Here is a 144,179-nt window from a genome sequence, read left to right as displayed (position 1 = left end):
GTGCTAGAGAATCTTTGTTTGAACGCAAAGGGTATGGCGAGTACCTGCAGTAGTATATTGAATAGTGATAGCACCAATGAAATTGATGATTATCAAAGTGAAGTAATAGAAACTGAAATATTTCAGCTTGACAATGAATGGGAAGATAACTCAAGTCAGGCTTTGGACCTTCCTTGTAAACTCGTACAAACCCCTCCTACAGTCAAAGGCAGGCCACCAAGAATCACAAGATCAATGAGTGGATTGCTTCCTTCACAAGATGAAGAGGTCTGCGGAGTCCACAACAATGATGACAATGACAGTGGTGGCAGCAATGAGTACAAGGTGTGGACAGGCTTGATTAGGAGCAAGAGCTGCTCGGCATCAAATTACAACCATGAAAATGGTGGCATCTCTTTTGAGGAAATAAATGAAGAGGAATGGGAATTGTTCTTGGAGAATTTTGAGAAGCTTTTACCTGGGGTTTTTGAGGGCAGAAAGAGCATGGGTTTGGTGAAGCAGAGGTTAGGAACCTCTTGCCAGTTCTGAAGAACGATTAATTGGAGTTAGAGAACTGCTTGTATTTACTAGTACCACGGAGTTAATTGTATGTACATTAAGGACCAAAACTAATAGAAATGCATGTATAAATATATGTACTTTAGGGCATAAACGGAAAAGTGATTGGCAAAATGCTATCCTTTCCGGCCATCTGACTTTCATCGGTCTTATTTATTGTTTTCCCTTCTTTTTCTAAAATCATTTGTACACTAATGTAAAAAGCTCTGTTTCCTTGCATTAAATGTTAATGTAAGGTTTCCTATTGGATATTCCTAACTGTTAATATTGATGTTATGGTGTTTTACTTATATTTTCTATTTGTGAATAGATGACGTAGTGAAAGAATTTTTTAGGGTTAAACACACTTTCGGTTATCAAAATATTCAGTGTGTTTCAATTTGGTTGTATCAATTTGATCCTTAACTGATCCAATTTACGTTTAAAATACCCCAATGCTGTTTCCATCCAAAGTTTCGTCCAAATTGTCTAAATTTGGACAAAATCCCCCGCTTCTGTTATAAAATTTGGACAAAAATGGTATTTAGCGACAATTTGAACACAAACTGGATAAGTTGGGAACCAAAATTGACACAATTTAAATATTGGAGACTCAAATGACAGAGTGCATACTTTGAGGACTAACAGTGCATTAACCCAAATTTGAAATATCTTATTTAAAGTCCAAAATTATGCTGGTCTTTTGTCTGCCTACCCAGGTGGCAATTGGAAACTCAGACGCACAAATGTTTTTTTTTTTTTTTTTTCCATAATAATCTGCTTAACAAAAATGAGAACTTAACTTTGTAAAACTTTCTGTTAATATTACATTTGTATAGAAACTTTCAGGAGACTAAATGAAAAAATTACATATTTAAAACCTTGGCTTGAGACCACCACAATTTTCATGTCTAATTGTCTATGGTGGTCCAGACAAGCACTTGGCCTCTGTTTTCGAAAACAGAAACAAACAAAAGTTAACAATAAATCAACAGAACCATTAAATCACAATCACCAGAATTAAAGAACACAGTGAACAATAGTAGTTGGATTGCCTGGCCCATCATCAAATTCTCTCTTCTTAGCATCTCCAATCTTTCACCAATTCTTTCATCCAATTCAAATTTGATGAATAAAGAGCTAAAAGTCAGTTCCAATCATTTCATCAAACTTGTATCAAATTAGGGGAGAGGCAAAATTTTCACCAAATCAAGGATTAACCAATTCTTCACTGAATTTTCAACAGTTAAATTTTTACTCAAATTTGATGAATTTTAGAAAGTAAGAATTAGAGATGGTTTTCTTTCATCAAAAATGGTCAAAACAGATTTTTAGCATAAATGTAGGAATTTTCAAAAGGATTTGATGAAACAACAAAGAAAATAAGGATTAGAGTATTTCAAACCTGATCAAGCTTTTTAACAAAACATTTCACTCCAAAAAAAGAAGAAAAAAAAAAAGAGTAAGAATTGAGCAATTACTAATACACCAAACAGATCAAATGTAAAATAAAGGCAGGAAATGAAAACCCAGATTCAAAACACACAAGAAACACCAATGCAAAAGTGATAGAACTTTAAAAAATAGATGAACATTTAAGATCATTTAACCCAGATTCAAAATGCACAAGAAACATCAATGCAAAAGTGGTAGAAGTTGAAAATGAACATTTAAAATAACTGTATCGAAAACATCTGAGCAGGCATTTGATCGAGCACATTGCAAGCATTACAGTAAAAGCTAAGAGTAATCGATACTGAGAATAATATACACACACAGGTACTTAGAATCATAATCACACAACTACTAACCAGGAGTGTTTATTGTTATCATCCTTGTGTATTTGGGTTGAATGGGACCATAGCCATCGGTTGGTTGAAACAACCAAGAGCAACTCCAATGGGATTACCAAAATCCAATGCCAAAGTCAAATTTTGACAATTGAGCCCACCAAAAAAAGAGTAAATTACAATTATATTTGTTTAAAATATAAATTGTCTCTTATAGTTAGAACTGATAAACAAATTGAATGAGCCGAACGGTTAACCATTTAAGTTTAGTTTGAAAATTGTAATGAAAGCTTAGTTTATTAAACTTTTGAGCCGATCTCAAACAAGTTTTTGTCGAGCTGAACTTGAATAGTTTGGTATTTTTTTTATAGATTTAATGAGTTGAATAAGTAATTGATTATTTAAGTTTCATTTGAAAACTTTAACAAGTTCAAAAATGTGTTTAACCTTGTTTACCTAAAGAATTAAGCTTGAACGAGTTTTTAATGAGCCGAACACGAGTCGAACTCAAACTGTTTGGTTTGTTTATCATCTTTACTTGTAATTTTGAAAATTACATCCCATTCAAGAAAAGTTTCTATTTGATAACAAATGACTACTTTTATTAATAAATTATTAAGTCAATTAACAGTTTTTAATAATGTCATAAATATATTTTAATTAACAATTCAATTAATTTTATTGGTGTATAAGAATAGTTAAGATTTTTTTTTTGATTAATTCTGTTAAATAAAAAATTTTAACAAAAAAGTATTTTTAATTTCTATAACCAGATAACGTATTTTAAGTAAATCTCAAAAAAGTGTATTTTTAATTTATTTGAAAAAAAAAAAAGAGAAAAAGGCCACTCCATTGATTTGTCAAAATTTAGTGTTGTGCTATAAAAAGTGCTAGACTCACAACAAAAAAATAAATAAACATATAAATAAAGGGTAAATTACATTGACACTCCTTGAGAACTATGTTTATTACAGTTTTTTTCCTCACCTTTTGGAAATTACATCCCCCTCCTTGAGGTTTAAAGTTTCATTACAGATTACCCCATGAGGTTTAAAATTTCATAACAGCTCCCCTCTCACTGTAATGATCATCATATATAAAATAAAATTAACAGGGGGTCAGTGTAATTTCCCAAATATGAGGGGAGAAACTGTAATAAATATAAACCTCAGGGGGTGTCAATATAATTTACCCATAAATAAATTTATACAATATTCACATGGATATAATTTTTATTTTTCTTGGCTCTATATTCTCTTGTACCATACTTCATGCCATATTTGGCACAAATAGAGATGGAATTAGAAGAAGATTATGGGGGCCATGACTCCTCTGTTTCTGCGAAAAATATTTAGTGTGTTTGGTTTCAATTTTTTGAATTTAATTTTTTGATAATTGAGTTTTTTGTTTTTTTGTATTTTTTTATTTTTAGTGAATATTTTTTAAATTTTAAGCAACTTTTTTTACTTTTTTAGATGTACATTACTTAAATGTATCTAAATAGTAAAATATATGTGAAAAAATATTATAAAAAATTAATAAATACACAAAAATGTGAGAAATATACTGAATTTTTGTATTTTTTTATATTTTTTTGGTATATTTAGTGTATTTTTTTAAAAAAATCACAAATATTATACTTTTTAAGTGTATTTATGTTCGGTGTATCTAAAAATTAAAAAAAAAACTCTTAAAATATTAAAAAAATTCATTGAAAACATTAAAATACGGAAATAAAAAAGTAGAATTTTCTGAAAATTGTTTTCTGAAAACCAGAACCAAACAAAATTTTTTGTAATAGCACTTTAAAAATATATATATATATATATATATATCATTTTATAATATATATATATATCTTATTATTCTTCTATTTTGCCTTCTTTTTCTATTTTGCACCAAAAAAACTTTTTTATCCTATTAGAGATTGCTTCTATGGTGTTTAAATTTTTTTTATTTATTTATGTATATGTAGTTTATATATCATATTGTAGATACATATGTGTATGTGTATATGATGATTTATTTTTTGACCCCTCCGATAATGAAATCATAATTCCATCCATGCACAAGTGTAGTATAATGCAAAATTTTGACAACTTTGACCAATTGACTTGTTGCTTCAAATTTATAACGGTAAATTACGCTATTTTATTTATTTTTTTTGAGATTTGAAAAATATACAATAATTTCATAATTTTAATATATCTACACTAATATCCCTTTTAGTAAAGTAGAAGAGATTAAAACTAATGGAGATAGTATAAAGACACAAAGACAAGGTAAAATGTGCATTTCAATTTAAAAGAAATAATATCATTTTTTTCATTTATATGACTATCTAATTTCTGATGAAAAGGGAGTCAAGGTGTTATATGAATTAAAACCTTAAGAGAGTAGTGTAATTATACCAAATTTGTGAAGTTTACTTTATTTTTTTCAATCCTCAAGGGAGATCAATGATTGGAGTGAAGTCGTAGCAAGGTAGCCGTACTAGAAGGTGCGGTTGGATCACCTCCTTATATTTTGGTTTGGCACTGCTTCACACCTAAAAAGAAGGGAGTTAGGTCTGAGTTAAACTTTGAGATGAAAGTCTTCTTGTATTTCTCAACGGTGACGTATGACCAAGCTCATGAGCTTATTATCATAGGTCAGAACAAGTTGACAACATCCCTTTTTACATCCTTTTAAAGTTCTTAATTTTAAAATTTAAAATTATATATATAAGATCTAATATCCTACGATGAACATGGAATCATATGGTGATTGTGTCAAAATATGGATAGGATATTGGAGTAATATTGATAAATTTTGATATTTTGCTACTATAATATTACCAAAAAATGATTTTGGCTATCCATTTTAACAATATGGCGTTGGAAATGCTCTAAGTTATGCTTTAGGAAGAATCTCACTAACAATTATTCATGTTACTAGAGCAAGTTCGTGTGATGCACTGAACTGTTGGCCATTCTCGGAGTATTTGTAATATTATCGTATTGGTAAATTTTATAGTAGGACTTGGTGACTTATACTATAAAGTTGCATAAACAATCTCACATAACACTTCGAAACTACCTAATAATTTTTCCTAAATTAAATAGTTGTTCAACACTTCTATATTGGAGTTTAAGAAACAATGTGCAAGTGTCAATTAGTCCATGTAATTCTCTAAATTAATAGTTATTGGTATAAATTAATAGAAAATGTTTTAGGGTAAAAATCAACTAGTAATGATAGATATTCTTAAAGTAGTATTCCTAAATGTATTTATACTGATATGATAGGAGTTGAGTCTTGGTTGATTTGTAAACCAAACAACAATTCACATGCAACATTCTACTATGTTATTAGAGGTAAATTTAGATTATGTTTGAATGAAGGTAATCTTGAAGTATAATGGAAATGTGATTCCGAGTCTCATGATTCCTCTGTTATCAGAATCTTACGATTCGCGATTCGATTCGCGATTCGATACACAATTTTTGCAAAATCGATACGAATCTATGAGTGAATCTATTTTGGAAGTGAATCTCTAGTGAATCGCATGATTCACAATCGATTCACGATTCGATTCACTTTTTACGATTCATGCAATTTTTGAAATTATTATGTTCGACATATTTTCGACTCATTTTTTCCATCCTTTTAGTGAAAATAACATAATACACCTTCTAATAGCATTTAATAACAAAATAACCAACATATATATATGATTTGTTGTTATTTTAGTGATCATGGAGTTTTTTATAGAATCCAATCAGATTCAGTCAGACCTAACATATTTTTAACATTTCTTCTCATTTTTTTCCCTTCAAAAAATTGTAATATATCTTCTAAAGATATTTAAGATTAAAGTTACACTATGAATTATCTATTACTATTTTATTAAATTGAATATTACATATGTGAGGTCAGTTATACCTTTTAAAATGTTTTAGGCTTTAAAATAAAATATCCTAAATAATTCTTTCTTATTATTTGCTTACTCTTACTTAGAAAAGTATATGTGCTTATTGTCCAAATATCAATATCATCGTTAACTATTGTTACTTTAGAAATTAATAGTTTGTCTATTTGGTTGTTATCTTTATTAAGAATGGTTGATAAAAAATATCTATAAAAAAAAAAAGAAAAAGGTAAGATGGTGATTTTACATAGGAATCTTTGTTAACTTCTTACCGATTAAATTACGTGATTATCATTCAAAAGAACATTTTTGTTGATTTAAGTCTAAATATTTTATATTCATAAGATATATTTAACATTTAAATGTGTAGATATATGTTTTTAAGTAATTTAAAAAAAGTGACCGAATCTTTACGATTCACGATTCGATTCGATTCGCGATTCAGTACGAGGCCATTTCGATTCACGATACGAATCCCGATTTGACAACTATGCATGATTCCAACATTTAGAACATATTAAAATGAGAAAGTGATTCCTTATTATTTATTTCCGCAGAAATCACATTCCCAAACTAAGTAGAAATTTGATTTCCCTACTCTACTAGGGAAATCTTGCACTCCTAGAAAAATGTTAACCATTTAAACGTAAAATAAATAATGGATCTGCAATATTTCTAGTTTTATTATTTTCCCATTGAGGATTCCACACGAAACCAAACACTTGAATATAATTAACAAAAGAATTTTATTACTAGTAATAGCATTCTCATTTTCCCTTAAATTCTTGTCATTCAAACTTAGCTTAGGGATGATGTTTTTGGGCCAAAAGCCTAATTTTGAAACTTTTGGAATAATAGCCCCAGATTCTATTTTTTCGGGACGAAAATGATAGTAACAATTTAAAAGATTTTATTACCCCTACTTATTGTATATTTGCCCACTTGTTCACCTATTTGTCTTTTTTCTTTTTCTTTTTCTTTTTTTAGCGTACCTATTAGTACACATCACCTATCTATTCATTTATATGTTCACATATCATGCCCTATTTGTTTACGTGTCACCTATCTGTCAATATCACCACCAACTTCAACTATTGCCGTAGCCTTCACCTACTAACTTTGACGAATTTTTTGACAAGTTTTTCGGTATTGGTGACTAGCCAACAATGGTCTAATAATAGTAGGTAAATATAGAAAAATAATTCATTCAAAAAATAATTTATCTTTCTCATCAATCAATTTCATTAATTTTGTCTTTATTATCAAAACAAAACAATCCTTAGACTTCCATATGCACAAAAAAATAAATTTTCACCATTTTTGAAGAGAGAGAGGATTATGGGCCAACAGATAGGTTTCCACATGTCAATTTGAACAGATCGTTGTCCTAATGGACACAATATTTTAGCATGTTTTGAATTTATGAAGGTATTTTTGTTGGCCAAACCCCTATTGCAAATCAGTGTTAATTTTTTCTAATCAAATACTATTTATTATTTATAATGACATACAACTTTTGATATTTGGAAAATGACATGTAGCCTTGACATTTTGCAACAATATGCACATGCAGATATATGGGATTTCAAGATGAGACTTTTAACATTTAGAAATTGCATCATTCACATACTAATTGGAGTAAGGGCACGGACATTAATAATTCATTAAAATTACTTTTCTACCCTTTTTCTATGAAAATTTAAGAAAAATAAAACATTCCAAAGCATTGAGATTTTCAATTTTTTTTTTTTAAATTCTTTTTTCACAAACCACTTTACAAATGCACGATTGAAACATAATTTAGAGAGAAGAAACATTATTATTGGTTACACTACCTTTTTTATTTTATTTTTTAAACCAAAAATGAAAACTTAGTTTCAAAATAAATTTTCATTTGCTCCTCTCTCTCCACCACCTTTGGCCACCAGCCGCCACCACTACCAGCCATAAGTCGCTGACCCTCCGATGAGCTATGGCAAGCTTTATGCATCCTTCAACATGTTCTGATGACTATCTGACAATCTCCGATACCTCTTGACTTGATTCTATTCATCCAATGAATGTCACCCTCCATTGCCAACTGTCACCACTAACAACTCACTATTTTTTTATTTTTTTTATGAATTATATTTATTTTCAATTATTTGTGTGCACTTAATTAGGTTGAATTTTTGTTTCTTAAATATATAAAAATAAAATAAAAACTTTTTACATCATGCTATGGTAACAGAGGAAACAACGCATAAAACAAGAAACTGCTTAATCAAGCCTCAACTTATTAAAAAGTAAGATATAGAATTAAAAATTATAAAACAAAAAGCCAATTAAAATTAAGTCAAAACAAAAAAATGCGAAACTAAAAGCATGTTTTTATTTGCTTTTCTTTTTGATAAATCCCCCAATTACATAGAATCAATCCCTTAGTTTCATCGCTATCATCATCATCATCATCATACTATGTACAAAACATCCCCTCTTCTCTTTAGCTCTCAAACCCCATATGCTTTAATAATCACAAATTCTTCAATCAACACTAGTCTCAACCCCATCAATTGAGCTCAATATAGTCCCAATCTCTCCCCTCTCTTCACTCCCCTCTGATTTCTCCTCTTCTTCTACTACTTGTTCTACTTCTTCTTCAGCTTCGGCTTTTCTTTTGCACGTCGCCGGAATCTGACTTCTCCGATCTGATTCCGGCGCCGCCACTGACGAATTGAAGGAGCCAAATTTGGGGGTGAACTCTGGAGTTGCGGCAAAATTGGTGTCGAAAGTGAAGGAAAAGCTGGAATTGGGCGAAGAGTGCTTTATCGATTCGAAATTGGTAAGGGAAGTTGGGCAATTCTTTTTCCTCTTCGGCTGCCGAGTAGTAGTACTGTCGTCGTCGTCGTCGGGGTCGTTGTTGTGAGGCTTTTCTCCGCCGTCTGCGGTGGCGGAAATCAGTGGATATTCGCCGGGAACTGAGCATGAGGTTGCCGGAATTTCTTCTGTGTTGTCTGCCATTTTTAGACCACAAGTGGAGAGCAGTGAATGAAGAGTGTCTGCGTGTGAACAAGACTTGTTTTTTTGTTTTTTTTTCCCTTCACAGGCGGCTATTTTTTTACGGGCAACCGTGCAAAGGGCCCTTTTAATATTCTTTTGCCCCTGAATTTGAAAAGAAATTTAAAAATAAAAAAAGTAAATATACGTGAAATTAGATATATATATATATATATACATATAATTTTTTTATTTGTTTTTAAATTTCTTAAACCGAACACAGTCTAAATAAAATAAAGAAAAGAAAAATAAAATAAAATAAAATAAAATAAAGAAGAGAAAAAGAAAAATAATATATAAATTATTTTGGGTAAAATAAAATAAAATAAAGAAAAGAAAAATGAAATAAAATAAAAATAATATATATATATATATATATAGATGACGGTTTTGGATAATTATATACAAATTAGGGGGGGAATAATAATAATAACAAAAAGGAGATTGATTATTGTGATTATATACAAATTAGTGGAGAATCAAAAAAATTAATAAAGGTGAAAATTTACAAGCAAGTAGAATTTACTATTGTGATTACTAAAACGCCCTTCTTATTTCGTCTTCCATACGCAACTCTCCTTCAACTCTTTCCTAGTATTGCCCTTTCCAACTTTTTTCCATGTCTTTTTGTGCATCCTAAGCCATTCCTCGCTTTAACTCCTTTTATTAGCTATAGTTGCAAAAACAAAAAGAGAGAGGGGAAAAGAGATAAACTAGTTTTGGATTTTCAATCGAAAGAGATTGATTTGTTGCTTAATTTGTTCATGGGGAGGAGATTATTGTGGTGGAGGCACGATGAAGCCATCGCAATGGTTGATGGGCAGGAAAAAGGACTAAGGGTGGATAGAAGGGGTAAAGAGAGAAGATGAGAATAACGTAGCCAGTGCCTAAGGAGTGGTGGTGGCGACAAAAGTGTTGGGATAAGTAAGGGCAATGGGATAGGCGAAGAGACTAGGTGTAGATGACTGAGAGTGGGGTGGCTAAGGTATAAGTGAAATAAGTTTTTTAAACCAGAGCTGCTATTAACACCTACCTTAATTCTTTAGACCCCCCATTTCTTTGAACCCCCATCCTAAATCATAAATTTTAATAAGATTTCTTTAACATCCCATTTAATACCAAATTTACCCTATTTATAATAACATCACACATAAATGCATACCCACTTAATTTTGCACACGCTCCCCTGTTGAAGAGGACGGACGTTCTCGTGTTGAAAAACGACGACGGTGAACAAGGTTATTCATCTTTATCTTTCTCTTTGATTTATTCGAAGCCACTGTCGTGATCGGTGAACACCATTGCATCTCTTCATCAGTGAACAACGATGAATACCATTGCACCTCTCCAGCAGTAAATGACGGTTCTTCGACTTGTTGAAAATCTCTTCTCAGGTAACCTTTGACTTTATCTTATCAACATCATTGCATCTCTTCTTCCCATTACATTTTCTTTTCTTGGTTTATTTTGGGGTAAAACCCTCGATATAAAGGGTTTTAGAGGAAAAAAACACTAAAAAAACCACAACTACGAGAAAAACCCTACAAAATGGAACTGTTCGGCATACCAATGTCAATCGACTACATTACTGGTCGAAACCCACCTTTCGAACTAAATGTTTATGTTCAGCATTGTGTTACCGAACAAAACCTTTACAATCGGTAAACTAGTACTGATCATGCTCAAACAAAACAGCAACAATAAAAAATGACCAAGAATTTGTTGGTAATTTTTTCATAATAATACAAGAAAATATATATATATATATATAATGAATTAAATAGAAATGACAAAACAATTATTATTATTATTTAAAAAATGAAATATACAATAAACTATAGAACTAAAAAAATACAAGAATGAACTAAATTATACCATGGAACATGTTACAAGATGGATTGAAATGGACATATAAAATAATATACGAGAAATTATTTAAATTTAAAACTTTGAAGAATAAAAGATAAAGATGCAAACCAAAGCTTGTGTAATACCACAGTTTCCTTAAAACAGATTCACCGCATCCCGATGGATGCTGAAGGTACGTCAGCGTCTGTCTTCCAAGATACGATGATCGAAACCAGCTAATGCAGAAGCACTTTCTGAATAGTTTCGGCGAACTTGACAATGGATGCACTCTCTTTAACAAGAATATCCAACTTTTTATCTCAAAATACCATCTCTATTTTCCATTAAAAATCTCTCCAAAATTATCCTTTCAAGTTGGAGGGAAAATGCCTCTATTTATACTAGTAGGGAAGAGCCTTAGCTAACATCAATGGGGCCATCAAATGCCATTAATCAAGGCCATCAATTAGGGCTAGAGTTACAAAGGTTGAAAACCTATGGCCACTAATATGGTCATCAACTCTATCATCAAAAGATGAGAGTTACAAAGGTTTAAACCTCCTATGTGTTTAATATATACAAATAAATATGTATATAATGATGTTTGAATAAACCAACTAGATGGGTTACAAAATGGATATTAATGTTAAGTCACAACCTGATCCAAACCCAATTCTCAAACACATGTATGTACAAGCTAAGCCAACATAACATAGCTTAGCTCAAGTTTAAGATTAAGTCTAAGTCTAAGTCCAAGATCAAACCCAACACATGAACAAGCACAAGTACAAGTCTGGGCCCAGTCCAAATTAAAACTAAGTCTAAATCTAAGTCCAATTTTATTGATACCCACTTTATGAGATAATTCTCATTAACAACTCAATGGTTTCGGCTCATTATTTTTATATTGTAATCTTCTCACTTGAGAGAATACAAAACCACTCAGACCCACCTTAATCGGCGGTTGGATCCCACTTCAATTTCGAATTAAAGTTGTCGAAAAACCATTATTTTCTAACAGAATCGTTAATGTAAGATAGATAAATTTACCAATGCAATGCAAACATCATCCGAGTTGTTGTTATCATCCTCTATTACTCTATAAGCATCAATGAATGGTGAAATCTTAAACTGATATGTGGTATGAATAGTGCAACGATTTGAAATGACTTGAATGTTGGACTTCAGTCACTGATTTCTAGTTTAGGGTTTATGGTGGTAATGAAGAGGAATATTGTTTAGGGTATAGGTCGATGTCGATGATAAAGATGGACTTCAGCCACTATCGAATGGTTTGGTGAGGGTGGAAGTGGGTCTACAATATTGTAAAGTGTCATTCTAATTGGGTGTTCAAATCATCTACTTCCTTAAAATGTTCAACCTTTTTTCTATTAGATCTTTTAGTCTTGGAGAGTGAACACTTCGATTAGATGTTAATTGGAGTTCTAGAGGAAAAACGGGAGATCAAAATGAGAGGGGGAAATTAAGGTAGAGTTAAGGGCTAATGCATGAGTTTTTATTTAAATATCCTAATACCAAACAACAAAACACAATTAATTATTTAAAAAATATTTAATAAAACATAAATACAATAACTTGTAGCAAACTACTGCATTTGGATATAACCAAATTAAGTAAATAATACACAAAATTTTGTGTCAGCAAGTGTAATACTTTGTTAAAAATATTAATTCCATTGACAATTGGAAATAAACTTAACTAATGTCATCAATAGTTTAAAGGAATAATTGTTCAAATTATTAGTTGTGAAATTGCGTTGTGATATAAATATAATAGTTAAGTAGATAAAATAAAAATAATTTTTTTTTTTTGAAAATAAAATATATTTGAAGATTTAAAGTAGACCACACTCCCAACAAATTTAGGGAGCTTGGGCCTAAATCTATTTTAAAACTTTCATGGCAATATATTCAATATTTTTCATATTTTATTTTTTTTAAGGCCACAAATATATTTCTATTCCAAAAGACCACTTTACCCTTTCCATTTAAGAATCTCCATATAGATTGAGGTTTTGTGGCGTCGTCCATCACGAATTCCTTTGCCACAACATACAACTTTAGGTAGTATTTGATTCAATATAATAAAGTGGGATAGAATGATCTTTCCATCAAAATATTTATTCCTGTATTTGGTTGACTTGAAAAATGATGAAAAATACATTAATCATCATTTACTATTGTAAGGAATGATCATTCCATAAATGAGCCTAAAAAATGATAATTCTATTCAATTTCATCTCATTTTAGTGAACTAAACACATTATATATATATATATATATACAAAAAAATTTACACAGAATAATGTAGCAGCATGACTGGTCTATCACTTCAAAATAAAGAACTAATCAAGTTGACTATTAATTGCATAAATATCAATGACACATCATTCTAATGATAGATTCTATAAATAATTTTTGTAAGAATATTTTTTTCCCATCTATATTTTTGTGCTACATTTTTTGGAATGTGTTCTTCATAAGCATGCTCTTTCTTCTAGAGAGTCCAAACCTTGTGAATATAAAATTTCACTCTAGTACTACTTGATTAGACCTTCAATTTCACTGTGAAGATTTGTTTATGTATAGGTTTATTCATAGTGGTTACTGAGTAGATAATGTGTAGATATGCATGTTTAATACTTTTTTTTTTTTTTTTTTTTTTTTTTTTTTTTGGGTGTAGTGACACACAATGAAAGAAATCAGGGTATATACTCTTTCAATTCCCATGAGAAAGTATAATTGTTTGAATTTTTAAATTATGTAGAATTATATTAGCAACAGACTTAAAAATAGAATTTGAAAGACAATAAAGGATACCGTTACATTTTACTGTATATGCACATTATAGCCTAATTGTGTTAAATTCTTACATTTTAAATCCGTGAAATTATTGTGTTTTAAATCCATTGCATAATATAATTCTATTGAAAATTAGTCATTTAATTTTTGTTGTAAAATCTAGTTGCGTGAAATTATAAGTTGTGTGTAATTATATTGATCAATGACATTAAAAAGGGTACAGTTTTTTCAGTTCAACAAACAATTAAATCTAACTGTATGTTTAGTTGTCCACTTTAATAAGTACTAAATATATTAAAGTTACTCATTTAATAATCACAATAAAGTTTAGCTATAAATTTGAATTTTTTTAGATCCCTAATCAACAAATTTTACTATTTTAAAGACAACTAAAAAAGATTTGCTAAATTAAGGACATTGAACATTTTCCAGCCATTAGAGGCCATTTTCCAGTAACCTCCACCAATCGTAATTTTTTTCTAACGACTCTGTGGCAAGGTTTCAATCAAATATCCAATGGCTTCTTCAACAAAGTATAATTTTATTTTTTTTTTAAAAAAAACAACAAAAATTGCCCTTTTTAGAACTTTCAGTTGAAATTTTTAGCCATAAATTTGTAATAAGGTACCCATTTTTTTGCATGACTCGATTTTACAATTTTTAGCCTTCAATTAAAATTTCACTATGCATTGTCAGAGTTGTGAAATTTCATCACCCTTACATAACGAAGCATTGTGAAATTTCACACATTATGACTGTAAATTTTCGTCTTGTGATTGCAAAATCACACATTTTTTAACATAAAGATGAAGAAGATATAATAAAAAGAGATAGAGAAAGGAATTTGAAAGAACAAAGAAAGAGAAAGAGAAACACAGATTTAGATCATGGAGATAGATGAATGAACAACAAAGCGGCGTTGGGGGAATGACATATGTGGAATTGGTTTGAGCAGTACAAGAATGACGACATAAGACCATTAGTGTGAATGATCTTGATGGAGATAAGAATGATTGGCGATGGGGAGAGATGGTGGTGGTGGTAGAAGGTTGCAGTAGTGGACGATAGAAATGGTAATGGTAGACAGTCTTCAGTAAGAGATAATAGTCATAATACCTCATGTATAATATAAAATCGATTTATGACTCATTTATATTTCAAATTATTTTCAGACTAAATTTACTCCAAAAATGACAAGTACATCAAAATTGTTAATTTGAATGAAAACACTAAATTGAAATTAAACTTAAAATATAAGGACTAATTATTCAAACTAAAACAACAGGGGCCAAAATGAGATTTAATTCAAAGAGTTTTTTTCTTAGATAGGAAATTCAAAGGGTTATGCTTCTTCAAAATTCAAATATGAATTGGAGAGAACTTGAAAGGCGTATGAGACCTCTTACAGGTGTCGTTTCGATAATTTAAACACTTTATTTTATAGGACCCATTGTATTATAATTCATGAAAAAAATTAGATTGATTAGATGATTATAACCTTTCAAAAATATAATTTGCTTAAAAAAATTTAAAATGTCTCCACTCCTTAATTATGAATTTCATAACACATAATTGTTTAATTGCAAACTTTAGTGTGCATATCTTTCTAACAATTACAAATTTAAAGAAGAAACTAAACTTATGATTGGTTTGGGACTTTTTTAAATTAGTTTTTATTTATTTATTTATTTATTTTATATAAAAGGATGTGTAAAAAAGTAAACAAAATGAGTTAATTTTTTGTAGTGATTTTTTTATTAACACCTTGTTTGGTTTGAGTGATTTAGAGAGAAAAGAAATGAAATGAATAGAAATGGATTTCAATCACTTGTTTCGATTACCAAATATGAGAGAAAATGGAAAGAAATGGAGAAAAATGTATTTCTGTCATAACTCTTATTTTGAATCTCTCTAATTATGGAGAGATTGGAGGATAAAAGAAGCCTCTATGTACACACCACAAATTCTCTTATACCATATCATTTCTTTATTCACACCACAGACAACTTTTATTTTATTTTTTATTTTATTTATTATTATTATTTTTTTGTTTTTATCTTTTTCTCAATTCAAACTACCAAATTCCTCAAATACCCTTATCTTTATCATTTTTTCATTAACCTTAACCCTAATGATGCCACCTTTACCGCTAGCACTGGAACAAGAGCAGTTCTTTCCTTAACCATTACCTCACCCTACCGCCACCCTTTCCCATCTCTTTTCTCTTCCCTTCATTTCTCTGTCATCCACCTCCACTACTAATTTGCCACTGTCGCCGCTATCATTCCCGTCGCTTCTACCGTGTTGTCACCACCTCTACCTTTCTTCGATACCTACCTACCCACTTGTGATCTCTCTCTTACTCTCTTGCTCTCACCCACTTGCGATTTCTTACTCTCTCTCTCTTTATCTCTCAATCGTGATTGCGAGATTGTAATCTACTTTCTTCATCAGGCTGCGGCTGTCACGATCCAAACCCACCTTATAGGTTTAGCATCGTAACTGGCCAGTAATCCTGGGATTATTGAAGGCTTCTGAACAGATTAAGCAAAAGTAAAAGGGCTAGCGGAAGCAAATACAACATACAGTGTCCATAGAGCTGTGCAGACATATATGAGACATAAAATTTAATATTTTATTTACATAACTGTGACATCATCCTTGCGTCAACATTTATACAGATAAACAAAAGATATGTTTAAACTTAACAAAAGAACACACAAAAAGGTCTAAAACACTGTTCATAAAAACTTGATTGCCTCACAAAACGAGAACCTCCTTGGGAGGCACAAGGGTTGGCTGACAGGACAAATCTCTAGGCAATCGTAATTGAGCCTGGTCACGCGCCGAATTACTTACATACATAAATAATACAGTGAGCTGGAGCCCAGCAGAACAATTGACTCATTTATATGGGACGTAGACAATTGACTCATGTTCACAGAGACATTCATAAGGATCCATAACAGTTGACCCATGATCACATGGGACGTACAGTTGACTCATGTTTATATGAGACATTCAGTTGACTCATAATTACATGAGACGTATACAGAGCATATAATAATATCACATGATGCAAAGCATGACACAAATACATTTCAGAAATATGGACAATCATTCATCCATACAGAAAATAGCATTTTGGAAAACAGATCATTTCATATCATCAGAAAATAATTAAAGTCAAACATACCTTTATAGAGTTATTACTCACAGATAGCTCCAGTGGCAGAACAGACAGAGCAGATAGATCAGATGGATTATGACACGTGACCTACACAAACACATAATAGATATATACTAAAACACATGCTCAAAAAATTCTTAACTTATTTCTTTTCTATCTTGGTGTGTTTCTAATCCTTATCCTCATTATTATGTTTTAATTAGGGCTTAGGAATGCCTAAGATGCAATGAGGATGCCAAAATGTAAGTTGAAACACTTAGTCAAATTTACTGAAAACAGGGTCTTCGCTCGAGCCTAACTTTGGTCGCTCGAGCAGTCTGCAAAACTCTGCAAAACTTCTAAGAGCTCTCATTTTATGCTCGAGCGTAACTTCCTACGCTCGAGCGGAGGATAAAAAATAAGAGTGGTAGCTTAAGCGCAGGCTCTGTTGCTCGAGCTAAGACCCATGTTTGCAAAAGTATTAGGAGCTCAAATTTTACGTTCGAGCTAACTTTGAGTCGCTCGACCAATGATGCAGAATTCTGAAATTTCTAGATTGTTGTTCAAGATGCAAAACTCAAGTGTAAAGCTCCAAAACACATCCTTTGGGTGCCAAAACTTAAGAAAACACTTGTAAACTTGTAATACATTATGAATTAAAGATCATTTCACAAAATCAAAGCTCAAAGGTAAGTCAATTGTGCAAAACCAAACTTGAAACTTGAGTTAAAACACATGCAAGAATTGACATGATTTCATTTCTTCCAAAACATGATCAATTGAGATAAATGTCAAGAAATGTGATGAATTCACAAAACAAAGTCAAGATGAACACATGTAAGTGAGAATTCTTTGAGAACAACTTTAAAACTCCACGAAATGCACATGTATGCATGGTTGACTCTTCTTTCCTACCTCCTTAGCTCATTTCATGCATCTCATAGCTTAATTCCCTAGAATTCATGCATTAACCAACTCACTTACAAAGCTAAAGGCTTGAATTCTTATCTTGGATGCTTAATTGTGTTCTAGATGTTCAATTGCTTGAGTTTCCAAGTCTTCAATTCTCTACAATTCTTCTTCCTTTCTCTAGAGCTCAAGCTCTTCCACTCAAACTCTCTCTCCATCACATTTTGCTCTCAAAGAAATGAAGATGAAATATTGTTGAGTCTATTAGCCTTTTACAGGCTTGATTAGTGGGGCTTAATTAATCCTAGCTTAACTTAATCAATTAACATTATTCTATTCTAATTATTTAAATCCGAATCAAATTTCAATTAAATCTACCATAAAATTCTAAACATTCTAATTAACACATAAATGTAGTTAATTTCGCATTCAGTGGATGATAAGGTCTTCAATTCACATACCGAAACAGAAATTCAGGCAGATATTCCTACGTCAGACAGATATAAGCACAAATAACACAATACACATGCAATTAATTCAGGATTTCCCTTTAATTATTTATTAGGCATTCTTAATCATGGTTTAGTGACTAATGACAGTTCGAGGTTGTTACGGCAGTGATATTGGAGAGCGGTGGTGCGATGAAGTTAAGGAGTGGATGTGTAACGTCACACTTTTATTTACCCAGATAACATTCCAAACCATTATTACAAACAATTTCAGAGATAGTAGACATAAATTCCAGTATCTTAATAAAGATAAGTAAACTCATTCATATACAGAGTAAATGCAACATGTAACATGATTATAGTAAATGCCTGCACACTTATGTCATTACATAAAAGAGAAAGGGTTTAACCCTTTTTACAGCAACGACATTCAACCAACAAATAAAAGGCCCTATGGCCAACAGATACTGAAGATCTTCGATCTTGAACCACTTCTTGACATTCACCTGAAAAAGTAGCAACGTGGGATGAATATAAAGTCTAGTAGGGATCCTAATATGATCCTAAACAATAACAACTTACAGATAGCTATGATCATAGATGCTTTAAGCCGTGCCATACATATATATATATATTGAGAGGGTAATTTTTGGGAAAAATTGGGCCGAGCTGCGAGTTGGGCTTTTGAGGCCCAAAAACGCGAAAGGACTAAGTAAAGAGGCCGTAATGGATACTCCGGCCCAGGAGGGCAAGGTTACTCCGGCCTTGGGGAGACAAAGTTATTCCGGCCCAAGGAGGTGAAATTACTTCGGCTCGCAAGTGATAAAGTTGCTGCGGTTAGAGGATTATAATTGTACTTCGGTCTAGGAGCAACTTGAAGTTAGACCGGCCTTGAAGTTATATCGACCTTAGAGGTATACCGGTTTGGGAGTTATACCGGTCGAGAGTCGTTGGTTCGGTCCAAGCACACCATGGGTTGAACAGATGAGAAGCCGATATGAGGAAGAGTAAAGGGAAGGGCTGAACTAAGGATAGTTTGGCCCACTTTACTTCGGTCAAATGTTATTTCGGCCTACTCTGTGGCTCAGCATAGCCACTGTTATTTCGGTCACATAGAAGTTCGGCCGTGGTAAAAACCATCCCACTTGGTTTAAGCAGTGGGGGAGGGTGTAAAAGGATAAGCATTATCCTTTGGAGTATGAATCCTAGGAGGACTCTGCATGGAGAAATACAAGTCCTACTAGGATTGTGCCACGGGAAACTTATAAAAGCTCACAAGCATCACCTTGGAGGAGGTAATTGAAGATAATTCTTTTTGAGAACATAAAACTTTGTCTATTTGTCAAGCTTACTGACTTAGGCATCGGAGAGGTTTCCGGCACACACCCGCCGGCTAGCTCACGTTTGTGTTTTCAGGTAACAAAGCGACGTCGTACGGAGGAGCGTGGACTTGGTCAACAGGATTATACGAGGAGAATTATTTCCTCCCCGTACAATTGGCGCCGTCTGTGGGAAGAACAGACAAGAACAAAAACCTCTTGACTAAGCTTCTCCTTTTCTCATTCAATGGCACACATTGAAGACTTGCCGCAGTCCGCCGTCGACGGGCTAACTCCAGACGGGGGCGCAAGGCGTGAAGGATTACCCTCTGTCCCTCCTATGGCGGACTTGGAGCCCCAAAGACATACCTCCAGGAGGGATGCTAGGGGAAGACGGACTCACAGCCCCCGTCAATCCCATTCTCAGAGTCCTGACAGGCAAAGGAGGAGGATTGATCCTCAAGCCCTGGAAGATCGCGTGAAGGAACAAGATGAACTAATTCGAAAGATGGCGGCGGACATAGAGGCTTTGAAACGCCAGATGAAGACTAAAGATGTGGCGACAGGAGAGGGGCGCAAGCACAAGATGCCCCCTCGCCACTCAGAGAATCGTAGTAGGAATACTACACCCTCCAAAGGAGAGAGCAGAAGCCTCAGGACAGGCGACACTCACTCCTTATCTTCAAGGACTCGTCACTCCAGGTCTGAGAGGACGAGATCCGAAAGATCATACACTGAAGGAAGCACGTATTGGCCTTCACATTCACACCAAACCAGATCCAGACAAACAGAGCTACCCAGGTCATCCGACTTACGAACCGTGCTAGAAGAAAAAGCACGATGCAAGGAGGATGCCAGGGCAAGGGATCCACACCGAGTTTCGGCCTTACAACGGTTGGCTCCTCGGACGCATGGAAGCGTCGAGGTTGGAATGCCAATACCGCGACCGGCCTACGAACCAACGGACAAGGCATTGGCGAGACTACAGACTTCACCGTTTGTCCCAGCAATCGAAAACGCGCCCCTACCATCAGGCTTCCTTCAGCCGAAATTCAATACATATGAAGGGAAGACGGACCCGTATTCACACCTGAGCCACTTTCGCCAAGTCATGGCTGTGTACAGGCGAAACGAGGCTCTAATGTGCATACTCTTCCCGTCAAGTCTGGGCGACCTAGGCTTGACTTGGTTCGAAAAGCTCCCAGAGGGCAGCATAGCCTCCTGGGCCCAATTGGCAGAAGCGTTCGTAACGAGGTTTCGGACAAATACTAAAACACCGGTGGAGATAGACCAGTTACTCTCCATCGACATGGGTGAAAAAGAGACCCTCAGATCCTACAACAGTCGCTACTGGGAGACATTCAACCAGATTGGAGACTGCCCCACCAATCTAGCCATTGCGCAATATAAAAGAGGCCTACCAGTAGGGAACCGACTAAGGGATTCAATTACCATGACGCCACCCCTCACCATGGAGGCCCTGATGGAGAGAGTGCATCAGCACATCAGGGTAGAAGAGGATGGCGCACGTGCAAAAGCAAAAACTAGTGCAACCACGGTACCAGAAAAGAAGGCCTCAGCAAAGGTCAATACAGTAGATAGGCAGAACAAAAACGGGCGTGGCAGACGAGATAACGGAGAAGACCCAGACAAAAGATGGTTGAGAATCCGCACTGCTATAACAACGGTGTTCAAAAAACCAATATATCGGATTCTGAGCGAAATAAAAGACGAGCCATTCGTCAAGTGGCCAGCCAAGCTAGGGGAAGCTCAGAAGAATTACGACGACAGATCTCGGTGCACCTTCCACAAAGAAAAGGGGCACCGAACTGAGAATTGCACGCCACTGAGACAGCACTTGGAAGAATTGGTGGCAGCAGGCCACTTGGACAAATACATTGAAGGAAGAGCGCAACCGGCCCCCCAAGATCATAATGACCATCCCAATAGAATGCCAATCGATGCACCACCTCAAGGCATTATCAATGTAATTCATGGAGTTTTTGAACCTGAGCGCGTATGCGAGCTCAGAGGTTCAATCAAGAAGGCTGAGCACTTTAGGGAAGTATTAAGTGCCCAACCTGCCATCAAGAAGGGGAGGACAGAGGCAACAAACGTCATGTCCTTTTCGGATAAGGACTTGGAACGAATTTACTGTCCCCATAATGATGCCCTAGTTGTCACTCTCCGAGTCAAGGATTTTGACGTCAAGCGGATTCTGATTGACCAGGGTAGTTCATGTGAGATCATGTATTACGACACATTCAAGCAACTAAAGCTGCAAGACAAAGACTTGGCACCTGCAGTTTCTCCCCTGATTGGATTCAACTCCATGCCAGAGTGGCCTGTCGGCAAAATAATCCTTCCAGTCAGAGCAGGAAGTGTAACAAAACAAGTGGAGTTCTGGGTATTAAAGGTCCCCTCCACCTACAACATCATCCTGGGCAGAACATGGCTGCATGCCATGCGTTCGGTAGCGTCATCATACCATCAGGTAATGCAGTTCTCCAATGACGCCGGTATAATTGAAGAAGTCTATGGCGATCAGATCATGTCAAAACAGTACTTCGCCACAGCGAATGGAAGCCGAGCTGCCAAAGGATACGTTCATTCGGTGGAAGAGCCAGAAAGTAATGAACTATTCGCGGACGTCGGCAAAGAGGCTGATCAGAAAGCGGTGGAGGACTTGGTGGAGGTAAAAATAGATGAGAAGAACCCGGATAAGTTCTTCTTGCTTGGCTCATCGTTGTCCAGCGCTGAGAGATTAGAGGTCTTGGAATTCTTGACCTCTAATATCGAAGTGTTTGCCTGGACACCTTACGACATGCCAGGCATTGATCCAAACTTCATTAGTCACCAACTCAATGTCCACCCATCCGCCAGACCAGTCATTCAACGCACACGCAGATCGGCACTCCACCACGCCGAAATAGTGGCAGAAGAGGTAGGCAACCTGCTGGAGGCAGGAGCAATAAGGGAAGTGCACTACCCAAGATGGATCTCCAACACAGTCGTAGTGCCAAAAAAGAATGGTAAATGGCGTGTCTGCGTCGATTACAAAACAGTCAACAAGGCGTGCCCAAAAGATAGCTTTCCTCTACCAAGGATAGATCAACTGGTGGACCTGACGGCAGGGCATAACCGACTTAGCTTTCTGGATGCATACAGAGGCTACCACCAGATCGCCATGCATGAACCAGACCAAGAGGTCACATCCTTCACAACACCAAGGGGGTTATATTGCTACAAGGTCATGCCCTTTGGCCTAAAGAACGCTGGGGCGACATTCCAAAGGATGGTCACCAAGATGTTCGAACCATTGTTAGGCAGAACAATGGAGGCTTACATCGACGACATGGTGGTCAAAAGCAAGGATGAGAATGACCATCTTAAAGACCTAGGCGAGATGTTCCAGATCCTGAAGAAACACAAGCTGCGCCTCAATGCGTCCAAATGCGCATTCGGAGTTGGATCTGGCAAATTCTTGGGCTTCCTGGTGACCAACCGAGGTATAGAAGCCGACCCCTCTCAGATCAAAGCAATCCAGGAGTTGGAGAGACCAAACTCAGTCAAAGAAGTGCAGCATCTCACTGGTATGGCGGCTGCACTCAACCGGTTCATAAGCAGATCGTCGGACAGACTACGACCGTTCTTCCAAGCTTTAAAAGCCAAGTTTGAGTGGGATGAAGAATGCGACCGAGCTCTGGAAAGCTTGAAGGAGTACATGTCTTCCCCACCACTACTTGTTACTCCAGTACCTGGTGAAGAACTCTTTTTGTACCTGGCAGTTTCTCAGCACGCAGTTAGCGCAGTGTTGGTTCGTGTAGAAGGAATACAACACCTGCCCATCTTTTATGTCAGCAAGACATTGTTGGGAGCCGAAACAAGGTACTTGCCCTTGGAGAAACTAGCATTAGCATTAATGATGGCATCCAGAAAATTGGCACACTACTTTCACGCCCACACCATAGTCGTCCTCACAGCCTTTCCACTAAAAGCTCTATTTGAAAGGGCGAACTTTAGTGGGCGAATCTTAAAGTGGGCAGTGGAGTTGGGACAATTCGACATCAAGTTCCAACCCAAGACCGCGATAAAAGCCCAATCTTTGGCAGACTTCGTCGCAGAATTTACTCTTGGAAGTCATCATATCTGCCCAGTCGACCTAACTGACACGACCGAACTAGGGACGGAAGTTGACGCCGGAATAGCGCAACCCCTAGTGGAAGGTAGTCAATCAAACACCAAGGCAGACACGACCGAACTAGGGACGAAAGTTGACGCCGGAATAGCGCAACCCCTAATGGAAGGTAGTCAATCAAGCACCAAGGCAGACCATACTAAGGACAACAAGGAAGAGACAAACAAAGGCTCACCAACAGTTCAAACAGAGGACGAAGGACAGACAGCCAACATGGACCTTGAAGAAAACACCATTCTTGACCTCACGACATCGTCTGATCCTTCCACTTGCTGGAAACTATTCGTTGGAGAGATGTGGAAGCTCTTTGTGGATGGAGCATCCAACCGACATGGTGCAGGGCTTGGCATAGTCCTCATCTCTCCAGACGGCCTGGTTATAGAGCAAGCAATCAACCTTAGCTTCCCAGCATCCAACAATGAAGCGGAGTATGAGGCGCTTCTCGCAGGACTCAAGTCAGCACACTTCATGAAAGCAACCGAAATAATGGTATACAGTGACTCTCTACTGGTGGTAAACCAAATTTCTGGCGAATACGAAGCAAAGGACGACAGAATGGCCAAGTACCAAGAGTTAGTCAGAACGGAGATCAAGAAGTTTGATGTGGTAAGGATAGAACAAATTGGCAGGGAAGAAAACAGCCGAGCGGATGAGCTAGCAGGCCTGGCCTCAATGGCAGATACATCAATCCCTCATCCATTACTCATCGACTTCTTACCAAGACCAAGCATAGAAGACCCCGAAGCAGAAGAAGTATGTTGCGCAGAATTAGGCCCTTCTTGGATGGATCCCATCATCCTATTCCTAAAAGACGGCATCCTACCAGAAGAGAAAAAAGAAGCCAACAGAATAAGGGCAAAGTCGCAGCGATTTTGGCTATCTCCATCTTTGGCATTATACAAGAAGTCATTCTCTGGGCCTTACCTCAAGTGCGTTCATCCCAGCAAAGTAGAAGCATTTCTGTTCGAAATACACGAAGGGGTGTGTGGAAGTCATCAAGGGGGAAGGTCGCTTGCTTACAGGGCTATTTCGCAAGGATATTGGTGGCCATATATGCAAGCAGACTCAGAGAAATATGTGAAGAAGTGTGAAAAATGCCAGAAATTCACACACCAAATACATCAACCAGCAAGAGAACTCCTACCCTTAACTAGCCCATGGCCTTTCGCAATGTGGGGCTTGGACATAGTAGGACCACTTCCAACAGCACCTGGCGGCAGAAAATTCTTTCTCGCAGCAACAGACTACTTCACAAAGTGGGTGGAAGCAGAGGCATTGGCGTCAATCAAAGAAAAAGATGTGAAGAAGTTTGTTTGGCAGAATATTATCACTCGGTTTGGCATACCAAAAGCACTGATCTCAGACAATGGAACTCAGTTCGACGGCAGGATCTTTAGAAGCTTTTGTGAAGAATACAAGATAGAGTTCTACAATTCCACACCGGCATATCCTCAAGCAAATGGGCAGGCTGAAGCATCAAATAAAGTCGTCTTGGATGGACTAAAGAAAAGGCTAGAGAAAGCAAAAGGCAAGTGGGCGGATGAACTTCCTCATGTTTTATGGGCTTACCGCACCACACCTCGGCGATCAACTGAAGAAACACCATTCTCCTTAGCCTATGGAATGGAGGCAGTGATCCCACTAGAAGTTGGCCTCCCCACAATTCGAAGCGAAAATTTTGACCCAGACTTAAATGGAGAAGCCATAGCCCTAGAACTCAACCTTGCGGAAGAAAGAAGAGAAAGAGCGTTAGTCCACATCGCCTCATACCAACGAGAGTTAATCAGAAAATACAGCAAAAAGGTACATCCAAGGCAATTCAAGATTGGGGATTGGGTACTACGCAAAGTAATGGGAAACACCTTGGTCCCAGGAGACGGCAAGTTAGGCCCAAATTGGGAAGGTCCTTATAAGGTGGTTGGGTTAGCAGGCAAAGGGGCATACCACCTAGAAGACAAGGATGGCAAGGCAATCCCTAGGCCATGGAATACGGCCAATCTCAAGTTATTTTACTTTTAGCTTTTCTTTTTCAAACATATGTAATTTTCTCTTCCTTCAATAAAATGAGAAATTCTTTTTAGCACAAATTACTCTTTGTAAAAGTTAGCTTTCAAGACTTAAGTATATTGCAAGCATTCTACTCTAAGTTAGCTGGAAAAACTAACTTAGAGGTTGGCTGGATTAAACCAACACCCGTCCTAAGCCCAGGATAAGGATCCAGGCTACAGGACATTTGGTCGGAATAACCAAATACTATAAGTTAGCTGGAAAAACTAACTTCAATGGTTGGCTGGAATAAACCAACTCTTGTTACTCTTCAGCCGAAGTAAGTGCAAGGCTGAAGAGTGGTTGGCTGGAATAAACCAACTCTTGTTACTCTTCAGCCGAAGTAAGTGCATGGCTGAAGAGTGGTTGGCTGGAATAAACCAACTCTTGTTACTCTTCAGCCGAAGTAAGTGCATGGCTGAAGAGTGGTTGGCTGGAATAAACCAACTCTTGTTACTCTTCAGCCGAAGTAAGTGCATGACTGAAGAGTGGTTGGCTGGAATAAACCAACTCTTGTTACTCTTCAGCCGAGGTAAGTGCAAGGCTGAAGAGAGGTTGGCTGGAATAAACCAACTCTTGTTACTCTTCAGCCGAAGTAAGTGCATGGCTGAAGAGTGGTTGGCTGGAATAAACCAACTCTAGTTACTCTTCAGCCGAAGTAAGAGTGGCTGAAGAGTGGTTGGCTGGAATAAACCAACTCTAGTTACTCTTCAGCCGAAGTAAGAGTGGCTGAAGAGTGGTTGGCTGGAATAAACCAACTCTTGTTACCCTTCAGCCGAAGTAAGTGTATGGCTGAAGAGTGGTTGGCTGGAATAAACCAAACACTTTGTACTCTTCAGCCGAAGTAAGCATGTCGGCTAAGGAGTGGTTGGCTGACAAGCATAGTTTAGAAAGCCAAAACCGAAATAACAGTTGAAATAATAGAAGACATTACAAAGCACTGGTATACATATAACAACCGGAATAAGAGAAGTAAAATTTTCATTCAGAAAAAAGTCATTACAAGGGGGCTTAGTTCGGTTACAAAGAAAACAAAAAGTACAAAGTCAGGAAAAAAGATCTTCGATCTCGGCATCGAAGGCAGCATCGGCATCAACCTGAAGACCGGATTCAGGAGCAAGGACGTTTTCAGCAGGAAGAATGGTTTCGGCCGGAGCCACGGTTTCACTTGGTTGATCATTAGTTGGACCTTCCACCACGGGCTCCGACCGAACTACCTCATCTGCATTCACAACCGAAGTATCCTCAGGGGCAGTGTCTTCATCAGAGTCTTCATCGTCTGAGCCCTCAAGGAACTGCTGTTGCATGGCTTTGGCATATTCCATCAGGGAGTTCGGTATAAAGTAGGCTGGAGGGTCGAAAACCTCGGTCTGAGGATCATGACCGAGCTTCTCAACGGCCCCCCTCCAGCCGCACTTAAAGAAGAAGTCCTTGGCAGCATTGCATTGTTGGGCATAAGCATCCTCTGCCCTCTTGAAGCCTTGTTTGTCAGCTTCCTTTACCTTCTCCTTTATTTCGGCATCCTTCTTTCTTTCGAGCTTCACCAGCTCGCGCAAGTATTTGTCCTTAAGAGCTATGGCAGTCTTCTGCCTTTCTGCCTCAGCCGAACTAACCAGTCCGGTCAGCCTGCTGTTCTCAGCTCGAAGCTCGGCCATTTGCTTCTTGATTTCTTCTACTTCGGCCGACTTCATCTCGGTTTCTGCAACAGCATCCCTTGCAGTTTGTCTGAGTTCCAGCACCTTCTTGTGAGTATTGTAGTTCTTTTGAATTGCCTGGCAAAAAACGAGGACTTCCCATAAGCCGAGACAAAAGTTCACAAAATTGGACAGAAAAATGGACAGAGCGGCATACCAGGATCATGGACTTCGTTGCAGACCGAATGGACTTTAATTCGGTGTTTAGCTGCTTTCGGTGGTGCTCCATATCCTTGGGGAGGCACACTCCCTTGGCCAGATTAAATGCCAACTCATGATCTTTTTCGGCGACAACCGAATCAGCATCCTCGACAGCTCGGTTTTTAAAAGTCAATTTTGGTACCCAACGGGTGGTAGTTCGGTTGGTAGGTTCCAGTTGGGGGCTCGGTGGCAAGATTGGTGGAGCAATGGTCTCATCTTCATCAACCAAACTTGGTTCGGACTCGCTGGTTCGGGCGCGCTTAGTTCGGCGCGATGAAGACGGTTGTTGAGAGGGGAGGGCCACAACGGCAGGCTGCGACTGGCTTGGTGACGTTACTTCGGGCCTAGTTGTTTCGGTGAGAAGTGCCCTAACTCTGCTCCTCTTCGTCATCTCCTCTTCAGCGGTTAGTGGGACAAGTCTTATTTCGGGCAAACTTGGGTTCGGCTCTGGGGCTTCTTCAAGGAGAAAGTCAGTTACCCTTGCTTTTCGGCGACCGCTGTACTGGTAGGTCGGCTCAAAGTTCAGAAGCTTTGCCCAACTTCTTTCTTTAATCCGTAGTGCGGCTCGCAAAATTGCAAGGTTTGGATAACTATATAAGGAATGAAGATGGGCGAAATCTGCACAAAAGAGAAGTGTTAGTTCGGCTATTAACTAACAAAAACCGAAATAAAATACAAATAAGAAGACCGAAGTCAGATTACCAGGCTCTCCCTTCTTCCAGTTTATAGGTCGGCCAGGAATTTGGGCTTGAAAATCCTCAAAATTCCCAGAGACCCAGAAGAAGTCATCATCATTAAGGTCTTTGTCCGGTGTGTGCTTAACAATCTTCTCTCGGCGACGGCGGATCCTAAGGTAGTAAACCCACCCAGCATCTTTCGAGCCGATGGAATATTGATGGAATATTTCGGCTAGGCCGAGGTTTAAACCGGTTTGGTGGTTTAGTGCGGCTATTCCCATAATAATACGGTATGTATTGGTGGACAGTTGGGTGGGGCATAACCTAGTTTGCCTAAGGAACTCACAGATCAACGGTTGTACGGGAAACCGTAGTCCGGTTTCTACTATGGATTGAAGAGTAAAGGGAACGAAGCCTTCGTTATCCCAGGGTGTGATGTCTTTTTCGGCCAAAGTCAAATGGACGTCATCCGGTATGTTATAGTCCTTCCTGAATTCGGCCATCCCGCCAGGGGTCTCAACTAAATACCTATACTTACCCATTTGTTGTATAATTTACGGATAAGTTATTTCGGTGCAAAAATTGTGCTCAGTAGCTCGGTTGAGCGCACGCAGGAGTGCTTGGGTAACCTAAGTCTGCAAAGTAAAAAGCAGAGGGGGTTAAAGCACTGATCAATGGACCGTGCTACAATTTAAAAGCAAGGTATAAAAGCCCTACTTCGGCCTCAAAAAGCTGGTTCTATCTCGGTTCATCAAAAGGGTTGGTAGTTCGGTTTGAGCAGTTTGCTCGGTAGACCGGTTTAACGTCTAGGGGCAGCTTTCTGAGTTCGGTCTAAGAAACTAAGAAAGCTGGTTTAGCCCCAAGGCCTAAATCGGTTGCAGTGTGAATAAGAGTTACTTCGGTTAAGCCTCTAAGGGCGGCTTTCCGAGTTCAGTTTAAGAACTAAGAAAACCGGCTTGGCCCCGAAAGCTTAGCTCGGTTATAGACCGAAGTACCTAGTTCGGTATGTGCAAGCTTGTTCGGTGATCTTATCTTGGCTAGAGTGGTTCAGAAGAAACTACTGATATTCCTACAAGTTCTAGTTCGGTTATTTTCTGAATCTATCTACATACATAACACAAACAGTATCCTAGTTCGGTTGCTAGGTGATTTTGGATCTAAGACTATTTTCCTACAAAATAGTTCATACACACATGAGTTCTACTGGTTTTTTCGTAAAAGTACATAAGCATAGCAAAAATGGTAGAAATGTTTCGCAAAAGCATAGAAAGCAACATAAGCAAAAGCAGAGGAAGAAAATGGATTTACTTACCAGATTGAAGAAGGAACTACAGATGGAACGGTCACAGCAAACGAAGAAACACGAGCTTGATAATAGTTAAGAAAGCAAAGACACAGAGAGAGAAGATGAACAGCAATAGAGTGAGTAAGTCGAAAAATGAAAGGGACTGTTCTGGGTAAAGGCAGAAAGGGCGGGACTGTTCAAAAATTTCGTACTACGAGGGCGGCGTGACAGCTGCTCCTAGCCAATCAGAGCCCGCCACGTGTCACTGGAAAGGGAAGCGTTACAGTCGTGATTGAAGAGACGTTTTTTAACCGGACGAAACAGAGCCCGGAGTGAAAGTAGCTCGGCCGAAAGGTTTGACAAAGTTTCTAGCTCGGCTGGATAGGCTAGACTGTTCTTTTTAGCTCGGCTGGAAGGGCTTGAGAAACTCCAGCTCGGTCGATAGACTGGTAATCCCAATCATGTTGTACAGATGGAATTAAGGGGCAATTGAGAGGGTAATTTTTGGGAAAAATTGAGCCGAGCTGCGAGTTGGGCTTTTGAGGCCCAAAAACGCGAAAGGACTAAGTAAAGAGGCCGTAATGGATACTCCGGCCCAGGAGGGCAAGGTTACTCCGGCCTTGGGGAGACAAAGTTATTCCGGCCCAAGGAGGTGAAATTACTTCGGCTCGCAAGTGATAAAGTTGCTGCGGTTAGAGGATTATAATTGTACTTCGGTCTAGGAGCAACTTGAAGTTAGACCGGCCTTGAAGTTATATCGACCTTAGAGGTATACCAGTTTGGGAGTTATACCGGTCGAGAGTCGTTGGTTCGGTCCAAGAACACCATGGGTTGAACAGATGAGAAGCCGATATGAGGAAGAGTAAAGGGAAGGGCTGAACTAAGGATAGTTTGGCCCACTTTACTTCGGTCAAATGTTATTTCGGCCTACTCTGTGGCTCAGCATAGCCACTGTTATTTCGGTCACATAGAAGTTCGGCCGTGGTAAAAACCATCCCACTTGGTTTAAGCAGTGGGGGAGGGTGTAAAAGGATAAGCATTATCCTTTGGAGTATGAATCCTAGGAGGACTCTGCATGGAGAAATACAAGTCCTACTAGGATTGTGCCACGGGAAACTTATAAAAGCTCACAAGCATCACCTTGGAGGAGGTAATTGAAGATAATTCTTTTTGAGAACATAAAACTTTGTCTATTTGTCAAGCTTACTGACTTAGGCATCGGAGAGGTTTCCGGCACACACCCGCCGGCTAGCTCACGTTTGTGTTTTCAGGTAACAAAGCGACGTCGTACGGAGGAGCGTGGACTTGGTCAACAGGATTATACGAGGAGAATTATTTCCTCCCCGTACATATATATATATATATATATATACGTGCTGGTTTATACTTGAAGATATATAAGTATTTTTCTCAAAATCATTTGATTTGTCCAACAACACTAAACCGTTCGCTTTTTTCCTTTGTGTTACCTCTTTATTTTAAACTTACCAGACAATAATGGGTGTTTGAAAACAACTCACGAAATTCAATTACTTTTCCCTAATTATTGAACTCACACCCAATTTCCAAATAGGAGTATCCCAACAAACATGAAGACGATATATATAAAATACTCATCAAGTAACCATATAAGACAATTGACCTCCTCTACAAAATAATCATCACCATGTATGAAACACATAAATGGAACTGAGACGATAACGAGAAAATCCAACAATGTTTTACCTGCCTCAAGCACGGTAAGCTAATGATATACATTTCCAATACTCATGCCAATTTACCAGTCACCAACTAGAAGGTAATGGTACCTCTGTCAAGTTCTCTAGGCACTAGCTGGAAGGCACTGGCACCCCATATTCTCAGCGCAACCAATTCCCCATGTGCTAGCTGGAAGGTAATGGTACCCTTTATTCTCAGCACATGCATATTTTCAACCATCACATAACTCAAATAAACATGGATGACCCGAGTGTTCTACATACACAAAATCTATTCAACATCACAATGTTATCCTCTACCAATGACCAAGCACAAAACCTCTAAGCATAAATATTTAAACACATGCAATTCGATAGTCTAACACTCACTTGACCTTAAATTCAACAACAATGATAATGACAACAATATTCAACGGTTGCAAATCCGACCTTAAGTTTAAATTCTGAATTTACAATACATCATGGTTTCACTCTTTTTTCAAAATCAACCCTTTCGTTTTCCAAGTTACATTGCCCAAATCCTTTTCTTTCAAAAAGACCAATTTCTACATTTTCGATAAAATCACATCTATGGATTCCAAGCCATGACCCAACTCAACTTAACATGATTAATCCAAATAAATTCCATTATCAACGTTGATTCTCCCTTTATACTATTAACAAGACACAAACATTATTTAACTTTATCCCTTTTTAATTCATTAGGTCAAATCAAAAAATTAGGGCTTCTTTTCTTTTTTCAACATAAACAAGTTAAGCTACTTTCCAATTAACCCAACAACAATCAATTTCACAATTCCTACTCCAAACATTCAAACCCTAGATCCTCTTTATGATTTTCAAAGAAATCCATAATAGATATGATTTTTATGTAATAAAGTCTACCATATATCTATCTATAGACGAGGTATTGAAGAGGAACAAAGAAATCCCTATCTCTCGAAGTGACGAGGAGAAAACCAAAAAATTCACGGTGATGAAAATATAATCCGCTCAGATTAAAATGAAGCCCTCACAACCCTCTACGTTTAGGTCTAAGGGACTATGGGTCAAAGATGGGTAGAAGTAGATGAAAACCAAGTGGGAAGAGCTTGAAATCTCAAAAATGGCGGAAATAGAGAGAAGAGAGAGAGAAAAGTGATCCAGATGTGACCAAAAGTGACTTTTATAGCTGTTGAAAACGGATAGACCGCTTGAGCGAACAAAACACTGCTTGAGCGACCAGACATATAAGTGACATTGCTCGAGCGAACAAAGTGACCTCTTAAGTGCACAATGACACCTCCCAGAAGTTCAGACGATACAAAGCAAACCGCTCTAGTGACAAAACCTGCGCTCGAGCAAAGATTAACAACTTTCAGAATCACAGACCTGCAAAAGTACTGGAAGACTCGAAAGATCGCTCGAGCGATGAAGAAAAAATCAGAGTGCTACATAGTGACAGAGGTGAGAGGGCTCACAGAGGAGATGGTGGTCGTAGCTGTGGCTGGTGGTTTTGGGGAAATGAGAGGGGTAGTTGAAGGAATGTGTTGGAAAGAGGTGGAGAGGTGCTGCGAGAGTTGTAGATGGCGTCGCCGGGATTGGCACCATTGTCAAATTTGTAAAGAGAGAACGCTACAACCTTAAACTTGTCCTCTTTGGCAATTTTCTTGAGGGGCAAAATGGTAATTTAAAAAAATGAAAAAAAGTATAAGATGAGAGAATTGAGGGAGCTTTTATTTGCACCCTAAAAATTAGGTTCGACACCCCAATTTAATTATATATATATTTTTTTACTATTAATTTCCTATTTAAAATGACCAAAAGAGACTTGACATTGGAAAAAATGTAAACAAAAGTGTTCTGGACACCCCATTAATCATTAGCCTCAATATTCATTTTCTCTCTTATCTTCTTACTTTCATCACTTTGCATTTCATACCCAACCCTAACCCAACCCTATATGATTTAATTCATCATTTTTGCATTCTATTTCATATTGAAATCAACAATGGACCATAAAGAAGATGTTTCCAAATAATTTTCTTGTTGTTCATCGTTTTTCATAGTTTGATTTTCCGAATTCAGTCAGAATTGAGTATCCGAACAAACTCCATATGTTTGAAATTAGTATCCGGACAAATGGCATGGAATATCCATATGAAACAACTGGAACCAATTTTCTTGTGTTCAGTATTGAGTATCCAAACAAACTTCATATGTTTGAAATTAAGTATCTGGACAAATATATTTTGTTCGGCATTGAGTATCTATATAAAACAATTGGAATCGATTTTCTTGTATTTGATATTGAGTATCTGGACAAACTTTATATGTTTGGAATCAAGTATTCGAACAAATATATTTTGTTCGGCATTAAGTATCCATATTAAACAATTGGAATCGATTTTATTGTGTTTGGCACTGAGTATCTGGAAACCGATAGCTATCGGTGGATGTAGAGTAGGAGGAGACTATCGGTAGATCTAGAGTGGGAGGAGACCTTCGTCACTTGGAATCCCTATTTATCTCAAATGAACCCTCTTTGTTGTTTGAAATTCTCTTCTGATTTTGTTCATCTGTTTATAGGTAATGGGGTGTACAAAGTAGATTTGTTTAGGGTTTTAGGGTTATGATAGGTATTATTTGAGGTATCTAAACAAATAAATAAAATTTTAAATTTATTATTTGGGTGTTTAAAGTAATGGGGCATCTAACCTAATTCTTGGGGTGCATTTAGAGTCTCTCAAGAATTGATGGTTTGCAAATAGAAGATACCGAAGAGAAATGAAATCAACTAAATACTATTTTATTATAATACCAAAACTACCCTTTTAGATGAGCAACGCTACATCCCCCAATTTCCTTTCCCTCCCAAACTCCTCCAAATTGTTTGCCACATCATTGGGGGAGTTTGGGAAAGGAGGAGAATGGCACATTTTTCCCTTTAGATATAAAATAAATAAAAAGATTAACACCTATAAAAGAATAATTTGATAATATAAAATTGTAGTAATTTCTTTTATGTAGCTTAACCAAATAAAAAGGAAGAGAAATTAACATCATTTTCTTTTCTTTTCTTTCTTATCTATCCAAAAAAAATAAAAAGAAATTGCAATATTTTCTTTTATCTAATAACTTACACTTCATTTCTTTTTTCTTTCATAAATTACCAAATATAATAGACTTGTTTGGGAAGTTGACTATTTTAATATGCTATTTTAATTTTTGCCTATTTTAATACGTTAACATTTTTTTATTTGAAAAGATGGTTGGATTTTTTTATAATTGGACGTGATGTGAGTGAAAAAAAAAAGTGAAATGATTATGAGTTTAATGTCATATTTTATCTTATTGATTATTTTATTATATTTTGTCTTTTTTCAAATTTTAATAATAATAAAAAAAAAACAATCAATCACTTGCCAAACAAGGTAAAACTTCATATTTCCAAACAAGGCCTTTGGCCACCAACATTGAATGATTCATTATATCCCAAGTGTAGCCTTAGGCCCCGTTTGTTTTAGGCTATAGGGAGGGTATTGGGACTAGTAATACCAAGGTATTACTAATGCCCTTATTTGTTTGCAGAGATAGCTTTGGGACTATTAGTCCCTTGGTATTACTATACCTTTGGAAGGGGGATTGGTAAGGAGGAGGTAGAGATGGTATTAGAAAATAGTGAGGGGATTAAAAAAAATTTATTTTTTATATATTGGGAAATTTTTTTTAAATATAATGTTTAATTTTTTATATTTTTTATTATTTTTATTATTTTATATAAAAATAATTTAACAATTCCTCATTATTAATCCCCTCACTATCTGTCCCCTCACTATCTGTCCCCTCACTATCAATCCCCTCCATTTTATCTCCCAAAACAAACGGGGCCTTAGTTTACAAAATATGAGAAGTTATTGATTGGTCTTGAGACAGAGTATCACATGACGCTTCACATGTATTATGATTGATGAAAGGAGTGAGACTTATAATTTTATCAAAAATGATATATCCTTATAAAATTAGAACTCTATTGAGTTCTACTGAAATAGAAAGTCAAAAAAAAAAAGAAATACAAAATTAAAATATCACATCAAATAAACTCTATATATACTTTAGAGCTATTAGAATTAATAAATTAAAATTTTAAAATATTTTTGTAATCTTATATTGAGTGATTAAAGAATGATTTGTGGTACCAGCGAATAATTTTCACATACCACAGTGAATGATTTGTCACGTCTGACGTGGTTTGACACTGACTGGCCTTTCCCATATACAAAGCAAAGTTCCACTCTTTTATTTTTGTTGCCTACATCGGAAAGAAAAAGTTCCACTCTTTTAGAAGTGGAGTTTTCTCTTCGTTATTCTCAACACACACAGACAGCCTTTACTCTTTCTCTCTCTCGATTCGCTTCGCACTTTAACACACTGTTTCGTTTGGTTATTGACGTTATCACCAAGACTCTTTCTTTGGATTGGAGCCTTCAACTCATATATATATATATATATATATATATCTTACTCCTAAACTATTACAAACCCTTCATGTTTGTCATATTCTTATTTTTCTTCTTCTTCTGTTGTCTTGAGAGCTTTTAATTTTCTCTGCTAACACCAATTTCCAGGAACCCACATCAATCGGTACCTTCTCTACTTACTTGAAGCTTGTATTTAAACTTTCTCTCCTCTTTGCTTTTCCTTACTCTCTTTATTCATTTGGGTTTTTTTTTCTGATCTTTGTTTTTCTTGGAATTTTGTCTACTAATCCACTGATACTATTCTACTTTCTAATTCTTGAAATGGGATTCTAAATTTTTTTTATTTTTTTACAAATTATAGCTCTATCTTGGTATGGATACATATAATTGTTGACAAATTTGTGGGGAAATTATTTGAGGCTTTTTGTAAAGCTCTTGGAATCATTTGCTCACTTGTTATTACTACAATTTTTGTTAGCATTAATGATAAGGCCATGGGATTGGACTGTATTCTAGCCAATTTTGAATCCCTTGTTTGGATGCAAAAGTGGGTCTGGCCTCCCAATTAACACTCTCCCTGAATTGTATATCCCTAAATGTGGGACTATTGAGTCCCATGGGGGTGATTAAGAGAGTCCCATATTAGGGGTCAAAAAGATCAAAACACCCTCGAACCATGGTCATTACATCATGTACTCCATATCTAGTGATTCCAAAAAAACATGGAATAAGTAGGATTCTACTGACCCCCCTCCTAATCCTGGAGGATTCAAAGCGTGAGATAAGATATGTCATCCTAAGGAATTTGTAATCCGATGACTATTAGTTTCGGGACTAATAGTCATATATAATCCAGTCCAATGAAACAAACAAAGCTTAATGATTTCAATGGCATGATAGAGGAATGGAGAATCAAACCACACATAGGCCAATAGCTCAATTTATGTTTGTATAATTCCTAAGCATTCAAGTAATTGTGGACAACCAATATTCTATTTTTCATAAATGGCTAACCTCACAACTAGAATTATCAAATTATAATTCCACCCCTACATTCCAATGCTATATTTGGTTGAAGTTTTCAAAAATTAATTTCAATGCCACATTTGAAAACATATTTCAATGCATGCTTGGCAGTGTGAGTTTTTGATTTTTGAATTTGTGCTTTAGGTCGTCCCCCCGGACATCCTCCGGATGTCCGGCCGGTTAACCAGAATAGTACCTCCTTTTTTTTTTTTTTTTTTTTGCAATTATGTTTGTTTTTAATATTTTTTAAATATAGAAATTATTTTTTTTAGACCAAAATGACAAATTATTTTTTTGAATTGAATTTTAAAAAGAGTTTGTGTATGAATTTTGAATATAATTTTCAATAGAGTTTTGAGTTGTATATTTGGTTGAGTTATAAGTTTTTGAATTAAGTTTTGAAAATTCTTTTCAAAACTCATAACCAAACAATTTTTTTCATTTCATATGTCACATTAAAAATTCAAAATTCAATTCAAAATTCTTTTTAAAACTCTTAACTAAACAAATTTTCTCTTTCCAAATCATAATTCCAAAAATCACAAACTCAAAATACTACTCTATTATCAAATTATAATTCTAAAACTCTACGAAACGCTATCTTAATTTTTGTCATTGCATCATCAAAACAGATAGTAAACACTTTCTCTCTCTCTGACCCAAGGGCCTAGTGGTCAAGGTCTGGGACCTAGTGATGTGCTCCCTTCATGGTTTTAGATTCAAAACTTCCTAGGTGCAAACAATTTCTTGAGGCTAGTCCATATGGAGTTTTACCCCGGCTTTAATTAGGCACACCACTAGTGGACGGTGGGATTAGTCCCCCGGATTAGTTGATCCATTGGGTCAGATATCGAGTTATCAAATCTCTCTCTCTCTCTCTCTCTCTCTCTCTGTTCTAAAGTTTGACAGGCTTAATACATATTTCTTTATAAGTCTCCTGTAACTTTTTTCTTACTCAAAATACTATGAATAAGTTTTGTGACTGAGGGTTAGTTGGGCTTTCCACGTTTGGAAATTCTTGGTTGGTCTCTTCAAATTGAATGGTATACAAATCTTGTAGCTATTTTATTCTCATGGTTAGATAATCTTTAGTAAGTTTTTTTTTTTTTTTTAATACCCAAAGAAACAGCTGCCTGCTATTTTGCCTCATTTTTATTAAGCGTTATGGTTTTGTGGGTCACTGGTAACTCATACTAATTTGTAATCAACAGCTTTGAAATGGATGGATGTGATGCTAAGGCGAGCACATCATCTAAAAACCTTATGTCAAATTATAGGCTGGGGAAAACTCTTGGTGCTGGGGCATCTGGTAAAGTGAAACTTGCACTTCATATTGTGACAGGCATTAAAGTTGCTATTAAGATCCTTGCTCGTCAATCAATTGATGATTCTGCAGCAGAAAAAGGTGCGTTGTACATTTGAGTACTAATGTGGTGTTGTGTTTCAGAATGAGGTTGAAACTTGTCTTTCTCAAGTTACAAGTGGTATAGTAATTGATGTAAGCAACAAGCAGAAGTGAGCAAGTGAAAAAGATAGCGAAATAAAATTAGTAAAGCATTGATGTTGTGGCACACCTTGATAGTGTTAGATGAGACTTTCAGAAGCATTTTGTTAAAGTGTTTTTGTCATCAATAAACTTATTATTTCTGAGACATCATAGTGGGATGAAACATTAGTATGTTCATGTTCTCTACAAGTAGCCTTTTGTGTGGCAATTGTGTTCTGAATCAGCTGATAAAAACACCTTGATTTTCTGTGGAACCCTCAAAATTAGTTCGTTTTTCTTCATCTTCTTCCTTTGCTTCATTTTCCGTCTTTCTTTCTTTCTTTTTTTCTCCTTTTCTTTTCTTTTTCTTCTTCTTCTTCTTCTTCTTCTTCTTCTTCTTTTTTTTTTTTTTTTTTCTTTTTTCTGGGCACTTGTGAGCGTGTGTAAATTATTGCTTGTCATGATCATGAAATATTATACTTGATATTAACTTCTATCAATGACAAAAGCATTAGATCAAATACTTGTATACACAGATTGATTAAAGTAGATGCAACAGTGTAAAACATGAGAAATGTGCTTTGATCGAATACGTGCTTTGTTTCTTTGACCTTTTAGACATTATTTAACAAATGTCTCCTTGTATTGTGTTATTGTAGTGAGACGAGAGATCAAAATCCTGAAGCTATTTTCACATCCCCATGTAGTTCGCCTATATGAAGTCATAGAGACGCGGTCGAAAATTTATGTTGTCATGGAGTACATGAATTCTGGTGACCTATTTGATTATATTACAGAGAACGGAAGGGTCCAAGAAGATGAGGCGCGCCACTTCTTCCAACAGGTATTTAAGGTGCTAGTATTATTATTATTTTTTTTGTTTACATAATACTGTTTCTGAGTTGAACTTTGTTGAGTGAACAACTTTCTAGATGGAACTACACATTGCTAATTTTGATGTGATTTGCTATTAACTTATTTTGTGAGTAATTTCATTTTAGTGATAAGGAAAAGTGGCTGAAATTGATCTGGCAAAACATTATCTAATGAAAGAGTAGATTATTTCAGGTGTTGAATGTTGCCATCTCCACATGGTGGTTCACCGAGATCTCAAGCCAGAGAATCTGCTTTTGAATTCCGAACACAATCTCAAAATTGCTGACTTTGGTCTTAGTAATATCATGCGTGATGGTCATTTTCTTAAAACAAGCTGTGGAAGCCCAAATTATGCTGCTCCTGAGGTATGGGTTCAGTAATGAAATAGCTAGGTCCATCTGAGAGTAAACTTGGGTTCCAAATAATTTTGCACAGCCAAAAAAGAAAAAATATATATATATATATATATATATATATATGAAAAGGAAATTTGTTCTCTGGTGTAAATTAAATTGCTCATTATATATATAGGTTATATCTGATAGATTATATGCTGGTCCTGAGGTTGATGTTTGGAGTTGCGGTGTCACTTTATATGCTCTTCTGTGTGGAAGACTTCCTTTTGATGATGATAATCTTCCCGGTTTATATGCAAAGATAAAGGTCGGTTAAGTGGATTGTATGTTTTGACATTGCATTTAAATTATTTTCCCAACTCTATGATTTTTTTAATTTTTTTAATTTTTGCACCAGAATGGAGTATACACATTGCCAAATCAGTTGTCTCATGGTGCCCGTGATTTAATAGCACGCATACTTACCATTGATCCTATAAATCGTATATCAATCCCTGAAATACGTCAGCATCCTTGGTTTCAACAAGATCTTCCACAATACATAGCTATGCCATCTGTCATTGCAGCGTACGATACCAAAAAGGTAACTATGTTTCCTTGTGATTTTACAAATTATTTAGCCTTTTATTATTATTATTTTTTAACTGAATAATCTATTACAATCACTGGAAGTTTACATTTAGTGTCTGATGTGTGAATCATGTTTTATTTAAGTAATATAATAATACTTGATTATTTTTTGTCTGATGAATTCTATTTCTATTCATAAATGTAATGCATCTTATATCTAGCGAATATGTTTTAGAGTACGTGAATATGTTTTAGACTTTGTAAAAATTGATGTATTATTGATTGATATATTTTATGTTTACAATGAGTCCTATATATAGAAGATTAGAGGAGGTAAGGTATGTAGTAGGTGGAGTAGTAGGTGGAGTAGTAGGTGAAGTGGGTGGAGTAGGTGTAGTGGTAGGTTTTGGTACATTTTAACAGCCCCCCGCAAACTCAAGGGGGATAGGAACTAACCAACTTGAGTTTGGAGAGAGTAACAAAACAAGAAAATAATCTGAAAAATAAAAAATGGATAGGAGACACTGTATGGTCGTGTCAGACCGTTGTAGAAGACTGTATGGTTATGGCAGACCGATGTAGAAGACACTGGCTCGTGTCGGACCGATGTAGAAGACAGTTTATGGGGTCATGTCGGACCGGTGTAGAAGACAGTTTACGGAGTCTTGCTGGACCCTTGTAGAAACTAACCGGAATCAATGTCGGGACAGTTTACAGAGTCTTGTCGGACCCATGAAGGAGCTAACCGGAATCAATGTCGGGACAGTTTACAGAGTCTTGTCGGACCCTTAAAAAGTCGCACCCTCAAAAGGTGTGCCCAATCTGTCAAAAGGCGTGCCATCAAAAAGCGTGCCCAATCTATAAAAAAGCGTGCCATCAAAAGACGTGCCATCAAAAGGCGCGCCCAAGTTGTCGGAGAGCACCGAGAGACGCATGATGCGCGTGTCTGCCTCTTCATCATGGTCTTTATAAACCGAAGCGGAGGCTGAGGCTTGGAAGCATAACAAACCAGTTGAAACCTCTTCGTTCTCTGAGAGCTTGTCGCTAATCTTGAAACACTCTGTAACCAACCCTTCTCTGAAACACTCAGCAACCCATAACATGGCCTCGTCTTCCCGTTCAGCTACCCAGAATATGGCCTCTTCGTCCCGTGGTCTGCTCACTCTCTTTCCCGACCTCAACGAATCAACAAGAGAGATAACTGGTGCGGTGGCCAGTGAACCTCAACCAAGCGCCTCTGGTTTTGCTCCGTTGAACTTTCCGATGCGGTCGGTGGAGCAAAAAATGGCGGTGCAAACTGATATTGAGGCCAATCAATATACTTTGAAGTCATGTGTGGAGACCATGACGGCGGTCACAAACCTGTCGCACTGGCTGCAGAGTAGGACAAATGAGGTGCAGCAGTTAAACGCCCAACTGGCTCTGCTCCAACGCATGTATAAGGATGCGTGAGCAGAGATAAGTGTGCTAAAGGCGGAAAATAAGGAGCTGAAGCGGAAGGCCACCGTGATGTTCCGATTTGGAGGTCCGCCATATGCTGCAGTGGAGGAGCAGGGAGTAGTGATCGTGCCCAGTGGAGTGGGAAACACGGAGGCAACACCGTCAAGGGCCGCCCAGGACGGAGGCAAGAAGAGGAGACCGGCGGCAGAGTAGAGAAGAAAAATCCCACTGTTCCGATTTGTGTTGGTTGTGTTTTGTTTTGTTTTGTGTTTTTGTTTTTGTTTTTGTTTTTGTTTTTTTTTTTTTTATGGTGTAAAATGCTGATCGGGGTTGATCCCCGGCATGAAGAAATGACAAGTTTGTAAAATGTTGTTTTTTTTTTTTGTTTTTGTTTTTTTTGTTTTTGTTTTTTTTTTTGTTTTGGGAGTGTTTTGTTGAAAAAATAAAAATAAAATGAAAGAAAACAAGGGAGAAAGAAAATAGATAAAAAATATTTATAGATGGATTATATGAAAAACATCAGTGCGATTGTTTCAAAATAAAGTGGGGTATTTAAAAAAGAGGAAAAGTGATTTGGAAAAAATAAATAAAAATAAGTGATTTTTGAAATCAAATGGAGGAGAGAGAGGGACAAACCCATGTGATAAAGTGGAGAGAGAGTCGATGAGTGGGGTGCAAAAGGTGAAGGAGAAATGATGGATTGAAAATGGTTTGGGTCAGAAGTGGACACTGTTAGTGGGGAACATGAGTGCATTGATTATTTGATATAATAATAATAATAATAAAAATAAAAAGTTAGAACAGTTGGAGAGAATGAGTGGAGTATGGTAAGGGTTTCATCCAAAGCCAAAATTCCTGCAGCGAATCACTTCGCAAATCCTAGCATGAGCTTTTTCTCTTTCCAGGCTTATACATGAATTTCCTGGTGATTTCAAGAGCCTCTGGTGGCATTGTGGCAGAGAACACCCCAACCTGGATTTTGGGTGGCAGCAACTGGAAAATATCATAGATCTAATTTTTAAAAACCTCGTGACAGCATTTCATCAGCTTCATCCAAGACAAACATTTTGATGCAAACAGGGCGAAGTGATTGTCTCCGCAACATGTCAAACACACGACCAGGAGTACCAACAACAACATGAACCCCACTGGAGAGAATGCGCTGATCTTCGCGCACACTAGTCCCTCCAACACAAGCATGAACCTTCACACTTTGCTGGGCAAGTTCACGAGTGGGTGGAAGAACCAAAGCTTGGCACTCAACCAAGCTATAATCTAGCTGCTGCAGAATTCCAGAGCAGAATGTTGCTGTGTTTCCAGTTTCAGACTGTCTCGTCATATGAGGTGAAGAATTCTTCTCCATCAGCCTCACACATGACTACAGTTGCACAAATCTTTGTTGATTTTATCAGCGGAATAGGTTGAGGTCCGGCGGGCGGCCAAGGCGAAATTGCCGCCCGCCGGTGAAGCAAAAATACTAGGTTCTAAACCTGCTCTGATACCATGTAAAAATTGATGTATTATTAATTGATATATTTTATGTTTACAATGAGTCCTATATATAGAAGATTAGAGGAGGTAGGTATGTAGTAGGTGGAGTAGTAGGTGGAGTAGTAGGTGAAGTGGGTGGAGTAGGTGTAGTGGTAGGTTTTGGTACATTTTAACAGACTTTTACATGACTCTGAAGAGATGATGAAGAAATCAACTTCATTTTGTAGTTGACGATCTTGTTTCTTTTATTCGACAATTCTGTTTATATACCATATTCACATTTGAGAAGGGTTTTTTTTTTGGGTGGTATTTTACACTTTTTTATAGCATCAGGGTAGTACTTTCTTTTGAAAAAAAAAAAATTCAATTTGATAGGAAAAATTACAAATTGAAAGAAAAAGAAAATAAAGAATTGCTTTTGATAGTGCTTCTTGAAAACAAGTTACAGACAATATTACCAATGGATTCCTTTTTAGCGGATCTTGAATACAAAACATGCTCAAGAGTGAACTAAGTTAAAATAAAAATTATAGATTCAATATTTTGAATAAATTTACCAGCACAAAAATGAGGCTAGTAATATAGTCCTCATTTTGAATTTGAAAATCATGTTCTGTTCCACTATGGTGATTTCATAAGCTTTACAGATCTCATTTCCTGATTGCCTTTGCAGTTCTTTTAGCCTTTGGAGGTTCCACGTGCCAGATCCATCTTGTACCCCAAAAATTTTAGTCTTCTTTTTGAAATATGCTTATTTTGATAGACTCTAAATTGGCTTTTTCAGTTGGGCCCTTGATCCTTTATTTCTAGGTTCTTGTAGTTTTATGTTTGAAATTTATGTGCCAATAATTAGACTCTCTTGATTTATTCAAAGCATATTTTGATTGAGTTTGGCTTTTTCTTTGGATTGTAATTTTTCCCATGAATCGCTGTGTGCTCTGATTATATTTACTCTTTTCTTCAAATGATGCACACCATCAGGTGTTGCATTTGAAATGCTTGATTATTGTATATTCCTATTTTGACTTTGTTTTTTTCATGTGTGCCTGATCAAGGGGTATGATTATGCTACAGGGCTTACATTTTTTTTAAGATCATGGGTGTACTGGTATTTTTCTTTTAAAATACTATTGCCTGGTGGTCTTTTTATAACATCTAAGAAATGTTTCTAGAAATACTATCCGAAGTTCTCTGCTTAAGGTTCAAAATGAATCTGTTATTGTCATTTTGCTCAATAGGGCCATAGTTCTAGTTAAATCACATGATAACATGCTTTTTAATGGGTACTAATTGGGCATTGTTTTTTTTTACATGATAACATGTTTTTTAATTATTATTATTATTATTATTATTTTTTGGGGATGCCTCAACCCATGTTAAATTTGGTTTCCCTTGTCCCCTAGTGTGACCCTCAATAAGGACAATGCACCCTTCCTTATTGGTGTAGTTTTTGTTATTCATTGTACATTGCCTAACCATCTTAATTGATTGAACATATTTGTTTTCATGGGACAAGCATGTGCTTTCAATTCTATCCATGTTTGTTTTGCTTTTCTAGTGATGGCCCAATTAGTTAAGTAGGGCTATGTTAACTTGCTGAGTTTATTTCTATCACACTAAACCTTTTTCTCTTTGCTTTTTTGGTGTAAATATTTCTTTTCCATCTTCTATTCTAATAGCCCACTTGTCATGTGAGTTAATAATAATTTTATATATAATCTGTTAATAATTTGAAGCTGTTAATTGAAACTAATCTTGTCTATATACATCGTATTGATAGATTAATGAGGGCATTATCCTTGAAATGGCTAAGATGGGCTTTGATATCCATGAAGTGATTGGGTCTCTTCAGAATGGATTGGAAAACAAGGTGTGCAAGCTGTCTAAGAAAGAATTTCATTTTGTATTTCAGTTGCATGTCTGATCTTTGCTATGATTTCAGGCAACAGTAACATACTATTTGCTAGCAGACAGCCATTTTAGAGTTCACCACAATTACCTGAAGAATGAGCTTCTAGAATTATTGGTATCATTTATGTTTTTTTCTCTTATTTACAATATCATTTCATGTTTGTGATCAATTTGTTTGCATATCATTATGATTTATTATACCATTATTGATAGATTTTGAAATGGTTTCTTCTTATGCACATTGTGTTATTTGGTGTTAGAATTTTGTTTCAATTCTGTTGCGGTGAAGACTCAAAAGTACTTTGCTTCTTCAACTACAATTCTTGCAATTATCAACATTTCATAAGAAAATATTATTAAGAACTGCCTCATATTGAGGTTTACAATCCTATTTATTGTAGACTATTCCTAATTCTTGTAGAAAACAACAAATAGTCAAGAAAAATTAGAAAAGTTACTAAAAATAGCAAATTAAAGTTGAGCCAAAATTTGATTACTAGGTCTAGGAAACATGCCAAAAAAAGAAATAAAACGATGAGTTGTGTTCTAAAAACAGAAATAAAACAAATTTAAACAATGGAATTTGGCCAAATTCCCACAGTGCATCATTACCAATGGCAATAATGAGTTGTGTGTTAGGTTTTTATTCTTGGTAATCCCGTTTGACAAAACTCATTTTAGTTGTAATTATATTCGATCTTTTATTTCAGTGAGGTTATGAGTTTTAGATGCGAATCCAATCCAAATTGTGCCTATGTAGAGGAGTTTGTGATTTTAATCCTATCATGTTTGCCACTTTGCCGATTATGTCAGGGTGCAGTCGAGGTTGTTTGTTTGCTCGAGCGGCCGATTGTGCGCTCGAGTGGATATCGCGACCTTTCAGAAGTTTCATTCGTCTGCAAAAGTACTGGGAGTTGTTTTCTTCCGTTTGAGCGGCCATTCCTATGCTCGAGCGTAGACCCTGTTTAGTCACACACATTTTAGTTACTCTGTTTGAGTGGCCATTCTTGCGCTCGAGCGGAGGTCGCGGATCTATTTGTTATAAAAGTTGCGGTTCAATCAGGTTTTAGAATATGGCTGCCAGATCTTCTTTTTGGGTATTAGGGTTTTCATCTAAAGCTTCTTTGCTTGTTTCCTTTGATATTCGTGAGAGGTTAATCATGAATTGAGTGGATTATATCAAAGGGTTTGTTTAGTTTGTTTTATTAAAAAAAAGAGAGTTGTTTTTTGGTGGATTCCATGAAATTTGGATTTGAAGCTTTAGTGGATTCCGGAGTAGCTCATCGTCGTGGATTCGACATCGGCGTTGTGGATTCAACTTTGGGCAAGACAATTCCGAGGTGAAGATGTTAGACAATCTTCACTGTGTTTAAATAAATTAATTCTATTTGGGTATTAAAACGACAAACAGAATACGAAAGAAAAATAGGAAATGAGAGAGAATGTTTGATTACAAAAATCAAACCAATAAATAAATAAAAATAGATTTTTATTTTATTACAAATACAAAATCAAAATCTGATTTAAATAAATAATAATAAAACAGAAAAAGAATTAACTTACTTGATTAATTTCTTGTACAATATTCTGATCAAGTCCAGTGTTAGACACTGTGTCCTTAAGACAGGTTCGTCCTCTCCAAGGCATGGTTATCAGAATCCCGATCCGGATCTTACGATCCTACGATTTTACGATCCATTTGAGTACAATCGATCCGGATCGTGTAAAAAACTCCTTATAGGTAGGATCTTTCGATCCTGGTAGTGGGATCTTATAGGATCGTGGAATCCCGATCCAGATCCGATCCTATCCGATCCAATTTACAAGGCTTGTTTTGTATTGTATGACATGTTTTATTGTAAATTTTATATTTGTTGTCTAAATACCAATTTATGTGGTCAAAATAAATAATAAAAATTAAGTAGTATTGAATCAAATAGACTAAGAAAAACGAATTATGAAACAAACATTCAAATATTGAGGTAATTTAAGAAAATTAAATAGTCGAAAAAACAAACTTAGTTTTAGCGGAGTCTAAGGAGGGTAAGATGATTGCAACTTTATCCCAATTTTTGGAAAGATTATTTTTGTGACTCGAACTCGCTCCACCAGGGATGCTAACGACAAACCTTATCATCAGACTAAGCTACTCTTTTGAGTTCTTAATCTATTTTCATATCCAACTTTGTTAAATATTTTTTCTTCACTTTTTATGCATTATTGTAGATTGTAAAGTATTTTGTTATAAAATTCTTCTTCTTCTTCACCTTCTTTTTTGATGAACTAAAAAACTTTTACCATCGAGTTTTTTATTGTATAATATTATATGTACATTTTACATGGAGTACTATATTTTTCACAATATCTTCACTTCTTTTTAATAGAATATATAGGTTCATTTTGTATATACTTTATAAGAAATATTTATTTAAATTAAATTATTATGTAATTTGTCTTTTTCGGTAGGATATTACGATCCTCGATCCGATTCTACGATCCGATCCTATAAACACCTCCAACGATCCAACGTAGGATCCCGATTTTAACAACCTTGCTCCAAGGTGCTTTCAGAATATGGACGTCTATCTCCCAGGATAAAATGATCAATCAACGAATAAATGCAGCACTACAATTTATTCGCACAACGAACACACTAAGTGTTTACACTCTTTCTCACAAAAATGACATGCAGCAAAATGTAGAGTATAAGTGCAGAGGAGAATTACGGAAAAACTGAATGAAAACATCAAATGAGGGTTACCTATTTATAGATGTAGTGGTGGCTTTTCAATTTGAATTAAACAGGTGCAAAATCAGTTTGAACATGTATGATACCTGTTCAGTTTGAATAAACAGATACAAATCTGTTGGGTTCAAATTTGAACAGATAAAAACTGTAGGGACCTGTTTGGGTGTAGGGAAAAATAGGAACAGATTATTTCCGGAATTAATTTGAATTCTGGATAGAAATTTTATTTTACCAAAAAATAAAATAAAATTCAAATGTTTTTGGCCCAAAAAGATTAGTATTGGGCTGGACAAGCCTAACCCAACCTCACACCACGCCCAGCCCGTCCGACTGGACGGTGACGTGTGCGTGGTAATTTTTGGGTTCAGTGGGTCTAGTCCATTTTGCCCATAACTTTCCTCTCTACAAAACTTGGGTGCCCCTTGGGGCCTACCCCAAGTTCCAACTCCAAACCTTATAAACCCATTTAAAACTTCTCACCAAATCAACGTGGGACAAACCATTACACAAACCTTAAGGAATTTCTATCAAAACTCCATTTCCATGGAGTTCACTTTGGCTTCAAAATCCCATTCACCCGATAATAGTTTTGAGCAGCCAAATATACCACGTGAATCACAAAGCGGCATAGAACGCGTTACCACTTCGACCCACCAAATTTGGCGCACGGGTCCCACCTAAAAATTAGACCAAAGTTAAGAAAAAATTCTATTTTTACCTAGATTTTTTTTTTTCAAAACATTTCTAACAATCCCCCACATGAATGAAATTTGATGACAACGAAAATGCAACAATATGTAGATTTTGTTGAAAGAGTATAAATCGAAAATATCTTGCATCAGGATAGGTAGCTTTCGGTTTTGAACCTTCTCTAATGATAACCTATCGGACATACTAGCTAATCAATGGACGCGATGCCTTAAATTGTTCAGCCGTTTGTGTAAGCCAAGACAATAGATTTCACACAATATCTTCTAACACATCGTGGTTCTCACTGTTATGTTCATTTTGGCCTTGAACGCTCCTGGTTTTCATGAGTGCTTTTAGAGAATTTATCCTCTTCATTTTCATAGAACCGTCCCCAGTTTGACACTCACTTAGGTGATTCTTATTGTGAGTATCTTCTTATACTCGTCTTGATTTTTATGCCTAAATCAATATATAAGTAATCATTAAAAGCAAAGCTTACCCTTAAATCCCTGCATACAACATATGTTACAGATATCACTCTCACCATAGGAATGGGTAGGGAATTTTAATCCCTTGGTGATTTCTGGCGAGCCACACATAACTTAGTTGTCCCTTTGAACTTAGTTCTTGGGATCTCCAGTCATATAAGTAGGGTTACCATTATGATGACTCTTATGTAATAGGCTTTAATTCCATCCCCTTCGATGAACTATACACTAACTCTTTAGTCAAACTTTTTGTTAACGGATCTGCAATATTTTCTTTAGATTTTATATAATCTATTGAGATTATTCCATTTGACAGCAACTGCCTTACGATATTATGTCAACGACGAATATATCGTGAGTTACCGTTGTACATATGATTTTGTGCCATGCCTATTGCAGATTGCCTATCACAATGAATGCAAATAGCTGGCACAGGTTTAGGCCACATTGGAATGTCTTCTAAGAAGTGACGAAACCATTCTGCTTCTTCTCCTGCTTTGTCTAAAGTAATGAACTTAGATTCCATTGTGGATCGTGCGATGCATGTTTGTTTTGTGGATTTCCAAGAAATAGCAGCGCCTCCCAGAGTAAAGACATATCCACTAGTGGATTTTGAATCTTCAGTATCCAATATTCAATTGGCATCACAATAACCTTCGAGAACTGCTGGATATTGAGTAAAGTTCAAACCATGATCACGAGTAAATCTTAGATATCTAAGAACCCGAATGATCGCTTTCCAATGGTCTTCTCCGGGATTACTAGTGTACCTACTCAATTTACTGACTGCATAAGCTATGTCAGAACGAGTACAATTCATTAGGTACATTAGGCTTCTAATGATTTGAGAGTATTTTAACTGAGACACTGCATCACCTTTATTTTTTGATAAATAAAGACTGATGTCGACAGGTGTTCTAGCTACATTCAAATCATCCTTGATAAATTTATTAAGAATTTTCTCAATATAATGAGATTGAGATAATGCATATCCGTCAGATGTTTTAGTAATTTTCATTCCTAATATAACATCTGCGACTCTCATATCTTTTATATCAAATCTTTTGTTAAGCATTTGCTTAGTTGATTTGATCGTGTTTTGATTGCTTCTAATGATAAGCATGTCATCCACATAAAGACAAACTATGACATATCCTTGGTCAGTGTTTTTAACATAGACACATTTGTCACATTCGTTTATCTTACACCCATTAGTAAGCATTGCATGATCAAATTTTTCATGCCAATGCTTAGGTACTTGTTTTAGTCCATAAAGAGATTTTACAAGCCGACAAACTTTTTTTTCTTGCCCCGGCACTACAAACCCTTCGGGTTGCTCCATATAGATCTCTTCATTTAGATCACCATTTAAGAAAGCTGTCTTAACATCCATTTGATGTATTTCTAAATTAAAAAACGTTGCTATAGCAATAAGCATGCGAATGGATGTTATTCTTGTCATGGGGGAATATGTGTCAAAATAGTCCAGACCTTCCTTTTGTCTGTAACTTTTTACTACAAGTCTTGCTTTATACTTGTCTATTGAACCATCTATTTCATTTTTCTCTTGAATATCCCCAAGAGGTTTAGAACCAGGTGGAAGATCCACAAATTCCCAAGTATGATTTTGCACAATGGATTCAATTTCATTATTAACAGTCTCTTTCCACAAAGGTGCTTCAGGACCTGTCATTGCTTCCTTAAAGCTTTGAGGTTCATTTTCTAACAGGAATGTCAAAAAATCTAGACCAAAGGATGTTGATGTTCGCGCTTTCTTACTTCGTGTTGGTTCATCATCAGTTAAATCGTGTTGGTCGAGACCATTACTAGTCTCTTGTGTTTGATTGTCATTAGTCTCTTGATTTTGTGTACAATCATAAGTTCTTTTTTGTGAACTTAATTCCTGTCATTTCTTGTAAGGAAAGACATGTTCAAAAAACACAGCATTCCTTGACTCTATAATAGTATTCACATTTATATCAAGTATTTCTGATTTATAAGTCAGAAACCGATATGCACTACTATTCTGAGCATAACCAATAAACACACAATCTACTGTTTTTGGTCCAATCTTAGTCTTTTTAGGAACAGGAACTTCAATTTTTGCCAAACACCCCCACACTTTTAAGTATTTGTAGGAAGGCGGTCGACCTTTCCACAATTCATAAGAAGTGCTGTTGGTTTTTTTGTGGGGTATTCTGTTAAGAACATAATTAGCAGACAATATTGTTTCCTCCCACAAGTTCTGTGGTAAGCCTGAACTTAGTAACATGGCATTCATCATTTTTTTTAGGGTTCTATTCTTCCTTTCAGCAATTCCATTTTGCTGAGGAGAATAGGATGCTGTAGTTTGGTGAATAATGTCATGTTATGCACAAAATTTATTTAATGGTGCATCATATTCACCACTCCTATCACTTCTAACCATTTTAATGGTTTTTCCAAGTTGATTTTCAACTTCTGTTTTATAGAGTTTAAACATTTCTAAGGCTTCATCTTTACTTCTAAATAAATAAACATAACAATATCTTGTGCAATCATCGATAAATGTTATGAAATACTTTTTGCCTCCTCTAGTTTGAACAAATTTAAGATTACATATGTCTGTATGAATTAATTCTAGAGGTTTAGTTTTCCTTTCAACCGATTTAAATGGAGCCTTTAGTTAGTTTAGCTTTTACACAAATTTCACATTTATGATTAGGATCAATTTCAAACTTTGGTATATAATCCAAACCAATTAATCTACGCAAAGCATCAAAATTTACATGTCCTAATCTAGCATGCCATAAATTCGACTCAAGAATATAAGCAAAAGATGTGTTATTCTTATTCATAGCAACTTTTGGTACAACCGTCATTATATTTAATTTGAAGAGACCATCACTCATGTATCCCCTACCAACATACATACCACTCTTTGATAATACAAATTTATCAGACTCAAATACAAGCCTAAAACCATTTTTACTTAACAAAGAGCCAGAAACCAAATTCTTCCGGATGTCAGGTACATGCAGTACGTTGTTGAGGGTAAGTTCTTTCCCTGATGTCATCTTCAAGATCATCTTTCCTTGTCTAGCCACAGTAGAAGTAGAAGAATTTCTCATGAAAAGTTGTTCACCATTTGCAGCCTCATTGTAGGTAGTGAACTTCTTCTTGTCCGCACATATGTGACGAGTTGCTCCAGTGTTAACCCACCACTCCTTGGGATTTTCAACCAAATTAGCCTCAGACACCACAACAGAAAGATTGATGTCATTTACCCCGTCAGAGATGTAATCTAATTCTGTCACATTGGCTTGATTAGTGGTCTTCTTGTTTGTACTTCCTCGATCCTTCTTAGGGCGGCGGCAGTCAGAAGCTCGATATCCAGTCTTGCCACAGTTATAGCATTTTCCTTTGAACTTCTTATTGCCATTGTTGTCGCCTTGTTTAGGACCATTTCCAGTAAATTTTCTCTTTTTGTTATGTGGTTTGTGAACTTGTTCAACCACATTAGTCTTGGACTCAATGGGATTTTTCCCATTCCTCTTTTCAGCCTTTCGGTTATCTTCCTCAATTCTCAATTTTACAATCAATTCATCCATGGTCATCTCCTTGCGTTTATGTTTTAAAAAATTTTTGAAATCTTTCCAAGCCGGTGGTAACTTTTTCATTAGAGCAACGACTTGGAAAGAATTGCTAAGAGATATACTTTCTGAATGAATATCATGCAAAATTATTTAAAAATTTTGAACTTGAGAAATTACCGTTTGGGAGTTTACCATAACAAAGTCCAGAAATTTACCGATAACAAATTTCTTCGTGTCGGCATCTTTTGTCTTGTATTTCTTCTCCAAAGAATCCCTCAATTCTTTTGCTGACTTCAGAGGGCTGTAAACATTATACATGTTGTCAAGGCCATTGAGGATGCAGTTTTTGCATAAGAAATCTGAATGTTTCCAAGCATCTACAACGGCAACAACTTGCCGATCACTTTCACCCTCTTTACGTGTTGGAGCCTCTTCACGGAGAAATCAGGCCAAATTTAGAGTTGTAAGATAGAACAGCATCTTCTGCTGCCATCTCTTAAACTCAGTACTGTTAAATTTTTTCGGTTTTTCTTCATTATTTATTGGTACTTGAACATGGTTCTGGATAGGGACCGGAGTTGGTGTAACAATTGGAGTACCACTTCCAGTTGTAGTAGTCATAATATCTGATTACAAAAATCAGAAAAAAAAAAAACCAAAACACAAATTAATTTTCTAGTTACTAAAATCAGAAAATAAATTTTAACATAAAATAATTTTATTTTTCTTGTTACTAAAACTAGAAAAATAAAATACTAAAATAATTTTCTGTAACACAAATTAATATTCTGCAATTGTTAATGATACCAGTATATTACTATTAGTTGTCAAAGAAAATAGACAGTATATTACTACTATCTGTCAAAAAGTATATTACTACTATTTGTTTTCCAACCAGAATATCACTTTTGTGAAAATATAGAAAATTAAATACAATGAAGACAAAAAAAAAAAAAGAAAAAGAATCTGTCTTAAGATTGTTAGGCAATCTTCACTTTGTATAAATAAATTAATTCTTTTTGGGTACTAAACGGCAAACAGAATACGAAAGAAAAATAGGAAAGGAGAGAAAATGTTTGATTACAAAAATCAAACCAATATATAAAAATAAATAAATTAAAACAGATTTTTATTTTGTTATAAAAACAAAATCAAAATCTGATTTAAATAAATAATAATAAAACAGAAAAAGAATTAACTTGATTAATTTCTTGTACAATATTCTTATCAAGCTCAGTGTTAGACACTATGTCCTTAAGACAAATTCGTCCTCTCCACGGTGCTTTCAGAATATGGACGTTTATCTCCCAAGATAAAATGATCAATCAACGAATAAATGCAGCACTACAATTTATTCGCACAACGAACACACTAAGTGTTTACACTCTTTCTCACAAAAATGAAATGTAGCAAAATATAGAGTATAAGCGCAGAGGAGAAGTACGGAAAAACTGAATGAAAACATCAAATGAGGGCTGCCTATTTATAGATGTAGTAGTGGTTTTTCAATTTGAATTAAACAGATGCAAAACCTGTTTGAACAGGTATGATACCTGTTTAGTTTGAATAAACAGATACAAATCTGTTGGGTTCAAATTTGAACAGATAAAAACCGTAGGGACCTGTTTGGGTGTAGGGAAAAATCGAAACAGATTATTTCCGGAATTAATTTGAATTCTGGACGGAAATTTTATTTTATCAAAAAATAAAATTAAATTCAAATGTTTTTGGATCAAAAAGATTAGTATTGGGCCGGACAAGCCCAACCTAACCTCACACCACTCCCAGGCCCAGCCTGGCCCGTTCGACCGGACAGTAACGCGCGCGTGGTAATTTTTGGGTCCAATGGTTCTAGCCCATAACCTTCCTCTCTACAAAACTTGGGTGCCCTTGGGGCCTATCCAAGTTCCAACTCCAAGCCTTATAAACCCATTCAAAACTTCCCACCAAATCAATGTGGGACAAGCCATTACATAAACCTTAAGGAATTTCTATAAAAACTCCATTTTCATGGAGCTCACTTTGGCTTCAAAATCTCATTCACCCGATAATGGTTTTTAGCAACCAAATATACCACATGAATCACAATGCGACATAGAACGCGTTTCCACTTTGACCCGCCACGGGTCCCACCTAAAAATTAGACAAAAGTTAAGAAAAAATTCTGTTTTTACCTAGATTTTTTTTTTTTCAAAACGTTTCTAACAGAAGACAGGGCTGGAAGAGGCACATAGGGGTCAGTTCGATTCGGGTGTGGATTCGCTAGGTAATTGAGAGTACACTTGTGTAATTCCTCTGTGTCTTTTTAGTGTATTGTTTTGTGGCTTTGTCTCGTGATTTTTTATTACAATTGGAGGCACTCCAATTGTGGTTTTTCCACATTAAAATCGTTGTGTCGATTTGTCTTGATTGTTTGATTAAGATATTGTTATTTACTATTTAAAATTGATACATAATCACAAATCAATATTTCTGAGATTTTAGATTTTTCATTGTGTACATTGCGTCCGATCATAGTACCAAATTTGAAGTAATTCTGAGCTCGTTAGTCCAATCTTACTAGCTCGGTCCCCTAACATGGTCAGTAACAGCGGTCTTAGTTTGGCCTTTCTTAACAGACCTTCTCATACTTCTGATGCTCCATTTGTTCAAGAAACTTTACAGATTTTTTTTGTAAAACAATATCGAATATAGATTTTTGACTGATGTTCCTGCAATGGGCAAGTTGAAGTACTATTTACATTGAGTTACTTTTCTCTAACCTTGGATTCTGCAGCCTCCGGTGCATGTCCACCGTGATGAAACATACACGAGACCACCAGCTCCTGTTCAAAAAAAGTGGGCTCTTGGGTTTCAGGTTTTGTTTTGGTTTTTAGTTTTTGACTGTTTCTTCTTTTTTGTTGTAAATGCCTTGACCATATTTATTGATGTAGATTTTGTTGGTTTTATCTTTTCTGTACAGTCTCAAATATCTCCCCGTGAGACAATGACAATTGTTTTAAAGGTCCTTGAGAAGTTAAACGTGCGATGGAAGGAGATAGGGCATTATAACATGAAATGCCTCTGGGCACCTGAATTTTCTGCATATCCCAAAAATACACTTAATGGTGGTCCTACTCTGATAAACGATGTCTATGGCCTTGAGTCATCAATTATAAGTACAAGCATATTGGGTATTAGGTTGCAAAATGCTCTCAAGTTCGAAATTCAGGTAATGACTTATCGTGTACTTGCTTTGTTGATGAAGCCTATGCCTAGTAAAGCGATAGAAATAATCGTTTGTTATTGGGAGCTTGTACACTATACTTGTTTCAGTTCACATCATATATATATATATATATTTTTTTGGGTTTGGATATCAATTTTCAAATAAAAATCAATTGTTCGGATATCAACTATTGAACAGGGTTTTTGTTCAAACAATTTATTTTTGTTCGGAAATTGGTAAAATGGTGTGAATTGAGAATATTTGTAATGTGTGAATAGAATTACCCGTTTTCAAGACATTGTTGGTTTCTTTGAAATTTTAAAAATATTGGACTGATTTTTTAGTACAAGGATGTAAACTAAATTCGATCAAACAGAGTTTTGTCTAGTTTTAGAAATAATTTGAGATTATTCATTAAGTTTCCAATAATTTGATTCATATATATATATATATATATATATAGTTCTTTACCATGTCTATAATTTTTACAGCTTTACAAAGCCAGTGAAGAGATGTATCTTCTGGACTTGCAAAGAATACATGGCCCCCCTTTCCTCTTCCTCGAAATATGTGCTGCTTTCTTCGCACTGGTGGCGTAAATTTCTGTTAAAAGCTTCACACTCTTGAATATAATAGTTTAAAAAAGTAACGATCAATTAGTACACATTAATGTGTATTTGGGACTTTACCTTCGGCATAATGCATAAAGTGATAGTCTCAAGACTTGAACTCATAACCTCAAGATTATTAGGTCGAGTCTTAACCATTGAATCAATTGTCGCTTCTAATATAATAGTTTCTTGCATATATATTAATTAAATAAAAATTTTGGTGGGATTGTTGATTCTGTTTCTTATATCTTTTTATGTTGTAAGCATAATGCACTTTGAGGATTGTAGGTTTTTATTGTGGTTTTGTATTTGAATTTTAAACTCTGGAGTGGTTTTTTAAAGTGTAATTTTTCAACATTTGTGTAGAGCTTTCTAGTTGTAATTCAAATAGACTAGCCTCGTTTGCAAATAAATTATTTTAGTAATTTTTTAATTTTTTAGTTAAAATATGAGATAAAAAAATTAGTAAATTTAGAATGATATTTTAATTTTGATTTTTAGGATAAAACTGTTGCATGTCAAACGAGACCTAAGTCTATTTAATGGGTTTGGTCCATTATTACAAAATGGGTTTACTATTGTTAAATTTAATTTGTACTACTTTTTTTGTTGTTTCATTTTCCCTTAAATAACCTATAGTTGAATTTATAGGTATCGTTTTATTTGGGAGTTGCTTAAAAGCCAAACTTGCTGTTCTTTTTAAGGTCATTAAGACCTCGTTTGACAACTCAATAGTTTAGTTTAAAAGTTAGAAAATTATTAAAAAAAAATTAATAAGTTTACAACTTATATCAAGAAGTCAATATTTATTTTTCTTTATATTTTATGTACATCTTTTTATAAAGAATTAAAAAGTTATTTTAAACATATTAATTTTTATTTTTTAATTTCATATTTTAGTTAAAAAATTAAAAATTATTAAAATAGTATGTTTTCAAATGAGATTTAAGTCATAGGCTCGTTTGGCAATTCAATTTTGCCCATACAAGTCTGAAAAATTTAGAATTTTTAGCTTTAAAAAGTGATTGCCAAACAATTTTTTTTAGCTTAATTTTTATAAGGTACCAGGATTTCACAATATTTATGTGAAATGATTTTAGACTTACTTTTTGTGCAGTGATTTTAGGCTTTGTTATTTTTTTGCTGTGCTTGATTCATAAATTTACTTAAAAAAGTGAAAAGAAAAATGTAAGTAAAATTTATATGAGATATAATTATATTTTATTTTGATTTCACATATTTTTTTTCTTTTTTCCTTTTAAATTTCTTCTCAAATTTATAAACAAAACGTAACCTTATAAAAAAGGCTTATTTCTTCCATGGGTTTATTACACTTTATTCCTGAATTACTGTCAAATTATCTACTTAGTCCCTAAGTTGTCTACTATGTACCTAAATTATATAAATGGATAAATTACACACATAATTTGTATACTTAACTCTTTGTGGGTGTTTGGAAAGTGGCTTTTTTTTTTTAATTTTTTAACTTTTTGACTATTTTAGTAGGTTATTTTTTTTTTTTTGTGTTTGAGAAGATGAAATGAATTTTTTAAGAGTTGTAGTATTAGAAAATGTATTTGAAATGATGGATAAATGTAAATTTATCAAATTACCTATACAGATATTTATAAAATACACAAGGTACATGTCCACGTGGCAGTGAGGACACTGCCACCTCTGTCTTGTGTTCTGTTGGGTGCAAAAATTTGTTTGTAAAAAATTAATTAAAGTTGGACTGTTGGACTGCAGCTCCAATACTCAGCTATAGTGCAGGCTACACAACTTTTCTTTTATATTTGAGGCTAAAATAGCCTGTCTAAACCATTCCCAAACATCATCTTTGTATCATTTTGATTTTTATATTTTCAAATGACTCGATTTTAACTTTAAATTTTATATTTTGTGTCATTTTGCTCTAATAGATAAGAAAAATATATACATGGATGACATATGACCATTTTCAAGGGATAAAATAGATATTTCACCTATTCTCCTCCTTCCTCCTCCACAGCAAACAACCACCTTCCTTCTAGAAAAACACATCCACCACTGAGTACCGACCACCCGTTTGTCACCCACCGCCACTAAACAAGACAACCCACAACCATCAAAAACAAAATTCACCAACAAAAGTAAAATTAAAATTAATATCAAAACTCAAAAATAAATAAATCCTATTTCAAAACTCACCAGTCAAAATCCTAGATTCATTGCCAAAACATTGCTAAGAAACTAGAATTGATAAGACCTGAAAGAAAAGAAAAAATAGAATTCAAGAAATGTAAACAATAAAAAAACAGAGTACAAAGATTCTCTATTTCTTTTTAGAGTAAATTACACTTACACCTCCTGAGATTTGAGTTTAATATATATCACCCTTGACGTTTGGAAAATTACACTAATCCCATATGATTGTAATTATTTAGACGGAATGAAAAAATTGAATTTATGCACTCTCTTTTTTTTGCTTTGCTTTACTTTCTCTTTTTTTTTTCCATTCCTTTATTTTTTTTTTTTTTAATGTAATTTCCTCTGTTTTTTTATTAGGAGTTGTTACTTTTTATATAAGTAGTGGTTGTGAAATGAGACTATTAACCACAAGGATAGGAATGTAATTTTCAAAGCATCAGGGTGTGAGTAGTAATTAGACCAAACCGTCAATGTAATTTACCCTTCTTTTTATCATAATTCAAAGCAGCACAAATTGTTTCTAAACTTTCTCTCAGCAAAAATTCTGAGTTACAAATCAATTATAAATCCACCACCGCTTAAAACATACAGTCAATTATTTTATTTTTTATTTTTAAAAAATAACAATTAATTGGAAAAATGAAGATAAATAGTTGAGTCAGAGTTGTAGAGTAGTTTACACGGTAGATTGTTGTTATATATTACATTCGGTTGTATACGCCTTCCTCACCGTTTTCCTCCTTCACGACTTGTCTGTTTCCTTCTCCCTCTTTCCGTCTAAATATAAACAAGAGACTCTTTTTTCAGAGATTTATAACTTTCAAAGTGATTCACACCACTCATGATATATGAGTAGGACCCACATCACGAGTCGTGTAGATTAGAAGTGAGCAGCAGATATACCGATTCACCCAAACCGAACCGATCCGCCGCATTTTGGACGGATGCATGGTGACGAGCAGACGGTTGTTGATTGATTTTTTCCCATCCGCCTAGTTTTGGACTGATGACGGATTTGAGGTTCCTTTGGTCGCAACCGAACCGCCAAACCACAAGCACCCCTAGTAATTTATAAGACTTTATATTTTCAATTTATTTAGATATTCTGTTTGTGTTTTGAATTAAAAAATAGTTTAAATATTCTATTGAAAAAGAGTTTTCAACTTAAATATATTTTTTTAATTGAAAAAAATAAATGTATTATTTATCTATATTTTTTTATTTTTAAATCTAACTCTAAAAATAATAAATAAAAAAGATTATATATGCTGGTTGATTTTTATTTTCAAAAACAGATATAGATGTAACAATACAGAGGCATACAATCTTTACTGCTACTCTGTTCATGGTTTTGGTGATTTGAATTATTTTTATATTTTAAGAACCACAGATTGTAATACTTTATGTGGATGAGGCATGCAGTGATTGTAATATTCTAAAGCTTCAAACTTTCTTTCTTTGGATGAGACATGCAGTGATTGTAATACTTTTGTAAATCACTGACTGTAATACTTTTTTTTTTTTTTGAGGAAGTGCACAAGTTAAATTATGTTGAAAATTTATAAAATTTTAAACCACCAGACCGATTCGCATCCATTCTCCAATCCGTCAATCCGCTCAATCCACATCCGCCAGATTGGCGGACAGATGCGGACTAATTTTCTCCAATTCACCAATTTGACGGACGGATGATGAATTGAAGGTTCTGTGACGTAACCGATCCGCGCTCACCCCTAGTGTAGATCACTTTAGAAGTTATGGGAGTCTCCAAAAAAGAAAGTCTCACTCATTTTTCAAATATAAAATTTCGTTATTATTTGACTGAGTTGACTCACTTGGTCATGAGAGATGAAAATTACACGCAAATTTACAATATTAACCTTACAAAAAATAGGGCATAAAAAAGAACGGAAATGCTGGAGACCCCAGCTCCAAGGCAACCCAGCACCTCCACCTCTATGTGGGGGGTTGTCAATGGCTGAAAACAAAGAAAAAAAAAAAAAAAAAAAAAACAGTTTTTTGGGCCAATCACAGAGGACCCCAGCAGCCCCACTGGGGTCTCAAGCTTTATTCAAAAAAGAAAAGAAAAAGAGAGGCATGCTCCAACTAATTAGGTTAGGGCACATGAGTTATGTTGTTACTTTGTTCTGTTAGTGAATCTTTTTTGGTCACACTGTTGGTTCCTTCCCAATAAGTTGTTGACTCAGTCAAGATTAGAGTCGTTTTTGGGTTAAATTAAATTTTGGGAAAACCAAACATCAAAGATTGTTGAGTCTCAGATTTTTCAAACGATGAACTTCACTACTGCTTCACAGCGTTTACTGATGTTGATCATGATCTTGGTCCTTTTTTTTATTAATCGACAGATTTTGTGCCATTTCTATAATGTTGATGATCTTGGTCTTTTATTAATTGCTAATTGCTGCTTATTTACTTTATTGGAGTCCCTTTGATCAAGTGCTATATGTAGATTCCCCTGGGTGGCATACCTTTTCGCTATGCTTGTATTATTTTTTCTGTTTTGGAAAGAATGGAAATGTTATTATTATTATTTTTTTTTTTTTTTTTTGATTGTGAGGTCAGATTTCCTCTTTTGCTTTCTATTTTTCGATGGGTTTTGACGTTCCATATGCCAATGTGGTTGAGATATGTTTTCTAACTCATGATGCATTTTCACTTTGGCCACTTTTTTTCATTAATGTAATCTAATTGTAATCGTTGTAAGTTTGATTTGCATCAATGTTATCGCTGATTTAAAAAAAAAAAATTGCAACCTGCAAACCCCCCTCCCCCCCCCCCCCCAAAAAAAAATGAAGTAATAATAATAATGTCCAAGCCCCTGCCTCCTTGTGTCCAAATCACTAATGTGTTGAAGGGTGGTTTTAGTTAATTTAATTTTTTGCCAATCGTTCCCATCATTTATATCGTGGTGAGCATGATGATTGTAACAACCCCGACCCATGACTAGCGCTAATTCATGCTTAAGTAAGCCTAACAAGTAATTAAGAAGAAATTCCGAGTTAATTACATGTGCATTGCATTAATTTGTGTTTATATCTGTTTAACGTAAAAAGATCTGTTCATATTTTTATTCGGTTTGCGAATTGAAGGCCTTATCGGCATCTGATTCAGAAATTGACTTGATTTATGTGTTATTTGAAATTTTTAGAACATTATGGTAAGTTTAATTAAAATCCGATTCAGAATGATTAAATTAGAATAATTAATGTCAATTAATTAACCAACTCTTAATTAAGCCTAAATAAGGCTACTATGACCCCACTAGTTTATTTGTTTTGCACCCTCATTTCCTTAACTTCAAGCTCCAAATGTGTGAGAGAGAGAGGAGGAGAGAAATTGGGATCAAAGCTAGAAAAGAGGGAGATTGCTAGAAATTGTTGAAGAATTGAAGAGCATTTAGAAGTTTGAGTCCTTACATTTGTGAATTCAAGGTTTAAGGTAAGAGATTAAGCCTTTGGTCTTGCTTTTGAGTTGATGAGTTTATGAATATGAGAGGTTTAAGTGTTTAACTTGAGAATTGAGTTGATTAATCTAAGAATTGAGTTAGAAATGAAGAGTATTGAGCCATACCATGCATACATGCATATTTTCTCATATTTTGAGTTTAATTTTCAAGAATTCCCTCATGCATGTCTTGAATTCATCTTAATTTTGGGAAATCATCAAGCTTCATGTTGTTTTGTAGCATTTGATCATGTTTTGAGAAGATTAAGTTCAAAGAAATTTATGCATGTCATGTTCATGGAGCATTCATAAATTTTAAGTTGAATTTTTGCACAATTGGCAAGCTATTGGGCCATAATTTCTTGAAATGATCCTTAATTCATGATGCTTTATGAGTCTCTCAATGTTTCCTCAAGTTTTGGCCCAAGAAGATAAGTTTTGGGATGTAGAATTCGAGCTTGGAGTTGGGGAGTGCAATCTGGAAATTCCAGTTTTTGCACTTCCGCTCGAGCGTCGGATTCTACGCTCGAGCGACGACCCTTTAATCTTGCACTTCCGCTCGAGCGAGAGCATGAAACGCATGCTCCCAGAAGTTTATGTGTTTTTGTAGATCGAGCGACGAAAGTCATGCTCGAGCAAAGGTTTAAGTTTCACGCTCGAGCGGGGATCGAGCGTTCGTCGAGCATGAAAATCAAGCAACCAGTACTTTTTCAAAGTTTGCAGACCGCTCGAGCGAAGGAAGTTACGCTTGAGCGGACCCTCACATTTTACATGCCCGCTCGAGCGAGGAAAGCCACGCTCGAGCGTGGGCCTTGTTTTCAGCAAGTTTTGAAAAATATTTTCAAGTACATTTTTGCATCCTCATTTCATCCTAGGCATTCCTAGGCCAAGATCAATACACCATGATGAGGATAAAGGCAAGAAACACACCAGGAACAAATAAAATAAGTTATGTACAATCCGAGCGTGTTTTCCAATGTATGTATCTGTTATGTTGTATAGGTCACGCGCCTTAAGTTAAGTGAATTGCCTACTCTACTCATCTATTTGGAGCCACTGGTTATCTGTGAGTAATAACTTAGTAAAGCTATGTTCAAGTTAAATTATTTTATGTATATAGACTAAGATCTGTTTCATGAATGCTATGTATTTACACTATGAATAATTGTCCACCTCTGACATATATATATGACATTAATGTTATGATTCAAGTATGCTATCTGTACCCGGACCGGAGGTTCCTTAATGGAACTAGCACTTTATCTGTACTTGGCTGGAGGTTCCTTTATGGAATTGACAAGTTATCTGTACCTAGTCTGGAGGTTCCTTTATGGAACTAGCAAGTTATCCGTACCCAGCCCTATAAATTGAAGCAGCTGTGAGAGGGAAGAGAGAGAGAGAAAGAGAGAGTACTTTGAAATAGTTTATATTAGGGAGAGGCGTTCCCTCCTGTTTTTATAGAGTAACCTAAAAACAAGACCAAAGAAGGCTTCTTCGAGACTGGGCAGTGCAGTAGAGTAGGGTGTGATGTGGGATGTGTGTGGTGTGTGTGTGTCCCGTTAGAAGCCTAATGAATCTCTAGAGACATGATTCGGGGATCCTCGAATGTTTACCAACTTTATCTCCCAACTAATTCCAAATTTTAAAGTAACAATTCAAAATGTAACATTTTGATATTTCCTTTAACCTTTAATCAAAATTTATTTAAAAGTCTAATAAATAAAATCTTAAAGATTTGATCTCCACATCAAATTAAATTTTATTTTTTAATCGTTTCAATTTAAATTTTAAAATAATATCAATTCTAAACATTTGTTTGTATTTGTTAATAGGGAATTAGCAATTTAGATTATTTAATCATTTTTTTCCCCTTAATTACTGTTGACGATCGCTTTTCACCTTTATAGTTGTCCATCACCATCTCTGTTTTTCCCTAATCTACTATCACCCCTCTTTTGCCCATTCACCGCTACTACTTTCCTTCCCTACCCAATTCATTGACATTCTCATTTCTTCCCCAATTTATAGCCACCGCTACCATCTAGCATCACCGACAAAAAATAGTTAAATTGTCTAAAATATCCTTGCTCCATTGATGGTTTGAATTAATATAATTTTAAAAATTCATTCTAATTTAAAATTGAAATAATATAAAAAATATATATATATATATAGGATTTTATTTGTTACTAGTGCCCAATCATAAATTATTTTTTATAGTTTGTCTAAATTTATTTATTTAATTGATTTGATTTGATTTTATTTTATTTTATTTTTTTGAGAAGCAAAAACATGCAATATATTAAAAGGAAAACAAAATACAAGGAAAAAAAATTATTACAAACTACAAAAAGCCTACATTGATATTTGGTAGACAAGAGCAAGGATCTCAAAAAATATTATTTATTTATTATGCGAACCCACTTTAAGAAGTTTGTCTACAAATTTGAAAACACAAACTAAATTAAAAATTATATATAATAAAATAATAAATTTAACATATTAATTGTAGTACTTATTTTTTAGAGGATGTTAAATTATTACTGAGAGGAGGATTTGTGCCAAATAATGGCCAAGCAAAATCAACGCTGTAATTTTGTTGGGCCAGGTAGGACTAACACGAAATATGGTGTTGGGCAAACACAGAACGTGGTGCTAGATTGGGTTTAACTGGGCCAACATGAAGCGTAATGTTTGGTCGAGCTATCTAAGGTGACACGGCTATATACATCATGGTTGGGTTAACCGATCGACTGAGCTGGCGATGGATGGATCGAACGAAGAGAGCGAACGGACCGCATTAAGGCTGTGGTATACGGCCAAGTTGATAATGGTCACACTTGTCGACAACGTAAAGGTGTTGACTAAGCGCGGCGTCGATCTAGGGTATACCTTAGCTCGGCATCAGTATGTCCAGAATCAATATCTTTAGTGCAACCCAAGTATAGCACAATTAGGTATTCCACGTGGACCAATGGAAAGGAAATCGCTCTGGGTGTACGTCAATACTGTTTGGTAGTATTCATATATACACTTGTGAGGAATGAAGAGGGCAGTATAGCCACACATCCAATAAAGGACAACAGAGGTAGTGTGCACACAATCTAAGGCTGCATGACCAGCCTAGAAAATGAGGCGCAATCAGACTCAAAGGGGTAAGCAACTTTTAGCCACTCTCTCTCTACAATGCTCTGTATTTTCTCTTCTTCTCCAAGAAAGCTACCTTGACCGTCGGAGGGGTTTTCCGGTAACCCACTCATCGGGTAGCTCATCCTTGTTTGTTCGCAGTAAGACAGAGTTCCATCGAATTTAGAAGAGCTTGGTAACAGGGAATACGGAAGGCGACGAATATTTTCCCCCTATACAATTACATAAGTTTTTAATAAAAATGGTATAACTTCTCTTAAATTGATCATATCAACTTAAGAGAGCATTTGATTATAGTAAGCCCATTCTGAAATCAATTTTGGTAATTTGAACCATTCGCTTTGTAGGACTCGTTGAGTAAAATATTTATGTAAAAAAATAATATGATCAGATATCAATAGTTATATGTTTGAATTAAATTTGTATTACAAAAATAGATGATCATTATCGAAATTATATTTATCGACTATTTTTTCAAAACAAATATGACTTAAACATATAGCTACCGATATCTAATAATTTTGATTTTTTTGCATAAATATTATACTCAACGAGCCGTAAAAAATGAACTATTTAAATCACCAAAATCGATCTCAAAACGAGCTTGCAAAGTCCAAATACTGTTTCAAATTGACATAAGACAACTTAAAAGAAGTCGTACCCGTAAAAAGATTTATACATCATAACATTTGAAGGTTTGATTTAAAATACGAATAATGTTATATGCACCAATTAGTATACTAAATAGTATACCAATTGATGATGTGGCATAATTTAAGTGATTTTTGATATTTGTACTGTGATTAATAAGTGGAGTCAATAATAATGTCATAACTGGTGTTAATACGCTAGTTAGTATATTAATTAGTGCATGTAGCACCACCGTTAAAAATACTCTTAATCACCTTGTGTCATTAAAGAGGACCAAGTTCCTCCGTAATTCAGAGATTTTCGAACTATACAGACTTCTAAGGTGACTTCTACAAAATATTAAGGCCAATAAAACTTATTTATTTTCTCCAGAAGTATATTAATACACCACTTATAATGTCTCGTTGAATATGCACATTATTCTCATCATATACTAACGACTCTTTGAAACATGCACACCGCTCTCATCATATAGTTCACTTTGAGTGATTTTTATATATGAATGGAATATGTCTATATAATACCTTCCATTATTATGATTGGTAAAAAATAATAAAATATAGGCTATATTATTGAATGTTTAGGGAACACTAGAGCCATATATATTTGTGAGTGATAGAAGGATAGTGATACTTGTACCCTATACAAAACTTTTTCACTTCATAGAGATATTGGTTTAATATTTCCCCCCCAAAAAATAAAGAACATATGTACACAACACACAAGCATATCCCATTACTCCAAGCACTTGTAATTCAATGAAACCTTCTAAACACTCTAATACAACAAGCAGAGAATTTAGGATGATGACATAGCTTCATTGATCTCTGTTTGTTCTCTTTCTCCATACGTTTAGGCCCTATATAAATTGTAATTTGAATACTCAAAAAGCATATACAATGGCGAAACTAAAGTTTAAAATAGAGATTTTGGATATAAATTTAACCCAGAAGATCAAAGGACAAAAAAAGAAAAAAGACAGAGACTCCAAAAAGACTAATATTCCAAATATACCCCATATTCTTGACACAAAAAATAGCTTGAAGGAAAATGGCATATTACAGAGTCATGGCCAACTATAAAAAGGAAAACAGGGAAGAAAATAAAAGATGAAAGCACAGAAGGGGTGTGTCAGTCTATACCAAACATGCACACTTACGTAGAATGTCCTTTACAAGGGGCATTGTTTGCTATAGACCTTGAAAATTTTAAATGAGCAGGTTACTCAAGTACAACATTTCCAGAGCTCTTAAAACTACCTCAAAATGACTTGCAGACACGGTAATGCTGTGCCGCCACCCCTTTGTCTTTTCCTATATTCACAGCCTCTAGCCCCTTGTAATATAGGTTCACGTTTGCGCAAGGCCGGTTACCTCTTCTCTGTTTCTTCACTCTCTCCATGTCGATGACAATCCGAAACACACGATGAAGATGATGATGCAACTGCCTTTCCTTTGTAGTCAGAAGATGCTGTCACAGTTGTGTCCATGCTTTTCTCAGCTCTTGAATTTTGTACAAGGTGGAGCTGGCTTTGCAACATCTATTGTAAATAAATGGGAGAAAGTGGTCAGGTCAAGATAGAAAAACAAAATCAAGTTATTTGGCTTTTTTTGACTGATTGAGATGAGAAAAAAAAGAGCATGGATAGAAAGGCACACCATTCACTGCACAAAATAAATAAATAAAACTCAAACAATTGTCATTATATACAATTTAGTGGAACCCTAACCAAATCTGATATTTATAAAGATCACATCCCTAGAATATTAAACAGGGGAATGAGAACATTTGTTTCTTAGAATATAGAGGACACATAGACAAACATATGCAGATATTTTTATGAGTGCATACATGTGTTCACTAAATAGCAAGTATATGTGGAAAAAAATTATCCGAGATTGATAGCTTTTTGTGTCGATGGGACGGGAGGAGCATTTTTCTAATGTCATCTGGCTTCCATTGCTATGGCCAGTGTCAGACCATGTGCCCCTTCTGCTTGACAGTAGTGGCATTACTATAGGTAGGGCACCAATCCAATTTAAAAAACAGGTGGTTGCACATAGACGGTTTCTGGTAAAACATGGTTGATCGGAGTAGGGGTTATAAATTGGTGGAGAACCCTAGCTACTGCTGGGAGGACTTGAAGACATGGAATGTGGAGGAATTTGGCTGCTTAAAGGAGCAGAAAGCGAGGGTGCTTGAGGAGATTCGGAGATTGGATTACAAAGGCTGTTAGCAACCTTCTTGATAAGGAGAGGGGAAGGAGGAAGGAGAAGAATTGCAAAGATGGAGGAATTAGTTGGAAGCAGAAATTTACATCGTTGTGGCTTCAGCCAGGGCCTGATAGGATGATTCTATCATTCTTTCAATAGTATTGGAGTGTGCTAAAAGAGGTGTTGGGTACGATGACATTATTCGATGAGCATGTGTTGTTTAAGAACGTCTAAAATGCATCATTTGTAGTTCTAATTCCAAAGAAAAGATGTGCGGAAGACATCAATGATTTTCAGCCTATTAGTTTGCTTGGTGTTGCTGTTGTTGCATGCATATAAGTCGTGGGCAAAGGTGTCGATTTCTAGATTGAAAACAGGTGTTGAATGTGGTGGTTTCAGATTCTCAGAATACTTTTGTTGAGGTAGACAAATCTTGAATACAGTTACCGTGGTCAATAAATGTGTTGACTCTAAATTGAGAAGTGGCGAAACAGGGCACTGTAAGTTGGATATTGAAAAGACATGATCATGTGAATTGGGAATTCTTGTTGTGCTTGATGCAAAGGATGGCCTTTGGCTACAGGTGGAGATAGTGGATTTGGATTTATATTTTGACGGGTACGCTATAGGTGAATTGACAGCTGAGACAAGAATCCATCATGTCCTTTCTTGTTACCATTATATCCTTTCTTGTTACAGTGGGCTTTCAGGAGAGTGTGGTGCAGGGCAGGGCTCATCGATGATGGAGTCCATCTTTAAGCAGATAACACAGTAATGTTTTGCAAGGCAGATCTGGTACAGTTGGGCTACCCATTTTCCCAAGAAGTAATTCATCAGATAATAAATTAAATAAAATTCAGTAGGTAAAACAATCATGTAAAGGGAAAAATTAGGGGAAAAACAAAAAAGACCATGCATCAACTCATATTCTTGAGAAAACATATCCACTTCCTCGCTCAACTGTTATGGCAGCAAAATAATTCATTCATATCTTAAACCACGCTGAATTTATTTGTAGATTTTATATTCAACAAGTCTCGTCAGTTGCCACAAAATATTTCCACTCCAAGTTGTCAGTTTTCACAGTCACTAACAAAGAAAAAGTTGGTAGGTACATTTCAATTATTTAAATTAAAAATAAAAATAAAAAGAAGAAAGGAAAGTGATAGGTACATGTCACATATAAAAAATAGAAAACCTCCCTCCCTCCCTCTCTCCATATATATGTATAATGCATGGAAACATAGATGCTTTTATACATACATTCACAAACCAGAAAACCCCAGAATTTATTATCCAACACAGCACAAAAATAGGAAATGTCTCACCAATAAATTATACAGGGAACAAGTAACCAATTCATTTTTTCACGAGTAACAGGTAATCGATTAGTGGAGGTTATAATATCTTGAGCTAAGCAAACGGTGATTATGGAAACTCTAGGAATAAATCATGATGTCAAAGCAGTCGAATAAAGGATAAAAACAAAAAAGAGATATAGGATGAATCATTTCATAATAGAGGGCAAATGATACAAGATCAGCACGTAATGTACCATACCTTAATCTGGTTCTGAAGAATTTTTTCCTGGGCCTCTAATTGAGAGTCTGGTGTATTTAGATTGCTGCCAAACCTCTCTCCATAGTTCACATCTGTACCACGAGCAAGAAAATCGACAAAATCAGAGTGAGGAAAGGGCAAGTTGGCAGGCCCACCAGGGATTGCAATCGGATGCTGTTGCGATTGACTAGTCGAAGATTGTTCTCCACTAGAGTCCGTGTTAATAGTGTCTGACAGTGGCCTCTGTGCTTGGGGAAGTAAAGCATATCCAGGGGACCTGCACTCAAAGAATAATTTTGTTAACCTCATGCTTTTGTGTTATACATAATGACTGTTTTGTAGTGTAAAACAGTTATGAATACCAGACACATGTCTCACCACAGGCCACAGCTATGAAATGTAGCATTTCTGGATTTTTCAAAATCTTTATTGAAGTGTTCACAACTTGCACCAATAAGTGGTTCATCCATATATATAACAGTGAAGAAAAGGAACCAAAACAAAAAAACCAAAGATCTTGGCAAATCATGTCAAATTATTGCATTGTTAGTCACATTACTCCTTTAAGTGACAGATTTTGTACCCCACCAGAATCATGAGTTTTCATCTCTTTTTACCCATGCTGACATGGAGCAATAGTAAGCAGCACTCTGTGGACCAACTGGCCAAAATTTATGTAACAGAAGTAGTTCCTTGCAACCCACCTAGATCCAAAAATCCAGAAAAGAAAAGAAGTGCTACTCCATCCACGTATCAAGAATGCAAGTGTATTAGGCAAACCAATCCTAGACAAAATTCTCACTCCCAAAATGAGTAACCCATTGAAAACTGGTCTGACCCCTCAGTCACTGAACCATCAACGATGGGGGAAAGCTAATGCACAGGAAAGAAGCTTTAGATAGAATGTTTTCTTGCTCTCTCTCTCTCAAACCTATAGAAAACAAGCTATGAGAATAGAATATTAAAGAATCTGTGAAATTTGAAAGAAAAATAACAGAGAGAGAGAGAGAGAGAGAGAGAGATAAAACAAGCATGATTAAGTCACATATTCTCTATATTTGTAATTGCAAAGTACATTTTTTAATAAAGACTGTCACTGACACTGGTATTTTTTCTTTCTTTTCTTTTTCTATCCCTACTAAAACTAGAAATTCACAATTTTCTTACAATGGCAAATCCCCTATCCTAATTAAGTTTATAAACATTTTGTTAATCAAATATTCATATACCTCAACATGTTCAATTATTTAATAGTTGAGAATGTATTAACATTTATATGGGTTTTAGTTTTTTATTCCTAACATTTTCATACATTTCCAAAATTCTTGTCATTCCCCTTGTGTTTCCAAGATGACTTTGTTTCCAAGCTAACCGAAACAAAATTTCGATCCATGATTGGGAGTTTTTTTAATGTGATATAGATACCTTATTGATGAATATATGTTGAAGCATAAATGCTAAGGTAATGGGAAAGACAAGTGATTGATTCTACTCAGGTTCAGGATAGAGGACAACAGAGTCCCCGGCCACTTAAACTTGGGGCACTTGATTGCCCTAGGGATTGCATTGAGTTGCAGGACATGCCAAGACTCCTCTCCTCTCCATTAGAACTCTAGCTTGCTGGCCGAGATAACTTATATTAAAAAATCTCAGATGAGTATAGTTAATTAAGAAAAAAAAAATGTCAAAAAAGAAGGAATAATCAAGTATTTTGACAGATGAGTTGAAGCATCATATCAAATAAAGGATGCCTACCAACTTTTTGAACTTTAGTAGGCAAAAGCCCCATGTAATGCACTTTTTTCTTTTCTTTTTTCATTTGCAGGACAAGACCAACAATAATGGCAATGGGAGTAGCAACAATGTAAATGCATCAGGAAGTAAAAGACATCAGTATAACAGCGAAAAGAATTGTATACCACACTAATGTATTTGCTGAAGGATAAACAAAAGATCTCTCATATATTGAGGCCGCGGCAGCAGCAGCTTGGAGTCTGGTCTGATGCTGGCTGATAGTGTTATTTGCTACATCATCTCCAGTTGGATTCTGAGAAGGTGTACTTGCTGTGCCTGTTCCTGAACCCAACTAAAAGAGTTAGCCACCATTTTCAACATACATGAAGCTAGATTCATCAATTTATCTCAAAACCATTATATGAGCCTGTAAAAATAAATTGATTATAAGAAATAATGTATAGAGAAAGAGAGAGAATAAATTGTATGTATTATTATTGATTGATATATTGATATCTATTACAATGATTCATGATTCCTATATATAGAAGAGGGTGAGTGTGTAGTAGGTAAGGAGTAGGTGAAGTGGAGGTGGTAGTGGTGTAGTGGGTTAGGTTTAGTGGAGTAGGTGAGGTGGTAGTGGTGTAGTGGGTTAGGTTTAGTGGAGTAGGTTTAAGTGGGTGAAGGTTTAGTGGAGTAGGTAAGGTGGTAGTGGTGTAGTGGGTTAGGTTTAGTGGAGTAGGTTTAAGTGGGTGAAGTAGGTGAGGAGTAGGTGGATTTTAACAGCCCCCCGCAAACTCAAGGGGGATAGGAACTAACCAACTTGAGTTTGGAGAGAGTAACAAAATAAGAAAATACATAAAAATAAAAGAGGATAGGTGACACTGTATGGTCGTGTCAGACCATTGGTGAAAACACTGGATGGTGGTGTCATAACGTTGTAGAGGACACTGTATGGTGGTGTCAGACCGATGTAGAAGACAGTTTATGGGGTCATGTCGGACCGTTGTAGAAGACAGTTTATGGGGTCATGTCGGACCGTTGTAGAAGACAGTTTATGGGGTCATGTCGGACCGTTGTAGAAGACAGTTTATGGGGTCATGTCGGACCGTTTGTAGAAGACAGTTTATGGGTCATGTCGGACCGTTGTAGAAGACAGTTTATGGGGTCATGTCGGACCGTTGTAGAAGACAATGTTGTGACAGTTTACGGAGTCTTGCTGGACCCTTGTAGAAACTAACCGGAATCAATGTCGGGACAGTTTACAGAGTCTTGTCGGACCCATAAAGGAGCTAACCGAAATTAATGTCAGGACAGTTTACAGAGTCTTGTCGGACCCATAAAGGAGCTAACCGGAATCTATGTCGGGACAGTTTACAGAGTCTTGTCGGACCCATAAAGGAGCTAACCGGAATCAATGTCGGGACAGTTTACAGAGTCTTGTCGGACCCATAAAAAATCGCATCCTCAAAAGGTGCGCTCAATTTTTCAAAAGGCGTGCCATCAAAAGGCGTGCCCAATCCATAAAAAGGTGTGCCGGACATGATGGCGAGGCACGTGGGCGCCTTGGCTTGCGTGCCCGTTTTGTCGGCTGGTGGCAAGAGGCACGCGATACGCGTGGCTGCCTCGGCTATTTAACCAAGACGAAGGCTGAGGCTGAGGCATACCATTCTGAAACCTCTGAAACTTTGGCAGTCTGAAACACTCTGTAAACCCTGCGCTGAAACACTGAGCAACCCAAAACATGGTCTCTTCTTCTTCCCGTCCAGCTACCCAGAACCTGCTCACGCTCTTTCCAGAACTGAACGAGCCCACAAGAGAAATAACTGGTGCGGTGGCACTGGAACCTCAACCAAGTGCCCCGGAGTTTGCTCCGTTGAACTTTCCGATGCGGTCTGTGGAGCAAAGAATGGCAGTGCTGTCGGATGTGGAGGCCAATCAGTATACGTTGAAGGCATGTGTGGAAAGCATGACGGCGGTCACAAACTTGTCGAACCGGCTGCAGAGTAGGGCAAATGAGGTGCAGCAGTTAAACTCCCAGCTGGCTCTGCTCCAACGCATGTATAAGGATGCGCGAGCAGAGATAAGCGTGCTAAGGGCAGAAAACAAGGAGCTGAAGCGGAAGGCCACCGTGATGTTCCGATTTGGAGGTCCGCCGTATGCTGCAGTGGAGGAGCAGGGTGTAGTGATCATGCCCAGTGGAGTGGGAAACACGGAGGCAACACCGGCAAGGGCCGCCCAAGACGGTGGCAAGAAGAAAAGACCGGCGGAATAGGCGAGAAGAAAAATCCCACTGTTCCGATTTGTGTTGGTTGTGTTTTGTTTTGTTTTGTGTTTTTTTATTTTTATTTATTTTTATTTTTTTTATTTTTTATGGTGTAAAATGCTGATCGGGGTTGATCCCCGGCATGAAGAAATGACAAGTTTGTAAAATGTTGTTTTTTTTTTTTTTTTTTTTGGGAGTGTTTTGTTGAAAAAATAAAAATAAAATGAAAGAAAACAAGGGAGAAAGAAAATAGATAAAAAATATTTATAGATGGATTATATGAAAAACATCAGTGCGATTGTTTCAAAATAAAGTGGGGTATTTAAAAAAGAGGAAAAGTGACTTGGAAAAAATAAATAAAAATAAGTGATTTTTGAAATCAAATGGAGGAGAGAGAGGGACAAACCCATGTGATAAAGTGGAGAGAGAATGAGTGGAGTATGGTAAGGGTTTCATCCAAAGCCAAAATTCCTGCAGCGAATCACTTCGCAAATCCTAGCATGAGCTTTTTCTCTTTCCAGGCTTATTCATGAATTTCCTGGTGATTTCAAGAGCCTCTGGTGGCATTGTGGCAGAGAACACCCCAACCTGGATTTTGGGTGGCAGCAACTGAGAACACCCCAACCTGGATTTTGGGTGGCAGCAACTGGAAAATATCATAGATCTGATTTTTAAAAACCTCGTGACAGCATTTCATCAGCTTCATCCAAGACAAACATTTTGATGTAAACAGGGCGAAGTGATTGTCTCCGCAACATGTCAAACACACGACCAGGAGTACCAACAACAACATGAACCCCACTGGAGAGAATGCGCTGATCTTCGCGCACACTAGTCCCTCCAACACAAGCATGAACCTTCACACTTTGCTGGGCAAGTTCAAGAGTGGGTGGAAGAACCAAAGCTTGGCATTCAACCAAGCTATAATCTAGCTGCTGCAGAATTCCAGAGCAGAATGTTGCAGTGTTTCCAGTTCCAGACTGTCTCGTCATATGAGGTGAAGAATTCTTCTCCATCAGCCTCACACATGACTACAGTTGCACAAATCTTTGTTGATTTTATCAGCGGAATAGGTTGAGGTCCGGCGGGCGGCTAAGGTGAGGTTGCCGCCCGCCGGGGAAGCGAAAAATACTAGGTTTTAAACCAGCTCTGATACCATATAAGAAATAATGTATAGAGAAAGAGAGAGAATAAATTGTATGTATTATTATTGATTGATATATTGATATCTATTACAATGATTCATGATTCCTATATATAGAAGAGGGTGAGTGTGTAGTAGGTAAGGAGTAGGTGAAGTGGAGGTGGTAGTGGTGTAGTGGGTTAGGTTTAGTGGAGTAGGTGAGGTGGTAGTGGTGTAGTGGGTTAGGTTTAGTGGAGTAGGTTTAAGTGGGTGAAGGTTTAGTGGAGTAGGTAAGGTGGTAGTGGTGTAGTGGGTTAGGTTTAGTGGAGTAGGTTTAAGTGGGTGAAGTAGGTGAGGAGTAGGTGGATTTTAACATTGATGTATATTATTGATTGATATGATGTATATTATTGATTGATATATTTTGATATATATTACAATGATTCATGATTCCTATATATAGAAGAGGGTGAGTGTGTAGTAGGTAAGGAGTAGGTGAAGTGGAGGTGGTAGTGGTGTAGTGGGTTAGGTTTAGTGGAGTAGGTGAGGTGGTAGCGGTGTAGTGGGTTAGGTTTAGTGGAGTAGGTTTAAGTGGGTGAAGTAGGTGGAGAGTAGGTGGATTTTAACAGCCCCCCGCAAACTCAAGGGGGATAGGAACTAACCAACTTGAGTTTGGAGAGAGTAACAAAATAAGAAAATACATAAAAATAAAAGAGGATAGGAGACACTGTATGGTCGTGTCAGACCATTGGTCAAGACACTGGATGGTGGTGTCATAACGTTGTAGAGGACACTGTATGGGGGTGTCATAACCATGTAGAGGACACTGTATGGTGGTGTCATAACGGTGTAGAGGACACTGGATGGCGGTGTCAGACCGATGTAGAAGACAGTTTATGGGGTCATGTCGGACCGTTGTAGCAGACAATGTTGTGACAGTTGTTGTGACAGTTTACGGAGTCTTGCTGGACCCTTGTAGAAACTAACCGGAATCAATGTCGGGACAGTTTATAGAGTCTTGTCGGACCCATAAAGGAGCTAACCGGAATCAATGTCGGGACAGTTTACAGAGTCTTGTCGGACCCATGAAGGAGCTAACCGGAATCAATGTCGGGACAGTTTACAGAGTCTTGTCGGACCCATGAAGGAGACACTGTATGAGTGTGTATATAGGCTGCCCAAAAGATATACATGTAGATATATACATCGAGCCCGCAAAAGTCGCGCCCTCAAAAGGCGCGCCCACTTTATCAAAAGATGTGCCCGACAGAAATCATCAAGCGGCGAGCCATCAAAAGGCGCGCCAGACACGCGGCGATGCACGTGACCGACAGAACGCGTGTCGGCCTCTTCGTCAGGGTCTTTATAAACCGAAGCGGAGGCTGAGGCTTGGAAGCATAACAAACCAGTTGAAACCTCTGCATTCTCAGAGAGCTTGTCTCGAAGAGTTGCAAATCTTGAAACACTCTGTAACCAACCCTGTCTGACAGTACCAATCGGTAATCGCTGCTTCTCTGAAACACTTAGCAACCCAAAAACATGGCCTCTTCTTTCCCGTCCAGCTACCCAGAACATGGCCTCTTCTTCCCGTGGTCTGCTTACTCTCTTTCCCGACCTCAACGAGTCCACAAGAGAGATAACCGGTGCGGTTGCCCTTGAACCTCAACCAAACGCCCCTGAGTTTGCTCCGTTGACCTTTCCTATGCGGTCTGTGGAGCAAAGAATGGCAGCGCAATCAGATATTGAGGCGAATCAGTATACTTTGAAGTCATGTGTGGAAACCATGACTGCGGTCACAAACTTGTCGCACCGGCTGCAGAGCAGGACAAATGAGGTGCAACAGTTAAACTCCCAACTGGCTCTGCTCCAACGCATGTATAAGGATGCGCGAGCAGAGATAAGTGTGCTAAAGACAGAAAACAAGGAGCTGAAGCGGAAGGCCACCGTCATGTTCCGTTTTGGAGGTCCGCCATATGCTGCAGTGGAGGAGCAGGGAGTAGTGATCATGCCCAGTGGAGTGGGAAATACGGAGGCAACACCGGCAAGGGCCGCCCAAGACGGAGGCAAGAAGAAAAGACCGGCGGCAGAGTAGAGAAGAAAATCCTGCCTGTGGATGTGGTTGATTTGTTGCTGTTTTTTTTTTTTTTTTTTTTTTTTTTTTTTTTTTTTGTGGTGGTGTAAAAGTGTGATCGGGGTTGAGCCCCTGATATGAATAAAATGACAAGGTGGTGGAATGTTGTTGGTGTGATTTTGTGAATGTTGTTTTGTGCAATAAGAAAAATAAAATAAAATAAAATAATGGATAAAGAAAATAGAGAAAAATATTTGTGGATGGGGGATAAGAAAAACAAGGGTGTATGTTTTTTTTTTTTTTTTTTTTTTAATAAAAAAATATATATATATATATATTAAAAGAAAAGAAAATGGTGAAAACGTGGGTGGAAGAAAGTAAGGGAAAGGAGGGATATGATTAAAGTGGGTGTGAAAAAGTGGGAAAATGTGATGATAGTGGTGAGTGGAGCATAATGGAGAATAGAAAAGGTGTATATAATAATAAGAAGAAAAGGGAAATGGGTTGGCCGAGGAGGTGCAAGTCAGGTCTCTAATAATAAAAAGGAATGGGGGTGCCGGGTGAGGATTGGTGTTGTAATAAATAAACCATGGTAGACAGGCTTCTATTTAACGCTCTTTCCATGGGAGCGACAACTGGTTTCCAGGTCTGCTGAGGTCACTGAAAATGGCTTGACAGATGATCTCAGTGATTCAGGTCCCTCTGCATTGATTCTCTTGCATAATGAATCACAGTTGCTAATCACCTCAGTCAACCTTCCCTTCAGCTCCCCAAGATCAACCTGTCAAAGCATCTGCAACTTCTATCTTGTTTTCTACCTCTTCCTGTTTCTTACTAATCGTCTGGATTTTTGCCTCCTGCCAATCACGGTACATTGAGAAGAGCTCCAGCAGCACCATCGGATTTACTGAAGCAGAAGAGGATGAGGGTTTTCTCACTAGAATGTCTGTCAAGCTAGTCTCCTCTTCCAGTGGTGCTGTCAATATTGGAGTTGCGATTTTAAGGGATCTGAGCTTCTCTAGGAGGGGATCTACGACTTCTGATTGCGAAGAGACGGTGCTGATCTCATCGTCCGCCCTCTGTGAGCTTGAGAGTGTTGATTCTGATGAACCCATTGATGAGAAGAGACAAAGCGAAGCCAAGCAAGGGCTCCTGGAAATGGAAATTTTAAGGTATGTGTAGAAAATTTTAGCAGACTAGGTTGAGGTCCGGCGGGCGGCCAAGGCGAGGTTGCCGCCCGCCGGTGAGGCGAAAAATACTAAGTTCTTAACTTTGCTCTGATACCATGTAAAAATAAATTGATGTATATTATTGATTGATATGATGCATATTATTGATTGATATATTTTGATATATATTACAATGATTCATGATTCCTATATATAGAAGAGGGTGAGTGTGTAGTAGGTAAGGAGTAGGTGAAGTGGAGGTGGTAGTGGTGTAGTGGGTTAGGTTTAGTGGAGTAGGTGAGGTGGTAGCGGTGTAGTGGGTTAGGTTTAGTGGAGTAGGTTTAAGTGGGTGAAGTAGGTGGAGAGTAGGTGGATTTTAACAGAGCCTCTTCTTAAGTTGCATGTACAGAAAGTGTGATCAAACTATGGCACATACCTAGCTCAAAAAAAAAAACAAACAAACAAACAAACTATGGCACATACCATAATCAAGCTTAAGAATTAAACTATGCCCAAAAAATAAAGATATAGCTGGATTATTTTAGAATGACCAATAACACCTCAGTATGCAATATCATTTAGATGGAAGAAAATTTTACATTTCCACAAAAACTAAGGGATTTAAGATCACAAAATACCATCTAATCACATTGATGTTTCTGCTAGCAAGAAATAAGCAAAGCCATGCTACTATCTGCTGCCTGTGTCTGTTGTTGTGGATGATACTAAGCTTAAAAATGTAAGAGCAAAACATTTAAATAAATAAACGAAAAAAGTGTATATTAACATAAATCTTACTGCATCCATACAATTTGCACAATACTGATTGCTATATAGCTTATTTTCTTTTTCTGTTTTCTTTAAGGAAGCTGCCATACATAATGCCGAATACTTTGGTCAGTTGGAAAGGAAAGTCCTCAAGACTTTCCAGTGAATAATCCCATAGAATATTTGGACACGTTTTACATGACTCTGATAAGCGATGCAGAAACTTTTATTTAATGAGAACACGACAAAAGTAATTTGGAGGGACCATATTGCGCAGTTTTTTATTTATTTTTATTTATTTATTTATTTTATTTATTGCAAACCCCTCAAATTGAAGCTCTCATCTAAGGTCAAATATCAAGTTTCACAATTTTCAATCAACAAAATTGAGTTCATTACTACGGGGCTGTTCAACATAAACAAAAAACAAAAGATATGATTACCTTGTTGGTGAGCATCTGCCCGTGATCCAGAAGTACTAGTCCCATTTTCAGGTGGTGAAACAAGGGCTCTGCAAGTAGGACATGTGTGTTGTCGCTCTAACCATGACCGGAGGCAGTGCACATGAAACAGATGGCCACAACTTAGTCTCTTGGCGGTAGTCATCTCCTCACGACAAATGATGCAGGTTGCATCACTTCTGCATGAGCATCAGTAACAAATCATGTTACTATACATCAGAGTATTTAATAAGAAGACATACGTTCAATGTACTGAATCAAGGGGACAACTCACGCATTGAGCTCTTCAGGTGTTGCATCTGGAAAACGATCATTCATATTCGAAGTGATCTTCCGATAACGAATGTAATCATTAACCCGAACCTTAAAGTTACGAAATGTCTCATAGAGCTCCCGAATCAAGTGCAGAGGCACACCATAGTTCCTGGGGAAATACAACACAAGTAAACATCATTCCATGTGTGGAATAGAAAAACTAATAAAAAACCTCCTAAATGGGACATGACCCAATAGAAGGGAGGAAAAAAAAAGAAGTGGAAAAGAAACATTGTTAAAAAATAGTCATTTCATGGTAAAAGAGCGCAGACAGAAATTTCTCAGGACTGTCAGCGGTAAGAAAGGAAAGCAAACATTGTGATAAATTGTTATTTTTAATCAGGAAACAGAGAAGGGGGGAAGGGGGGGAAGGGGGGGAAGAGGCTACATAACCATGTCAGTAATGTATTTAAACATGTTCAAGAGTTTTTCAAAAACTCCCTTTTAAAATATATATACATATATGGAGCTTTACTAGATATCTAGAAATCCTTATGACAATAGTATTCTTGTTGGTGTGCTCACTAGAAGCAAAGGCACTCACTTCTAGGATAAACAAGATGCCAATTTGCTAGCAGATGCAAAATTAAAGATCTGCTTCACAACCGATCCACCTCCAAAGGTGTGGCAAACATAACGAGGTTAGCACTGAAGCTTGTTCATCAGATTTTTTAATAATGCAACGTACTTTTTTAAAAGAAAAAGACAGAAAAAGAAAAGAAGAGAGAAGACAAAAAGAAGAAGAAGAATGAAAACAAGAAAGAGAAACCAAGATACGAGTTAATAAGTCACCATATTCAGTTAAGGAAGTGATAATAATGCAACATACTTTTAATAAAGATGTGAATTAATGAAGCTTGTTCATCAGATTTTGTTCATCAGAAGAAGAAGAAGAAGAAGAAAGAGAAACCAAGATACGAGTTAACAACTCACCATATTCCGTTAAGGAAGTAATAATTATAACCTTGATATTAGTCACATAAGCAAAGGCCTTAACAGACCAAGGTTACAAAGCAAGATTTTAGGTTCAGAATCACAGGGTAACTATGTTACATATTGAAAATAAGAAGTCCTATAGCATCATTGTGGAAATCACTTCAAACATAGACATGACATGTAGATACGCATGCACACGTATCTAGCAAGGCAAATAGATACAAACATTCAAACAACCATTCAACACCCATGTTAATGGTACGTGTTGTAGGTATCCATTGAGTATCATATGCATATACAAACACACCCACGCAGACAACCAAAGTCAGATAAATTACTTACACGAAAATCACAAGAAAGAAGCACAGATACATAGACAAGTGCAGCAAGTCCCTGATAAGTTCCAAGTAAAAGGTGTAGACTGCCTTTTTTTCCCATTGTCCTTCCATAAGCATGTCGCTGACGTAGAAAACATATTTTACAAATGTTGACACTGTTGTTGTTGCCAGTATCATATACCTAATATACATTAACAAAAAATAATAATAGATAGGTATCAGAACCACCTATAAAAAACATGACTCCAAAGAATTTACCCAGGTGTACATTTGGAACAACTACTGAAACGTAAAACTTAAACAAGTAGGTTCTGTAAACGAACCTACCAAAAATAAAAATGAAAAACTTCAATAAAATATGAACTTCAAAATCCTTATAAGCATGTATACCCGTACTACATAAATATAAATATATTGCTTCCTTTTACCAGTGCTACCCATGTGCACCATGCTCAAATTACAATGCCATGCCATAAAAAAACGAAGAGGAAAAAGAAAAAAAATAAAACTGGGATATAGCATTATGTATATGCATGCATCATTGAGTGTGAAATTATCAACAATGTGCCTTTTTTGTTTTCAGCATTATAAGCATTTTTATTAAATAATAATCCATATTAGGTCCGAGTCAACTATTACCAGGACCCATGAGGTGGTTAAAACCATGGTCAACTGAATGTCTACATATAAAATGTTCGATGGACTGAAAAGAGTAAGTTATGTTGCATATATATCATAATAGATATGTTCAATGAATGTTACACAGCAAATATCATAGGGATAATCTGCTTTACATTTATAGTTTTCATTATTTCTGAAATGGGAAAACTGTGATCCCATCAATTACTTCGGATCATGAAAACTAAAATAATTATTTTGTTTCAACACAAATAAACTAGTGCACAAGTTAGCTTATAGCTGGTATTGTATCATTATGGTTTCATTACATGCCTAGCTGTAGTTAAAACACTTTTTTTTTATTTTTATAAATATTATAAAGATTCTCAATGAATGTTATAAAGCCAATATAATGTGCTTCACATCTATAGTTTTTGTTATTTCTGAAATGGCATCAACTGTGATCCCATCAACTACTTCAGATCATGAAAACCAAAATAATTATTTTGTTTCAACACCAATAAACTTGTCCACAAGTTAGCTCATAGCTGGTATTGCATCATTATGGTTCCATTACATGCCCATTGGTAGCTAAAACACTTTTTGTTGTAGATATTATTTAGCATTATACAATACAAGTGAGATTAAAAACAGATACATATATACAGTGTTTTAAAAGGCACGCTTAGGCGCGAGCCTAAGCGCGAGGCGCAATGAGGCGCAGCCTTGCGCTTTGAACAGATCGAGGCGAGGCGCAACATGCGAGGCGCAGCTTAGGCGCTGAGGCGAGGGCTTTTTTTCGAGGCGCAAGGCGTGGGCTTCATGGGCTTTACCCATTTTTCTACTCCAATTGTTGATTAAGTGCTTTTTTTGTGGACATACCCACAGGGATTCAAAACTATTCAATATAAAATGACCAAATGTAGTCAAAAGAGAGCAAAAAATGATAAAAGATTGAATGTTATACTTTATATCTTTTGTTGGATATTATATTTTTAATTTTTAGAAGATTGAATGTTATGTTTAGAGATTATCGAAAATGGTTATGATTTTTTAAATATTATATATATATTTGTTATGTTGAAAAATTTGCCTATTTTATAATTTTGCTTTTCTTCTACTACTTGAGCTTCACTTTGGCGAGGCGCGCGCCTCGCCTCGCGCCTAGGCTATAGGAGACCTTATCGCCTCAGTGCGCCTAGAGCCTTTTAAAACACTGCATATATATATATATACACACACATGCGTGCGCACACAAACTCACACAAAGCCTTTTATGTTCAGAGCATTGTGTGATGTGCCAATATAAACATTAATAGTAATATAGTCTATATAGCCATTCCAACCATAATATGGATTGTTTTTTCTTGTTTTGACGAGGAAAGGAAATTGTATTAAAAAGCAACAAAAGGGGTGAAACCCTGATATGTGATATTTCATTCACTCAATCCCACCTAGTTTACATGTATTGTATATATTAGTGGTAACTTGAGCTTTACATTGTATATGCAAAATATAACCATATTTGAAAATGCCTCCTCTCTAATCAGGAAAAACCCAATTCTGGTGATCAAATTGACAAGTAAACTAAAAAGTAAAGTAACAACAAAGACTTACTCGAATGAAAAGAAGAGAGAAACCGAAGCCTGCCGCGTTTGTATCAAATAGCTTACAGAGTTGTACAAAAAGAGGCTGTCTAAAAAGAGAAGGAATCCCATAAAAGACACAATTCGGATGTGAGACAACATGGGAACAGACGGGGTTGTTTCGATGTACTCAACTCTCTTTTGAGCCAACCAATGCAAAGCCTTAATTAACAAAACAGCAGTGACCATAGCAAGAAATGTGACGGAAAAATCCTGGCGGAAGATGGTGATTGCAAAGAGTATTTCCATGACTTCCCTCCATGACTGCTCATTCAGCCTCTCCACCTCGGCTTCCCGGAGTGATCCAAGGAAAAGCCGTTTGGTGAATCGCCACAAAACACACATAAAGACAAGGCCCATATTGAGAAGAAGCACCAGACTGATCTTGGAGGATGATAAATGAACCATTGCAGGGTAAAACTGCCCTCTTCTGTGAAACGCATGATAAATAACCACCAGTGTGGCTACCAGACTAAGCCCCGCATACGTTTGCAGCCTCATCATTTTGCTCTGTACGTTTTTTGCATCGAATTTATCAATCAATTCAACTCTCCCCAAATATATATATATATATATATATGTATAAGAAAAATTCAACCTGAATATATGAGATCGATAACAATTGTCAAAATAAAATTGCAACGAAAGTAATGAGATTTCAAATTATTAAAATCAAATTATGGAGAAATCGAATAATAGAATGATCGAATCAAAAAAAAAAAAAAACCCTAGAACTGTAAGGCGATGAGGTTTGTATATGTATAGGGAAAAGTACCTATTGAGCCTCTCTGTCTGTGGATTTCGTCGGCGATCACTCTCACCTTCGACAGCTGAAGAAGAAGAATCCCCAGAAATAAAATCAAAAACCAAACAAGAAAACACAAAAAAAAATCGTGTGCAAAGTGCGAACAAGTATATCACGCTGCTTGTGTGTTTTTGTGCGTGTGATGTGAGAGAGTATGCGCGTCATCGATGGAATAAATTGCCAATGCTTGGTTGCCACGTGTCTGATTTATAATAGGTGTCAAAATCAGGAAAATTTATATACTCTGTGATTTTGATTGGTTGAAAGTATTCCCCCAATCCGTCCGGCCTCTCATTTGTACTCGGATATGACCAAATAAATAATTTCACCAAACCCAAACGGTCCGTCCGGCCTCCTAGAGTCTCAACCGAGTTGCCCATTATTCTTTAGTATATATTTATATCTATGATACATAATTTAATTTAAAATATATATATAATTAGATTAAATAACTAAAAGATTATAATTATAACTCATATAAATTCTAATTTTTAAAGTAGTAAAATTAACCCATTTTTCTACTAATCCAAACCAGTGTTTTTAAAGGCTCAAGGCGCACTAAGGCGCTGAAGGTCTCTCGGGGCCTAGGCGCAAGGCGCAAGGCGAGGCGCGAGCTTTATTGAAATAAGGCGCACAGTCTTTGTAAAAAATAGAAAAATTAATATAGAGTGTTTTTAAACAATTTCAGTATAATGTTTAAATTAAATAACAATTTTAGTATAATTATTTAATTCATACATACATAAATTAAAAAAATAGATACATAAATTAATTAATTATTATGATTATTACATACATAAATAAATAAATAAATTAATTCATACTGTAAAATAAATTGATGTATTATTATTGATTGATGTATATTGATTGATATATTGATTGATATCTTGATACATTTTCTGTCTATTACAAATGGTTCCTTATATAGATGTAGGTGTAGTGGATGGTGTGTAGTGGATGGTGATAGTGGTGTAGTGGGTTAGGTTTAGTGGAGTAGGTGAGGTGGTAGTGGTGTAGTGGGTTAGGTTTAGTGGAGTAGGTGAGGTGGTCGCACCCTCAAAAGGTGTGCCCAATCTGTTAAAAGGCGTGCCATCAAAAGACGTGCCATCAAAAGGCGTGCCATCAAAAGACGTGCCATCAAAAGGCGCGCCCATTTTGTCTTCGAGCGCCGAGTGGCGCATGATGCGCGTGTCTGCCTCTTCGTCAGGGTCTTTATAAACTGAGGCGGAGCTTGAGGCAGAAGCGAAGACAAAAAAAAACTTTGTGAAAAAACTTCTGAACAAAAAACTCTTCATTTTCTGAGAGAGATATTCGTTTTCTGAGAGATTGTCTCTAAGAGCTGCAAATCTTGAAACACTCTGTAACCAACCCTTCTCTGAAAAACTCAGCAACCCATAACATGGCCTCTTCTTCCCGTCCAGCTAACCAGAACATGGCCTCCTCTTCCCGTGGACTGCTTACGCTCTTTCCAGAACTGAATGAGTCCACAAGAGAAATAACTGGTGTGGTGGCCAGTGAACCTCAACCAAACACCTCTGGTTTTGCTCCTTTGAACTTTCCGATGCGGTCGGTGGAGCAAAAAATGGCGGTGCAAACTGATATTGAGGCCAATCAGTATACTCTGAAGTCATGCGTGGAAACCATGACTGCGGTCACAAATTTGTCGCACCGGCTGCAGAGCAGGACAAATGAGGTGCAACAGTTAAACTCCCAGCTGGCTCTGCTCCAACGCATGTATAAGGATGCGCGAGCAGAGATTAGTGTGCTAAAGACGGAAAATAAGGAGCTGAAGCGGAAGGCCACCGTGATGTTCCGATTTGGAGGTCCGCCATATGCTGCAGTGGAGGAGCAGGGGGGAGTGAATGTGCTTGGTGGATTAGGAAGCACAGAGGCAGCACCGTCAAGGACCGCCCAGGACGGAGGCAAAAAGAAAAGACCGGCGGCAGAGTAGGTCGGTGGGTGGCCGTCGGCAGAAAAGAAAACAAATCAGTTGTGGTGGTGATGGTGATCTTGTGTTTTTTTTTGTATTTTTTGTTTTTTTTTTTTGTTTTTTTTGTTTTTTTTTTTTTTGTGTGGTTGTGGTGTAAAATGTGGATCGGGGTGAATCCCGGAGATGAATAAATTATGGTTTGTTGTGCAAATTGGAAAATGGTTTTGGGTTTTTTTTTTTTTTTTTTGAAAGGAAAAAATATGTGTCAAAATAAAGTTGGGGTAAAAAAAGAAGAGAAGAGAAGAAAAGAAAAGAAGAGAAGAAGAAAAAAAATCATTAATTTTTTAATATATATAGTATTTTATTTATTTCTTAAATTTTAAAATTTTTTTTATAAATATAGAAGTTAAGCAAAATATTAATATAGCACAATTTTTAACATAAGTAAATATTTAATATGTATATTATTAATTTTTTTTTAATAAGAAGAGAAGAGAAGAAGAAAAAAAATCATTAATTTTTTTAATATATATAGTATTTTATTTATTTCTTAAATTTTAAAATTTTTTTTATAAATATTTTTATTTTGAAACATATATATAATTTATTTTAAAACATATATATAATTTATAAAGGTATATATATAATATATAAATAAAAACATATCATATATATAAATATAATTTATAAAAACATAAATAAAAATATATAATAAAAATAAAAAATAAAAAATAAAAAGTTATAATAATATAATATAAATTATAATTTATACTATACATATATCTATATATATATATATAGAAACAGAGTCGAAGAGAGAGAGAGAACAGAGAAACAGGCAAAGTGAGAGAGAGAGAAGGCGAAGGCGAAGGTCGATGGAGGTCGTCGGAGCTCGTCGAAGGTTGATCGAAGCTCGTCGGAGGTCGATCGAAGGTCGAAGGTTGTCAATCGACTGGTTAGGGCAAACTCGACTGGTCGGAGCTTCAAACCCAGTACTCCTCTCTTCTCTCTTTCTTCTCTCCTGGTTAGGGCAAACTCGACTGGTCCGAGGCGCACAAGGCGCTCGCCTTGCGCTTCGTAATAAGGCGCTCGCCTCATCGCCTAGGCAGCGCTTCACCTATGTCGCCTCGCCTCACCATGCCTGAGGCGCAAAGCTGCGCCTTGCCTCGCCTTGAGCTTAGGCGTGCGCCTAAGCGCGCTTTTTATAACACTGATCCAAACCACCTATCTAATGTGACTTGTTATAATATGATATGGATAGGGATGAGCATTACGAACCTGACTAAATCTACTATCATTCCTAGTTAGGGGTGTAATCTAGGGGGGCTTAAACTGAGCAACCCGAACCCAGCCCAATTTTTTTAGGGCTTTAACAAGATATTTTCAAATTTGGTACGGGCTTGGGCAAATATTCAGAAATCTGAATTAAATTTGGACGGACTTAAACAAAGTTATTAAATAACCCGAGCAACTCAAAACCTAAATTATACATATATAGATATACACAAATATTAAATATATATATATAAATTATTAGCCATTACATGATATTAAAATAATTCAGATTATTAAATCATATTGAATATATATTATATATACAAATAGCATAAAATCTTATTTTTTTTATTTCAACTCATAAATTGTAAAGATTACTACAGCGGTATCTCTCTTACGTTATATAAATTATTTGTTTTAATGATATTAATGATTTTCTATATAAAAAATTAAATTAAATAGAATCAAAGTTTAATAATTTAATAATGTAAAAAAAAAAAAATTGAAATTGATTTACAATTCAGGCAGCTCGGGCAATTCAGGTTAACTCGGGTCGGGCTTGAACATGCAACCTCAGGTTACAATTCGGGCCTGGGTGGGCCCGAGCAGATTTCAGCACAACTTGGTCTAAGCTTGAACAACCTCTCAAACCCAACCGAACCCACCCGAATTGCACCCCCATTCCTAATTAGGAATGATGATTATCTTTTATCCTGTGCAAATTTTTTTAAGCTCGATAAAAAAGTATAATAGGTGTGAGTTTTGTTTTTCTCATCCCGTTTTACCTAACGCCACATTGATTATATTTATTAAGTGGTTGTTTGAGTTTTATTTATTTAATATTTTATTAATTTTTTTACAAAAATATATATAAAAAGTTATAGATGTGATGTAATAATTTAGAATAAATAAATAAGCTACTTATTTACTTTTAGGAATGGCAACGGGGTGGGGCGGGGCCGGGGATTGCCCTCTCCGTCCCCGATCCCCGAAAGTATGGAACTCCCCGTCCCCGACCTCGATCCCCGACGGGGAACCTCTCACTCCCCCCACCCCCGTCCCCTAACGGGGATCGAGTTTTCCCGACCCCATAAAGGAACCTCCGGACTAAAATAAATAATTAAGAATTATAATAAATAATTAAGAATTTAAGATTAGTTGTGATCTAAAATATTACATTAAAATTAGATTAAAAAGGTAGTAATTATAATAAATAATAAAATAAATAGGACTAATTGTGACATAAAATACAATCAAATTAAAATTATAATAAAAATTTAAGAATTATAATAAATAATTAAGAATTTATAATTAATTGTGATTTACTTAAATTAATGTTAGATATTATAAATTATGCGCATTAGAGACGAGAAAGAAAGAAAATAACAAAAAATAATGTTTGAGGGTATTATAGTCATTTTATATCTATAAATAACGGTGCTAACAGTTACATTTTAGTACAAAATCATATAAAGACTTTTTTATTATGTTTGAATGATAAGGGGTAAAGTGTTGTGGTCTCCAATCACAAGAGGATTAAATAAATTTAATCCATTTTTATTTTATTTTTTATTTTTTTTCTGCAAAAATTAGAAATAAGTTGTTGATTAATTTGATTTGAGTATGTACGGATGCATGCAGAGGAACCGGGGCTGCCAGTGATTGGGAATCTGCTGCAACTGAAGGAGAAGAAACCCCACAAGACTTTCACCAGATAGGCCAAGACTTATGGTTCAGTCTACTCTATCAGAACTGGTTCCAACACTATCGTTGTCCTCAATAACACCGACGTTGCCAAGGAGGTAAACAACCCCCCCCCCCCGGAGCCCCCCCCCCCCCCCCCCCCCCTCTCTCTACTTCGGTTCTCTCTTTTCTCTCAGTTCCAGAAATGCCAAAGGCAGTTTGATCTTGTGATTTACAATGCTACACTTACACTCATTTACATACCCAAACACATTTAGAAAGCCAAAATGTTATCACTATGGACATTTTACATATTTGGGGTGTTGGCTGTGAGCAAGGCACAATGATCGGCTGTGAGCAAGAGTGGGGTTCATTTGGGGTTTGTTAAGATGATTTGAGCAAGGATGGGTTCCATTTGAGTTTGTGGAGATGATTCAAATGGTTTGTCTTGTATAACACGTTAAATAGATTATTTACATAATAAATTAATTAATTAATTAATCATACTTAAACATTCATATGATCAGATTATTTTTGTTTTGAAAAGAAACTAGATGACAAATGTGATTTTAAAAATGAATCTTCTACTCAATGTGTGATCAATTTAATTTTTTAAATCAATGATTGCTCGACGAACTTTATAAATAAATGATTTAGATCATTTCACCAGCCTTAAAATAACCCCCACCCTTGGTCAAAACAGGGCCTGTTGTGACTATGTCACAGTAGACCTCAGTCATCCATGTTTAATTGTGGTTCAAATACTAAGACTACCTGAAAACCTGCCATATATGGCTTATGTTAGAGGAATTTGTTATTGTTCATAAAAAGATGTTTTAATCATACAAATATTTCAGACTACCTAAAAATTGTTTACTTTATAATTGAAGTGATGGGTATTTTCTATCTTATTAAAGACCATCTCCAAGAGGAGGTAGCAATTTAGCTAACAAAAAAATGATTGATCCATCGAATTTAGACTCGTCTGAATTGTCCAAATTACGTAAGCTGGAAGGCCGGCTAGACGACCGCCTGGATGACTGGCGTCACCCTCTACTACAACAAAAATCACTTTTAACGGCACTAAATGCATGCCATGGATATGTTTTTACAACGCGCAATGTAAAGTCCTGCTATGATGTTCACTTCAATGACATTCCATTGTATGCTATTAAAAATCTTTTAACAACGATTTTTTTGCATATCGTAGAATATGTATTTTTTTTTAAAAAAAAGTCACCAGTGGTCGACCGGATGGCTAAAACATGCCCAATAATATGAGTACAATACAAAGGAAACTGATGCATTTAAGAAAATAACAAGTGGCCAAACAAAATAACTGGTTCTAAATAGAACACAATCTATTTACTTGTGAAGCATACAAAGTAAAATAACAAAGAGCAAACCAGTGCTTTTATACAATATGTTCACCTTCTTACCCAAAATTTTCAAATAATTCAATGACCTCAAGTTGTTCTCAGTTCCCTTGCTATTTGCTTTAAGTACTACAGTAATAAAAACACAAGTTCACAATTTTTTGATATATTATGTTGTCACAAATTTCTCAAGTCATTCCAAAACTTGATTTTATGTGCAAAGTAGTGATAATAGATCATACAAATGCTTCAATGCACCAAATTCATTTTACATACGTTATTTGCAATTTCAACATACAAATATTCATCACTGAATAGTGTAATATGTATTTTGTAAGATCAATCAACTTTACACTATAAGGAACAATAAAAAAATGTCATATAACAGAGCACATATTTATCATGGAAGCAAATATGGTAACGAACACTAGAAAAATTATTACAATGTAGACTGAGGCCTCATTTGGCAAGTGCCCATTTTAGCCAAAAAGTCAAAAAATTACTAAAAAAATCAAAAAGCCAGCAACCTATACCAAAATGTCAAAGATTCCATTTTATCTCTATTTTTTGCACAGCTTTTCGTAAAAAGTCAAAAAATCATCCCAAACATACTAGTTTTTTTTACATCACATTTTAGCCAAAAAATCAAAAAGTCACTAAAAAAACCTATTCTCAAACGAGGTCTGAATCACACATATATCCAGGTCACCTCCAACAATAGAAATCCAACCGATACAAATGTGTATCCAAATGAAAGAGATGAACTTTGGTAATGAATATGAAAAGTTTGTTTGATATGGAAAAATAATTTATAGCATAATTTAAAGCAATGATATTTCCACTCTCTAAACTTTTCACACTCATTTTTTTGTCTTTTAGCCTCTCACAAGTGGAGTGTGAATATCTTGGTCTTCCTAAATTAGTAAATTTATATTCTATATAAAAAAAAAATCTACACTCAAGAGACAAATAACAAAAAATTCTAACAACAAACTACTCTCAAGGGAAAAAAGAACCCGAATTATAATTTAAAAAATTATTTTTAGAATTATATACAATTTTGATGGGATTTAAAGTTTGATTTATTTCAAGAATTATACTTGTAAAGCGAATCCAAATAGGAGATTAAAAAAAAACAAAAAAAACAAATACTTAGCTATAACTCAAAGAAGCATCACCTTCTTCCTATAGAACTTAGCTATTACAAAGGAAATATAACAAATTCAAAAACTGCTATTAAAACATTGTACATATCTCCAATTAACCATAAAAAAAAAAAAAAAAAAAAAAAACCCCAATAAACCCAATAACAATATAAATAAAAAAAAGTACAAAAAGCAATCGGCTTTATGAACATACAGTGATATATGTATTTATATGAAGGGAAATCGATACCATAGATAGATAAATATGAAGAAACCCCTCACCTATTTTCAAAACGACAGCTTTTGGATGATCTTAACTCACAAAATCGAACCAGGTTGTTCCTAAATTGAATTAAAAGTTAAAAATTGAAAACAAAATTGCGCAAGAAAAACCTAAATCGAAGCCAAAATTAGTCTAAAAGCGTTGATATAGAGAGAGAAAGAGAGAGAGAGAGGGGAAGGGTTGATATAGAGAAAGTAGTACCTTCTTCACTTGGTGTATATCTGCTTTGCTCCTCCCTTCGACTCTTTCTTTCTCTCTCTCAAGGATTCAAAAATTAATGCTCAACTGAAATAGTTGAAAACAAAAGTCATAGTGAATGTAAATAAATTGATAAAACATAGCTAAATTAAAGTAATTCAAACCAACAATAAAGTTTTTAACCATGAACAGACAAAGAAATTTATGAACAAACCAACATAAAAAAATAATAATAATAAAATAAAAAATCAAGAATCGATTACCTGAAAGAGGATTTGATGTGCCTGACGAGACGAGACGAGGAACTTTGGGGAGCAAAACAGAAATGGGGGGTTTGAGAGCAGAGGAAGGAGAAGAGTTTAGAAGAGGATTTAAGCCTCTTGGTGCCTTTTGATTGCCAAAGAGGAGAAATAGATGAACCCTCTCTCTTCCTTTTGCTTGCCTCGTTTAGGAACGGTTTAATTTAATAATTTTTTATTAATTATTTAATTAAAATATGAATTAAAAAAATTAATATGTTTGAAATGATTATTTAATTTTTTATAAAAAGATATGTAAAAAATAAAGAGAAAAGATAATTTTTAATATAAATTATTAAATTTTTAACTTTTTTAATAATTTTTTTATTTTTTTATTAAATTGACCTATTGCTAAACGATACCTTAAAGCCAAAGAGTTAGAGTTAAATGGTAAAGTGCAGAGTTAGAGTTAAATGATAAAGTGCGTATTGATATATTCGTTTTCTTTTTTAAATAGTGAATTTTGTTTTCGCGCCTATTGTTTTTTTGGTTATACCTTTCACAGCAACAATTGTGGGGCTATTTTTCTAAATAAGTCAAAATAATAAAGAAATTTTTAAATTAAACCTAATTTTGAAAGAATTTTCAAAATGAGCTAACTCGTGGTTCACAATCGCGAGTTCAACACATTTCCACCCCTGTCGCCTGAAACCTGCCAAAATTGAAATTTGCTGTTACGAAAAGCGAGTTTAATTAAGAACTCGCTGTTAGAAAACGCGAGTTTGATTAATTTTTTTTTCTTTGTTTGATTAATTTTTTTTTCTTTTGAACTCGCTTTTCACAAGAACGATTTTATTCCAGGATGAACTCGCTTTTTTAAAGCACGAGTTTAGCAGAAAGGATTTTTGTTCTGAACTCGCTGTTTGTAAGCACGAGTTAATAAAAAAAAAAATTCTAATGAACTCGCTCTTTGTAACCACGAGTTCATCAAAACCTACGTTTTATGAAAAAAAAATTTAACCTCACTCTTTAAAACCACGGTTTTTTACCAAATTTTTTTATGAACCGCGCTTTTAGCGTAATTTTTTTTTTTAATTTCAATTTTACTGAACTTTAAAGAAAAAATTTTCGTTCTTTTGTTTATGTTGTCATTGTTTTGGTGATAATATATTTCAAAATAATTTTTTTGGTTAAAATTCTTTTACTAAAACCGTTCTCATATTAATTTTTTTTTTTCTTTCCTTTTGTCTTTATTTTGGGTTAGAATGTATAATTCAGCATTTTTTATTTTGTTTGACTAAAGTAAATTTATTTTGTTTTTTCTTGTGTTTGTTTTGGGTTAGAAGGTAATAATGTAATTCATAAATTTTTTGAGCTTTAGTAAAGCCATTTTGATGTCAATTTTTTTTAAATTATTATTTCTTTGTTTTGCGTTAGAAGGTGTTATTCAGTAATTTGTTTGGGCTTTAATAAATCTGTTTTCATTTAAATATATATATTTTTTCTTTTGTCTTTATTTTGGGTTAGAAGGTGATAATGTAATTCATAAATTTCTTTTCACTTTACTAAAGCCATTTTCATGTAAAGTTTTTTATTTTTTATTTTTTTCTCTTGTCTTTGTTTTGGGTTAGAATGTGTTATTCAGAATTTTATTTTGGCTTCACTAAAGCCGTTTTCATGTAAATAATATATTTTTTTTTTCTATTGTCTTTGTTTTGGATTAGAAGCTGATAATGTAATTCATAAATTTCTTCTCGCTTTACCAAAGCCGTTTTCATGTAAACTTTGTTATTTTTTATTTTTTTCTCTTGTCTTTGTTTTGGGTTAGAATGTGTTATTCAGAAATTGGTTTTGGCTTTACTAAAGCCGTTTTCATTTAAATAATTTTTTTTTCTGTTGTCTTTGTTTTGGGTTAGAAGCTGATAATGTAATTCATAAATTTCTTCTCGCTTTACTAAAGCCGTTTTCATGTAAACTTTGATATTTTTTATTTTTTTCTCTTCTCTTTGTTTTGGGTTAGAATGTGTTATTCAGAAAATTGGTTTTGGCTTTACCAAAGCCGTTTTCATTTAAATAATATTTTTTTTTCTGTTGTCTTTGTTTTGGGTTAGAAGCTGATAATGTAATTCATAAAATCTTGAGGAAAAAACACATAAGTCTCCCACAAAAATACATAAGTAGTACAAACATAAGTCTCGAACAATAATACATTGTGGACACCATGAACTGAACACACAATACATAGATAAACATAACAGTTAGACAGACAAATATTAGCCAGACAATCTGACCAACTCATTACGGAAACACTTACTCTAACACAGGCATTACATATTAATGCATGACCTAATATTGCCGAAGTGTAGACATTAACACCTAATTCGCGCTTAAATTGGTAGGTGGCTCAGAGTCTAAACAATCCGAAAGCTCAGCATCAGAGACAAGCTGAGGATCCTCCATGATACCCTTGATAGCCGCATCATTTGGTTCTGTTTTGTTCTTCTGGGCATCCTTCTTAACTATGTATAGCTGCATATCGCGGGCTAACCTACGGTTCATTTGAGAAATCTCACGTTGTAGTCTTTCACATAGTCGATCAACATTATCAGGATCTTCCTTTTGGATCTCAACAGAACGTGCTTTTGGCACCTTCAATCGATTTTCCCGACATAATCTTTCCATTTGGACTCGCTCTATAAATAGTGCGGGCCACTTCAGAAGTCTAGCGTTTGCTAAACCATATCCTGTTTGATTATCTGATGGTTCCTCCACCAAACCACATGGATCTCGATAGTACTTGGGCATAACAAAATGTCGCTTCCCAAACCTATCATGATAAGCACAAGAGGCATCTAACGAAGCAAATGGTGTTTTATCTTCAGCATCGCCACTTCCCCTTCCCCCTCCTCGTCGTGAACTGTCACCCCTTTGCAAGTTCCTACCACCTCTGCGATTCTCACTCCCTCCCATGAACCATGTAGCCATGCTAATTTTTTAAAACAAACGAATGATAATTTCGTAGGGCAAAATGAGTTGTAAGGTTGTGTCTTCACCTTTAGTCGTTTATATAGTTGGTTATGAACAGCTTTAGAAATATGGCCCTGCATGACAATCCCACATAAACGAACAAGGTATGAGTTGTCAGTAGAATGAAAAACTATAAAAAAGGAAATGTTGTGCACCAAGTCACATGACTTGACAATTCATCTGCATATACCGACAAAATAAGGGCATGCTCACTGTAAGGTAAATCAGTGAATTCACTGTTGCCATGTGACTTTCTGAATTGAGAACCGCACATAAATTAATAAGAAATGAGTTGTCATTGTAATAAAAAAGTCAAGCAAAAAATTGAGAAAACCAAAGTCTGTGCACCAAGTCACATGACTTGACAATCCATCTGCATATACCCACAAAATAAGGGCATGCTCACTGTAAGGTAAAGCAGTGAATTCACTGTTGCCATGTGACTTTCTGAATTGAGAATCCCACATATATCAAGTAGAGATAAGTTATCACTGTAATAAAAAAATCGAGCAAAAAATCAAGAAAACCAAAGCCTGTGCACCAATTCACATGACTTGACAATCTATCTGCATATACCCACAAAATAAGGGCATGCTGACTGTAAGGTAAATCAGTGAATTCACTGTTGCCATGTGACTTTCTGAATTGAGAATCCCACATATATCAATAAGAGATGAGTTGTCATTGTGTATCAAATAATCGAGCAAAATATCGAGAAAACCAAAGCCTGTGCACCAGGTCACATGACTTCACAATCCATCTGCATATACTGACAAGTCTCTCCACGATTTGACTACTCAATGTTTGAAAAAATGAAGCTTATGTAGGCAATGTTGTGTTTCACTTAGCTATGCATCATTCGTTGTTATGACCTGCTATTTCTATCAACGGGAAAAGTATGACTATTTGAATTTTTGTTGTCATTTGGAATTATTTTAAAATCAACTTTTGATTATTCGATTTGTAATATTTTGGCAAACATTTACAATCTCAACTTTTGAAATCAACTTTAAAATAATGGTGGACCTTGTGAGTGAAACGTGGGTTAGGTAGGAGTACTTGGCCACCAATGTTTGTGAATATCATGGTGCATTCAAATCTGTCCAGAAAACTGGTGCATTAAAATCTGTCTAGAAAACTGGTGTTACACAGTAATTTCAGAAGTGTTGTTCTCTTTGGGTATAAATCCGAAAAATAACAAATCAACGTCATTAGAACTGGTTACAATTCTAGTTTCTATACTAAGAGAATCGTCAATTTCTAGTTTCTACACAATTCCAATTGGGTTTTAAACTTAGTCTCCCAACTGGACCAACCACTTGGGTTTGAGCTTGTTTGTCCATGCCCCGAAGTTTAGTTTTCTGTCAACCCCCTATTCCTTACCAGAGTCATCATTTGTACTAGACTTACAAGAATTGGAAGGCGACTCTTTCTTCTTTCCTGATGGAGATTGAAATTCTTTACGTAGAGGATCCCTATTTGACGAGGCGCAGTTAATGGAAGCTTTTCACCGAGCTACCTATTCTGTTTTATGTGTTATTGAAGGCGGTAGTTCGTTTGTCTGAACTTTATTAGTCCCCCAACTGGACCAACCGATTGGCTTTGAGCTTGTTTGTCCAGCCCCTGAAATTTAGTTTTCTGTCAACCCCCCATTCCTTACCAGAGTCATCATTTTTACTGGACTTCCAGGAATTGGAATGCGACTCTTTCTTCTTTCCTGATGGAGATTGAAATTCTTTACGTAGAGGATTCCTATTTCACGAGGCCCAGTTACGGGAAGCTTTTCACCGACCTACCTATTCTGTTTTATGTGTTATTGAAGGCGGTAGTTCGTTTCACCGAGTTTAGTTTTCTGTCAACCCCTCATTCATTACCAGAGTCATCATTTTTACTGGACTTTCAGGAATTGGAAGGTGACTCTTTCTTCTTTCCTGATGGAGATTGAAATTCTTTGTAAATTGATCCCTATTTCACCAGCCCCAGTTAAGGGAAGCTTTTCACCAAGCTACCTGTTCTGTTTTATGTGTTTTAAGTATTCACATAATTCAACATACATTAATCCAGAATTGAGAATCGCACATATATTAATAAGAAATGAGTTGCCAGTGTAATAAAAAAGTCGAGCAAAAAATTGAGAAAACCAAAGTGTGTGCACCAAGTCACATGACCTGACAGTCTATCTGCATATACCCACAAAATAAGGGCATGCTCACTGTAGGGTAAATCAGTGAATTCACTGTTGCCATGTGACTTTCTGAATTGAGAATCACACATATATCAAATTGGTGTTGAGGTAAACCAATTGGGTTTTAAATTGCTTACTAGAGTCATCATTTTGACTGGACTTCCAGGAATTGGAAGGCGACTCTTTCTTCTTTCCCGATGGAGATTGAAATTCTTTACATACAGGATCTCTATTTCACGAGCCCAGTTAATGGAAGCTTTTCTCCGAGCTACCTGTTCTGTTTTATGTGTTTTAAGTATTTACATAATTCAACATACATTAATCCATTTGTTAATCCAGAACATTCAATAACTCATTGCAATTCAATAAAGAAAGTCATGAACTAATAAATGTGCTGTTATAAATGTAGTTATTTCATAAACTTCAGGTTCATTAAACAAATACTTCAAATACATCCGTACGTTAGATGAACAACAACATTGTCTTACACTCCAGACAACATACAAATATATATGAAAGATAAAGGTGTTTGATTTCTCATTCCTCATCTGACATGTAGTAGTCAGAGAGATATTTTTCATTGTTTAAGACATTATTTCGCTCAATCACTTTCAAATCTCTGTTGCTTGCTTCTACCATTTCGGTGGCTAGTTGAAACATGAAATGTCGACATCTTCGCATCAACATTCTGTTGTTCTCCTTCTTAATTCTACTAACTGTTTTTTCATAGTCACTGACATTTCGTCTAGCCATGGTTAATGAACGACGATGAGGTACCGGTGCCCCAAAGTTACGTAGATCATTAAACAATCCTTCATACTCCGTTACCCTGAACGCCCATTGTGCGCGGATACCAGCATAATAATCCTTCGGACTCGAGTACTTTTCGCTCTTGTAGTCATAACTAAATGGAGGTAGCAGCCACACTTTTGGATTTCTTTGTTGGCGTGAACTTCCTGCACCTCTTGAAGACATTGTTCCTAAAATAAACAAACAAATAATAATAGTAATTGTAGATATATTACTATTGTTATGACTTGAACAAACATCATACTGGGGTTGTCGCTATTTATAGACATCATACTGAGGGTTAACTAGAGATGATCTAGTGACGATAATGCATGCTGGGGCACTATGGAATAAGTGATACCCGTGATATTCTTTTTTAGCTTTTCATTTCATACAATCCTGAGTACCCGTGACTTTGTGTACCTGTGATGTAGTCACGGACGTAGTTGTCAGATAAAGTCATCATTGTAGGACAGAGGATGACACTGCAATCCCTTCATATTGGAGCAGTGAGTTGTCAAATAAAACAATATGCAGTGAGTTGTCACATCGCCCCATGAAACTATTTTTTCATGCTTACTTTTTTAATACAGTAAGTAGTGACTTGGAATTGACAATTTCAGTACAAATTGGTATTTTCAAAAAATTATAAATGAAATTAAATCCTTAAATTTTCTTTGTTTTAAACTAATATTCTTCATAAACAACCTATATTTTATTTTATTTTCACTTAATGAACTTCACAGTCATCCTATTTTCTCCTGTTTGCATTTTTTGTTTCTTTTTGTATATTCTGCAATGTGATAAAAAAAATAAAGCATTTACTTGCGCTGCAGAAAGTCACATGCATCATGTAATGTGAGGAAAAAGTGACAAACTATATAAGCATGGCAAAGTCAGAAAAAAGTCACATGCATCGTTGCATCGCTACACAAAGTCAGATGCATCACTGCATCGCTGCACAAAGTCACATAGCATCTGAGGAAAAAACAAAGCATCCAAATTATTACACCGGTTCAAGTAATTGGTGAGCATCACTGACAAATGTTGGACGTATCATCGCGTCGAGCTACAATTTATTATCGTACCATACGTACTGTGCCCTTGTGAATTATGCAATCTATTAAAATTTTGAGGGGGTGTCATAACAAAATAACAATAAATTAATAAATATGTCAATACACCTAAAAAGTAAAACAAATTTCTGAATAAATATTTCAAAGAATTTAAAAATATTTTAAAGATTTTGAAATTGTAATTTCACATTTATTTTTTTAAAAAAAATTAAGGCAGAGAAATTTGACTACTTCAGACGTTTAGTCGGTTGATCAGCTTGGTTTTTATTTTATTATTATTTTTTTATGTTTTTACTTTTTGTTTTGGAATAACAATAAATTATGCAATTCATAAAAGTCGAAGTGACAACTCCTATCAAGTTGATGCATAGTTGTTCAGGTCATAAAAGTTGACGTGACAACTCTGATGCATAGTTGATTACAATAATTTCATACATACAGCTACCATGTGTATATATGGTATAAATATCGCATCATACCATAACAAAAGTTTTACAGCTATTTCGAGCGATATCATCATGAGATATATGGTGGTTGATCTATATTCAGTAATGAGTCGCTATTGGGTTGTAGATGGAGATGAATTTGAATACCCAATGAATCCAAATCTGCGTTACTCACGTGCCACCGTCAATACCATGAGAGCTGAGTGGGAATTTCGCAAAACTTGAGCAAACGTTCTCGTTGAGCTATGTCGTGAAGTAAATCTTAAATTTCCTTGCCGGTTAGCCATGCGTATGCCAACTGACACTCCACAGTTGTTGCAAAGGGCATTGCATCGTATCCGCGACGAGGTTAATCGCATGACCCAACGTTTGCAAAGGTCCGGACTAATGAAAACCGCAAATGAGCGTGCCGAAGATGGGTTAATGGATGATGCACACCAGTACTACGCCTGGAGCATGGATGTTATGTATGAATCTGATAGTAAGATGTCAGATGATGATGATACTGAATGAAATTGTTTGGATGAACGCCCAAACCATTTCTGTAATGCATGCAATTTTTAATGCTTATCCACGACTTATCTTATCAATGAAGGGAGATATTTCAATTATTTTTGAATATTTATTGTAATTCTACCTTTACTTTCTCTCCGTTATTGTTATTTTGAAGAACGATACTTGAACTAGACTTTCATGATTTCATGCATTATTGATGTGGAATATAATAATGATACTTAATGAACAAGGTATGAGTTCATATCGATTGATAGTTGAAATACTTGTGTTTGTTTAGATATTTATTTTGTTTCCTTTTTGTTCATATTGCTCCCCACAACTATCCATTATGCAATGTTCACATTTTTTTCCCAGATTTTTGTTGTATAAAATTTTTACAAACCTGTAGCAAGACAAGTGGTCCTCCAATCTCATTTAATCATAAAATCCTATCAATTCTTATCATTTTTTTCCTGTTTTCGTTTTCATTTTTATGGAAATCATCAAAACAAGTAAGAATAAAAAATTGTGAAATTATATTTTTCGAAGAAATAAGTATGACACATTTACATCATCTGTACAAGTTTGATATACAAAAACTATAACAAACTATAAATAAAATAAACTATACACTCCACATCACACTCGCTAATACCCTAACCTGCCCCCAGTCCTACAACCCCGACCGTGGACCTCTCTCCTCGGTCTCCTGCGGTAGACTCTCTGAATATCTGGCTCCTGTGGAGCCTGTGACTGTGACTCCCCCTCTACTGCATGTGCTGCCCCTGATCCTAGCTGTGGCGGAAGATCGGATACTGATGTGAGCTGTGAAACTCCATCATCTGGTGCAACTGTATCAGGATCTGCAGCTGGAGCTCGACCTCTGCCTCTGCCCGCACCCCGACCTCTACCGCGACGTCCGCCACGACCAAAACCTCGGCCTCTCCTGCGCGCTCTGGGGGGGGCTCAATATGGCCCTCAGCGTCAACGTGGGAGATGTCAGTGAGAACTGCATCATGTGTACTCATGGTCGCGGTCGAACTGTCTAGTGGTAGTAACTGGGTGGGTGGGGTAACAACGTCATGCATGTATCGGGGCAGTGTCCAATCAGGGTCAGGCACATAAGGTATGCCAGTATGCTGCGTAAGAAGTACGTCGAGGGAATTTGTAGATATGTATGGGGTAGTATGTGGTGGGGTCGAAGGCAGTGTCGAAGGAGTTGATGTGGCAGGAGCTGAAGTGGAAGGCGCTAACGTGGACGGTGCTGATGTGTCTGGAGCAGCTGCTGAAGTGTGTACACCGTAGTGGCCGAAATGCAAACGATCTCCCCGATGGGCAAGTTAGAATGCCTGGTACAATAACTCTCGGATCTCTGCAACGGCCTCCAAGGCATGCTGTGCATCACGTCTCAAATGGGTGTCCTCAACCAAGTGAAACGACCTCCCAGCTCCAGCCACCTGAACAAACATTCAGACGTATTATTAGGCTACAGTTCACTGAAAGTAAATCAAGTATGATTTTAATAATTATCTGACACATAATATGATACTCACCAATGCCTCAAGATAAGGGCCAACTCCCTGATATCCAGACTCAGACACGTGGCTCGGATTCCCGACTAGTAGGTGTATATGTCGCCGATACCACAACATGTAAGGGTCGGAAGAGGGGATCACCTCATCGCTGTAGTCAGCCTGTACAATACTGTCCCGGCGGGCATCCCACAACTGTATATATCGCATATAAAACAGACGCCAGTCAGTGCCAGCTCGGCCACGCCTATCAGTGACGTGCAACTGCCACTCAGTGTCGAACCGATCCGGCACGGACTGCACCCGACCAAACTGTCGGAGGACACGATGGGGGAGATGCCACTCAACCACGTCAAAACAAATAAGTGGCACTCTCGCCATCCATATCTCCTGACCCAGTCGGCAGTAGTCGGGGAGCGTATCGAGGACCCCAGCGTAAGGCTGCCGGATAAACTACAATAACGACAAATAATTTAAATTTTGCTCGTGAACTCAAAACATATACAATGAAGAAGACAACTAAAACGCAATCAAAAAAGTTCATACCTCACCCTCGATCATCCGGTCCAACTGGTCTCTATAAACTACCACTACGTGGGTCGAGACGACCTCGTGGCCCATGTCAACCCTCCACCGGCTACCTCGCGGTCCGGTGGGCAACTGCATGTCCCCCTCACCCATAGGAAGCTCACCAGGACCAACCGGTTGCCGCCTAGATGGGGCAATGCGAATCAATCTCTCCCATGCCCAAATCTGTAATAGTTTGAACACAATTACAATACTGATATATGGCTATAAATATGAATTGACATGTAATAAAATTGTTACTAACCTGTAGCAACACAAGTGGTCCTCCAATCTCCCTCGTACCCACCTGAGCTGCTCGACATAGCACCCTATACAACCATGCCGGAGCCGCGCTACCCCAGCTGTACTGCCCAATCTCCTCAATGTCTCTCACCAATGGCAAGTACATCAGCTTAACCAGGTTTTGTGACTTATCAAGGAGAAGTACCCCCCCAATAAGCCACAGAATATATGCTCGGGTATGCTGCTGTACCAACTCATCTGGAGCATGATCTGGAAGATGAGCAAAGTGCTCGGCCAGCCACCTCACCCTCACTCTACCTAGTTGTAAATCTGTTGGTGTAGGTGCTATTCCCAATAGCTCAGCACATAGGGCTATCCACTGCCCCGTCGCGAGAGAAGAGTCAACTCCAGTAACTGCTCGGCCATCAACCCGAAGACCATATAGGACGGATACGTCCTGCAACGTGACGGTGGCCTCCCCGATCGGGAAATGGAATGTATGAGTCTCTGTGCGCCACCTCTCAACGAGAGCAGTGATGAGTGCGTGGTCCAGTCGAATGTGCCCGATACGATACACACCATAGAATCCTGCGCGTAATAGATACTGCAAGACTCTATGGTCCAACGGATGCTCCCACAATCCAGAATCTGCCCGACGGCATGTCAACACGGTGCGTGCCTCATCCTGCACAACAGAATTACCAGTTCAAATAATAACATTATCCTGAAATATACAACAAAATGCAATGTATTTTAATTGTAGCCGTAAAGTGCAACAAACGTTATTGCATACCGGACGGTCCCACATACTGTCAGCCCGATATGCCTGTCTGAATAGTGGAACCTCCTCAGGTACATGTGTCATGAAGCCTGTACAACTGAAATTATTGATCCATATCAAAAGCTCATTTAATCATAACATAATAACAGAGAAAACTGTAATTATTGATTTTATACTGAACGATGTAAAATACAATGAAGTAAATGTTATGGGTTCGAGAAAAAGACAAATTTATGTGCCACTTACACGGAAGCAATTCGAAATTAATGATTACATTTATGGCATATTTGACAAAACTGAAATATTTATTTTGTAATGCTAAAAGTTTGAGTAAATTATAAATTTTGCAAAATACATATAAAATTTTGTAATTGTGAACAATGACCGCAACATTCCAATTTTTAAAATTTTAATTTATAATAGGTTAATTTTTTTAAAATTTGTAAATTTTTTAAATTATAAAATGTGAACAATGATTGCAGCATTCGATATTTAATTTATTCAAAAATATGAAATTTTGAAATGATAGAAGAACTACGTGATTAAGTATAGAATATTGTAATACACATTTCGAATCAAGTACTCCGTGAAAAACTAGTACACATTTTCAATAAATTATAAAAGTTTGAATAAATTGTACACATTTTCAATTTTGCATTACACATTTTTGACTCAAGTACACATTTTGTAATACAAACTTCAAATGTACGACCCCGTTTACAAATAAAGAATTTAAAAATACATAATTAAATGATTTATTACAAATGAAGAATTTCAAAATGATATATTACATGTAAGTATTACATAGTCTTCATCGACCAAGTCGCGCCAGACATGTTCGCCTGTCATGACCTGTCTGGTGGCACTCACTGCAACGAGCTGTCAAACGCCTGTCTGATATATCCATCTCATTCGGAATACGAGCCATAGATGTACGACCCCGTTTTACTTCTCGCAGACGAAGGTCATTAGGCATTAAGGTCCACTGCAGATCATCCCAATAATCTTCATGCGGTATTGGGTTGAATTTAGTTTCCCAAACCCTCATGTATACAGGAAGCCTGTATATTGGATCAACGTACTGGAATGGATTGTCACCGCATTCAGACATTACAGCGAGCATATGAGAACATGGATAGTGTCTTATCTCATATTTCCCACAACTGCACGTGGGTTGATTCATCCGCACAATCTGTCTATTGCGACCTCGTCCACGGCGAAAAGATGTTTGCACCTCAAATACACGGCGGGGCCTATAAGATAATATTGAAACAAACTAATCAAGTTCATGTTTTTAGATGTAATTAACTTAACAACATAATAATAACAATTTTTTCACATTACAAACTAACCTGTCATACGATATCAACTTGAAAGTATTTCCCCTTGCGATACCCTCCTCCATAGTTCTTTGCATCTCTCTAGGGTATTAGAAGTCATTGCGTACATCTGTTTCAACTTGGGCTCCCATCTCGTCAAAATATTTGATGAGTTGTCGAAATGTGAATTCAACCATAGCTGAAATAGGTAAGTTCCTTGCACCTTTCAAGACGCTGTTGAAGCACTCTGCATCATTACTGGTCAATACCCCCCAGCGATATCCACCGTCATATGCAAGGGCCCAGTCCTCAGGATTCATCTTGTGGACCCAATCGATGGCTTCTTGGTTAATAGCCTGTATCTGATCTAAGTAACCATTACACTTTCGTCGTTGATCAGCACTCTCTGCTTTCCACAGAAGTTGTTTGAGCTCTTTATTTCTGAAATGTGTGTTAAAGTTACTGCAAACATGCCGAAGGCAGTGCCGATGATATCCAACAAATTGAAGCGAGGGATTCAGCCAATGCCGCCTCACAGCAGCTAAAATACTCTCAGCTCGATCAGATATCTAAGTCACTCCCTGTCGGTCCATGACAATATGTTCCTTGATATTTTGAATGAAGAACACCAAGACTCCAAACTCTCCCTGTTGACAACAGCGAATGCAAGCGGTAATATTTTGCCATTGGCAGTGACAATCGTTGCTACAAGTAACACACCAGTGTATTTACCGTATAAGAATGTACCATCTATAGTTATAATAGGCCTACAATATCTAAAGCCATCGATAACGGGTTTGAAAGACCAGAAAACAACGTGGAAGACGGGTATAATGGTTGCATGCCCGGTATATCTATGCTTCCATGTCACGACGGTGCCAGGATTAGATGTCTGTAATGCATGCATGAATTTAGGCAATTGCCTGTATGATTCATCCCAATCACCGAATACCATTTTAATTGCGTTTGCCCTTGCATGCCACGCCTTCTTGTATGATATACTATAGTTCATGGTCTTTTTTATATCTTCGATGACATTCTTAATTGGCATATCAGGTTCATTCTGCATACGACAATCAAATATGAGTTGGATTATCTAGATGTGAACACTATAAACAAACAAATATGTATGTATATGTAAACATTTATTTTTTATACTAACCGCAACTTGTCCCAAAATATGAGAAGCAATGTAATTGGAGCTAATATTAGTGTGGTCCCTGTTCATTCATGGATATAAACAATGGTGAGGACCCCTATACTGCTTTATTTCAAAAAGACCATGTTTCCTACTAAGAGATGCACGCAACCACCAATTGCAGTCGTGCTTGCAAGAAGACACCCAAAGGTCTCGCTTGGAGGTTATGACCTTATACTCTCGATTATTTGTTGCATGGTACAATTTCACAGCATATAGAAGTTGCTTCTTATCAACAAAAACCATTCCTCTGTCCAACTCTGGATTTTCAGCACTCCAGATCCGGTTACGGGGAACGACATCACGGGTACTAATGTCAAAATCACCACCCATGTGAATGTTGTCATAGAAAAGGATTTCAACTCTAGGTGGAATGGGGGCATTTTCAGGTTCAACGAGAGCCTGGGCATCATATTCTTCATCATCATCATCATCTGATCCGCCTAATACATTTTCTTCCTCACACATTTCATTGTCATCATCGTTTAGGGCGACATCAGGACCGTACATGTCACTGTCAGCAAACTGCACCTCGTTCACTGTTTCAGCCATATTACCAGTAACTTCAACCGGAGTGGTATGATGGCTGCATGTCGGCACATCTTGTGTGTTACTGTCAAATTCATAACCATATCCACCACGTGAACTTGATTCTACACCATGGCCCTGAAATGACTGTTGTGTGTAGCCCAATGGATAACATTGATCTGATTCATACATAGGAGACTGAAACGCTGTTGTGTCAATCCCATGCATCAGCAATGTAGTGAACGGACGAGAATCCATATGTGTCATGTTCGGGATATTGTGTACAATCTCTTTATCAATGTAGACTTCCAAACAATTTGGTGCTTGAAAACTTGCACCGATACTTAATACGGTGTTCAACGCCTCATCGTCGTTGATCGGTAATATCTTGTATTTCCTATGTGCTTGTCACTGGCGATAAGGATATCTACATTTGAAGGTCAATCAGACACTTTCCCCGTAACTTGCCACCTTTGACGTAAACATCTCCTCCAAATTGCTAAGCGTGGTGCCAATTTGCACCGCATATATCCCTTTCGGCTCAGCATCATATGCTACGCCTTCATCAGGATCCCGAATTATGTTTCCCCCCCAGTAGAAAATAATTGGAACAGTCTCCATATACTTGCTTCAATTAAGACAAAAAACATTAAAATAGCAACAATATACTTATATCTCCTTGTACTTGTAAAAGAATTATATGAAATTATACTCATTCAATTACAATTACTTGTGACGCAAAAACTTTATTTAAGTAATCATCAATTATAATCCAACATTCATTATTGATTTTTTAATTAAGATATGAGTTAAAATAATGATAATGGTTTAGATTTTTTAGCTTTTTAAGAAATACATCTTACAACTTATGAAAAAATTAACATCATCCTCTTATGCTATGCTTTTTACATTACTTATTATGATTAAGATCATGCTCTTGTGCACATTAAATGTAATTCAGCTAAATTTTAGGTCAAAAAATAGCTTTATTAATTTTGGATTAATTTTGTATAAATTAGAAAGTAACAATATTTGTAATCATTAAATAAATATAATTTTATTTGTGTGATGAACATCTTAATTTTATAAGGACTTGTTATTTTACTTCTGAAGTTGTAATTTAAAATTTATCAAAAATGTCTGTGTTACATGGATTCTTGAAAACAAATCAAGTAACCATATCAGACACTTGACACCTAGATAAGTGTATCATATGTATGGTCGATACTTCTCATCAGGTATGCACATATCCACGATTTTAGCTAAAAAATTTTTTGTTCTGAACTCGCTGTTATAAACCACGATTTAAGCCAAAAAAATTTTTCTTCTGAACTCGCTGTTATAAATCACGATTTTATCCAAAAAAAAAGGACTTGTGTACTCAAAACATATATATTAAAATGTGATCAGAACATCACTTATGTTATTGGTAGCTCAAGTGGTAGTGCAATGGTGATGCCCAGGCAGAGGCGTGGGTTCAAACCATGCCAACTCCTTCTCAATTTTCAAAAAACTCAATTTTCAAACAACTCAATTCTCAAACAACTCCCTCGGCATCACCATTGCACTACCACTTCAGCTACCAACAACATAAGTGATGCTTTGTTCACATTTTAATATATATGTTTTGAGTACACAAGTCTTTTTTTTTTTTTTTGGATAAAGTCATGGTTTATAACAGCGAGTTCAGAAGAAAAATATTTTTGGCTAAAATCGTGGTTTATAACAGCAAGTTCAGAACAAATTTTTTTTGGACTAAAATCGTGGTTTATAACAGCGAGTTCAGAAGAAATTTTTTTTTGGCTAAAATCGTGGTTCAGAACAGCGAGTTCATAATAATTTTTTTTAATTAAAAGCGCGTTTTGTAACCGCGATTTCTTAATCAAAATCGCATTTTGTAACCACGATTTTAAGATTTTCCAAATTCCACGCGGGACAGGCCCAGAAATGTTGAAATCGTGGTTGTGAACCGTGAGTTAGCTTATTTTGGGAATTCTTTCAAAACTAGGCTTAGTTTGGGAATTGAATTAGTATTTTGACTTATTTAGGGAAATGGCCCTAGGTTGTGACCTTATATAAATTTTAAAGTGTTGGTAAACTTGATTTATACATAAAGAAATTTGATTTATACATATTCGTGACCACGCTTGTAAGTAAAATATGTAAAAACGTGTTTTCAAAACACATTTTGAACAAAAATTCAAAACCAGCACTCCCTCTTATTTGTCACAGACACTGACACTCACTCTCTCTATCTCTCTGTCTGACACAGACACCAACAACACTTGCACTCACATGAAACATATATAATTTTTAATATATATAATTTTATTTTATACAATTCAGAACAATTAATTTTTTTTTTAAATTTAATTTATTTTTTTCAATAATTTATTTTTCAAATTATTTTTATTTTTTTCCAATGAATTTTTTTTTCAAATAAACCTCAGGGGTGTCAGTGTAATTTACCTAAAAAAAAATTTACATTTTAAGAATTAAAGTAAAAAAATAATCATTTTATATAGTTGATTATTATTTGCTATTATCAATTATTATTATTATTATATATATATATATAATAAAATATTGGTATGAATTTTACAAAATAAAATTTATATATATTAAAAAGCCTATATGTTTGATGTGAGTGTGAGTGTTGTGGGTGTGTGTGTCAGAGAGAGGGATAGAGAGAGTGTTTGTGAATGTCTGTGACAAACAAGAATGAGTGCTAATTTTGAATTCTTTGTTGAATTTTTACATTTTGCTTATAAGTGATTATTATCCACGGGTCAACAGTAAAACCGTGGTTTGCAACCACGTTTTCTGAAGATAGAAAGAATTACTTAACCACAGCATGGTTATGTATAAATCAAATTTTCTTAATCAAATTTACTTTAAAAAAATAATTACTTCAAAATTTTTGTATAAATAAAATTTCCTTAAAAGCGTGATTTGTAACCTAAACAGATATATCAATAATTTTGAATATGAAGACATTACGAAGATTCTTCTTTTATTTTTCTGTTCATATAATTTTATACTATAATTTGTATGAAGTATTGTATTTATTCAGAGCGATTGGACAAAACTGGACAAGTCATACAAAAATCTTAAATCATAGCGTAACTTTTTCTATGAAATTATTATTTTTTTCATTGAGTTCAAATAACTCGACTGATTTTGTATGACTTGTACTTAATTTTAATTTCAAACATTGTTCACGTCATTTTTTATAATTGGTGGTCAAATTAGTGAGATTTGTGGACAATTAAAGAGAAGTTACTTTTATTGACATTATTCCCTCTGCCAATAGGGACCTTAATGACAAAGTTATTTGATAGGTTATTTCCTATGACATTATTTCCTAACTTAGAGAAATAACCTCATCCGAAATAACGTAGGAAATAACTTAGGGAAATAACATAACAACAAAATTATCGACCTGAAGCGAGTCAAACTTGAGTTTCATTAATATTAAAGAGCTCTCATTATGTGTTAGAAATTAGGTATGCTCCTTTCAGATCTCAAGTTGAACTCTCAGAATGTTTCATTAATTGAGATTTGTCGGATCTACGTGGAATGGATGTTTGGTGTGGATTGTAAGATTAGTTGATAAATACGTAAACTGATTCAGACATCCGACTATCATAAAAAGTTATAACTTAATTGAATAAACATAATGCAGGCGCATAGAGAATAAGTCAATTGGATAATTCAAGTGGGTAAAAATTATCGAGAATGACTCATTTTATAAATCAAATATTTTAATTTTTTCAAACATAATTCCTAAACAAATTTGTTTGTTTTTTTTTTTTTTTATATCAAATGTTTTCATAATAGCATTTTCCATGACGACTTGGAAGGCCTCTTTTGGCAAAGAGGTAAAAAGTAATGTTTTGACTTCTAATTTTTTGTGGATCAAATTATTCGACCTCTAATGTTTATATCAATTTTTTGTAGATCACTTCTAAAAAGTCATTTATTTATATCAAATTTATAAAAGAGAATGTCATGAATTTTAAGGAGGAAAAACTCGAAAATGAAATTCAACCGTAAATGGGGCAAGAAATTCAATTAAACTATACTTTTTATATTTAACCACGATTGCATTTGAATTTAGTGCATAAATTTAGTCAAACCAATTTTTCTTATCGTAGGGGCATGTGGCATCAATGGCATATTTTAAAGTTTTCTTTTATTTTTTATTTTTGGGTCAACATTCTAAGTAGTTAGATTTTAATTTGTTAATAAAATTTTAGTGTACTACTTAAAGGGTCACCCATAGAAAATATTAAGCAGGCCTACACCGATATAAAATTCAATTATCTGACTTTTCTATTTTGCCATATCTCTATCTCCAAAAAATATATATATATATATATATATATTTTTGTTCCTGGCCAAAATGATGAGAAAACTTCCATAGCAATTTCTTATCACAAATTTTGTTCCTCACTTTTCAATTTCTTATTCTTACTTAAAAAATTGAAAGTTAGAACAAAATTATTTTTGTTACTTTATTAATTTTAAGTTATTACTACTCCACATCACCTAATTAATAATAATTTTTACAGCCAAATTAACGTTTCTCTTTCTTATGTAATTATTATTATTATAGATAATTATCTATTCATTACGTAAAAATTATTTGTTCCTAAAAAAAATTATATAACATTATTTAAAAATTTTAACTTATCATAAATTTCTTAACCCCTAATTTCTGAAACCATAACCCTCATTTCTGATTTCACAATTTAAAACCTTTAATTGAAAAATGATTTCACATTCATCAATTCAAAACCCTAATTCAAAATCAAAACCTTCATTTCTGATTTCACATTCAATAGAAAACCATAACCCTCATTTTCTTATTTCAAACATAATATTTAAATTTTGCTAAACAGATGCAACATTCAACAGATTTCACATTCAACAGATGTCACATTGAACAAAAATTTGATTTCACATTCAATACAAATCTGATTTCACATTCAACAGATTTCACAATTATAAACAGATTTAAGATAAATATAAACCATTCAACATTCACATTCAACAGATTTCTAAACAGATTTCACAAATATAAACCCTAACCCTAACCCTAACCCTAACCCTAATTTAAAATTTAAGATTTCACATTGAACAGATTATCTATAATTAAAATTCAACAAATTCAACAACAAATTATCTATAGCTAAAGATTTCACATTCAATATATTATCTATAATTAAAATTCAACAAATTATCTATAATTAAACAAATTCAACAAATTATCTATAATTAAAATCCAACACATTCAACATTCACATTCAACAAATTATCTATACTTAAAATTTCACAAATATAAACCGTAACCCTAATTTATTATTTCTGATTTCACAACATTTTATTCACGAATATAAACCCTAACCCTAACCCCACATTCATGAACCCTAACCCTAATTTATTCACAAATATAAACCCTAACCCCACATTCATGAACCCTAACCCTAAGTTATTCACAAATATAAACCCTAACCCTAACCCCACATTCATGAACCCTAACCCTAATTTATTCACATTTTCACAAACACAAATATATTCACAAATATAAACTCTAATCCTAATTTATTCACAGTAAAGTAGATAATAGAAGCCATACCAACGAGAGAGAGAGACAGTACTGAATCAATCAGAGGGAGCTCGAGAGAGAGCAGGGAGCTCCAGAGAGAGAGAGAGCAGGTAGCTCGAGAGAGAGAGAACAGAGAGTAAAGAGCGAGAGAGAGACAGCAGAGGGAGAGAGGAGAAAGCGTGAATGTAAAACACGGGGCTGGAGGGGGTTAAATATAAGTTCTAAAATCGTGGTTGTGAACCACGATTTCACTTAAAGAAAAAAAATTTGCCCTAAACTCGTGGTTATGAACAGCGAGTTTAGAAGAAATCTATTTTTTGATGAACTCGTGTTTTCAAAAAGCGAGGTCAGCATGAAATCGTGCTTGTAAAAAGCGAGTTCAAAGGAAAATTTTTTTAATTAAACTCGCGTTTCGTAACCGCGAGTTCTTAATCAAACTCGCTTTTCGTAACAGCGAGTTTCAAATTTGGCAGGTTTCGCGCGACAGGGGTGGAAAAGTGTTGAACTCACGATTGTGAACCGCGAGTTAGCTCATTTTGGGAAATCTTTCAAAACTAGGCTTAGTTTGGGAATTCCTTTATTATTTTGGCTTATTTAGGGAAATGCCCCACAATTGTGTGCCATGTAAAGTGAAATGTGTTCAACAGATAGCATCCGTGTTTCGTGTATATTTAATTAATAGCATGTCATTCGCATGTTGTCATGACACAAACCCATTCTTAAAAGTTTGGATCATAATTGATTAATAATCATAAAATTACTTACAATTTTAGGTAAAAATTAAATTATATTTAATTATATGAGGCGAGAAGTGGAAGTTGAATAATAAAATTTTATCCAATGAGATGTGTGTATATGACATAAACAGGAACATCTTATACGTTAATAACTCACAGTCATACAGCACACCTTGTTTGAACATTCATTTCAGATAGGAGGCACAAAGACTTAACACAAAAGTATAATTCATGATCTTACAAAACTTAAGGTGCCGTTTGGTAACACTTTCGTTTTCAGTTTTCAATTTATATTTATAAAAATTTAAAAAACTCAGGTAAAAACTTGTTTGGTAAATTTTTGATTTATAAATCAATGGTCTCAGTTTATAAATTTGGCCAAAAAATGAAAAACAAAAAATGAGTTTACATTTTGAGTTTTCAAATTTTTTTTTTTTACCACCCAACACTAGCCACCACCCGCCACCATTTTCCACCACCATCTTCCGTCACCACCACCCACCACCCATCCTCCACCACTACCTGCCACCACCACTCACCACCCACCTGCCACCACCATCCACCACCCACCTACTACCCACTCGCCACCACCACTCACCCTTCGCCGCCACCACCCACCACCCGTCACTACCATCCACCGCCCGCCACCACCGCCCGCCACTTACCCGCCATCAACACTCACCAACCACCACCTGCCACCACCAGCTACTTACCACCTGCCACTACTACCGACCACCCATCACCCACCACCATCACCCACCACCCATCTACCACCACCACCCACCAACTATCACCACCACCTGCCACCCACTCGCTACCACCACCCACCCCTCGCCGCCACCACCACCACCTACCCGTCACCACCTACCACCCGCCACTACCATCCACCGCCCCCCACCAGCACTCACCACCCACCTGCCATCACCATCCACCACCCGTCACTACTATCCACCTGCCACCCACCCGCCACCACCACCACCACCACCACCACCATCACTCACCACCCACCGGCCACCCACCTGCCACCACCACCTACCACTCGCCACCACCGCCACTACCACCCACCACCCGCCACCGTCACCCACCCACCCACCACCACCACCCGCCACCACCACCCACCACCACCCGTCATCCGCCACCCACTTGCCACCACCACCACCTGCCGCCGCCACCACCACCACCACCACCCCCACCCACTCCCTACCACCCGCCACCGTCACCCACCCACCCACCCACCACTACCACCACCACCACCACCCGCCACCACCACTACCACCACCCACTCCCTACCACCCGCCACCATCACTCACCCACCCACCCACCCACTCGCTACCATTTTTCACCACCGTCTTCCGCCACCACCACCCGCCATCATTTTCCACCACCGTCTTCCGCCGCCGCCACCACTCGTCTCCACCCACCACCTGCCACTACTTGTCATTTCTCACTCTTTTTTATATTTTTAAATTTTTGTAAACATTTTGTCTAAACCAAACGCGTTTGTAGTTTATGTTTTCTAAAAATAAACAAAAAATAAATAAAAATCAGTTTATAAAACTTTTGTAAATATAAACTGAAAACGTAAACGTTACCAAACAGGCCCTAAACTTCTTTTAAACAAAAGATGGTCAAGTATGACCAATAAAAACAAAACAAAACAAAAGACAAAAGCCTCGTGCGTGAGGCATCCTTAGCTAACTCCACAAAAACTCGGTAATCCTTTCACAGGCTCACTAAGGCTAGACATCTCGCTGCTCACCTACATACATAAATATAACGGAGTGAGCGATAGCCCAGTGAATAACATCCAAGTAAAGAAGTTATATGAATGAGTTCTAATATTAAACAAAATCATTCTCGTAAAAGTTTCGTATCATAACAGAACGATCTCGGGTCCAATATATTACAGAACGACCTCGGGTCCAATATATAACAGAACGACCTTGGGTCCAATATATGACAAAATGACCTTGGGTCCAACATATAATAGAACAACCTCGAGTCCAACAAATGGCGAAACGACCTTGGGTCCAATAATTTACAGCTGTATAATGATTATTTGGTCTCCTCATACCAGATAATCAGACTTATCAAATATTCAAAACAACCTTGGATCCATCTTGTCAAATATATGGAATGACCTTGGATCCATTTCAAATATACAGAATGACCTTAGGTTTATCATTTTCGTTTATGTTTCATCAAACACATTTGTAGATATCATGTTGATCAGATAGATAGAAACTCATACTTACAAAATCATAGTTTCGAAAAAACTTACCACATTAGGATATTCATAAAATAGAGTAAATGAGAAAATATATTTACTAAGATATTACTCACTATGATTCGGTTGCTGATACATCCTTGCAGATGGTACTACACAATCATAAACATAAACACACTGAATTACTTTACTTAACCGGATTGTTCTTTAACTTATTCAATTCTTTTAAGTCTCATTCTAACTCATTAATTCATTTGGGATGCACAATATATGCCTAAGAATACTCAAAAGGGAATGAGAATGCCAAAATGGGTAGAACACGACTTTTCAAAATATGCTGAAATAGAATAGTTCGCTCGAGCGCAACATTGGTCGCTTGAGTAGACCACTAGGTCTGCAAAAGTGCTGGATGGTCCAAATCTAGGCTCGATGTTTGCTCGAGCCAAAGTGTAAAATAAAAGGTGGTTGCTCGAGCCAACTTCAATTGTCTACAAAAATACTGGATACATGAAATGTGCGCTCGAGCGATAGATTGTTCGCTCGAGCGGTGAGGCAGAATTTTGGAATTTCTAGAACATAGTAGAACTTCAAAGCTCATAGTTTAAAATCATGAACTTGTATGGCTTGTACACAACTTCTCAAAAACTTAAAACTCTTCCATAAACATGGATACAAGACTAATTCTCAAACCTCAGGGTCAAACTTCATGAATTCAAACTCAAATGATCATGCATATAACATTTAACTTCAAATTCTTTTCCCAAAGCTTACAAAACATGGAGATTAGCTTCAAAACAACTTAATTCTTGAATGCATGCATTATATGATCCTCAATCCTAACATGGATAACAAAACCTTGTTCAAAAGGATGAAAGTCAACAAAACTATGAATGCATGTACGAATTAGCTTCAAATTCATCATCCTTAACTCATTTATGGTATTTGATCATATGAGCTCTTGAATACACATATTTGTTAACTTAGATTCATAAATTAAGGTACAAATACATACCTAAGGTCTTCAATAACACCTATTCTAGCAAAATTTGAGTTGTCTTCCTCAATTCTTCAAGCCTCTAGCTAAAACTCCAAGTTCTCTTACTTCTCTTTCTCTAACTTGCTCTCACTCTCTTCTAGAATGTATATTTCAAAATTTTGAGCTCAAGAATGCTTAAGTCTCTAACTTAACACAAACACACGCGCGCGCGCGCGCGCGCGCACACACACACACATATATTTATAAGTTGATTAGCTTTAGATACTAATTAAGGCTTAAGCTCACTAAGTATACTTAATCAATCAAAACTTAATTTTTCTGAACTAAATCAAATTTTAATCAAACTTCTCATTAGGCTCTAAAAATTATGCCAATCACAACGAACTAATCAATTTTGATTCCTGTCGCCATTAAGGCTTTCGATTTTAGATTATCACAGAAATCATAACAGATATTCCTACGATCCATAGATATGAAGTCAAAAACTACATTAATCACATAATCAACATTTAAATTCACACCTATAGCACACAAGCACATGCATAATTAAAGAATTAAAAGCATAATACGTGACGGGGTTGTCACACATGTCATAGAAAGTTTTATTATTTACAGCAAACATTAGAAGTCGTTAAAAATTCATCATTATTAGTACTAACAGTGTAGGCGATTGACATGCCGTTGTGAGGATATTATTTACGACATGCAAAAAAAAAAAAAAAAAACAAAACAAAAGGTGTAAAAGTGAAAATTTACGACTTGCATTTATTGTATGTTGTTGATGTGATGTCATAAAAACCCAATTTTACTGTAGTGTTTGTCAACCGCGGTTGTCACCATTGTCAACTGACATGTCAACGGGCATCTGCCCAAAGGATAGCCACCTCCTAGATGTCTAGTGTGTCAACCGGTGTACACAAATTCAGGTAAACCCAAATTCAATAGATGTAACATTACTGTTAGCTAATGTGTTATTTATCAGAGTTGGTACTTTTGACATTTGACACTCGAAGTAGAGAATTTATGTATGTTGTTATTATTATTATTATTATTATTGTTTGGTTTTTCATTGCTAAATTCAAATATTAGAATAAATGAGTCAGCTATCTACATTGTTTTTCCCTCCAAAGAAAATGACATGTTAATGAAGTACATCCCTGATGTAAAATATAAATAAACAAATAAATAATCCAAAGTATGACATGAATATCCGATTACTGAATAAATAAAGCCGTTTGGCTGTCTTGTGGATTCGCCAATATCATTATTTAATCAAAGGAATTTATCTGCTATGCCAGATTCAACATGACAACTGTGCCAGTGTTTTGAAGTGGATAGAAAATTTGATTTGATGTTTGTTGTGTACGTTAGAGTGAGATTTTGCTCACAAGGACCAACAATTTTGCTTCACGATGTCCATTGCTGTCTCCTTTAGAGATGGCTTAAGTACAAATCTTGACTTGATCCAACAATTATGACTCGAAATCTCTCATTTTTTACTATTTGAGCATTCTTGTTCCATGGAACGAATGCGAGCTTTTGGGTTATATGGTCATTTACAAATCAAAAATGAAATTTTAAAATATTTTGAATAGAATAGGCAGTGCTTAATTACTGTAAGGCAATGTAATGTGGTTGCACATTGATGTGCTAAGAGAGGCCTTTCTCGCTGAGTCTAGTAGTTGGAGTTCTTATTTTTCCCTATGAGGAGATAAATCTCTCTTTTATGTAGGCCAGCTGACCTTTTATTTTCAATTAAGTCATTTTCTAGTTGCCAAATTTTCTTTTTAAAAACTCTGTGATCCTTTTGATCATGTGTTACAACATGACAAGCTTTTCTTGAGAAAACCAATCCACAGTCCAAATAAAATGATTGTTAATTTTTTTTTTTTTTTCAAAACGACATAAATTTTGCAGCAAAAGGCCAATTGACTATACTGCATGGAAGGAGCAAGGCACCTAGTAAATAGTTGATTTTGGCATATCATAACAATCTTATGTTTGCTAGTTAAAGACAAGTTGTCCATTATGCCACTGAAGACATGCTTAATGCATCATATTTTATCCATCTTACACTTCGACCTGTAGACTCGCAGTTAATAATTCTTAAACTGAAGTATTTATGCTACATAAAGCAACCTATAATGATATTCATATGAATCATACAACACCTGGTATTGTGTGCTTGTCATACTACCCTTGAACGAAACTTAAACTAGCACTTCAAAACGCCAGTTTGGTAGAAAATTGAGGCTTTTTTATTATTATTATTTTTTATCCTATAATGGATTCTTAATTTTCATTATAATAGTTGGTTGTAGAATACAATACTATGTTGCAACTTACAGTCTTCTTGGGTTGTTTTAGGCCATGGTAACCAAATTCTCATCCATCTTAACGAGAAAGCTATCAAACGCACTAAAGATTCTCACTTCTGATAAATGCATGGTTGCAACAAGTGATTACGATGATTTCCATAAAACAGTAAATCGACATGTACTCACAAATGTTTTGGGACCAACTGTGCTGGTTCGTGCCACATAGTTTTCCTCAAATACTACTTTTGTTTTACATATTTTGTTTTTGTACAAAATTGATACAATCATCTTCACAAACGACCATGAGATCACCATTGGTAATAACCGCTGCTGTGTCTTCTTATTTCTTATCCACACTTTTGTCATGCCTTTTCTCCTTATTCTTGAGTTTTCAACATTCTCGCTTCATGTGCCCTTTCTCAAGGCAATAATAGCACTCAATGTCTTTCTTTGAAAAAGAACCATCTCTTGATTTGTCACGACTTTGATCACGACCATAAGGAGTCTTGCTCTTCTCCTTTGTTTTACTTCAGCCTTTCACAACAAATGATTCTGAATGAGAGGAACCCACTGATTTTTTTCTAGTTTCTTTATTCAACAGGCTACTAATGACTTGGCTCATTGTGACAACTTCATCGGGCGCCGAATTACTAACTGTTTCAACCGAAGTCTCCCAATATTCGAGTAAAGAACTAAGTAGCATCAAAGCCTGCAACTCATCATCACAAATAATTTTCATAGAAGCAAGTTGGTTAACAATACTCTTTATTTCATTCAAATGTTCTGGAATGGGGCTGCTATCTTTTATATTTTAAATTAACCAACTTACAAAATAGAAAAACATTATTTGTGGCTGATTTTCTGTCATAAAGGCTTTCTAATTTTTTCCATAAATCATGTATCGAAATTTCAATAGTAACATGATGAAACATACTGTCATCAATCCATTGACGGATAACACCAACGGCTTTTCGATTAAACCTCTTACATTCATCATCTTGCATACCCTCGGGTTTGCCACTGTCACCTTCAATAGGCCCATACAAATATTTACAAAATAATAGGTCCTCCATCTTAGTTTTCCAAGTTATCCAATTGCTTCCATTGAAGTTAGACATACGACCCACATTCCCCTTCATTGATTAAAATAAATAAACCAAATAAACCATAAGCTCTGATACCAGTTGTTAGGGAAAATCTATGATTCCCCACAAAGTAAATCAATCAATGAGAATAAAAACTAGTGCGGAAAAATTAAATAAAAAACAACACAAGAATTTTACGTGGTTCTCTCAATATGAGGTATGTCCACGGGATCGAAATCTAATTCGACTATCAACCAAAGAGTTTCCAGATGATTACAAACTAGACACAAATGATCTCACAAACCACCCTTAGGTGAATTCCAAATAATCACAAATAAACAAGAGGAAAGACCTTACCAAATAAATGAACAAAAATCTTTCGAAATAGAGTTGTAGAATATCCAAAATAACAATCCAAATCAACTGTGCGCTGAAGTTGTCAACAACAAAGCCCTTAAACAGTGCTTGAAAACAACCCATCGAATTATGTATGTAGCACTGAGCAGCAGCTATCCCACCGAATTGATCTCGCTATATTTCGGCTTCGAAACAACAAAAAAAAAAAATATATATATTATTAAATCTTGGGCCTTTATATTAAAACCCTAATTGTTACCAAACTGATTATAAAATATCTATTGGGCTTCCAGAAGTTAGATATAATATATGTAAAATATATTATACCCAAACCAAACCAAATTAAATTTTTTTTAACAAACCAATTGGGTCTCAAACTCCACTAAGGAGATATAATCCAACATATATATATATATATATATCAATGAATAGAATCTTGGAGGTCATATTAAGGTTCCAAATTTAACTTGTAACTATCATTTCGGAGTGGGAAGTAATGTGTTCCAAATCCTTGTTATAAATTCTGATGCCCACTCTTTCTTGCAGCTATTCCAGGACTTTAGCCAAGTATTTATCTTGAATATGTAAGATGGCAGATTATATGTACTGAAAGAATTAGTGGCCGAAGTTTTGGACACCCTCATAATAAAATGAAATAAAAACCAAATTATGGAAAGAATTCATGGAGGTAACATTAATAACATTATGAAAGTATGAAAGAAATGATGCAACGGTGAACCAAATTAAATGTTGAAACAATTTTGAGAAAAACACATAGATTATACCTCCTTAATTACATTTAGTAGCAATACTATGAGTTATGAAAAAAGTTTAACGAAATTCATCTACGAGTCTTATTAATCGACTAACTGTATATTTTAAGATGATTTTCATAAAATATTTTTTGTGATCCTTAACATTGTGGTTACATTTAGTAGTACAATGAATTTTCATAGTGAAAAGTACTACTTAAATTTTAAGCCTGTGTTTGGCAAGGGCTTTTTCAGGTTTTTTTGGCTATTTTAGCCACAAAAAACAAAATAGGCTATTTTAGCCATAACAAACAAAACATCACATCCAACCTATAATCATTACTTTCTTCTCTCACAAAAAAAGTCAAAAAAGCCAAAAAGCCAAAAAGCCCTTCCCAAACCAAGTTTTTTAGCCCAGGCTAAAATAGCCAAAAAAGTCAAAAAGCCAAAAAGCCAACCCACTTCCCAAACGGAGGCTAAGTGTCCCACTTCATGTAAAAATCAAACAAAATTATATATAAAGGTTTTAGATTCTAAAATTGAAAATTTTATTGCAAAAAATATTAAAAAACCGATTCTAATCATTATGTGAGTCATCACTAAAACGTTGTTCCGAAAAGTTAAAAAAAAAAACACCTTTAGTGACAATTTTAAAATGACACTAATAAATGTATTTTTAAAGATAATAATAAAATCATATGATAAGAACTAGGTAGGGCAGCTAGAGGAAGAGAAACAGTGGCTGCAGAAGTATGAGCAAGGACTGCAGAACTAGGAACTGTGACTGCAAGATAAGGAACAGTTCCTGCAGAATGAGAAACAGTGGCTGCAGGACTAGTACTAGGTGCTACAGGGCTGTGAATAGGACTTGGGAATGATGCTGCAGAATGGACAGGATAGCTAGACCAGAAAAACCTCTGTAACTGAGGAAATGAGGAAGGAAGACCACATGCCTAGACAAAAAGATCTTCCCAGAAAGAGGATCATAGCACCTATATCCTTTGACTGATGGGTGATAGCCAATAAAAACACGAGATAGACCTCGGTTGCAATTTATATGAGGTGTGAGCCCTTAGCCAAGGAAAACATCTACAACCAAAACTTTTAAGAAAAGAATAATCTTGAGCATTGTGATATAGAACTTTAAATGGAGTGAAAAACTTGAGTTTAGCCATAAGAAGCCTATTAATAAGCAGAACCGCAATGGCCATGGCATCAAACCAAAATCCAAGAGGAATAGAAGAATGATACATAAGTGCAATGGTGGTTTCAACAATGTGTCTGTGTTTTCTTTCAGCCACCCCATTCTGAGCTGGGGTGTGAGGACAGGTTAATTGATGAACAATCCCATGAGAAGTGAGAAAATTTTTTAAATTTAAGAGAAATATATTCACCACCATTGTTAATTCGAAGAATCTGAAGCTGTGTAGAAAATTAATTGTGTCTCAACAAACACTTTAAACTCAAGAAATTTGGTAAACACTTCACTCTTATAGTGAAGAGGAAACATCCAGGTACACTTGCTAAAGTCATCAATGAAAAGTACATAATATCTATATCCTGAATTTGAAACAGAATATGGCCCCCAAACATCAGTATGAATCAAGGTAAGGGGTTTATTTACAGAGGAATTAGAAAAACTGAAAGCAAGTTTGTGACTCTTGGATACACAACAATGAGAAAACAGACTGCCAAAGTTATGCTTTGATAAGAAAATATTACAATCCTTATTCTTGGAGAGATGTTGTTTTTGAGAAGAGGGATGTCCTAACCGAAAATGCCAATTTGGTGGAGTAGTACTTCGAAAACAACTGATGGAAGAAGAAGTTGAAAATGAGACTGGAAAATGGTAAAGACCATTAGAGTGATGACCTTTAAGTAGTGGAGTGTTGGTGAGATTGTCCTAGATTGTAAATGAGTGATCATCAAAAATAATATAACAATTATTATAGGCTGTAAGTTTTTGAACAGAAATCAAATTAGACATAGTAGTAGGAACATGAAGAAGATTTTGAAGATGGAGAGAAGAAAAAAGAGTTTGAAACAAACCAGTACCAATGTGATGGATAGAAAGATGGCTGTCATCTCCAATTGTAACTTGGTATTCTCCTTCATAGGGCTGATACAAAGAGAGATTATTCAGATCATTGGTGAGATGACTTGTTGCAGCTGAATCAAGAAACCAACTGGTGTTGGTTGGTGAAAAAAAAGATGCAACATAGGCTTGTGGAGAGTTTTTTTTAGAGGAAGATGAAGATTGATAGGTAGTATCCATTCTATACCAACATTCAAAAGCTGTACGATGCAATTTTCCACAAATTTGGCAAACAACAGGAGCAGAGAAATTATTGGAAGCACTATGACTGGGATAAACACTGTTACTGTTTGTACTGTTGGTATTGTAAAATCTGCTAGAACTTCTTTTTCCTCTGCTACGATTGCCTCTGAAAAATATACCACCTCTATTAGATCCTTTATAATAGCCACGATTTCCTCCTCTGTCAGACCTAGAAGAGGAAGATTAATGTTGCCTAGTAGCAACATAGGCAAAAGGAATATCTGAAGAAGAAGAATGAGGAGTAGAAGCCTCAAGATGAACAGCCTCATAGTAAAGCAAAGAACTCAGAGAATCCATAGAGATTGGTTATGGCCTTGCTCGAATTGTAGTTTTGAAAGCATTATACTCATATAGTAGTCCATTCAACGTAAGAAGCACTAGATCTTCATCATCCATAGGAGAAGATACCAAAGCTAATTGATCGGCAATGGCTTTCACTTTTTCAAGATAATCTTCCATTGAAATACATTTCTTAGACAATCGATTCAACTAACCTAACCCACTAACCTAACCCACTACATCCACTCCACTAAACCTAACACACTTACCATCTCCACTACCACCCACCACCTCCACTACCATCCACTACCACCACTCACCTACCTCACACCTCTCCTATATAATAGCTTGTAATATCCAAAATCAATATATAACAATCTTGTAAAACAATACAATCAATAATAATACATCAGTTATTTTACATGGTATCAGAGCTATAGGTTAAGCTCTTGGTGTTCTTCGCCTTCCGGCGGGCGGCAACCTTGCCTTGACCGCCCGCCGGATCTCAACCAATTGAAACCTCCATCAACTCCAGCAAGAGGCTCACAGGAAATGATCCATACCAACAAACATCGATCGATACGAGCTAGGATATTCTCAGATGACATGATCACCACGGGTATTTCTCTCAAAGTCGATGACTCCTTCTTGAGCAATTCATATCCAGTCATTCCAGCCATTGAATCCGACGGAGCTCTTCTCTCCATCCAAACCGAGATACTGCAGAGCTCTGCTTCCACTCTCCTCTTCTCCATCCTCTACATCGGCGTCTTCTCCGTTGCACACTCCGCTCACTCCCACTCTCACGCCGCCGCTCTGGCGCCGGCCGTCGACTGCACCACCCTGGTCCTCAAGATGACCGACTGCCTCTCCTACGTCACCAACGGCAGCACCGTCAAGAAGCCGGAGGGAACTTGCTGCTCCGTCCTCAAAACGGTGCTCACAACTAACGAGGCACTCAGAGATACGAGTTTGGCCGACGGAGCCGCGGCTGAGGAGCTGAGAGTTGCGGCCTTTCTTCTGCAAGACGGTGTTAGCAGTGACTACCTTCACGATGAGAGTGTGACCATTGGTTCCAGGTTTCAGCTGATCAACCCTCACATACTCCCGTGGGTTGGCACTATCTCTAAACCTACCATACTACTCCCGTGGGTTGGCCGTGTGGGCACTGCTTCTCTCTCTACATCTCTTTCTCTCTCTCTAATAATCCACCCACATGCCCCACATGCCCCCAGCTTTTTCCCTTTACACAACACCACTCCCTACGCACTACCATCTTCTTATTCTTTCTTTCTTTTCTTTTTATTTTTCTTTCACTTTCACATGCCCCAAAATCTTTCCCTTTCACAACCAAACAAAACAAAACAAAAAAAAAAAAAAAAAAAAAAAAACCCCAAATGGTGGTCGTCCTCTGACCTTCTCTCCCTCTCTCGGCAGCTTTCACAAATAAACACTACAATAAAATAATCAATACCCACACTGATATGCACACTACTCCACCATGCACACCGCACATGCATACACCACCTCAGACATATCTTTGTCCACACTCTCGGCTTGCTCTGCAAACCCTTCCATTGCCGGTTATGGCCTTGGATTTGATCAAATGGGAAAATCACACCCATCTGGCACTCTCACCAACAAGATGGCATTTCCTTTTCACCCACCCAGCCCACTCAACTTCCTTTTTTTTATTTTATTTTATTTTTTAATATATATATGTATATTTTAATCTATTACTCAAAGCAAACCCACCATGGTTTCTTTATTAAAACATCACCTTTTCCACCGCCACAAATTCTTTATCTTATATATATATATATGTATCTTTCACCAAAAAAAAAAAAAAAAAAAAAAAAAAAAAAAAAAAACAACAACAAACACAAAAACAACCTTCTATTCCTTCTCTCTATTTTTTTTTTCTGATCAGTCTTGTACCTTCAAGCCATTCGGATTTGTCCAATCACCTCATTTTATTCATATAGGGATCAACCCCGATCACAATTTTACAAAAAAAAAAAAAAAAAAAAAAAACAAAACAAAACAAAAAAAAAAAAAAAAAAAAACAAAACAAAAAACAACAAAACAAAAAAAAATACAAACAAACAACCACATTCACAGGTGGGATTTTTCTTCTCTACTCTGCCGCCGGTCTTTTCTTTTTGCCTCCGTCCTGGGCGGCCCTTGACGGTGCTGCCTCCGTGTTTTCCACGCCGCCGAGCACGTTCACTCCCCCATACTCCTCCACTGCGGCATATGGCGGCCCCCCAAATCGGAACATCACGGTGGCCTTCCGCTTCAGCTCCTTGTTTTCTGCCCTTAGCACGCTTATCTCTGCTCGCGCATCCTTATACATGCGTTGGAGCAGAGCCAGCTGGGAGTTTAACTGCTGCACCTCATTTGTCCTACTCTGCAGCCGGTGCGACAGATTTGTAACCGCCGTCATGGACTCCACACATGCTTTCAAAGTATACTGATTGGCCTCCACATCTGACTGCACAGCCATTTTTTGCTCCACCGACCGCATCGGAAAGTTCAACGGCGCAAAACCGGCAGTGTTTGGTTGAGGTTCACTGGCCACCGCACCAGTTCTCTCTCCTGTGGACTCGTTGAGGTCGGGAAAGAGAGTCAGCAGACCACGGGACGACGACGCCATTTTCTCTCGCCACAGAGTGTTACAGACTCTCTCTCTCAGCACAACAGTGTTACAGACTCTCTCTCTCAGTACAACGAAGAGTTTTTCAGAGAAATTCGCAGGTTTTTTTTGTCTCAGCCTCTGCCTCAGCCTCAGGTTCAGTCTTGGTTAAATAGCCGAGGCAGCCACGCGCATCGCGCGCCTCTTGCCGCCCGACACACTGGCACGCCTTTTCATGGCACGCCTTTTGATGCATTTGGGCACGCCTTTTGATGGCACGCCTTTTGAGGGTGCGGACACACCTTTTGAGGGCACGACTTTTGAGGGCTCGATATCTACATCCATGTATATTTTTTGGGCAGCCTATATACACACTCATACAGTGTCTTCTACAACGGTCAGCTTTATCAATCCCTTTGTTTCAACCTCAAATAGGTTTCTATCTTCACACCTATTTGAGTTTGAGGGGGGGTTATACCAGTATCATGTATAAGTCGCTCATGGCGCACTCCCTAAGTCGCCTCCTCGGTGCACCACCACAGCTTCTACAACGGTCCGGCATGACCTCGTAAACTGTCCTGCTACATCGGTCCGACATGACCTCGTAAACTGTCTTCTACATCGGTCCGACATGACCTCGTAAACTGTCTTCTACAACGGTCCGACATGACCCCGTAAACTGTCTTCTACACCGGTCCGGCATGACCTCGTAAACTGTCCTGCTACAACGGTCCAACATGACCCCGTAAACTGTCTGTCTGCTACATCGGTCCGACATGACCCCATAAACTGTCTTCTACAACGGTCCGACATGACCCCATAAACTGTATTCTACATCGGTCTGACACGACCACACAGTGTCTGCTACATCGGTCCGGCATGACCTCGTAAAATGTCCTGCTACAACGGTCCGACATGACCCCGTAAACTGTCTTCTACATCGGTCCGACATGACCCCATAAACTGTCTTCTACATCGGTCTGACACGACCCCACAGTGTCTGCTACAACGGTCCGACATGACCCCGTAAACTGTCTGCTACAACGGTCCGACATGACCCCATAAACTGTCTGCTACAACGGTCCGACACGACCATACCGTGTCTCCTATCCTGTTTTGTTTTTTATTTATCAGTTTACTTTTCTGTTTTGTTACTCTCTTCAAACTCAAATTGGTTAGTTCCTATCCTCCTTGAGTTTGAGGGGGGCTGTTAATGTACACTAAACCTAACCCACTAACCTAACCCACTACATCCACTCCACTAAACCTAACACACTTACCATCTCCACTACCACCCACCACCTCCACTACCATCCACTACCACCACTCACCTACCTCACACCTCTCCTATATAATAGCTTGTAATATCCAAAATCAATATATAACAATCTTGTAAAACAATACAATCAATAATAATACATCAGTTATTTTACACAGCTTATGAATGTGTGATCAGCAGAGATAAGTAAATCGTTTTTCCAAAGAATTCCATACTTATCGGTCTATTGTGGGTGCTTTACAATATCTCACCATCACTCACCCTGATCTGCCTTTTGCTGTCAATTTTGCTTGCCAATTCTTGCATAAACCACTTCTCATTTCGTTGCTGTCAAGCGCTTGCTTCGTTACCTTAAATGTATCCTCGCTCATGGCCTTCATTTTTCCTTGGGTCCCTTGATTCTTATTGTTTATTCTGACTCAGATTGGGTTGGTAGCTCTCTTGATCGACGTTCTACTATTGGTTATTATGTGTTTTTGGGCTTCAATGTAATTTCCTGGTATACCAAGAAACAATCTACATTTGCCCGCTCTTCTACTGAAGCAGAATACTGTGCAATGGCGCAGACAACAGCTAACTCAATTGGTTATCCATGCTTTTAGCTGATTTACAGATTGTCCATCCCACTCCTACCTTGTGGTCTAATAATCTCTCAGTTATCTCCTTGACCAAGAACCTGTTTTTCATGCATGAACTAAACACGTTAAAGTGGATTACCACTATGTGCATGGGCGCGTGATTGCTAAGCAGTTGCATATTCGGCATATTCCTACTACTGATCGACTTGCCGACATCCTCACCAAGCCCTTATCTGTGAGTCGGTTTCATTTTCTTCAAAGCAAGCTCATGGTCAATTCCTCTCCTTTATGCTTGAGAGGGACCAATAAGATACAAGAGCTACAGAAGCATACAGAGCCAACTGAATTTGTTACAAAGTCTGAATTTGTTACAAAGCCATTCACTCCAACTGAATCTGTTAGAAGATGAGTTAGTTAACTTGTAGTAGCTAGGTTAGATATTAGTTAAATAAACTCAAGTGTAGTTAGACAGTTATGAATGTATGTGTGTATATATAGAGAGTGATCTATTAACATTTGATCAGTGAGAATATATCTTTGAATTATTTGTAAACTTCTTTATTATAGTCCCAGAAGGAGTAATTTGTTACTAATGTCTAATTTTATCGCTAAAAATATAATAATAAAGTAATTTTTTATCTATAAATTTTTGTCTTTAAAATTGTAATTTATTATAGTGTTAGAGAAACAATATCTTTTAAATTTTTGTAACAATTTCTTTATATCTTGATTTATATAGTGATTATATTTGAGTAAATTTATTTTTATTTTTGTGATTATGTATAAATAGTGTTATTTCAAGAATCCGTCCAAGCCCTAGCAGCTCTGGGTCATTACAATAATCAGGCCAAAAATATTTCAAGTGTTGATTGTTCTTGGAATTTATTTATTTATTTTTTTCGATTGGTAAATAATTATAAATATGGAAGGTATTATATATTAAGCCGAACTTGATAATTGAGGAAACATAAACATTACAAGTATCAAAGTTCTCTTTATAAAAGTTGAACTCGCCAATTCACATTATAAAATAGTGCAACACAATTATTACACTAAATACTTTGATTTGAATAAGTAATGTTAAATCCATACATATTCATTTGGTGAAACACTTAAAATTTAAATGTAACAATTATTATGTTAAATATCCTAATTTAAATAAGTGAATAGGCTTATTTAAATGTGATTAATTTTTTGTATTGAATTTACAACAATGATTCATCCCCCCTTTTCCCCCACCCCCTTTGACCCCTTCTCTCTCTCATTGGTTACATTTTCATTTTCATTTTCTTTTTTTTCCTGCTCCTCCAATCACCACCCACCACGTGGCAAAGGGGGGTGAGGGGGTGATCCCCAAAAGGGGGTCCCAAGCATTACCATGTTACAATGAAATCAATAAAATACAATCATAATAATGAAAATTAAATAAAACATATAATTAATAAAAATAAAACTCACAAAATAGCAAAAAGTCTAACATAACCCAATAAATATATGGGAAGAGGATCCACAAGTAGATGAGTGATTTAAAGGCAGAACTCCTAGTGAGATGGATGAGTTTTAAGAAACCAATTGGAGAATTTTTTTAAAAATATAACTAATTTATATGAGAAAATTCGTTACTTTCATATTAATATTTTATTGAACAAATTAAAAATAATAATAGTTATTTAGAGTATCTCCAAACGACTATTTGAATGAGGCTTATTAGCTATTTTAGTTAGCGTCAACATGTTTTAGTCATTTCAATGGATTAGCTATTACAATACTACATTTGAAAAGTCTTAGGAGAATCTTTAAACAATTTGTATATGTAAATAGATAAAATAAAGAGTAGCGTTGAAATATATGGATAAAAAAAAGAATTAAACAAAACAAAAAAAATCCTATTTTTATATTTTAACTAATAAAAGATAAAAAGTATAGTTAGAGTTACTTTTAGTATAGGTATCATAACCTAAAAAATTGTTTTTATTGACACATTCTAGTGTTAAAAAGGCTTATTTTTATTAGTGGTGTTACTACATTTTTTAATGTATGATTCTTATTTTTACCTCTAATAAGATAGAAGAAAGACAATAGAGAGAGAAAGAATAAGGAGTGAATAGTAGAATCCATTTCACATCATTAAAAATGAAATAGGGATGCTCAATTAAAATTCTCAAATATTTTTTTTGATTATTACTTTTTAAAAAATTTTAAACACAGATCAAGAGGATAAGATCCTTAATTGCCAAACGGATCTTACTTCCACGATTTAATACACCACCACAACACCGACAAGACAACAGTTGTATCTGCTTTGTCTCTCAATTGTATTCTTCCCATTCACCAACCAAAGCAAGCACCATCAACCCAATCCAATGCCACGATTATAGCTCCTTTCTCAATTTCCGCCATCATGACTAACTATCAACACTAACACTCAATTAGCGATCATCGCATGCAGGGCTGGTCCTAAGTTTTCAGGGCGTAAGGAGAAACAAAAACGGAGGCTTATATTCACATAGAAAAAAAAAAACACCTTATTTCATATCACTACCGTCGATTGATACCAAAATAGATATCAAAATGTATTCATACCAAAAACACAAAAAAGTTACCAAAATTGGGAAAACTTCATTCAATTAAAATGTATTGGATATATATTGAATTAATTGTTGTTTATTGAATATTTGAGTACCAAAGGTCAATGACACCGGCGGCCAGTGGATATAAGCGTAGTTACTGAGTTCGTGCACCTTTTAGGGCGACGTACATTCGTAGACGGTACGTTCAGAATATTCCCCAATATATTAAGAAGACTAAGAGAGGGAGTAAGGAAATTACAACTGTATGATGAACAATCAATGGACGCTAAATTTGATAAAAAAACTGTAGCGAGATTGCTTAATGGTATTGAGTTGGGTAATAAAAGATGTGACAATCAATCAGACAAGATTGTGGTTAAGGGTATAAAATTAATTGGGAATGTTCAATTGAGACAAGAGGCGAAAGAGGAAGTTGTGGTCCACCACGTTTTGCTTTTCGTCATAAAGTGATAATAGTCCGTTAGATTCCGTCCCCACACTTGACAAGATATTTATTGGAGTTGGTGAGGTCCTGAGACTTGGATTGTTAATCCTGACCAATCCGACAGGTTTCGGATGTTAAAGAAGATGAGATTCAAGCTCGTTGGTGGGAAGAACAAAGAGTATATTCGTCACAGAATAGAGGTTGTGAATTAGTTCTTCCCAGTTGATGTTTGGACAGAATACAAAGATACGCTATTGGGAAAATGTTGGAAATATTCACAAGGGTGTAATATATTTAGTGACTGCTACTGTTAGTGGAAAAGATGTAAGGTCCCACTGTCCCACATCGGGAATGAAGGGGGAGTTCTTGAGCTATAAAAGTAAAAATCTAGACCCTTATATAGCATCGAGACCTTTTCCCGGGTGGTGAAATCCTTAACAGAACTCCCTAGTTAAGCGTGCTTAAGCTGGAGTAGTTCTGGGATAGGTGACCCACTGGGAAGAACAAATCTGTGAAGGCATGGCCCAAAGCGAATAATATCGATTACATGTGAAAGGTTGGGACATTACAAATGGTATCAGAGTCGACTCTCCAGAGTACCGAATGTGGGCCCCTGGTGTCTTTCGGTGCATGTGGGCGGGTTTGTGAGCTGGTAGGCTACTGCACGGGGACGTGCAACCTTAAGGGGGGTGGATTGTAAGGTCCCGGTATCCCACATCGGGAATGAAGGGGGAGTTCCTAGGCTATAAAAGTAAAAACGTAGATCCTTATATAGCATCGAGGCCATTTCCCGGGTGATGAATTCCCTAGCAGAACTCCCCAATTAAGCGTGCTTAGGCTGGAGTAGTTTTAAGATGGGTGACCCACTGGGAAAAACAAATCCGTGGGGGCACGACCCAAAACGAACAATATCGATGATATGTGAAAGGTTTGAGCATTACCAAAGAATGCAAAATTACGTTAAGGAGTCAAATGTACTTTAAAACTGATTAGAATTATAATTTTCTATATTTTTATTTGTAATGTTCAAGTGGATGGATGTGGACGATATAAAAACTGGTGTTGTTGAAGATGTTTCAGCAAATAATTTCTGTTGTATTGAACTTGCTTTGCCTAATTTATTTTCTCATTTGATATTGAGATATAAACAAAAGAGTATTAAGGTTGATAAAATATTGATAAAATATTCCCCCTTTGCGCACCCAATACCAATGGATTGGTTAGAGTATATGTGTACGATCGGAGGTTAGATGGCAATGACAGTTTGGAGGTGTATTTTGTTTTCCCCATGGACTGTCAGAGTGAATTAGTGTATTATGGGAATGGTTATTGTTCCATTAATGATACACAAGTGCCATGGGTTGTTAAGTATCAACTTGAAGATTCGAATATTAAAAGGGGTGTAACATATTGTAAAATGAAAGGGTATTTGAAGTATTCTACGATTGAGATGCCAGAAGATTCGCAAATAAGGGTCCTATCTATTGTTGTGTTATCTAAAAAATATACGAAGGCGAATGTTGATATTTGGCATTGTACCCCGACCAAAGCTATTCCGATTCTCGCATGGATTATGTCTATTGGTGTAAGGGAGTTGGTGTCATGGTGTTTTTAGGATTGTTTGTGATGACCATGGGTGGTAGAGGTGAGGTGGTGATAGTGGCCATGTAATGGATTTTGTTGGCTCCAAGTGGGTGGGTAATAGTGGTTGTAAAGTTAGAGAGAGAGAGAGAGAGAGAGAGAGAGAGAGAGAGAGAGAGAGAGAGAGAGAGAGAGAGAGAGAGAGAGAGAGAGAGAGAGAGAGAGAGAGAGAGAGATATGAGGAGTAAAGTAAGAGAGTCTTTCAAGTGTGGAACTATAATTTGGGGTGCATTTAGTGGCTCTTATTTGAAATTAATTTTTGTCCAATTTTTAATAAATGTTATTAGGATTAAATTGATATAATGTGAAAAATTAAATGACGATTAAAACTACATCGACAAAATTGACGCAAGATACTACAACGATCACAAGTATAATTTTCCCCATTTTTCATAAAATTTTCTTACTAATGACATAATGACATCTATTATATTATTGCAATTGGTTTTGTTTCAGATATCAAAATTTCATTACTGCATACAACATCAGTGAATAAAAAATAACATAGAAGTTACTACTTTATATACTCTTTTTCCTATCAAAATTTTTATTGCATGAACAGATGGGCATGGCAAGTGCAGTTGAAACCCTATGTGGACAAACATATGGAGCCCACAAATATGAAATGCTCCACTGGCATCTTCATTACACTCATCTACATTTTCACCAAGCCAATTCTTAAGTTGATTAGCTAATCAAACGAGATCTCGTCGGCAATAGCATTATTCTTCTACGGCCTCATTCCTCAAATCTTTGCATACGTTGTGAACTTCCCAATACAAAAGTTCCTTCAAGCTCAGAGCATAGTCTTACCAAGTGCACTCATTTCAGGAGCCACATTTGTGCTACACATCTTATCAACCTGGGTTTTTGTGTACAAGGTTGGGCTTGGTTTATTGGGTGCTGAGTTGGTATTGAGCTTGTCTTGGTGGATTATTGTGGTGGGGCTGTTTGTTTACATAGTAACAAGCTCAAGGTGTAAGAACACTTGGTCTAGGTTTCGTTTACAGGCCTTTTCTGGGCTTATGCAGTTCTTCAAATTGTCGGCTGCGTCGACAGTGATGATATGCTTAAAGTCATGGTATTATCAGATTGTTCTTCTGCTGGCTGGGTTGTTTCCTAACCCAAAGTTGGCTTTGGATTCTCTTTCTATCTGGTGAGAAAAGTTTTCATCGTTGTTTATATATATATATATATGAACAACGACACGACGATAGATAGCACAATAACAATACCTCTCAAGTACACAATAATTGTTTGAAATGAATGCTCCTCCATAATTGCGAGATACATAATGATGATCTCCATTGGATTCAATGCAACAGTAAGGTCAGTTGTGTTCAATTCATTCATTAATCTATTATTAAAATATTATTTGTCTATATTAATTCTCTTTTTTTCGTCGTATATCTAGATATATACTAGAAAATCAAATTTGCCATATATTTGGGAGTTATTTTTTCCACAATTATTTCATTCTCTTTCACATGTAGTTTTTCACATGGTAGGGCTCCTCTTTTATAAAGAGGTGGCTTTTCAAATATTTGAAATGGACTATAGAAATAATAATTTCTTATATTTTTAACATTGATCGAACCATTGTATTTAATCTAAACAATTATCTTAGTAACGCTGTGTTTGGTAGGAGGATTTGAGGAGGGATTTGGAAAAAGAAAAGGAAAAGTTAGGTGAAATGGGAATAAAATATGCCTACATTTCACCTAGTTTCACACACCTTTTCCCTTTTCCTTTCCAAATCCCTCTCCAAATCTCCCAACCAAACACAGCATAAGGTGTTTAATTTGAATGATAGAGAGAATAGTGAACAACAATGCAATTAGAAGTCACATGTAGCACAAATATTAATGTTGTTGATATATATATATATATATGCTGAGCAGTGTGAGGGTGAGCAATGAGCTTGGAGCAAGACATGACAAGTCAGCAGCATTTTCAATAGCAGTGGTGAACTTAGTCTCTTTCATACTCTGTTTGATTACAGCAATTGTTGTCCTCGCACTGAGCAATGTCATTAGCTATGCCTTCACAGATGGTGAAACTGTGGCCAGAGCTGTATCAGAACTTTGTCCACTTCTTTCCTTCTCCCTCATCCTCAATGGAATCCAACCCGTCTTGTTTGGTAAGGTTTGCTTCAAAAAATAATGAAAGCATTTTCCATTTCTTCTTAGAATTTTAAATGTCTTTACGAAAGCATCATGAAAGGGTTTTGTTTTCGTTTATGGTGTTTGTTTTGCAAGTTGATTCATTGACATTTAGTTATTTCATTTTGTTTTTTTCTATTCTCAGTTTTTTCTCTGTTTCGGCCCCATTTTATTTCCATTAACAAAATATTACTTCTTTTTTTCCCCTTATCCCTCGGTGATATAATGTTTTAAAAAAATATTCTAATTCTAGGACTAAGCCCGTATCCCTCATATGGGAAATTAAATAGAGGAATAAGTACTCTCACCCCCATGGATTAGTTATCTCCCATGTCTAAATTATCTTTCTTCTTCAATTCAACAGTTAGAAATAATTCTGTGTATTAGCTGTGGGTGTGTCTACCTAGTTGGAATGTGTCTCTGAGTCTTGAAGCTCTTTCCTCATTCCTAATTTTCTTGATGTAATGTTTAGTTTTGAGATAATAAAATTTCTCATTTGTAGATCAAAAAACAAAAAAACAAAAGCTATATATTGGAAAACTAATCTCATGACTTAATTGCATCCACTAGCCCATGAAATTATTTATCCCATGTCGGTACTTATCCTCTTAATTAATCTATTCATTTTTTATTTGCTGATATGATTATGGAGAATAACTTGTACTAGGATAAGTTATCCTGATGGGAGTATTTTAGTCATTTTGTGACAAAAGTTCTATCTTGGGATAAGTTATCTCTCCTATTCTCGGACAACATAATTCCACATATGCGGGATAAAAGAGCTCTCAGGATAACGAGTCATAAAATCTGAATCAAATGTTGAATATTTTTACTTTGAGATAAAATAATCATCTCCTGCTTCTTATCCGTGAATCAAACATGACCGTATTGATTCAAACTCACTCTTAGATGGCTTCACTTTTCTTTCATCTCCTAACTTAAATGTGAAATCAGAGGAGTGAAGGAGTTGCTATGGGGAGTGTGGATGGCAAGCTTTCGTTGCATACATAAATGTTGGCTGTTATTATATAGTTGGGATCCCATTGGACTCATTACTCTGTTTTCACTTCAAATTCGGTGCTAAGGTTAGCTGCTTGATAACTCATGTTCTTTCTTCTATATTCTTCTAGTTGCATATACACTTGATTATCTTTTGATACAATACTAAATACACAAAATAAATATAATATTAGACATCTGATGGAAGGGTCTATGAGCGAAGAGCAATTCTTCCTGATAGCACTTTTATGTCCCTAGATTTATTGTTTGTATAAAGAGTGACAATTCATTTTCAAACATATCAGATGGCTTGGTCCATCATTAAAGGGACTGTTTCTTTCATATCATTCTTCTATTGTTTGTATAAAGAGTGATAATGTATTTTCAAAAAAACTGTTGGTGGTGTTTGTAAGGAATATAATCAAGGTTGATAGCTGGCACACTGGTGCAAACCATCATTTTGGTATGGGTGACTTGTCGAACAAATTGGAAGAAAGAGGTACTCTATTTTTCTCTTGACCTTCATACAAATTTCTTACACCATGTCTATAATGCCAAATATTCAATACATCCACCTACCATAACCCAAACATAATTATTTTATTTTATTTTTTAAAAGTAGAATTAAAGTTTTTGAATTGAGTAGGACGATATATGTTGTCATTAAATGTCACTAAGGTTGTGTTTGTGAGGGATTTGTGAAAAAGAAAATTGAGAATTTTTCTAAATATTGTAACTAATGCTCCATTTGTTTTGACGTACAATATCTTTCCCCAAAATAATTTACGTAATTACATTAATTGGTTGAATAAAAACTATGAAAAATATTTTTGTAAAAAAATCATTTGTAACAACCCAATCTTGGCAAGGCAAAACCCCGCCAAGAGGGTGCACTTCAAACGTTATAGCACTTGTACACAACAATTACTTGTATAATTCTTATACCACATCACCACATCACTAATAGTGCATAAGACCTTTCGATTGGCCAACATATATGAGATGATCCATTCAAAGACAAAAATATCATCATGCTACAAGATAGTTCCCAAGCATCACTTCCCCAAAAATAAACATACTATTCATGAATTCATCAATACATCCAACTTCATAAAGCAAATATTTACAATCAACCTCCTTCATAAAACAATAAAGGATAAAACTACATCCTAGAAAGACCCTAAGCAAAACCTCAACTACAAGATGCCCACATTTGATCCTTCAAAAATTCTAATCTTCCAAGTTGAAGCGAGCCACACAAAAGTCTAGGAATTTGAAAAAAAAAAAATTATTTAAAAAGAATGAGCTAAAGCCTAATGAGTATACCAATACCATGGAGTTATAAAACTTGCTCCTTCCAATTGGATTCAAAATAAAGATTATAAATATAAGAGCCTAATTGGATTGAAATTTATTAAAAATAAAATAAAATAAATAAATAAAAAATTGCATAAACCGTTATCAAGATTTTCCCAAAGAATCTCATAATGCAGAAAAAAAATACATTTGAATAATGAAAATAAACAAAAATACAACTTTTCAATATATTAAGATTTCATGTCCATTATACGAACTACTACATAGCCTTAGGGTCGCGTTACCTCGCGACTTAGGTGGTGGCGGTACCATTACCCAAAACATCATGTCATCGTAGCACTTCAATTCTCATTTCAATGTTTCGGTCCCCAGGACCCCTTATGCACAACGACCCTTATGGCCCTTAAAACATTTCGGACCCCAAGACTCTAAAGCATTTTGGCCCTTGTGGCCCCAAAGGCTATATTCGGTTATATGATCAATAAAATAAATACCCTCGCACAATGTTTCATTGTCATTCAACCATCATCATCATAAAATTTGAAGGACTCAACTTAAATAAATTTTCATAAAAATTAATGCTTCATTATACAAATGAAATCATATATTTATTTAAACTCAACCCTTGGCCTCAATAGATTTATAGATTTTCTTTTTATACATATATCATGATGAAATGTATCATTCACTTCCTTTAATTCAAAAATATTTTCAAACTTTGTAATAAAGATAGAGGTAAGGTAATTTCCATGGTAAGTATACTCACCTCCAAAATAGCAAAAGCGTAAATTTGAAACTCTACGAATTAATTTCCAAGAGGTGTAGAGACGCCTTCCTCCAATCCTAACAATTAGTAATAGGATCTAAAATTAGGGAAAAGCTTTCAATGAAAATTACAACATCTATAAAATTGATCATAAATAAGACATGCTATGGAATGACAAGCTAAAGAACTCCTCCAACTTCAAGTCACCCAAACAAATAACTTATCCAATCTCCACAACAACCATCCTTTGTACATTTTTGAGTTATTAACTTTTTAAATATCCAACCAATTTATATGCACAATACCACCATCAATTAACCACAAAAGTCAAAAATCAACATTTTCATAAACTCGACAACTTAGGCAAAACCACTTCAATCATGTATAAAATTCCTCCATAGAACATAGAGATACCCAATCCACCATTTATCAAATCAATTTCAACATATAAATTTCCTAACACCAAAATCTCCAATTTTTACATCATATTCAAACCCTAGATTAACCCAAATCTCAATCTCCAAAACAACCATCAAATTGATCATTTTTCTACATGTAAAACATTCATAGAAACTAATTGAGAGTATAAAACTTAGCAATCAAACCACAAATCAAAATATGTAAAACCTTAAACTAAACTTTTTAGGGAAAGATACTTACCAATTAAAAGCCTCTAATCCATCAAGAAAATAAACCCCAAGCTTTGATTCTTCAAAAGATTAAGAAAAATCTAGAATTTGTACTTCTATTGTGCTATTTTCGAATGGAGTAAAGGAGTGGCCGACCGGACCCTTTTTCCGGCGAGATAAGATGGTTGGCGGTGGTGGAGATGGTGGGTTAAGGTGGTGGTGTAAGGGTGGAGCAAAGGTGTGGTTTTTGGCCACCAAGAAGGTAAAAGAAAATGGGAGAGAATGTAGAGAGAAGTTAGAGAGAAAAGAATGAAGACAATGAAGTAAAAAAATTTTGCATTTTGTTTTAGTTGGAAAGGGGTGTTTGGTCACATCTACTATCAAGTTTGGAGTTGGGTTTTGATATCCTAAGTGGAGTTTAACTTAGGAGTGTGTTTGGATCAAGGTGAATGTTGGGAATATTATATCATTTTCACGAAAAGTTCGTAAAATGACTTGTTTTCATGGTCGGTAAGTTAATTTTGGGTCAGTGAAGACTCTTTACTAAAGAGCTTCAGTTGCTGAAATGCCACTAGACCCACCAGATTTGATTTTGGGATGTTATTTTTTGAATATCAACCAAATATCAGAAAATATAATCGTTGAAAATTAATTTGAACGTATTGCAGGTGGAAAAAGTTACGAAGAGGTTAGAAAAGTGGGTTGACAAGTAAAATTCATTTTCAAAGAGGTCTTCAAAAGTTCTTTTAGGTTAGGTTGGATTTGGATCATAAATTTTAAGAATTTGTGGAGAGAAAAGAAAAAATGACAAAAATATAAGTTAGATTTTTATGTCTTTCTTTCACATTTTCTATTTCTTCTACAAATCTTTATTTAAATTAAAAATCCAGTGGTGAAAGCGTTGGCTTTCCCCAGCAGAGACAGGTTCCTGGAGGCGAAAAAATGTTGGATAAAATTTTAGTAGTTATCTGCGGAAATCTTGCACTATATTCCGATCGAAATTTGGCCCTGTTAAGGGTGGTTAATAAGTTCCACTGGTGGCTTGGTAGTGGGTCCCTTCCTTTGGATTGGGTTAAATCACACCGGCAATCGGTTACTTTGGCTCACGGATGTCATGAAGACACTTCATAACATCTTTTTTTTTCACAGTTCCAAAAAAAATAAAATAAAATAAATTAAAAATTAAACATCCAAATACAGCCTTAGTGAGTTTAGACATTTATAATCTTATTTTTTTATCTTCTGTGTGATTTTTCCTGAAAGAGCTATTCTGTATATCTAATTGTATTGGACTATGAATTGGTAAAAGAGATGCGGTAAATTTATCTATAAATTTATCTACTGTTATTATTATTATTATTAATATTATTTTCTGTATTTCTAATTGTATTGGACTATGAATTGGTAAAAGAGATGCGGTAAATTTATCCGTAAATTTATCTACTGTTATTGTTATTATTATTATTATTATTATTATTATTATTATTATCTCTCAAGAGATTCCAAAAAAGATACTCGTCTTAATTTATTTATTTCTGGATGTGAATTTTTTTTATATTTTATTATATATATCTTTTTAGGCACTCTGTTTATAAATTTAAATTTGAATTTTGTTTGGTCAAAAATTTAGATGCCAAAATATTTTGTTCAGGATAAGCTTAGATAAAATGATCAAAATACTCATATATATATATATATATACTAGTTTAAGAAGGCCTATGTAAGGCACGAGTTATTATTACAATATATTTAAATTTTGTATTTTGATAATTTTTTAAAATTTTAAATATTATTCTATGATATTGAATAGAATAAATCATTAGATATATGATAGAATTATATGGTATGATATGTATGGTTTTTTCATTTGTTATAAAACCAATGATGTAGACTCCAATTCTATTACCATATCATTTTGAGTGAATTTATGGGTCTTTAACATTTTTTTCGAATTTATAAAAAAAGAAAAGAAATTATGGTGTGTAACTTTTCTCAACAAATAAATATAAAACAAATACTAAGATAATTTTTCCACATAAAAAAACTACTAAGATAATTCACTGAACTAATAAAGAAGCAAAAGAAAATACATATATATACAAATAACTAATTTTATTAATACATAAATCATACTCGCATAATGAATGACTAATTTTATTGATAAGTAAATCATTAAGTAAATTAACAATTTGTAATGATATGAAAAATATTTTTCAATTAACCATTTTGTTAATAAACAAATTATTAAGTAAATTAATAAATTTTAATGATATGAGAAATATTTTTCAATAAACAATTTTGATAATTTATTATTGCATAGGTGAATATTTTTTTTCTTTTCCTTGAGTATTGTGTTAAATTAAAATTTATCACAAATGATAATTGTAATTTCTACTATTATATGACCGATTCATATTTTAAACAAACTTTATGGGTGTATTTGTAATTTGTTAAAAAATAAATATTTATGTTTCATAATTGACCAAGAATATTTGCGTAATTATGAGAAAACCTATTCCATAATTAATTAAGAATATTCGCATAATTATGAAAAAAATTTCACTCAATATATAGGTCACTATTAATAAATTATTTAAAATAAAAAGACAAAATCGAAAAGAAAAGCAAAATGGAGATTTATCAAAATAAAATAAAAGGAAAATTGAGGGCAAAATGAAAATAAAATGACAAGTAGGAAAGCAATTCTTATATGGGTAAATTACATTGACACCCCTTGAGGTTATATTTATTACAGTTTCTCCTCACCTTTTGTGTAGCACTTGTACCATTGTAAAACTTTTGGGAAGTGTATTTGAATAATTTATTATGTTTTAGGAATCTTTGGTCTTGTTGTATCTTGGTTTTGGATGAGTGAAAATCGATTTAAAGTTGTTGGGATTACTCGTCCACGCTTGTTTACGTTGAAAAATTATTTGGAAGCTTAAAAATATTGTTCTGGGGTCGACACCGGTCTTGGTGGTGTCGACACCTTCTCTTTTTGTTGGCCACAAGGGTCGACACCAATTTGGGAAGGGTCGACCCTTGTTCTGAAATTGCCCACTGCATTTTGGTGTCAACACCAGATTTTTTTAGGGGGGGGGCGACACCTATGTTGCTGTCAAACAAAGTGTTCCAGTTTTCTTCTTGAAGGTCGACACCTGTGTTGCAGGGGTCGATACCTGCGTGTTTTTCTCAGATTTTTCAGTCTGGTTTTGGGTTTACTTTTTGGGGATTTTGACTTGATCTTTTGGGTTGACTTTGGGACTTCATTTTACTTTGACTTAGCACTATAAATAGGTCCCTCACTTAACCTTTTCTTTACTTTTTCTTCTCTTCTCCCCTCTCCAAACCGTGAGTTACTCCCTTCTTCTCCAAAATCACTTTTTGCTCAAAGATCTCTAGATCTACTCACCTAGAATGATCTTTTCACCATGGTCTTTTGAGAAAGATTGTAGATCTCGTCAAGGGCTTCCTTTTGGTCAGAGTGGTTCGTGGTTTCGTCGCCGGTGATTTTTGAGTTGTTTCCTCTTCGCTTCAAGAGGTAGGGATTTCTTTGATCTTTTTCAATACCACTTTTATAGATAGACATGTGGTAAGTTTTTATTGCATAAAAACCATGTTGTTATGGATTTTTTTCGAAAATGAAGATAGAGGATCTAAGATTTGGTAGTTGAGGTTGAAATTTTGTGAACTTGGTTGTTGTTTAGATTAAATTGGGTCTTATGTTATGAACATTAAATTGGGTTGGGTTGATTATATTTAAATATAACGAATTGATAATTTGTTAATTGTTAAAAGAGGATCTAGGATTTGATAATTTGTGATTGGAGTTGTAAAGTAGTTTGTTGTTGGGTTATTTGGGAAAATGATTTACTACGTTTGTGTAGAGAGGGAGGAAAGCCCTAATTTAATGTTATTGATATGATGGATTTTTAAAAGGGAGGAAGTTGAATAATCCTTATATATTTTGCTACTATGGGTCGTATGATTATGTTTATATCAAAAGAAAATAAAAGGAGAAGTAACCAAGGTGTTGGTTCTGTTTAGACTAATCACGTGAAGTAGAGTTGAGTTATGGTTTTGATACCAATGGAATTGATTTTTGTAAAATAAAGAGGATGGATTTGGTTTTGATTTGTAAAATGACGAGAATGAATTCTTAGAAAATGGTGGAGTTGGATATTTGTAATCTCTCATCCATGAAAATATGGATAGTTTATCTATTTTGGAGACTATATATATATATATATATATATATATATGTTTAGAAATATATGTTTTGGCCTACCGGTGGAGGATGGCTATGACTGTTGTAGAAATTGCATGTGGACTAGGAAAATTGAAATAAATCCTTCATCGGTTGTCATTGAATATGACGATTTGATTAAATTGTTGAATGTGTGAATTTTGGTAGTCATTGTATATGACACGCCTTTAAATACATTGTATATGTATGGTTGTTTGGGAGGAGAAAGGGGATGGACTCCACTGTTTGGGAGGAGAAATGGGATGGACTCTATTATAACTAAGTTGGTCGGAGTGTCCTGGGTGAAAGTCTTGAAATTTATACATGAGTGTCAATCATGCGGACGAAATATCTGTAAAATGGCAGTTTGAAGTGCTTATGTGTGTTTTGTATGATTAGAAAACCACTGAGTTGTAGTCTCAGTTTGGTTGTTGAAAGTTAATGAAATTAGCTCATGAATTACGATGAAATAAATTAACTTGAAATGAATTGTCATGAAATGATGTAAGACTAAATTGACTAAAGGTGTATCCTTGAATTGGCATTTTGTTATGGAAAGGTGTATCCTTGGCTTACCACGCTTAAGGCAGGTATATCAGAATTGATTTATTATTATTGTCCCAGTGTATTTGGGTATATCATGGGCTATGATGGTATTGTTCTAGAAGGCCGTGTTGCCTCAATTGTTGAAGCAGATAGTTATTGATGGCTTGTTGTTTTCCTTTTGTATTAAAGGCATACTTGTATAGTTATGAATGTGTTGGGAACGGACGTAAGTATTGTATTGAGATTGTGAAAAATGTGAAAGACTCTGAATACTTGTGAACATGTTTTGAAAAGGCAAATCAGGTGTTAGTTTGGAAAGTGAGAGAAAACGTAATGAGCTTGGTGAAATTTTTTTCTTTTGACATTTGTTATAATCATATGAATTTTTGGGAAAATGTAACAAGAAGAAAGAAAAGTGAATTGCTTATGTTATTGAAGGAAATGAACGATTTTGAGAAAAGTTCTTATCTACGTATATTTTTGTATAAACCGTCACATTATTTATACAGTATGAGACTAAGCATTCATAATCATAGCTATCTGTAAGTTACTATCGTTTAGGATCATGTTGAGATCCCTACTGGACTTTATATTCATTCCACGTTGCTAATCCTTTTTCAGGTGAACATCGAGAAGTGTTTCAAGATCGAAGATCTTCTTTGCCTGTTGGCCACGGGGCTTTTTATTTGTAGGTGGAATGCCATTGATGTAAAAGAGTTAAACACTTTATTTTACTGTTAAAGATGTAAGCCTGCGGTCGATTTATTTAGTTATGTTCATGTTGCATTTTCGGATTAGAGAATCTTTATTTATTCTTACAAATGATGTAAAGAGTTTCCACATGTTGTCTCTGAAATTGAATAAACTTAATGAGTTTCGTAATGGATTCTGAATAATAAAATGTGGGGCGTGACATTTTGGAAATTACATTCCCCTCCCTGAGGTTTAAAGTTTCATTACAGACTGCTACCTCTAGCAATTTAATTTTTTTTAAATATCAATTTTTCTCTCACTGGGTAAATTATACTGACACCCCTCACATTTTAGAAATTAGAATCCCCTCCCCAAGGTTTAAAGTATCATTACCAATTGCCCCATCGGTTAGTATTAGTTAAAAAAAATTCATTGAAAAAAAGAATTAATTGGAAAAAAAAAATTATTTGAAAAAAAAATTAATTGAATTTTTTTTTTGTTAGTCAAATTTTTAAATTTCTGTTTAAAAATCAACGTAAGATAAAAATTACACTAACACCCCCTGAGATTTATGTTTAAAAATCAACGTAAGATAAAAATTATATAAAAATGATAATTATTTTTTATTTTTTATTT

At 35.8% G+C, this 144,179-nt stretch overlaps 3 protein-coding genes, 1 long non-coding RNA gene and 2 pseudogenes across 24 annotated transcripts in view; 4 read left to right on the top strand and 2 right to left on the bottom strand.

Moving 5' to 3' along the window:
• The window catches only part of LOC114271875 (phosphatidylinositol 4-kinase gamma 8), a 2,385-nt gene extending 1,556 nt beyond the window's left edge, over window positions 1–829 (top strand). Inside the window, exon 1 of the mRNA XM_028213541.2 lies at window positions 1–829. This exon is cut by the window's left edge and continues 1,556 nt beyond it. Within this exon, the coding sequence (XP_028069342.2) occupies window positions 1–528 (528 nt within the window). The 3' untranslated portion in view covers window positions 529–829.
• A 35,058-nt stretch (window positions 830–35,887) lies between these two features.
• On the top strand, window positions 35,888–56,902 carry LOC114271874 (SNF1-related protein kinase catalytic subunit alpha KIN10). 3 transcript variants are annotated; one of them, XM_028213534.2, is made up of 11 exons: window positions 35,888–36,231; window positions 38,306–38,499; window positions 39,240–39,424; window positions 39,639–39,821; window positions 39,988–40,119; window positions 40,210–40,395; window positions 45,094–45,183; window positions 45,256–45,339; window positions 55,503–55,583; window positions 55,689–55,937; window positions 56,426–56,902. In XM_028213534.2, the coding sequence occupies exons 2-11, from the start codon at window positions 38,313–38,315 to the stop codon at window positions 56,531–56,533; spliced, it is 1,485 nt and encodes a 494-aa protein (XP_028069335.2). In that variant the 5' UTR covers window positions 35,888–36,231; window positions 38,306–38,312; the 3' UTR covers window positions 56,534–56,902. The 3 variants fall into 3 exon arrangements, with proteins under 3 accessions (XP_028069335.2, XP_028069337.2, XP_028069336.2); XM_028213535.2 differs by having other exon boundaries at window positions 35,895–36,231; window positions 38,372–38,499; XM_028213536.2 differs by lacking the exon at window positions 38,306–38,499.
• Window positions 56,903–67,021: 10,119 nt separating this feature from the next.
• Window positions 67,022–92,607, bottom strand: LOC114271872 (ERAD-associated E3 ubiquitin-protein ligase HRD1B). Of its 18 annotated transcripts, XM_082898727.1 has the most exons (12): window positions 92,175–92,346; window positions 91,915–91,998; window positions 91,713–91,772; window positions 90,349–90,414; window positions 83,992–84,046; window positions 83,188–83,726; window positions 80,957–81,133; window positions 79,638–79,787; window positions 79,346–79,542; window positions 71,691–71,841; window positions 69,772–70,048; window positions 67,022–67,538 (listed from the first exon to the last, which is right to left on the bottom strand). In XM_082898727.1, exons 6-12 carry the CDS (start codon window positions 83,718–83,720, stop codon window positions 67,368–67,370), a joined length of 1,656 nt encoding a protein of 551 aa, XP_082754853.1. In that variant the 5' UTR covers window positions 83,721–83,726; window positions 83,992–84,046; window positions 90,349–90,414; window positions 91,713–91,772; window positions 91,915–91,998; window positions 92,175–92,346; the 3' UTR covers window positions 67,022–67,367. The 18 variants fall into 18 exon arrangements, with proteins under 18 accessions (XP_082754853.1, XP_082754845.1, XP_082754840.1 ...); XM_082898719.1 differs by lacking the exon at window positions 90,349–90,414 and having other exon boundaries at window positions 71,691–71,847; window positions 83,188–83,814; XM_082898714.1 differs by lacking the exon at window positions 90,349–90,414 and having other exon boundaries at window positions 71,691–71,847.
• LOC145804525 (uncharacterized) lies at window positions 71,953–73,938 on the top strand. The gene is made up of 2 exons (XR_014346478.1): window positions 71,953–72,133; window positions 72,206–73,938. It is a non-coding gene; the product is annotated as an uncharacterized LOC145804525 (long non-coding RNA).
• LOC114257607 (uncharacterized) lies at window positions 77,521–78,149 on the bottom strand (annotated as a pseudogene). Its single transcript, XR_014346477.1, has one exon. The product of XR_014346477.1 is annotated as an uncharacterized LOC114257607 (transcript).
• A 40,049-nt stretch (window positions 92,608–132,656) lies between the features above and the next one.
• LOC145804524 (protein DETOXIFICATION 40 pseudogene) lies at window positions 132,657–133,438 on the top strand (annotated as a pseudogene).
• Window positions 133,439–144,179: the final 10,741 nt, after the last annotated feature.

Source organism: Camellia sinensis, chromosome 12 (genome assembly GCF_055761805.1).
Source record: "Camellia sinensis isolate YWXY chromosome 12, ASM5576180v1, whole genome shotgun sequence".
Taxonomy (NCBI): Eukaryota; Viridiplantae; Streptophyta; class Magnoliopsida; order Ericales; family Theaceae; genus Camellia; species Camellia sinensis.
This window is presented reverse-complemented; position numbering and strand designations above follow the sequence as displayed.

Coding starts and splice junctions, on each gene's coding strand:
- LOC114271874 (XM_028213534.2), top strand. CDS start 38,313: ATGGATGGATGTGATGCTAAGGCGAGCACATCATCTAAAAACCTTATG. Junction 40,120..40,209: donor GTTTATATGCAAAGATAAAG/GTCGGTTAAGTG, acceptor TTTTTGCACCAG/AATGGAGTATACACATTGCC. Junction 55,938..56,425: donor CTCTCAAGTTCGAAATTCAG/GTAATGACTTAT, acceptor TAATTTTTACAG/CTTTACAAAGCCAGTGAAGA.
- LOC114271872 (XM_082898720.1), bottom strand. CDS start 83,720: ATGATGAGGCTGCAAACGTATGCGGGGCTTAGTCTGGTAGCCACACTG. Junction 79,788..80,956: donor TTCTTTCTTGTGATTTTCGT/GTAAGTAATTTA, acceptor GTATTTCCCCAG/GAACTATGGTGTGCCTCTGC. Junction 70,049..71,690: donor TCAGCAAATACATTAGTGTG/GTATACAATTCT, acceptor CTTTGAGTGCAG/GTCCCCTGGATATGCTTTAC.